Here is a 135,540-nt window from a genome sequence, read left to right as displayed (position 1 = left end):
CATTAAATTAAATGTGGGTTCTAATAATGAATGACCTTTGACCAATGATCAATGAATTAATATCCTACCAAGGAAACAAGATCATACATATAGTGGTGCTTCTGATCCAAGTAAAGGCAATATGATGTGACAGAAAAGATGCTTGATTTAGGAACACCTGGATTGATATTTTTGTTCTGTGTCTTACTACCTATGTGACTTTAGGGAATCACCTAAATTCTCTGAGCCTCAATTTTCTCACTATTCAAATGAGGGTGGTTGAAATAATTGACTTTTAAGGTCTCTTCTAGCTCTAATTCTATGATCTTATGAAACCAGAAAGGAAAAAAACAGTCAAAGCTAACATTTTGCATTTTGTCCTTGGAGAGGTGAGTAAAGCATATTTTATCCTGTGCCCAAAGATCACATCCTTTCTGAACATACTTGGCTTTTTAGTCTTGCAGTGCTTATGACCAGTGTGAACAAATATACTACCTTGAAGACAATTGGCTTCTGAAGCTATGTCTATAATACAGCATAAAGAATTAGATGATTATATGAGAAATCTTAAAAGATAAAAAATATGTCAACATATGATACTGGGTGACAAATATTGAAGTTGGTGTTGAATAGAATAGTTCAATCATGTTCAAATATGATCTGGCATGAAGAGAGGAAGAGGTGAAAAGCTTGTAGACTACTCAAAAGACTCATAATTAAAAGTCAATATAATCTTCGTGAAAAGAAATGATAGATTTTAAAGGATGTTATCTTAACAGGAAATGAATGGTTACTGACATAGGAATCATTTTGCCTGTCTGTTGCAGTCAAATCGTATGTTGGTTAGAGCAAAGTTCAGAAGCAAGTCCAAGTTAGAAGAAGGAAGATTAGACACTGTGTGATTACAATTTCTTCAATTTGATCTGTTTTAATAAGGTATTGATTTTGAAAAATGTGAATTGTTCAAAATCTATCACCATTCTAAAAGAAATTTTGCACAGAATAGTCACCACAGTAAGGAGACTAAGTATCCTAGAAAACACCAGATCTGTTTTATTTCCCACATGACTACTTTTGTGACCTTCTCCATTATGTCCTCAGGACGTCATCAGGAACCTAGTCAACCTGGTAATCACACCTCACAAATACCCTCTGGTTGAAACATGATTGAAGAGCTCCTCTTCCCTGCCAAACATCCATTTAAGGAAGGCTGCAATGCCAGCCATGTCTTCATTTCCCACTCAGCTTCAGTCCTCCAGACTTCTCCATCTTTCCCTGAAGCTTCTTCTCTACTCACTTTTCAGCTGTTATTGTTTGGCTTCTCATCAGATTGGAAGCTCTTTAAGGACAGGGACTATCTTTCCTTTGCAACTTTGTATCTCCAGAATTTAGCATTGTGCCTGCAATATAGTAGGCATTTAAAAATACATATTGACTGACTGATTGACTTTTCTAAGGTAGAAGCCCACAGTACAAAGTCATTTTTATGTCATGGGAAAAGACATGGAAAAGGAAGAAAAGGAGAAGGTAGGAAGACTTTGTGCAGTTTCATTTTATAAATAAGTGAAAAGTACTTGAGAGGAAAATGAAATTTCATGGGTAAGCAACCTACCTAAATCAAATCATCCAGAGATAATCTGCAGATGAAAACTGAAGGGCAACAAATGGATACGAAATAGAGTATATCTGCTTGGACAGCTAGGTTGGGCAGTGGGAGAGTGCTAGCTAGGCCTAGAGTCAGGAAGACCTAGTTCAAATCTAGCCTCAGACTCTTACTAGCTGTGTGACCCTGGACAAGTCATTTAACCCTGTTTGTCTCAGCTTTGTTATCTGTAAAATGAGCTGGAGATGGAAATGATGAACCACTCCAGTATCTTTGCCAAGCAAACACCAAATGGGGTCATGAAGAGTTGGATGTGATTTTAACAATCACAAATATCTGCTAGTATTTCAAATGTGTCAATGACTCAATTTGATTTTAGGAAAAATGTCTGGACCTGATCAAATTGATATGTAAGAAACTTTTGCTGGAGGTGAAAATTTTCAAGATAAATCAAAGTTGGAAATATGCCCAAATAATCAAAAAATCACGCATACTACTTTTGCCCAAAAAGAGACCAAAAAGTCAACATCAATTATTGACCCTTATGTTTTTATTTATAAAATTTTGTTTTATTAGAATAATCTCTATCATTATCATGATTACCCTTGTGAAAACATGTAAAAGGAATAATCAAGATTTCACAGGCAGTCTAAACAGTGGTGTCAAATTAGAATAGAAATGGAGGCCAGTAAGAATTAAATAGGAATTCCTTTGGACAGCATATTGAATTGGAAAACTATACACTGACATTATCTATGTTCTATTGGATTTTATTTATTTTTTTAAATGTTTTATAATCACATTTTATTCTGGTTCTGCATCTGGTGCCCTCCGTTCTAAAGGAATATTTTAAGAATGACAAAACTGAGAGTTGTGGACAATAACAGATCTCTCCTTATGGATTGTTTATAGATTTGAAAAAAGGTCCACTTGTGAGAGCAGTTCTGGGTGATCAAATTTTCTATATTTAGGTTTCTTCAGGGTATTTTGATCAATATAACTGGCAAATCAGAAAGATTCAGTAGGGTACTGAAAAGTAGTTTTGTCTGAGCTATTGGAAGAAACCAAGAGCATGAGCCGTTAGCTGACAAGAAGCCTTCATTTGCTAGTTTGTGAATGGCAGAATAAAGAGTAACCTCATTAGAAGACTGCTTCAATTCCAGAAATTTCCCCTCAGGGCAACTAGAATTTAAGAGGTGAAACTTCTGAAAAGAAACATTTATTGTTCTTTGTTTCCTTCTGATTAGAGAAGAGAAAGCAGAGTAGGAAAATTGAGATTTAGCAACTACTAATCCAAATTAATAAAACAAAACCAGACAAAAATAAAAGCAAAACAGTTGCTGCGATTTAATTGGATGATGCAGAATCCTGGTGAGATGAGGCAAGGTCAGATTAGAGATGTTTGCCCTGATCAGATAGGCAATTTGAGTTGGTTTCTGGTGAGCTTTGCTTCTTCATTGGTTTTGCTTGTATTAGCCAAGAGAGAAAGCCAACCTGATAAGCTTTGCAGGTTTCTGTCTTAAAGAGACAGTCTAGCCAGCCAGCCTACTAGTGTTAAGCTTCCAGTGCTTTTTTTAATGTTGACTGTAAGTTGAAACAACTTGCAAATGAGACCTCAGTTTGAGAAGAGAAGGGAAGAGGATTTTCCCAGCTAGAGAGTGCTGAATGAGGAATAGCAATAAGCAGTTGTAGTTTCACGTGGTACAGTGATTCCTGAAGGAAGCCATGACTTGAAAGGCTGAAATTGAGAGTGGTGAGTTACAGCAGTACCTGGGTTGGGTTTGGTTTTGTTCCTCCCCATTCCTCCCGGCAGCCTCCTGCCTGTGCCTTCCCCAGTCTCCTGTTTTAAGAGCGCCCACCCTCCCCCAAAGAAGGTGAGTACTTTGGTAGGGAAATGTGACCTGTATTTATCTATGGGTTATGATGTATTTTATTCTTCCTGCATTTGTTTTAATAAATGAGTTCTTGTGGTGTTATTATTATTTTCTTTTCTTATTGCTAAGTAAATGATTATGCTTAAAGTCCAAAACTGTTTTCATTGTAAGTGTGCCTGGTTTAAGTGGCAATATGCCAGTGGGACTTTGAAAGCTAAAGCAGTGAGGAGGGAGATTATATGCCCCTTCAACAGGATTACCCTTAAGAACCTAAGAAAATTTGAATTATAACCAAGTGGTGATTCTTTTCTGGGAATCTAGACCTGCACCTTTGAGGACAGGCTAGAGTAAATCCGCCAGGACAGAAATTAGAAAGCTGTTGCAGGCCTATGTGAGGCTTTGGCTACTATAGTATAGGTGGCCATACTCTTTTGGTATAATACAATCATGGCATGATGAATTACCATCTGGAGACTTGTGTGACATGCATCAGCAATGGTGGTGGTAACCAGGAGGTGAATGGAGCTGGGCAGGCTTATGAAGGAGGCACATTTTCAGACAGGTACCCACCCCTATTAATTTATCACTGCCAATCTTGCCACCACTTTTGACTTTGCCAGCACTAGACTTCATATGAAGGAGGACTATGTATGGGTAAAAATGGGGTCATTGTAGTTAGTGGGCAGGGAAGGAATCAAAGTTCCAAACTGCTGGGAGTGGAATGGAGAAGGTTTTTCTGCCTACAAACTATTCCATTACAAAATAAGAGGAAGTGATATAAGCTGAATGAGTATATTTGTCTCTGGATTCCATTACAGTAATGAAGATAAAGCTCTGAGCTCTATCATAAAGGTAATATTACACAGAACAGGGCAATAAGGTAACTAGAATAAAATTTATTATTTGTACTTTATGTCAGACAGTGCCTTTTTAAATATATTTTTATTTTGTTAAATATTTTCCAATTACAAGTAAAAAAAACCACAATCTTTTTAAAAAAATTTAGGGGCAGGTAGGTGGTGCAGTGGATAGAGCACTGGCCCTGAAGTCAGGAGGACCTGAGTTCAAATCTAGCCTCAGACCAAACACTTGACACTTACTTGCTGTGTGACTGTGGGCAAGTCACTTAACCCCAATTGCCTTAAAAAAAATTATTTCTAAATTTTCTCTTTCCCTCCTGACCTTTTCCCCTCACTGAAAAGTGATGGAATTTGATATTGATTATACATGTGAAGTCATGCAAAGCGTATTTCCATATTTGTAAAAAAAAAAACACAGAATCAAAAATAAAACAAGGGAACAAAAGAAAGTTTAAAAAAATGTGCTTCAATCTTAAGAGTTTATCAGTTCTTCCTGTGGAGCTGGATAACATTTTTCATCCTTTGGACTCTTGGATCATTGTCTTGATCAGAGTAACTAAGTCTTTTATAGCTGATTGTCCTTACAATATTGCTGTTACTGTATATAGTGTTTTTCTGGTTCTTCTCACTTCACTTTTCATGAGTTCATATGCATCTTCCCAGGTTTTTCTGAAACCATGCTACTTGTCATTTCTTTCTTTTTCTTTTTTTTTTTTTTGGTTTTGTTTTTGTTAAGCATTGGGGTTAAGTGACTTGCCCAGAGTCATACAGATAGTAAATGTAGTAAGTGTTATGTGTCTGAGGCCGTATTTAAACTCAGGTCCTTCTGACTCCAGGGCTGGTATTCTATCCACTTCGCCACCTAGCTGCCCCTAAATTTTTTTTTAAAAATTGTGGTACAGAGTAGTGGATCATTAGAATAGGTTATGTACACAGTAGTAAATACTGATGGTAATCTAGCCACTTAGCTGCCCCATGTCATTTCTTATTACACAATATAATTCCATCGCAATCATATACTACAACTTGTTCATCCATTCCCCAAATGATGGGCCTTCCCTCAATTTCCATTTCTTTGCCACCACAAAAAGAACTGCCATAAATATTTTTCAGAAACAGATCTTTTTTTTCCTTTTCTTTGATCTTTTTGGGATACAGAACTAGTAGTGATTTTGCTAGGTCAAGGGGTATGCACAGTTTTATAGCCCTTTGGGTTTAGTTCCAAATTGTTCTCCAGAATGGTTGGACTAATTCACAACTCTACCAATACTGGATTACTGTCCCAATTTTTCCACACTTCCTCCAGCATTTGTCCATTTCTTTTTTTTTCTGTCATGTTAGGCAGTCAGAGAGACATGAGGTGGTATCTCAGAGTTGTTTTAATTTGCATTTCTCTAATTAGTAATGATTTAGAACATTTGTTTTTCATGTGACTATTGATAGCTTTAATTTCTTCTTCTGAGAGCTATCTGTTCATATCTTTTGAGCATTTATCAACTGGTGAATGGATTTATGTTTCATGGATCTTTTTTATGTTTAATGGATCTTTTAAAGAATGCATCTTTGTCTCAATTCTCTGTATATTTGAGAAATAAGACTTTAATCAGAGACAATTACTGTAATTTCCCCCAAGTTTCCTTTCTCCTTCTAATTTTGACTATATTAGTTTTGCTTGTGCAAAAGCTTTTTAATTTCACATATTCAAAATTATCTATATTAATTCCTATGATCCTTTCTATCTCCTGTTTAATCATAGACTTCCCTTATCCATAGATCTGACTGCTACATTTTTCCATGCTTCCCTAATTCACTTATGCTATCACCCTTCATGTCTAAATCATTTATCCATTTTGACCATATCTTGGTGTACAGTGTGAGATTTTGGTCTATGCCTACTTTCAGCCAAACTGCTTTCCAGTTTTCCTAGCAATTTTTCTCTAATAGTAAATTTTTATCCTCAATGCTTGGATCTTTGGGTTTATTAAACCATAGATTACCATTGTTATTTACTACTGCATACATAACCTATCTAGTGATCCACCACTCTGTACCTTAGCCAATATCAGACTGCTTTGAGGATTACCACTTTGTAATATAGTTTGAAATCTGGAACTACTAGGTCACCTTCCTTCACAATTTTTCCCCTATTAACTGATTTGATATTCTTGACCTTTTGTTCTTTCTGATTAATTTCATTAAATATTTCCCAATTATTATTTTTTAAATTAACAATCATTTTTGGAGGCAGTTTGGTGACATAGTGGATAGAGCACTGGCCCTGAAGTCAGGAGGATCTGAGTTCAAATTCAGCCTCAGACCAAACACTTGACACTTAGTAGCTTTGTGACCCTGGGCAAGTCACTTAATCCCAATTGCCTAAAAAAAAAAAACAATCATTTTTTAAACTTTTGAATTCCAAATTGTCTCTCTTCCTCCTCCTCCTCCCCCCTCCTTCAGAAGAATTCTTAGTCTACTTTTTAAGGAGGTCTTTTTATTGGATTTTTGTTGGCATTGTGTCTAATTCACATTTTTCTTTTTTTTTCTCTTTTATTAATTTATTTTGATTTATCAATAGTCACTTCTATAAGCTTTTGAGTTTTAAAATTTTTCTCCCCCTCCCTCTTCTTCTCCCTTTCCAAGATGGAGTGAAATCTGATATAGGCTATTCATGTACATTCTTATTAAACATATTTTTTCATTAGTGATGTCGTGAGGAAGAATTAGAATCAATAGGAGGAACCACCAGAAAGAGGAAACAAAACAAAACAGAAGAAAAAAATAGCAAATAGTATGCTTCGATCTGCATTCAATCTCCACAAGTCTTTCTTTGGATGTGGATAGTATTTTCCATCATGAGACTTTTGGAGATGTCTTAGATCCTTGCATTGCTGAGAAGGGCTAAGTCTATCAATGTCAGTCATCGCACCATGCAATTCACATTTTTTTTAAGCTTTACTTTTAGTTCTTTTGACATCATTATCTTCTTTTCAGGTTGTGTCTTGATCTTCCCTGTCACCATAGTATCTTTCCATGGTCAGCTTTTTGTTTGTTTGGTCATTTTTTTCAGCATATTACTTGACTTTTATGTTACATTGGGCTCTGTTTTCAGGGTGGAGCAGGCACTGTCCTGAGTTTCAGGTTTTTTGTGTTGCTGTTTTCAGAGCCAGTTCTTACAGTCTGTAAGTTTTCAGTGCTTCCAAAATGGCATGATTTAAGGAGATTTGTGGCCTGTGCTCTGGTCTCTACCCAAGAAGAGACCTTATTCCCCTGCATCTACAAGTGCTGGCACTGCTTTTAGCCTTAGAACTGTGACTAGGTCTCTTACTCTTCTGTAGGACCAGGACCCTTTCTCCCTTGTGATAGACCACAGGCACTCTTCTCTACCCTGGAACTGTGACTAGGGTCCCTGATCCCCTGTGGCCACAAGTTCTAAGGCTCCTTTTGCCCTTGTGACTGTGACTCAGGCCACTGCTATCCTGTAGCCACTAACTCTAATGTTCTTTTCTGTCTTGGAACTAAGACCAGAGCCCTATCTCCTCTGAATCTGCTCCTCTTTGCCCTTAAACTACAATCTACAACCATGTCTGGGCTATGCAACAGGGTCCTGAACCCAGTGCCTTCATGGGTCCCCTGTAATCTCTTTTTTCACCAGTTGTCCAGCACTTTTCAGTCTGCAGCTGGCATTGCTGTAGTGGGGCCTGCACTGTGCTCTGGGCCTAACCACACCTCTGCTGGGACAGACCTTTTCTGCTGACCTCCTAAGGTGTCTTTATCTAGAAAATTATTTCACCCTGAGCTTTTGTTGGCTCTGGTGCTCCAGAATTCTATCTGAGGTGCTATTTTAAAGTTATTTGGAGGGGAATTTGGGAGAGTTCAGGTAAGTTCCTGCTTCTACTCTGCAATTTTCTATCTGTTGCCCCTGGTTGTAGCTGTTTGGACTTTTATGTCTTTTTCTGAATTTGTTTCTTGATCTTCTGTTTTACCATATTAGTGGTTTTTTTTTTGGTCAGGTTCTTTTTGTTTTCTCATTTTTCCTTTCTATTCCTTGATTTTGAATTCTATGTTAAAGTTAGGCTCTCTTCCTGCATGGAGTGAGGCAAGGACACTGTCTTAAGTTTCAGGCTTTTTGACATTGCTGTTTTTAGTGCTTCCAAGGTGGTGTGATCAGGGGAGAGGTGTGGTTCTTCAGGGTCCCTGATTCTTTGTGACCAAAATGATACTGGCCCTCAGGACTTCCACTCCCACTTGTGCAAAAGTTCCCCTCTCTGCCATTCAACTATGACCAAGAAGTGGGTATAGGAAATGAATTTGCAAAACTACATCTAGTTCTGCATCCAGTGCTAGCACAGGGGTCTCCTGTAATCTCTTTCTACCCATTACCAGGTCCTTTTAGTATCTCTGGCTTCAGAGCTACTGAAGCTTCTGCTTCTCCTGTCACCATCACCTAGTTCCACAGTTAGTGCTTCATCCATGTGGGCTTTGGGTCAGCCTCTACCCTTGTGTCACAGATCTCTTTCTGATCTAAGTTGTCTTGGGCCAGAAGTATGTCTCACTCTGACCTTTGGTTGTCTCTGACACTCCAGAATTTGATTTGAGTCATTATTTTCCTAGTTGTTTGAAGGGGAATGTTTGGAGAGCTCAGGGGAGTACTTTCTCTACTCTTCCATCTTCGCTCTGTCCCTGGAAGTCTCATTGCTTTTATTTTCAAATATTTATTGTTATTTTCAATTTTAAAAAAAATTACATATAACATACTTTCAACCTGAAGGCTAGAACTTACAATCCTGAGAAAAAAAAGTTCACATTAGGAGATGAAACTGAAACTGGGGAAACTTATCTGGACAGAAGAATTTTTTTTTGTCTGGTTGTTTTTGTTTTCCTTCCAATAAGTATATTTGCCACCAAAACAGAGCAAAGGAAATTAAAATCAAAGCATTCATTTGCAACACACTGTCATTTTTAACAACTTGAAAAATAAACTTTGAGTCACTCTTCCATTCAGCCTGTCCTCAACTTGTTTTTATTTTTAACAAAATCCATTTGAGGAGAGGATTCTGGGAAGATAGTGGAGTAGGTCAAAAAATTCCAAGCTCCCAAGATTTTCTCCTACAAAAGAGACAGAATAACATCTTATGTCAGACAAAATGCAAGTAAAAATAAGTAAGAATATGGGGCACCACAGGGGTCTTGCTGGGACAATTTGAGAAAATCAGAAGAAAAATCCCAGGACCACATTTGGTCCTGTGAAGAGTGAATACCTCCAGCCTAGGGGCCCAGTTAACAATGAGCAAGAACACCAGACCCAGCTGTGTTGGGGAGAGCAGCCTGGACTAGAAGGAACCAGCACACACCCAATGAGTACAGAAGAAGTGGGGCAGATGGCCTCTGGCTGTGGATACTTACTGGAGGCTGGAGGATTGGCTTTGGTTCCAGGCTAGAGGTGAGAACTGAAGATCTGGGGCAAGAGGCACTATTCTCCATACACCAGAGCTAGAGGCAATTACAAAAATTAAACTATTACTACAAAAAATGGAAAGGCAAAGGAGAAAGAATCCAACCATAGTAAACTATTATGGGAATGGAGAAGACTGGAGTTCATCTTTAGAGGAAGGTATTGAAGCAAAGAAAACTCCTTTTACCCCAAAGAGCAAAGTCAAATATGTCAAATGGTCACCTGCCCAAAAAGAATTCGTAGAAGAACTTAAAAAAGACTTTAAAAATCAAATGAGAGAGATGGAGGAAAACTAAAAAATATAATAATAATTCAAGAAAAACAATAAGAAAAATATGAAGGGAAAGTCAATCAATTAGAAAAGGAGATCCAGAATCTTAAGGAAGAAAATGACACCTTCAAAATTAAAATGGGCAAGGCAAAGCCAGAGAAAGTATAGAGATCAAGAAATAATTTTAAAAAATATAAATAATGAAAAAAATAGAAGAGAAAGTAAAACATCTTATAAGAAAAACAATAGATCTAGAGAATAGATTAAAAAAACCATAAAAATAATCAGATTAACTGAAAGCTATGATCAAAAAAAGAATCTTGAAATAATAGTAACAGAAATAGTTAAAGAAAATTATCCTGAAGCATTAGAACAGGGGCAGGGGGTAGGGGGAAGAGTAGAAATAGAAAAATTCCATTGATCACCACTTAAAAAAGATCTTCTGAAGAAAATTCATAGGAATATTATAGTCAAATTCTGAAACCCTCAGTTCAAGGATAAAACATTAAAAAGCAACAGGAAAAAAAACAATTTAAATATGATGGTGCCACAAATAGAATAATCCTGAATGAAAAAAAATGGACATTTGATCAACTGTCAGATTTTCAATATTTTATTAAAACAAAAACCTGAACTTAATAGATTTGACATACAAGATCCAAGAGAAAAAAAAAACATACCTAAGATTGATTATAAGTTATTCAATAAGGACAGACCATTTACTTTTTATGAAAATGTGAAATGCAAAACACGTGTCTAAGATTCTTATTAATAATTGGGTAGCTCGTAAGAAAGATTTAGGTAGACCTGAGTATGATATGACTTTAAAAAGTAAAACCATTTAGGAATAGCTAAAAAGAGAAATTATTTTATACAAATGAGGTACAAGAGGAAGAATTGATACAAGGGGATTAGATGAGGGAGGAGGGCTGGTAGTTCTGGTAACCTACTTTCATCAGGAATGGGTTGAAGAGGGAACAATACATATGTATTTAGAAGAGCATAAAAGTCTTCTAAATTTGGAAGAATTAAAATGGTGAGGGTGTTGGGAGGGGGAGAGGACAAGAGAGGGATCTCTAGAGGGAATAGGTTATGGGGGCTATAGAAGGGTGTTTAGATTTATGGGAATGGGAGGATAGGGGTGGGATACTTGGAGGTGAGTAGGCTAAATAGTAGAAGGGCAAGGTAGTGAGTAGAGTAGAATTTGTTTGGTAAAGGATATGTGTGTGTATATATATATATATATATGTGTGTGTGTGTGTGTGTGTGTGTATATGTATGTATGTATGTATGTATGTATATATCTATAGCTATAGAGAAATATATCTGCATTCAGTTGTGTCCTGGGGGAAGGGGTTGGGAAAAAAAGAACAAAGTAAAAAAAAAAAAGGTATACAGCAGAGAACAAAGTCCATTTACAGCTATAAGTTAATAATGCCTCTGAACTTACCACATGACCAGGAACAATGTGGTTAAAGAAGTGACCCAAGTTAATTTTTTAGCTGTTTTATTCTATTTTATTTTTTTATGAATAGACAATTTAAAGCAACAATTCTTCCTGAAGTAAATACTCCCTTCTCAGATTTTTTTTCTTTTTAAACATTTTTATTTAAAGTTTTGAGTTCCAAATTCTATCTTTCCTTTTCACCCTCCCCTCTCCTCTCCTTGAGACTGTAAGTGATCAGATATAGGTTCTACCTGTGCAATTATGTCAATCATTTCCATGTTAGTCATTTTGTAAAAGAAGACATAAATAAAACAAAATAAAAGAAAGTGAAAAATAGCATACTTCCATCTGTATTCAAATAATATCAATTTTTTCTCTGAAGGTACATAGTATGCTTCATTATTAATCCTGTGGCATTGCTTGGACCATTGTATTGTAGAAGAATAGGTAAGTCATTCAGAGTTCTTCACGATACAATATTGCTGTTACTCTGTTCAATGTTCTCCTGGTACTGCTCACTTCACTTTGCATCAATTCATGAAAGTCTTTCAAAGATTTCCTGAAATCATTCTGCTTGTCATTTCTTATAGCACAATAATATTCCATTACAATCATATACCACAGTTTGGTTAGCCATTCCCCAACTGATGAGTATCCCTTTGATTTCCAATTCTTAGCCACCACAAAAAGAGCTGCTATAAATATTTTTGTACATGTGGGTATTTTTCCCACTTTTATGATCTCTTTGGAATACAGCCCTAGAAGTGCTATTGCTGGTCAAAGGGTATGCATATTTTTATAGCTCTTTGGGCAGAGTTCCAAATTGCTCTCCAAAGTTGTTGGATAATTTCACAGTTCCACCAACAATGCATTAGTGTTCCAATTTTCCCACATCTTCTCCAACATTTATCATTTTCCTGTTTTATCATTTTGGCCAATCTGATAGGTCAATTTCCAATTCTTAACCAACACTAAAAAAGCTGCTATAAATATTTTTGTACATATAGGTCTTTTTCCTTTTCCTTTTCTTCTTTTTTTTTAATCTCTTTGGGATACCAACCTAGTAGTGATATAATTTTGTCGATGGGTATGCATTGTTTTAGTCCTTTGGGCATAGTTCCAACTTACTCTACACAATGGTTGAAATCATTACACCACTTTACCAAAAGTGCATTAGTGTTCCAATTTTCCCACATCCCCTCCAAAATTTGTCATTTTCCTTTTCTGTCATATTAACCAATCTGATAGGTGTCAGGTCTTACCTCAGAGTTGTTTTAATATGAATTTCTCTAATCAATAGCAATTTAGAGCATTTTATCTGGGTTGTGTGAGAAAATTAAGGAAAATTCAGGGTCCACCTCCCATAACCCCAACATCGCCATTTCAGAATATGTTTTGATGCTTGATTTAAAGTTGTTTCAAGGGAAATTGGAGAGAGCTGAAGCAACTTTCTGCCTTTTTTCTACCATCTTGGTTCTGCCTCCCCACCTGAAATTTCTTGGGGACAAAATAAACAGTTTGAGGGAGAATAATTGTATTTGACTTTAACTGATATTCCTAGCATATAACTTCCTATTTGTGTGTCTTTGAACAAATCCTTTCACCTTTCTTGGCTTCAGTTTCTGCTATCAGATTAGGCTAAATAGTCTCTGAGGTACCTTTTAGCTCTAAAACTGTAAGCAGTGTCTGATAGCTTTGCTTATTTTAAACTTTGATTTTAGAGAAAGAGGGAAACACTGTTGTATACCCTTTTTATTAAAAAATAAATTTCCTTGATGTGGTACCACATGCTTATAATCCAGGGTAGTGGGGAGGCCAAGACTAGTGTGTCATTTCACCTTAGGTGTTCTAAGTTGCTCTAGGGCAAGGGTGGGGAACCCTTAAAGTTCTGGATTCTGTTCTGTAAAGTCTGGATTCAGTCAAAGGATGAAGAAATCCCATTAGTTTTAGTGAAAGGATTTCTCTACCCTTCCTGCCGTTCTTGATAGGTGGGCAAAATTAAGAGTTAAGCAAAGATAAGATTTGGAGAAGTTGATTTTAGTCAGTAGATTGACTTGGCATGTGAGCTAGTTATTGGAAGGTATCTTATCCTTTACCTAGTCCAATTCATTCATGAAGTATGAATATCATATATGGTATTTATACCTGCCCCCCTACCCCCGCTTTGGCCTGATTTGGTATGTAGTCACTTTTGGTCAGGGAGACCTGACTTCAAATCTCAGTTCTGATACTGCCTATGTGATCTTGGTCAAGTCATTTAATGCCCCTCCCTCCCCAGTCACAATTCCTGATCTTTAGAGAAAGGGGAATGTACTAGATATTCTCTAAATTCCCATCCAACTCTAAATCTATGATATCACGGTCTATGAAGCTATAAAGAATAGTTGAATAAGAAAGAGGATTCATAAATGATATCTTTCAAAGGTAGTATAGTTCTAATGTCATTTGTTTTCCTACTAAAGGCTCTCTGCATGAACATTACAGGTTGATATTCTTTCTTCAGGATCTTGTGAAAGTAGTTGAGGAATATCCCTCAACTTAACAACTTGTTAGTGAGCTTAAAGAGTCCTGAGACAATATGGAAGAAATAATTAAGATTGAAGATAAAAAGAAAATAATTTTGAACCAGCAGAAGTTGACTGATACTGGGATCAAAAAATTAAAGATCAGAAGAATAGGGTACTTTGAATAGAAGCAAGATAGAACAGCACTGAAATAGGGGATTAATACAGTAAATATGACATTTATTCCGTAGGAAGTGAATGTGGGAGTTTTCATGAAGAAGCATCCTTTCATATTCAAGGCAAAATAAAGAGATTTCACAGACAGTAGCAGGTGTGGAGAAAAGTGTTACTGGACTCAAGAGAGAAATACAAATCTTCATATTGCTGAAGGGTATGAAAGTGGTCATATGGAGCTCTTCTATGACCAGTTGGGAGGCATACTTCACTCTAGAGCATATACCTGACCCTGCCAAATCTCATCAAAGCTGCCAACCACAACCCACTTCTGTTGATATGTATATATATGGAAATGAATGGTATTGCCAAAAGAAACCTGGAAAGTATCTTTGGTAATTAAGAAGTTCTGGACAGAAAACCCAAGGACTCAGGGGCACAGGTGGTGTTTTCATCTCTTTTTCCAATTGAAGTTTTTGTTTTTGGAAAAGAAAAGATAATATGGTAAGTGAACAGCCGGTTCTGTAGATAATGGCAAAGAATAGGATGTGGTTTTATGGAACATAGGTTAAAATGCCAGAATGATAAACTCATAGCTAGGGATGAGATATATTTCAAGATTTAAGGAAAGAACATTCTTATCTAGAGACTTGTCAAATTGAATAAGAACATTAAAATCATTATGGAAAGGGAGGGAGAAAATTATCTGGAAAACCACTAAAACAAGATACTATAGAAAACATCAGGTAAAAAACAAAAATGAAAATAAAAATGAAGAATATGCCAAATTATTCACAGGAGGAAATAACTTGGAAGAGGTTGGTAAAAATACTTAAGCCCTAAGCATCTATATATCAAAGGAAAGAATATGTCTAACAAATAAAGCAAGCAAGATTTTATCACAAAGAAGTATATAAGAACTTAGGATTATCAACATGAATTTTAGACCTACAGAAATGACATAAAATACCTTGTTGTGACGAAACAAATTAGAGCAATAGAGAGGTAGAGCCATTCACCTAAGGACAGAATTATGCTCAAATGAACTCGGGTGAGCATTTTATCTTTTGTAAGTTGACTCCATTAGTTAATGAGAATGAAAGGAAAGAAAAAAAACAAATATTATCAGTGAGGGAAGTGTATTAGAATTTTTGAATTTTTTAAACCATATTATGGCCTATTGAAGAGAAGAACACATAAATAAGATTCATAGCCATTTTAAAGAATTCAGTCCAGCTATACACAAAGACAAAAAAAATGGCTAATTACTTAAAACTGTATAATATATCAACTGTCACATGAAATTGGATGGACAGGTTATGGAACTGTCCATTGGCACAAGCATCTTAAATAGACATCACATCCATCTGATGAACCTGGGTTTACAATTCAACAGGAGAAGGAGAGAAGGCTTGATTTCACTTGGAAAACTGCAATGTTTTTAATGGCTCCAAAATTCTCTCTGAAAACAAAACAAAACAAAACAAAACACCTTCATCTTTTTAACAAAAAGATGAATCACATAACGTGATATAGTTAAGTATGATGGAATTCTTTGGCCTCTTAAGAATGTTGCAGGTCATCCAAAGAGGGAAAGGGAAAAAGGGAAGATACAAGACTTTATTAAGTACCTACTATGTGCCAGGTACTGGGCTAAGCATTTAAAAATATTATCTTATTTGTCCACACAACAACTCTGGAAGGTAAGTGCTGTTATTGTCCTTATGTTACAGTTGAGGAAACTGAGGTAGAGATAAGTGACTTGCCTAGGTCTCACAAGTCTAGCACTCTCATGCCTGTGCTATCTAGCGACTAAAGGGCAATGTAGAGGTCCATTGTGAGTGTAAGCCTCTAACACTTGCATAATTCATGTGAAAGGCTGAAAAAGGAGTTCAAAAAAGTTCACATAATTTGAAAAGAAGATATGTCTTTCCTTTATTGAGAGTGAAGACCGAGTATTGAAAAACCCATTTGTTCCAGTGTTGTCTGTGTCATGACAAGAGAAATATACCACAACTTTTTCAGCCATTCTCCATTTGGTGGCCGTCCCCTCAGTTTCCAATTCTTTGCCACCGCAAAAAGAGCAACTATAAATATCAAGGGATTCATTTAGTCATGTATGTATTCAGAAACTTTTTATTAAGCACTTACAACATCAAAGGATTATACTAGTTCCTTCAGGAGATGTATAAGAAATGAGAGTAGATAGTAAAATACTTAGTTAATAGCTTTTTTTAAATTAAATTTTCATTTATGTCTTTTATAGAAAAAATAGTTTTGAGCATAGATTATAACATTATAAAATCAAGACAACTCATGGACAAAAAGGTTAACTCCCACATTTATCACCTATCTCTGTAAAAGTTTATATGGAACATCCATCCAATCAAAACCAACATGCTCTGTCCCTTGAAATGTCGTCAAAGTTTTATCGCGACAACCTCCAGACTGCATGTTTTTCTTGGAATGTTCTCAGGAACCCATGTCAGTGATTCCATGGCAGGATTAAAACTCCCAGGGTCCATTCAAATGGCAGGGGAAAAGAAAATGGTGAGAAGCTATTTAAATGTCTTTTCTTGTGGCTTGTTGTCTCCTCCTCCTCCTCTTATACCTGCTTAGAAACCACCCCACCCTCCAAAATTTCCTCATCCTCTGCCACCAAAGTCTCCTTGGCCACCAAAGTCTTCATGATCACCACTGCCCTGACCATTTCCTTGGCCTTCAATGCCACTGGCCTTGGTACAGTCCAGAGTTACTTACATTCCATCAGTCTCCCCATTTTCTGTCTTCTTTGTCTTTCAGCTTTAGCATCTTCTGAGTTGAAATCCATAAAACTAAACCCTTTAGATGACCCTGTCTCCCTGTCTGTGATTATCCTGGCACTCATATAGCCACGAAATTAATCTTTTAATATTTCTTCTGCTGTGTCTTTGGACAGATCTTTGATGAACAATATTTTGCAAAACTGGCTCCTTGGAGCTGGCTGCATTAGATGTTTTCTGTCCCTTCAGCTTCAGCCAGATGGATCTGCCTTCAATTTCAATGTTGTTAGAAGAATTCAAAGCTTCTTGCACATCTTCCACAGAGGCAAATTCAATGAACATGTACCCTTTATGTCAGCCTTGGTAGTTCTTTATACAACAGATATTTAAATGAGGAAGAGCATCCTCGCATCTCAATCTTCCTTGTTCTCTCTCTCTCTCTCTCCTCTCTCTCTCTCTCTCTCTCTCTCTCTCTCTCTCTCTCTCTCTCTCTCTCTCTCTCTCTCTCTCTCTTTTTTCAGTTTCATTTCAGAGCCAAGCACTTTGGAGTCACTAATTTCCAAGCACCTTTTTTATGTCTTCTGGGGACATGAATGCCACATAGCCAAACTTCCTGGGGTCAATAATGTGGATGTGTCCACAATGGTAAGGCCCTTTTTTTTCCCCTTAGAAGTCTGTGATGCCAGTTTTTAGCTCAGAAGCTGTTTTGTTGATGTTTAGGCAAGCAGCAAAGAGACTGAAATTTTTAATGCTTCAGTTTCCAATTTCTGCTTCTTGGCTTCAGAGACTTTGTGTTAGTTCATTTCCTTTTTCTCTTTTCCTGGTTCTCTGATAGGCTCTTCCTCCTCCTGATCTTCTTCTTCCTCCTTATTTTCCTCCTCTGCATCTTTATTTTTTTCCTCCTCTTCATATTAGTTAGTGTTCCCAGCTTTCCCAGGGACGGTTTTCACAAAAGCAGTCTTCCATTTGGGGAGTGTGTATCCATAGCTTCTTCTTCAGTCATCCACATCTTCTTCATTTTTATCACTATCCTTCTTCTCTTCATCTTCTTCCTCCTCATCCTCATAATCTTATTTGGCTAGACTTGTGCCCATTTTTGTAGCTTTGGGTGACTCAAATTCTTCATCCTTCTCCTCTTTACTGTCCTGTTCTTCAGATTCACTGTCCTCTTTCTTCACATTCTTCCCATTGTTTGCTTTTTTGGTAGGGTGGGAGTGACTGCTCTTTTAGCTGGAGTGACTCCTTTCTTGTTTGGCGTGATATCAGCTTTTGCTGGGGTGGCCACTATTTTTAGCCTGGGCCATGAGCTGCCTTCTTATCAGGAGTTATGACTATTTTCTTGGCTGGTGTGGTGGCAATAATGGCTTTTTTGGTTGGTGGTATCATTTTTTTTTTGCTGGTGTAGCCATACATAGCCTTCTTGCCCTTCTTCCAAAGGACTTTTCCACTGCTTGCTTCATCTTCTGACATGTCCTCATCCTCACTGTCTTCTATCTCCTTTGGGGGAGGAGCCATTTTCTTTGGCTCACCTTGACTTTTAGCAGCCTTCCTGAGATTCACCATGGTGGTGGCATGTGAACAAGGGGTTGAGGGTAGATCTGTGAAAGGTCCTGATACATAAGTGGCTAGGGAGAAAGAAGGGAGTAGCCCATCATCTAGTAGCCATTTGCTGGCAGAGACTGAGATGAAAACAATAATAGCTTTTATTTATGTAATACTTTAAAAAGTAGGCATTTACTGTATTTTGATTCTTTGTTTCTTTTGGTCTGGACTTGTGCCTTCACTGAGGTAGGGAACTTTCAATATGGAAGCTCCCCCACCAACACACACAAATTTATTATCCTAGAGAGTTTCTTGTGGCAAAGACAGACTAAGTTACTGTCTGTTCACAGTCACAAAACTGTCATGTGTCAGAGGTAATAATAATGATAATGATGATGATAACAATAATGATAATAAGCATTTATATACTATTTTGTTTTAGAAAGTGCTCTAAACATATTTTTATCAATTGATCTTCATACCATCCCCATGAAGTAGGTCCTATTATTACCCTCATTTTACAAAGGATAAAACTAATGGTAAGAGAATTACAATTAATTGATTTGTCCAGAGTTACTAAGGTAGTAAATGCCTAAGGTAGGCCTTGAACTGAGGTCTTCCTACCTCCAAAGACAGTCTGCTGTCCATTATGATGGGCTGCCTTTCAAGTTATGTGTGTATATATAATTATATATATGTATACATACATATATATACAAAATTGTATATATATATGTATATATTTTATATAAATTTTAGAACTAAGCAATCTAATACTCATGGAAGCAAAGTGACTTGGCTGTGGTTATACAGCTAGTAAGTGTCCTTTGTGGAATTCACATAAAGGTTTCTTAATTCAAAGTCCAATGTCATTTCCAATATATCACTTTCCCTCTTTTTTTCCCCTCTTATTACAAATATGTATAGTCAAGAAGAAAACAAATACCCATGTTACACATGTCAAAAAAGAGAATAAAGGGAAAGACATAAATATGCTTTTATCATTTCTATATATGGAGGTTGGTAACGTGTTTTTCATGAGTCCTATGGAATTTTAGTTGGTCATTGTCAGAGTTTCTAAGTATATCAAAATTGTTTACCTTTACAATATGGTTGTTATCATATAATTTTTTTTCTCCAGGTTCTACTCCCTTTACTTTGTATCAGTTCTTAGAATTCTTCTCAGGTTTTTCTGAAGCTATCTACTTCATGGTTACTTTTATCAAAATATTATTCAATCACTTTCACATACCAAAATTTATTTAGCCATTCTCTAATTTTTGGTTGCTTGCCTCAGTTTCCAACTCATTGCCACCCCACAGAGTGCTTCTGTAAATGTTTTTGTACACATGATTCCTATTTTTCTTTCTTTGGGCTTCATTGAGTGTAGAACTAGTAGCAGTATCACAGCATTTGTCATTTTCCATTTTTTTAAAACTCACAATGCTTCTTGAGAGAACTTAATAAGATCAATAAGAACTAATGTTCAGAATCCATTCTGAATGATTAGCACTAACTCTTCTTAAGCCATTTTCTTAAATCATTCCTATAGGTGGAGTCCATTTAAGATGTGTTTTAAATGTAGTCTTTCCCAGAGGTGTTAAAATGCAGCTGCACAACACTCCTGAGTGCTGCCCAAATCAGATTAAAATATAAGTGGGACAATTTTAACAAAATAATTAAAAATACAACAGAACATAGATATTGTTAATTTGTGAGGTGATTTGGTCCTATGCTTTAGGAAAATCACTTTGGCAGCTGAATTAAGAATGGATTGGAATGGGGGACACTTGAGGAAGGGAAAATAACCAGTAGGCTTACAATAGTTCAAGCCTGGAGTGCTGTAAGTCTTCACCAGGGTGGCAGATGTGTGGGTAGAGGGAAAGGTATATACCAAATAAAGATGGTTGTATAGCTCTTTATTGCTGAATTATAATTAAAGACATCCAGTTCAGTTCAACTTCACAAAGATTCATTAAATGATTATGAAATATAATGGCACAGTGAGTTGAATGTGGGCTTAGCGGCATAAAGACCTAACTTCAAATCCCATTTCTGACACTAGCTCTGTGACCTTGGGAAGTTACTTGACTAGGGCAGCTCTGTCAGACTTGAAATCTCATTCCAGAATCTTCTAGTGCTGAGGAAATCAAAGATCCTTAGTGTATTTCATAGCTTAACACCTATGCTATGTAAAACTGTGCTAAGTGCTAAAGATAAAAGTAAAATAAAAATCTAACAGTTCCTGTACTTTAGGAGTTTACATACTGTTGACATGTCTTATCTTTCTGTCATTCATTCATCCAAATGATATTTTTTAAAAATTTGATGCTTTTAAAAATGTTGTCTTTTTCAATGATTCCCCCACACTTACTCATTTATAAAACACTTCATTATAATAAAATGCAATTTAAGCAAAATAAATCACGCATGTGTGATGTCTAAAATGTGTTTTCTTTACTGCTAGTCCCCTGAAATCACAACTGGAAAGGAATGTACTGTAGATGATGTTAATTCTTATGAGAGGTTCTTAAAATACCTCTTTATCAGAATGCTCCTCAATCAATGCATTTTTAGAAAACTCTGATGAGTATCCCACAGTGAGTAAAACAAAAATGCCAAAAAATCCAGTCTTCCAAACTTCAAAATAGCCAACACAAACCCAAAGGCAAAGCTATTATAACATAAAAAAGAACAAAACCCCAAAATGCAATTTCAAAACAGCAGCTTTTGTTGTTACAAGTTATGACAACAAAACTCTCTGTAAAAATAAGTGAGATCTTGAGAGCAATTTCACAATTTTTTGTAACTCCTTTACCCCACCCGTGACTTAGCATATAAATTAGGTGACTCTAGAGTTTAGAGTCTCTGGAGTCCTGGGAACAAAATACTGGATAGTACAAGAGTGCCCCTTTTGCCTAGGGATGTATTTTTTACAGCAAAGAAATCTCAACCTTGAAAAAAGCTCATGGTCACTTTTAAGATTCAATGTTATTTAAAAAGTTCCATGTGTGTTTTTTAAGGCTTGTATGTTTGAATTATGTCCAAAGTTGCATCTCCACAGTTCTCTACTGTGAAGATAGGTAATGTAGCCAGAATCTTGCTGCTTTCTGACAATAACAGCAAAATCTCAGCTGAGAAGGAAATTGTTATATGGCCTATAAAGCGGCAGAGAGAAAAAGCATGTTCTTTCCTTCAGGGTAAGTTTTACATAATAGACTTATAAGAGGCTCATATGATAGAAAACTATGAAATCAAGTCCCATTGCATGTTGTCAAATCATTTATACTCTCCTTTCCTCGGATTTTTTCATCCACAGATTGTCATTGCGTCTGTCATAGATCACTTTGGCAAGATAAATGAGGAGAAAGTACTTTCCAAGTATAGACTGTGGTTGAATAATGTAACTGAAGTGATGTCTAAGCATATGGAACATTCTGACAATAGGCTAGTAGTTGAGGAAAACATGATTGGAAAAAAGACTGAAAATACTCTTGAACTGTCCATATTGCTTTTGGTACTTGGCGAATCTATGATGTTATTTAAGGAGTTTTGCCCTATAATTTTACAGATTACCAGCCTGTCCATCGTCTCAAAATTTGGTCCACATCTTTGCATAATTATTGCTTTCCTTTATGCGTCTTGACATTGCATAGATAATGTTGGAGCAAGTAGACTCTTCACCTATTATCCTTTGCTTTCACTATGTGATGAACCTGCATTTACTTTCTTGTCCTTCTGATCACATTGTTAATGACAATTCTTGTGTGCAATTACTCATTTGTATTGTGTTTCAGCCTTCTTATACATACCAGGTGCCACTCTATTTTCCTTTTGTTGTTCAACTGTAATTTTTATTTGGAAGCCTACACTGATTAAATTTAGGACTAATTCATGAAAATGATACTGTTTTTGTTATTTAAGGAAAAGAAATTAGTATTGTATTATAGATATTCTAATCCAAGTTGTTAGGGAAAAGATAAAAATAAATTCAAAGCTAGGAAGAAAAAAAGCTTAAAAATGTGAAAAAATACAATGTTCCATTAAAACAATTCAGGCTTAACTTTTTAAAAATAAGTCATTGATAATGAAAACTGAGAAATAGAAGGAGGAAAAGACTATATACTAATTATAATAATTTTGAACAGAAGTTTTACTAATAAAAATCAATTACCATAACAAGGACACTGAAATAATATAAAGAGAACATTAGTCATCAAACACTTGACTTACTTGCTAAGCAGTGAAATATATTGGCCAAGAGCAATACTAGTTTAGACTATAAACTCTCATACACACACACACACACTCATACTCTTACAGGGAAAAATGCTGAAAGATTATACATGGCATTTCCTTATAAAACAGAAAGAAGCAATAGTAGGTAAAACCAATTTAAAGAAGGTTGGCAAAAGATCCAACTAAGGAAAGTCATCCTGAGGGCATTTAAGGATAAAAATGGAAAGAGGATAGCAAACAGAATAAGGTTTACAAGATTTCCTATAATAAACTTCAAGGAAAATGGTCCACCATGCTTGGATTCTAACATTACAAGCCAGCCTATTTTTATAAAGTAAGGAGAAATAAAACTACAGAGAACATAGAATAATTTCATGGTAGAGGTGTCAGAATTTTGAAGGAATCATAGAAATAGTCCAAAATACCTTCAGGTGATCAAAACACCAAAAATGTGGGGTCAAAAAAATAGTCTTAGACCTATTAATATGAAAAAAAAAGGAAGCCGAGAGAATATTGACAAGTGCTTCCAATATACTCACTTTCATTTCTATGTAAAATATTTTGTGAACTGAACTTATTCACACTTTAAAGACATATTCAATGAGAATATTTGTAGGGAACAAGCAGACTTTTCCATAATAGGCTATATCTTTACAATTCTGCAATTGACTGAAATAAGTTCAGAATCCAAAATTCCACTTGGCTTATTGTTGACTAGGAAAAGATATTTTATTCAATAGCACAAAATGCCATCTTTAGGACTCTCTTCTAACAATGCATCTGACCAAAAAAAAAAAACATCAAAATATGCGAGATTCTTGGAGAGAAAGAACAACAGAAATAACCTTGTTCAATGACCCTCTATGGGGGGGGGGGGAATGAAGAACAAAAGAAGAGAAAAGAAAAGCAAACTTATGCTTGCTAAAAGTGACCATCACTCCCATGGAAAAGAATAAGAATAAAGGCTAAGTGGAAGAGAGAATCATTGCAAGTTGTGAGGTCCTCCAGATATTCACATTTATGTATGATATTGTGCAAGTTGAATCAAGCTTTATAATGTTGTAGAAATTTCTAAATGAGATTCATAACCCATTGAATTAGTTTGGTTTAATTATCAACACAATGAAAAACAAAACAGAACAAAAACAGGATGAAAAGTGTTTATGGTCCATATTATGGCAATAGTAAGTTTGGAAAACATATGGAGTTTGTACTTATTGGTATGTTTGTGTATATGAACATACATAACTGACATAATATCACATGCAGAAAAGAACACCTGGATGACCTCACTGCCTATATCTTTTCAATTTAGACTTTATGCTGGATCTGTTACATGATACTGATGATCACCCTTGGCAAGCATGTTTCCCTCTTGAATAAAATATTTCTACTATTCTATCTCTCAAGAAATCTGGCCTATTTTGATGTATTCATCAAAGATATATGGTTTGAACAGAAATCTTAAGGTGGCATTTTGCTTTCCTGAATCAAATGTCTTCGTATTGTCAACAGGCAATAAGTGTGGCAGGATCTTGGACTCTGAACACATTTCATTCAGTTGTAGAGTGGTGGAGATATGGTCTACTATGGAAAATTCTGTTTGTTCCCTACAAACATCCTCACAGACTTTTGACTTCATTGTTTGAATACATTAGGCCTATAAAACATTTTCTTTAGAAACACAAGTAGATGTATAAAAAAGTAGTTATTAATATTTTCTGAGCCCCTACTTTTTCCCATTAATAGCTCACATAACTGCAAATGCTTATATACATATATGCATTTGTGTGTTCATATACATATATGTATTTTAATGTGTATATATATTTATATGTACACACAGCTATTTGTTCTTTTTCCAGTTGTATCCAACTCTTCAGGATCTCACTGAGGGTTTTCTTGTCAAAGATACTGGAGTGGTTTGCCATTTGCCTTCTCCAGCTCAATTTTACAGATGAAGAAACTCAGGCAAACAAGGTTAAATGACGTGACTTGGATCACACAGCTGGTAAATGTCTGAGTCTAAATTTTAACTCAGGAAGGTGAGACCTTCTGGCTCCATTCTATCCACTGTGCCACCTAGCTGCCTAGATACATATGCACAAATGCACATATATGCGTGCTCATGTATAAGTATGCACATACATATATACTCATAGACATTTATAGGCACATGATGTGTATATTTACAAACACAGAAGCATACTAGTGGAAAACATGACATGTATACTAATTATCTTTCACTCCATATGACAAAGCTTATTGTATTTTTCAATTGCAAATTTATTTTACAGTGTCTTTTAGTTGTTTTTTTCATAGTTCCTTATGTGTTATGTGTTATAGCCTACCATCATGTACTTATCCATTGAGTTGAGTAATACTCCTTTTAACCTTTACTAGAGAGTAATATTTCATGGCTTATCAGTAAACACCAGTAAAACAGTGTGTATATATGGAAATATAGACATACATATGTAATAAATTTACCAGTAAAGCAGAAAAAATATATAAATGTTAAATAATATAAAATATTTTAATTATATGATATACAATCACATAGTATTACAAATGTATATGCTGTATATACTTATATGTATATATGCATATATATATGTGTATATATGTGTATGTGTGGTACCAATTGGTGAAAGCCATAACAAAGCCACAGTGACCAGTATAAGATCTTGCATGTCAGGACATCTACCCAGTAGCACTGGCCTTGATGTCTGGGATTCTGGACTCAAGCCCAATATTAAGCAGTAAATCAAAACATTAGCTAAACTGTGATGACATATGTTATCATGCTTTACAGCTCCTCCTCCTTTTGTCTAATTTTTTTTTTTGGGTGAGGCAATTGGGGTTAAGTGACTTGCCCAGAGTCACACAGCTAGTGGGTGTTATGTGTCTGAGGCCAGATTTTGAACTGAGGCCCTCTTGACTCCAGGGCTGGTGCTTTATCCACTGTACCACCTAGCTGCCCCACTTTGTCTTATTTCTATAATTACCACTGGGCTTTTTTAGGGTCTTTGTGAGGTTCCACTGAATCATCTGGCTGCTGCTGTACACAGAAGATTGTTAAAACTCTTGGCAGGGATCCATCATTCTGCCCTTATGTAAGTAACCCATTATGATCATTAAGCTTCTCTTATAATCACAATGGAGCTCCTGTCCTTTTTCTTTGGTACTGTACTTGCTCCACTGTTTGGGGGGTGACCATAAATATCCATCTGCAGGGGAATTCTGAACCCCTACAGTGTGTATATATTTATATATCTATACCAGTATCCATATCTAATTTATATCTATATCTAAGTATAATATTCAGCTATTAACACATTCTTTCAATGAGATAAAATTTCTCCCTCAAACAAAAGTGTGATATACACATATTTTTATTTGAGGAAGAAGTTTGACTTCATTGAAGGAGCTTTGTAACTTCCCAAAAGCAATTCATTCTTTTCTCCTCCTTGAGGTTAATTCTGATCCTGACTTACTTTCCACTCCTATCGGTGGTCTTAAATTCACACATACAATACATACACAAACATTCACGGACACATTCACAGTATCTTTCTTTGCCTCCCTCTTCCTGTCAAGATTATTTAAGGCCATTTTAGGAGGATTTACCCCTTTCCCTTTCCTTTTCCTTCCTTCTGTTCTGTTCTCTTCACGTCTCCCTTTCTTGTGTCAGAGTCCTTATTCGAACCCAAGTATAGCATATGACACCCTCACACACACACCTGTAATTATTAAAGCTGCCATGGGGGTGGGGTAAGGGATATTTTTTACTTCTTTAGTAAAGATAAAATGATTCCTCACAAATTCTTAAACTATATCTATATCTGAACAATTATTCCTTAAACAAATGTGTGTGTGTGTGTGTGTGTGTGTGTGTGTGTGTGTGTGTGTGTGTATGCTTCCATGTTCCTCCTTGATTTTTTTGTGGATGGAAGAGCGATATATACCTTTCCTGATATTTACTTTTAAGTATTTCCAATTCTCCTTCATTTCTACATTATTCCTGGCTTTGATCATTCACAACCTTAATGCTCTTAGGCAATAGCACTCATTTCTCAGATGTGAAATCTTGCTCAGTTCTTGTGCCATAGATCAAGCCATTGTCCCTTTACTTGGGTCTTTTGAGTCTTTTCGGCACCTTTTATTTTTTTTTCCTAATAAGAAAGCTTATACTTTGGTCTCTAAGTTTACCTTTGTTTGCCAGGCATCAAACAGCACATGGGATTATTATTAAAGTGTTTTTTTCCTTTCTTTTTTAACTTTTGTCCATTTACAATACAGCAATGAAGTATAAGCTAGGCACGACCTTTAAAATTGGGAAAACATACTTATCTCTTATAAGATTTAAATTTTGGGGGAAATAAATAAAACAAACAAAGCTTAAAATCCTGCTTCCCAAGAAATCAGAGATGACCTGGATCTACAGATTAGCTCTAGCATTTAAAGCATTCTGGCTCACCTTCAGGAAATTAATATGAGTGGGTGATCTTGGGCAAGTCACTTTGTTTCCCTTAGTGTCCTAGGAGATCCTCTAAGGCTCCCAGTTGCAAAGGAAGTTCTGACCTATCTTGGTAGGTGGAGTTCCTTATGCCAGTGAAATCATGTTTCTATCCCTTGATCCCACATTGACTAAGTGAAGGAAATGGTACAAATATAACCTTCCCCATTGTGCAGACCAAATGGGCTTCCAGGATCTAATCCCCTACCAGTTCCAATGACTAATTTTGAAACCCCCATCTCCTAAGGTCACAGCAAATGATGTAGCATTTTTGAGTGCCAAGTATTCCTAATTTGTACATGATTTGACTGAGCAGAAAAAATAGTTATCATTTCTTTATTCTTATCTGTCCTGAAGCTATGATTCTGGTTGTGGGGTTGTGATAGCATCTACCACATTGAAGTACATCCAGGAAATAATAAACAAACAAACAAATGAATGAATAAAAAGACATGCATACACATATACATATATAACGTGCATACATATAATTATGTAAATATGTGTATATGTATACACATATGTGTATGTATACACACATATCCTCTCATATTGTAAACATTCAATAAATATTGATTGATTGATATTAGATGTTATTTCTGTGTACACTTACTAACCTAACATATAATAAATTCTTCACCTTTCTCATACTTATTCCTCTTCTCTCTTATTATGTAAGTACCACCCCCTTTCAGGTCCTTATTCCTTTTCAGCAATCTACAGTGAGAATTTCTTTATTGGTTCATCTTCTTTCAGCATCCCTCTTCCAATCCATCCTCCATACAGCTACCATAAATTTCTTCCTGACCGTCCCCTACTTCAAAACCTGCACTTAGCTTCCCTCTTTAGAATGGGGGTCCTTAATCTGGATTCCATGAAGTTATTTTTTTAATGAACTGTGATAACTATATTTTGATATAATTGGTTTCCTTTGCTATCCTATGAATTTTATTTTGTGCATGTAAAATGATTTGTCACAGAAAGGAGTTCATAGGTTTCTCCAGATTACCAAAGGAATGCATGCCATAAAAAGTAATGTTGAAAAGCTTTCCTGTAGGATAAATATAGAAGCTATAATTTGGCATGTAACATTCTTGACAATCCTGCTTTCCTAAATGTTTTTCATATTGTTGCTATTTATATAGTTTCTGTTCAAACTTCATTAGCATGCTTGTTCCCCAGATTTAGCTTTTAATGTCCTGTTTTTATTGCCTTTTCACAGACTAAACCTTCCATCCCTCATGCTTGTCCTGCACCTCTTCCTCTCCCTTGCATGGAGTTCTTGGCTTCCTTTAAGGTTCAACTCATAGGTCAAGTCTTCTATGGGAAGTCTCCAATGTTCCTTCTACTTCTCATTCTTTCTAAGTTTTCTTACATTATTTATGTATTTATATATTCTATCAACCAACTCCCTCCCCACCCTAAGTAAAATAGGAGCTTTTCTAGGACAAGGATTAATTTTCATCATTGTCTTTGTATCCTTACCACAAAGCATGAGGCCTTGCACACAGCAGGTGCTTCATCAGTATTTAATGAATTGAATTGCATGTGATTGACTCATTAAGTGTACTGAACTATCCACAGGGCCATTATTAGATGGTTATTTCCATTTAAAAGATACAGAATCAGTCTGTACCTGCAATCAAAGGAAAAAAAAAAAACTAGCCTGAGTATGGTGTTCTAAACTTCTTAGAATCTGCACCTGTTTGATTTCCTAAATTCTGGTTGGATTTTTTCCCCCTTCTTCCTTTAGTACACTGAGTGTCTCATCTTGCTAAAGAGAAAATCCATCTGTTCATTTAAAGAATTGTATTGAAGTTAAACTGCATAATGACACGAATTAATTATCAGTGTATGTATACTACAAAGTAAAGTTATGCACATGGTATATTCATTTGAGAATTGAATTCTGCAGAATGAGAATTTGGATATAATCAGCAAAGGAAACATTGATGAATTTGAATTTCATAAACGTGAAATTCTACACTATAGACAGGTTTTAAGTTGCATGTGTGTCAGTGTGTATGTGTGTGTGTGTATCACTCAACTAGACATGAAGAAATATGGTTTTATATTTCTTTCCATTTCCTTAGATATCTTTTTTTTCTCTACTAGATAAGTCAGGAGCATGCTCATTATCTCTTACCTTGGCCCTAAGTAATTGCTGAGAGGCAAACATAGCATAGTGTAAGGAGTGTTGAAAGACCCGGATTCGGGTACTTATTATCTTTGTGACCACGAGCATGTCATGACTTCTCTGAGCCTTACTTTTCTCATCTGTAAAATAAGGCATTTGTATTAGATAGCCTTTGAAAGCACTTCTAGCTCTGAATTTGTGGTCCCTTTGTGTTCCTCAGAACATCACTTTGTGATTTAATGCAAGCTTGTGCACAATAAGAGGTAGTGTGACGTAGTAGATAGAGAGCTGGTCTTGAAGCCATAAAGCCTTATCTATGACATACATTGACTGTGTGATCCTTGGGAAGTCCCTTAATATCTCAATGTTCTAGGCAACTCTCTTAAGACAGTGCTGTCAAACTCAAATGGAAATGAGAGGAGGACACTAAACTGTACATAAAGATCCTATCAGGCTTCATACTAACTTAGTTTTAAAATGTGGTATTGCATCTTATTGTATTTTTATTTATTTCTTAAAATGTTTCCCAATTACATTTTAGTCCAGTTTCAGCTGCACTACAGAGTGCTGTCAATTGCATCTGGTCAGTGGGCCTCATGCTTGATATACCTTTGCTCTAAGACTATAAGTTACAGGGGAGTTGCTGACCAAGATTGGCAGAGGAAGTTTTTTCTCCATAATATTCATAGAACAAAGAAATCACAGATCCAGTCCCTATCCCCTTTCCTTGTAACTCATTATGTGGAAGAAAGAATAGGGTGTATGGGTCTAGCTTGACATTCACTGATGACTGAAATGCTGTGCAGACTGGTCAACAGATATGAAGGAGGAGGGCAGTTAATGAGGTAGTTAGGGCAAAATTCATCTCTATAAATAGAGAGAGGCTAATCCTTCGCCTAGAAGATGGTCATCTATCTGAGAGCCAGTATGGCTTCAGAAAAGACTGAGGAACAGTTGATATTGTGTTTGCTGCCAGACAACTCCAGTAGAAATGCCAGGAGCAGAACAGATGTCTGTATACAACATTCATATATCTGACCAAGGTCTTAGAAACTGTCAGTCAGGAGGGTTTATGGAAAATTATGTCAAAATTTGGTTGCCTGGAGAAATCCATCAGCATTGTATGTCAATTTCATGATGTCGTGTTTGCCCAGGTTCTGGATAATTGACAATGTTCTCGTATTTTCTCAGTCACTAATGGAGTGAAACAAGGGTGTGTACTTGCTCCCATGCTTTTTAACATGATATTTTTGGCTATGTTGTTATGATGAACATGGCATCAAGGTCAGCTACTGCACTGATGATAACTTCTTCAACTTGAAAAGGCTACAAGCCAAGACTAAGGTGGAGGGAGTGTTGGTGCATGATTTTCTGTTTGCAGATGATTGTGCATTCAATGCAGCCTTTGAAGATGAGATGCAGCAAAGTATGGATGGATTCTCTGATGCTTTCACTAATTTTGGCCTAACAATTAACACCCAAAACAAAACACAGGTGCTCCATTAGCCACCACCACACCATCTATACATGGAACCATCAGTTACAGCAAATGAAGTTTTGAGTGCTGTGAATAAATTCATTTACCTTGGTAGTGTACTTTCCAGGGATGTAGGCATTGATAATCAGGTTGATATGTCACATATTGCTAGAGCTAGCTCAGTGTTTGGGAGTCTCTGAAGAAAGTGTGGGAGAGAAGAAGTATTAGACCAACTACTAAACTGAAGGTCTACAGAGCTGTTGTGCTGAGCTCATTGTTGTATGCCTATGAAACCTCGACAGTCTACCAACACCTTGTGAGGAAACTGAATCGCTTCCATTTGAATTGCCTTAGGAATATTATGACCATCACCTGGCAGGATAAGATACCAGGCACTGATGTCCTTTCTGAAACTAAACTACCAAGCATTCAAACTCTACCTCAGAGAGTTCAATTCTGGTGGGCCGGTGCCATTGTTTGAATGCAAAATGTACACTTGCCAAAAAGACTATTTTATGGATAACTCACACAGGGCAAGTGTTCACCTGGTGGTCAGAAAAAGTGATGCAAGGACACTCTCAAGGATTCCTTTAAGAAGCTTGAAATTGAGTGTGTGACATGGGAGATGCTGTCACAGGACCACCCAGTATGACAAGTCCTTATTAGAGAAGGAGCTATGCTCTTTAAGTGAAACAGAATTGAAATAGCTCAAAAGAAAGGCAAAATGCAGAAATTTAAAGAATTCATCCCAAATGATCACATGGATTATTTGTGCCCGACCTGTGGTAGAACATTCTAAGCTTATATTGGTCTGATCTGCCATGGTTAGACACAATGAAACTTGACTCTAGCATAATGATGTCATTTTGATCCTCTTTGAGAATGAAGACCAGCAACCAACCAGCTAAGGGAAAATTCATCTTTATAAATAGAGAGGGAAATCTTAATTATGGCCTCAGCTTCTGTTCCTTTGTGTTTGATCTCAAAGTCTAAGAAAATATGACTTATCTCTTCAGAAACTCTACGAGGGCCAAGGGCAAGCAGAGAAAAGGATGGGTGCCTCTAGGTACCACTGAAAAACAATAGCACATAGTGGAAAGAGGTGTAAATCTGGGCTCAAGTTCTCTCACTTGTGATTATTACCCATTTGACCTTGGGCAAGCTACCTAACCTCTCTGAGACTCAATTTCCTCATGGGCAAAAGAGGGAAAGTTATATTTTAGCTATACTTATTTACACTTCAAAGTTATTTTAACAAAGTGTTAGAACATTAAAACCTGAATGAAATTCTAGGTGGTAGTGGTAGTAGTAGCAGTAGCTGTAGTTGCAGTCATAGTTGTAGTTGTAGTAGTAGTAGTAGTAGTAGTAGTAGTAGTAGTTGTCTTCATCTTCCTCAGAGTAGAGCTATTCACCCTCCAAATCAAGGACTCAGAGAATTTCAGAGTTGGAATGGACAATATAGGCAATGTAGTTTAATCTCTACCTTTAAATTAATTCCCTTTACAACACACCCAAACAAGTACTCATCCACTCATTGTTCAAAGATTTCCTGTAAGTGGAACCTAATACTTTCCATTTGATACCTGGGCTCTAATTATTAGAAGATGGTTCCCTACACTAAGTTTACATTTTTCTCTTTGCAGTTTACAACAATTACTTCCATTTTTTTTTTCTGTCCAGGACCAAATAGAACATGACTAATAGACTGGTTTGTCTCAAAATATGCCAAAATGGAAGTTTCCTTCTTTGTGTAGATACTAAACTGAGTGTTCATTTTTTTTCCTACATTTTTCTAGCTCAACAGATACAAATAACAGTTCTTTTTATAGCTTGGTATATCAAAAATATAATATTTACCTGATTAACAAGTGTAGGAATCATAGAATATTTGCATCAATGGGAAAATAATGATAAGAGCGAAAAAGTCCTGCTTTTGTGACTCTAAGCAGTATGAGATTCACTGGAAGCTCACCTATAGTAAAATGGAGAAATACTTACTGAGTGTAATCACACTGTAACACCCTTCTAATTGTGGCTTATGTAGAAGAGTTGGCATAAAAGACATCATTGAGAGTATGGGTACCCGAAAAAAGCTTGGTGATGTAAGGAAATTTAAGGATAATAGATGGATAGCTCATATTGCACTGATATCTATGAAATAACCAAAGATCCAAAGAAAAAGTTCTCTGGGGCATTAAGTGAGTTCACTATAGAGTATTTATGCACAATATATATTGTGAGGTAGTAGAAATACCTACACTAATGGATCCTTCAAAGGTACAAATATACTGGTAGGAACTGCATTTAAAATATTAAATTTCATAAATATACCAAAGAAAGCCATTATCCTTCAAGCACCACTATTTACAGATCTCAGAACCATAGGAAAGTATACACACACACACACATACACGCACACTAACTATATTTCCCTCCATCCTATCCAACCCCCCATTTTTTTATTGTCTACTTTGACCCTGTCCCTCCTCAAAAGTGTTTGATTTTGATTACCCCCTCCCCCAATCTGCCCTGCTTTCTATAATCCCCCTGTTATCCCCTTCCCATCTGTTTTCCTATAGGGTAAGATAGATATCCATACCCAAATGAGAGTGAGATTCACTTGTTCCCTCTCATCTCTCCCTTCTTCCCCTCCACTGTAAAAGCTTTTTCTTGCCCCTTTTATGTGAGATAATTTACTGCATTCTACCCCTCTCTTTCTCCTTCTCCCAGTACAATCTTCTCTCCCCTTAATTTTATTTTTTAGGTACCATCTCTTCATATTCAATTCACCCTGTGCCCCCCACCACCATCTCTTTCTCTCTGTCTTTTACTTGAAAGTCCTCTATTTCATTGAATATCCATCATTTCCATGAAGGATTATACTCAGTTTTGCTGGGTGGGCAATTTTTGGTTTTAATCCTTGCTCCTTTGATCTCTGGAATATCACATTCCAAACCTTTCAATTTCTTGATGTTTAAGCTGTTAAATCTTGTGTTATCATGATTGTGTTTCCAGAATACTTGAATTCTTTCTTTCTGGCTGCTTGCAATATTTTCTCCTTGATCTTGGAACTCTGGAATTTGGCTATAATATTTGTAGGAGTTTTCCTTTTGGTATCTCTTTAAGGAGGTGATTGGTGAATTCCTTCAATTTCTTTGTCACCCCTGGTTCTAGAATATCAGGGCAGTCAATTTTCCTTGATAATTTCTTGAAAGATGAGGTCAAGGCTCTTATTTTTTTTATTTGTCATGGCTTTCAGATAGTCCAATAATTTTTAAATTATCTCTTCTGGATCTATTTTCCAGGTCAGTTATTTTTCCAATGAGATGTTTCACATTGTCTTCTATTTTTTACATTCTTTTGGTTTTGTTTTATAATTTTTTGATTTCTCATAGAATCATTAGCTTCCATTTGTTCCATTCTAATTTTTAAAGACTTATTTTCTTCAGTGAGCTTTTGGACCTCCTTTTCCATTTGGCCAATTCTGCTTTTGAAGGCATTCTTCTCATCATTGGGTTTTTGGACCTCTTTTTTCCATTTGAGTAGTTCTATTTTTTAAGATGTTATTTTCTTCAGTAATTTTTGGATCTTCTTTAGCAAACTGTTGACTCATTTGACATGATTTTCTTGTAGCACTCTCCTTTCTCTATGTAATTTTTCCTCTACTTCTCTTACTTGCTTTTCAAAATCCTTTCTGAGCCCTTCCATGGCCTGAGATCAATTCATATTTTTCTTGGAGGTTTTGGGTGTAAAATCTTTGACTTTGTTATCTTCTTCTGTTTGTATGTTTTGATCTTCTTTCTCACCAAAGTAAGATTCTATAATCTGATTTATTTCCACTGTATTTTGAAAGAGATCCCTGCAATCTCCCTCTGATCAGCTGCTCGATCCCCACACCATATGTGGGCTGAGCATTCTAGAAGCAACTATTGCAGCTGTGGCTGCCACCCTGGGTTTGCATTAGGGCTAAGGCTGGACCATGCTCCTCTCTCACTCAAGTCCAAGAGACCTTTCCCACTGACCGTCTAGGCTGTCTTTGGCATTTGTGGGTTGAGAAGTCTAGAAACCACCACAATTGCCCATGATTCAGTCTCCTGAGGCCTGCTCTGGGTTTTCTCTGGCCCTGTCTTTTCCTGTTTGGCCCATACTGAACTATGTTTCTCTCCCAGCATGACACAATAGACCTTTCCTATCATCCATCCAGGTTGTCTTGGGCTGGAGATTTGTTTCACTTTGTGTTTTTGTGGGTTTGATGCTTTAGAAGTTGTTTTGAGTCATTTTTACAGGTATTTAGAGGGGTTTGGGTGAGAGTTCAAGCAAGTCAGTGCTTTTACTTAGCCATCTTGACTCCATCTCTGCCTTAGTTTTGAGATAAGTAAAATGGGGATAATAATAACACCTAACTCTTGCAAGGTTGTTGCAAGTATTACATAAACTAATGCTTGTCAAGTGTGTGGTACTTATTAGATGCATAATAAATGTTTGGTTCCTGTCCCCCGCCCCCTCCCATGTGAGATGTGGAGCAATATATAATGAGGTTAGAAAAGGTGAGATGGACAAGGAAGTGGTTTTGAAATCAGAAAAATTTTAATTAAATCCAAGTTCTGATATTTATTGCCTTTTTGACTGTGTTTTTTTTTTCCTGTTTGGGCCTTGACCTCTTTATCTGTAAAATGAAGGAGATGATCTCAGAATTCCCTTTCACTTTGAAATCATATAATAATTGTAAGAATAGTGAAAATTTAGTGAACCAGGAAAATTACGCAGTGAGCAAAATGTGTTGGCCAAAATGATATGTTAGAGTTTTCTCCTAAAGGAAAAAGAAAAACAAAAAAGGATGAGTGGGGGAAAAAGTCATACTTGCCAAACCTTTTCATTAGGAATATGATGAATAGTAATTATACATATTGATTAAAGATACCATAATTCATGCAGCTTCATTATGGTAACATAATACCATGTTTTGCTCCTTGGAAAATTCCCTCTTCCCCTTTCATAAGATTCTCCTACATAGTTTTTCTTAGTGATGTTAATCTGGATGGCTATTTTCATCAATGAGAGGATCTCCTACTCTAGTGGTGATCCCTTCAGTTATGAAGATGAACAACTCCTCTAGAACCTATAGTCTTCTAGAGTTGAAGGATTCTGTTTTTTACCCAAGGTCACAGAGCTAACATGATATAATATAATATGATATGACATGATATAATATGATATACATAAATAAACTCATATATGTGTATTCACACATATAAACATATATACACACTTTGTGTCTCCTCAGCTCTGTGAACTTTATTGAAAAGGTGGGTAAGCTTCTAAAGGATAAAAATCTTATATTTTTTTTCCTTTATAGCTTTCATTTAGATGAGTCACCTTCATTTATCTGTGGATTTAATGAAAAAAAAATGTCTTAAAGAACATGGGCAAATGGGTTTTTTCTCCTTGTAACTTACTTTGTCCAGATTTAACAGTCTCAGTTTATCACAGAACTGTTAATTCTTCCCACATCCAAGTTTATGCCTAGCTGAAAGAATTTCTTTTTTCTCTCGCCTCCCCTTTCATTCTTTTTGACCCTATATGTCTGCTAAGCAAATGGCATATACATGATGGTTCTCTTTATTATCACTTGGTTCTGTGTGGTGAAGGCACAGTTAGTTGTTACCTAGTCTCCATTGTGATAGTTACTCTCAGGCATTTTTTCTTAATAGAACAGATCTGTTTACTCAGGTCCATGTCATAACTTATAAGCCCTTTTATCGACCACAATTTTCTATCTGGGCTATTGCCTTCTCTTAGAAAATTACCTTTCATTATAATATTCAGTTGTCTTCCTTACCACACTTGAAAACTTTGTAAGTTCCTTTCAGTCTGAAAATTGACTTTTGTTCTCTCTCTTCACTGAAAATAATTTATTTTGCTAAGCTAGCAGAGACTTAGATTCATGAAGCTTCATGTTGGCCCTGATCACCTATCAGCTTGTGGACACCAGTGTCCTTAGTCCAGAAAGACTTTTAAGGTATAATTTCTAGACAGAATCTCTTGAATCTTCAAAGGGGATAAAAATTTAGAGATGCTATCCTTGGATCTCTATACAGATATTTATATCTATCTACTGGGCCTCTGATTTCATTAGGATAGGAAATGTCACGTTAAAAAAAATAAAAATAACCCTAGACCAAGAAACACCAACTAGCTCTTTGCAAGTTATAGTGTTAGAGAATTACTAGAACACAAAAAGTTAAGTCACTTTACTTGGGTCCATTATGTGTCAGAAGCAGGTCTACACTACATTTTCTCTCATATCTATAGATAGATATAAATATAAATATATAGATGTAAGTATACTTAGAACATCTTTTACATACATATTTTCAAAAATGAGAAAATCTCTGTGATCTATTCTTCCTTTAGCATCTGAATTTTTATAATAGATGAGTTTTGAGCTGAGTTGTAGCTAACATACATTGTCATAATATATTGCATGTAATATACCACATATTGCTCATTATATATACACATACATACACACACATACCTACATATATCAGGAATGTCATAATGGCCTTACAAAGTCTAGATGTGAAACTATTATGTTATGTTGTATTGTGATGTTATTGTTGTTATGTTATATTAGTGAACCTTATGGAAGTCTACCATGTTGTATAGGTGTGTGGTATGTTTATATGTGCAGCACAGCAGGGAAGCATCTGCACTCTACCTAAACGATGAAATCTAAATAATACCAGCATAGGTAGTCAGAAGGAATTTGATACCCAACTGGATTGGGTTAAAAAAAAACCAGGAAATTCCACTAGAATAGTAAGAAAAAGGCATTCTAAAGTGTTGGGAAGGTAATTTTTTTTTCTTCCAAAGGTGAGGGGAAACTTTTAAAGGGACCATTTACAAGTAGATTGATGGATAAAGAGCCTTCTTGGCACGAATGTATGATTGTAGGGAGTAAGCACTATGCCATATGATTCCTAAAAATGCTTCCCCCTTAGAAATTGCAACCCCACAAAACCCTGACAGTTAACTCTTCACCAGGTTGATGGCTAGACTGAAAACAAGGCCCTTTGAGAATGAGATAGGATAGGTTGGGGAGAGGAAAGAGTAGAATGATCCTCTAGCTGGTGGTATAGGGCAATTAAAGAGGGGGGTGAAGTTGGTCAAAGAGAAAAGGTGATGATTTTTATAGTTTTATTTGGCACTACACCAATTTCAGAGCTCACTGAACTCAGGCCTTCTGCTTCTGGTCTTGGTCAGCAACTTGTGGGAACTCCTACAAAAAACCTGGTAGGTCTGGAATATGCAAATGAGGGGATGAGATATTCTTTCATAGATCTACAGCCTTAGGAGTGAAGGTTTTTCCTTTAACTCTGTCCTATAATTTTTGTTTTCTACATTATTACAAGTAGCCTTGAATTCAGCATTATTGCTACTTTATTAGAGGTGTGAAGGTGTATTTATGTCTAGACTAAATATATGTTTGTGTGTATGTACACATATGTGTTTATTTGTCACTGTATATACTAGAAAGGAGCTCCCTCTACTAATGCAGATTGTCATTTGTTCTGCCACACTTAATCTTCAGTTTCTTTAGATGCAGCTGGTAGTATAGTATATAGAGCACTGGCCTTAGAGTCTGGAAGACCTGACTTCAAATATGGCCTCACACACTTTCTAGTTGCTTGACCCTGGGCAAGTCATTATGTCTTGTTTCCCCAACTATAAACTGGAGATAATAATAAATTTATCCTGAAGAGTTGTTGTGAGGATCAAGATATAATATTTATTTTAAAATCATTTAGTATAGTACCTGGCATGTAGTAGGTATTTTATAAATGTTTATTCCCTCCATCCCTTCCCTCACCTTAAGTCTAGGGCACTGAGATCACCACTGTGGGGAATTTGTGGAATAGAAACTCTCTCCACCCTTGTAGATCAGCAACTCTAATTAACAGTCAGGGAGTTCTCCAGAGCACTAGATGGTTAAGGGACTTGTTGTGGTTACCTATTCAGTGTGCGTGAAGCAGGACTTGAAGCTAGAGGTTCTTGATTCCAATGCCAATCCACCATTCACTATGCTATGATTCCTTTTCTCTAAATTACACTTAGTTAGACCGCTTTAGGTACAGTGAAAGCATGCTCTAGGTACACAGGCAGCTGGATCTAGCTCAGGACTAAGGTCTAAGTTCCCTTGATTCTGAATACTTCTGTCCTATAATCTGAACCCTGTCCATGCCTAGGTTATGTGCTTCTGTACATAACTCTTTAGAGGAAGAATTTTGTCTTGCTCATTTCTGCTTTGCTTCCAACCTTGTACCACTCTTATCCTCACCACTTCCTATAACTCTTAGCAGTAGAGTGCATTGTATATAGTATGTGTCTTTGTGAATTCCCTGTGCCTGGGATGTTCTCACCTCCATCCCCTTCAGTCAATGTCTTCAAATACCACCTTCCCTGTGAAGACTTTCCTCATCCTACCTATCCCCCTCCAGCAGGAAGTTATCTTTCTGTCTTATAGAGTCTCTAAGCAACTAGTTTTGACCTTTCTTGTGGACTCACCATATTCTAATCTGTGTGGTAACTGTTTTTATGAATGCTATCTTAAACTGTTTTACTAAAACATAAGCTTCTTAAAGAAAAGGGTCCTATTTTGTTTATATATCAGCTCTAGTAACTAGTATAGTGTCTTACATATAAAAGATGCTTTAAAATGTCAGAAATTATTTGCTATGGAATTTCTTGAGCTCTTACTTTTTTTTCTTCTCTAGGAGAATTGAGCATCCTGTTTGCATAAGGAATCAAGTTGGTATAACATCCCATTCTGTCAGACTTGCTGCTCCTCTTGAGTTTCTGTTTGATCTCCACTCAAACAGTGCACCATTATGCTAAGACTTCTCAAGCTGAGTTTTCCTTCTCAAGATTGCTTTTCCTGGGTACTGCAGGGAAGAGACATCATTCTATCCCAATAGTGCCAAAGTCAGGTATTTAAGATATCGGGCAATAGCTAAAATAATTTTTGGGGTTTTTTGGGTGGTTATTTTTGTCCCCCAAAGTATCCAACGCTATATAGGTAAAATTGTAGCTCAAGAAACAATCTTAAGGATTATCTGGTATCTTAAGTAAATATGTAAGCTAAACTCTAGAGAAATAACCATGAATGATACATCCAAATCTTTCTATGAAGTGTAGAGAGCTTATAAGAAAGAAAAGGGCAGCTAGGTGGTGCAGTGGATAGAGCACTTACCCTGAAGTCAGGAGGACCAGAGTTCAAATCCATCCTCAGACCAAACACTTGACATTTACTAGCTGTGTAACCCTGGGCATGTCACTTAACCCCAATTGCCTAAAAAAATTAAAAACCATAAAAATGGTTACAAAAGAAAGAAAGGGATTCTCTACATCACTTTACATGAATTTGATAATGTTGTTAGTTCTAAGGTAATTTTTCACCTTGAACTTCTGAAAACTAACAAATTACACTTATTGCAGGTTAATAATGAATAGCTTTCTTTAAATTATTTTTGGAAGGGGAGAGTGTATGTTGACCCAGCAATCCCACCAAACGATTTAAGAACGAAAGGTGTTTACATGACAAAATATTCATAGAAGCACTTTCTGTGGTCCCTGTAAACTGGAAACAAAGTGGGTACTCATTGATTGGGAGATGAATAAACAAACTGACATATAAGAATAATGGGAAATTATAGTACCAAGAGACATGAAAAACGCAACCAATTCAGCAAAGAATAAGAAGATTTCTATCAACTGATATAGAATAAAGTAAGCAAGTAAGAACAATAAACACATTGTAATGTGTATTACACAAATGAAAACCATACTGAAAATAAGAAAACTCACTTATTATAGGGACCAATCTTGGTAGAAGAGAAAAGAAAGTGAGAAATAAGCCCCACCCAAAAAACATCAGCAATATACAGCCAGAATTCTTCATATGTTGTCAAATGTCATTATTTGATTTAACTATTCTTTTTAATTGTCAGGAGGTAGAGATTTCTGTAGTGACTCTGATATCACAAGAAATAACTTGTCAAAAATAAACCTCAAAATTAAAAAAATTTCAAGGAATAAGCACTCTTGTGAATCAAGTTTCAATATATATGCCAATATTTGTGTTTTTGTCTCCTCCCATTCTATCACAAACTTTATAAAGCCCTTTTGTGTTGACCTCAGAGGTGATTTTTACAGAACCATTAATAGAAGAACACCTAAGAACCTTAATGAATCTAGTTTACTAACTCTAACTTGGCTTCAGTTGTAAACCTGTGTTTTGAAGCATCTCACTTTTTTTTTTCCATTTGTATGTTAGTATCATGGGCATCTTTTCTAAATGTCTGGTTTCTCCTTTCTCAGACTCGGTAATATTAAAGAATTTAGGGGTCTAGATCAGCTTTAAAGTCTTAGTTGTGAAGACTGGAGAACTTGATCAAGGGAAGGTAGACCCATTATATTCTGGCAAATAAAAAGCTTCCACTGACTTTAGGTTTTTAGAACTTTATTTTCCAACTGCTTTTTTGACCTGTCTCTGTATTTGGCACTCCACATCTCCAACTTCATACTCTGCCACTTTTTAAGACCTTATTATTATGTGCAAGCTTGCTAACTAAGCAGTTTCCAGAGTGAAACAACCTTTCTTTGCATTCCGCTTTTCAACTTATATGACATGTCTTGATAATTGGTCTAAGATGTGAACCTCCTCTCATTTTCACACAGTATTGCCATCAGCTGCTTTGATACACTTTTCAAAATTGTAAGTCATTTCTGCACAAAAGTAGCTCATGGTAAGCTCCCAAACAGAATCATTCAATTCATTCTTAGCAGGTTGGAATGATGGCACCATAGACTCAGAATGTCAGAGCTAAAGAGATCTTTACCTAGAGATCATTTAGTCTATATGACAGATAGGGAAAGCAATCTCAGAGAAGTTCTGTGACTTCCCTATTGCTATACAATTAGTAAATAGTGGAGCTGAAACTCATGGACTTACAGACTGATAGACTTTAGTCTCAGTCTAATTCTGACTCATGGTCCAGTGTTCTTACTAGAACACATTCTTTCATTATTTTTTATTATTTAAAAAAAATTTAATATTTATTTTTAGTCTTCAACATTCACTTCCACAAGATTTTGAGTTCCAGATTTTCTCCTCATCTTGCTTCTCCCCCTACCCCAACATGGCATGCATTCTGAATACTCCTTCCCCTGATCTGCCCTTCTTTCAAATGCATATCTTATACAGGTATAGGTTTGCGTAAATGAAGAAGAATGTGGAAGATATTCTTCATTGCATAAATTAACTTTTACACCAGGTAAAGTTTCTGGACAAGCAAGTTTAACTTTTGATGTATCTCTTACAGAATATTTTTACTTAGTATTACATTGGACTACAGAGGATTTTGAGAGTTGCATTCCCTGCCTTTAAATGGTTTGACAGTTTCATTTCTAAAACTATTTATATTCCTTATGGTGCATAGTAACATTTTATGATGTTCTTGGTGACATTTTATTATGTACTTTTGAAACATAATCTTTTTATTATCACTCACTTTGTTGATGTCAATATTGAACAATAATAAGAACGTAATGGCCTGTTTTAATAAGCCTATTACAGACATTTGTATATTATCATCATTTATTCGTCATAAACAGCACCACTCAGTTTGTCACCTAGGAGACACAGTGATGGCATATCTGAAATAATTGAACAAGAAACTCTCTGGTAGCCATAACATATAAGCCCCTGAATGACAATTCTGAGTCCATTAGATTCTCCAAGGCACTGAATTTCAAGAGGGGTTAGTTGTGACAGTTTGTCCTTTAAGTCATCTCAGTGAAAATGCAGTTGCAATCATATAGTTATGTTGAGACTGATTAGTACATGAGGTGCCATGATCAAATAATTCACCACCAGGCTATCAGACTCTCCTTCTTTTTCAAGTCTGGTCTTCATAAAGTAGACATAGCTGGTGTCCATGACTACATTTGAAACCCTTCATGACTGGTAGAACCTACCAGATCTTGTGCACCTCTGGCACAGCTTCTGAGAACAGAGACACCTCTATACCACAAGGGATTATAGAGCTACAAGTCATAGATTGTCATTGTCTTCCAATTGAAGTTGAAGTTCATTTCAAAGGGCAATGAAGAAGTATATAGAATCTGCAATGAGGCTTCAACATCTTGTAAGCAAAGAATCATGCAAAAGAAGTGGTGGAAAGGATATTTCAAAGAAACAATATGACTGGAAAATTTAAAAGATAGTTTACTCACGTGGTTAGAGCAAGGGATAAGCAATGGATACTACTTGCATTCCATTGTGCTGTACAGGTAATGTGAACAGAAAACAAGGAGGGCTTAGCAAGGTAGATAAGCGTCCTTTGGCAAAGATATGCGTTGTAGGATATAGACAAGAGTAACGCAGGATGAAAACAAAGGTAGATTATGATTTCCATAACTGGAAGGAATGCCTGTGTCAATGAGATCATTCAACTATTCAAGTATTGATATTGAGCCTAGGAATATTTAGAAGCATAAAAGAAGGCTTATGCAATATTAGAAGAATGAACATTAGTGAATGCTCACAGACTAGACCACCTGTATGGTTTAGATGTTTCTGACGAACTCAATAATGATTGTGTTGCTTATTTACAACTCAACTCCAAAGGATGTTTGCAACTTATAGGAACAACATAGTGAGACTACCCTGTTAAGCTGGAGAGTTCCCATAGTATGGCAGCTAGTATATAGAAGGGCCTCAAATTCTTGCTATATGAACATTGCTTGAAAGAATTGGAAGTATTTAGTCTGGGGAAGCAATGACTTAAGGGAACATGATAGCAGGCCTCAAATATGTGAAGCACTGTTATATGGAAGAGGTGTTAGACTTTGTGTAGTTGATCTCACAGGGCACTAAGAGCAATGGTATGAAGTTTCAAAGAAGTAAATTTAGGCTTGTTGTAAGAAAAAAAATATTCCTAACCATTAGAGCTATTTAAACACTTAATGAGCAACTTCAGAAGGTAGTAGCTTTCCCCTTCCTCAAAGTCTTCAGTCTAAGTTGAATGACCATTTTCTGAGTTGGTGGTAGAGTAGATTCTTGTTCAGGTATAAATGTTTTGTGAGGTTCCTTTCAGTTCAAAAGCTCTAAAATTCGTACAAAGTTCTATTTCTGAGAACAAATCAACTTAAGTTCATAATATAAGACAAACAAATGTTAAAAAAAAAAGCACAAGGTTATGGAATCGTAGAAACACATGTTAATTATTCTGATTTTTTATAGCAGTAAAACATGAAAGACAACTCCGAAGACAATGTGGATATGGAGAAGGACCAAACTTCAATTCATTCTGATGTGAAGAGGTAAAATGTGTAGATATATTATTCAAACTATTATCAGTTTTTCTCAAAAGGGGCTACTTCTTATGAAATAAGACAGTTTTTAACAAGTGCTTTGATTTTCTGATTAAGTAGTTTATAATGGTTAAACCTTACGGCTTCAGAGGCTTAGTTACCTTGCAAGCTTGGACTAGGTGCTCTTTATGGTTCTTTTAAGATTTAAGTTAAAAAGAATTTTTTATTTTTTTTTTTTTGGCTATTCTGAATCTTAGAGTTGAATAGAAGGCAAATTGTGGGTTATGGCAAAAAAAAAAAACTACTCCATTAAAGAATAGAAAATAGTAATTTGTTGACTTTAACGACTCATTCTATTTCAATAAGTCGATCAACAGTACTGTTTTATGCACTTTCTGTGTTCCAGGCACTATGTTAAAAACAGAAACAACACAGTTATGAACAGAAATGAGACAGTTTGATTGGATGGATTTTTTTTTCTTCATTATATTTAAGCCAGACATTTTCATCCTTGATTCCAACTCACCTAAATGCTAAAAGGCCCCAGAAGGATGACTATGATGTCTTGTAATATTCCATGACCTCCTATAACTTATTGTTTAGAACAGTTTTTTTAAAGCCACAGTCTACAAATTAGAGGGGAAATCAGAAGTGAGGCCATTTTATTCAACTAACATCTGGACAATAATTAACTCTGTAATATTCCTGATAAGTGGGCATCCAGCCTTCATTTGAAGGTCTAGTGACAGAAAACTTGCTATCTATGGAATCTGTCAACTCCACTTTTATATGTCTTTAATTGTAGGAATTATTTTCCTTATATGAAGCTGAATTCTATCTCTCTGCAACAACAAAAGTTTTACATATATACGTACATATATATGTATACATCCATGCATATACACATGCACACACACACACACACACACACACACACACACACACACATTCCCCCCACAGACACTTTGTAGCCCTCTCTAATTTCCTGTCTGATAATTCATTGTTCTCACTCAGTGGTACCTAAGAGATATGGAACCGTAGTGATTCAGGTCAATATTAAAACAATCCATAAAATGTTAAGATGTAGTCCCTTTTTTTCTAGAGGTGTCTCAAGGCCAATAGGTTACATCCTGGGACTAGACACACAGAAAAGGTAGAGATGAAGTGATTAATTATAGCATCTGGATTGTAGCCACCTTTGGGTTATTACCTAACCATTAGAATAGGACTTTTTTGAAAAGACTGTCTTGTCCTAAGGAAGTATAAACCAAGGAAATCCCTCTGTCTTGGTATGAGATGCATTTGAGTTACCCATCCAAATAACTGAGATCCTATATCCCAGATGTAGAAGGGTAAAAGTATCCTGTAGGACAGTTGGTAATATAAAATCAGTTTCCTTTATCTGGAAACCTTTTTTTCCCCTACTTTCTTTACTTTTGATATCAACTACTATGTAAAGCTACCTCTGCTTCTAACTGAGTGTTGTATTGTGTTATTATTCCTATTTCTTGTGGAATCTTTTATCAATCCAGCACAGTATGGGATACTGAAAAGAACACTGAAAATAAGTTTAGAATGCCTGATTTCATTTCATAGCTCTGGCATTTTACCAGCTCCATGAACATAAGCAAAGAACCCAGGCCCTCTGAGCCTTAGCTTCTCTATGTGTAGTCTATATACCTGCATGTCCTCTGATCCAAGGCCATCTACAATTCCAAACAGTCAGTCAGTAAACTTTTATTAATTACCTGGGTACCCTGTGCTAAATTCTGGGGATGCTAAAAGAGGCAAAAGACAGTCCTTGCTGTCAGGGAACTCAAAATCACTAAGCTTACAACAAGCAATCACATAAAGTTATATGTGAGAGAAATAAGAAATGCCTGATACGTATGCATGTCTATGTATATGTGAGGGTGTGTGTATACACACAAAATACACACACACACACACACACATACATACACACACAGATGCACATAGATGTGTATATGCACATAAATATTTGTGTGTATATTGTTCAATTATCTATTTGTCAACTTGTCATAGTGGCCTCAAAATCAGGAATTCTTGGGTTCAAGCCCAACCTCTCTCTTTTGAAACTTACTGGCTTCATGATAATACTCTCTAAAACTATATGTTTCATAACAGTTATTATTCTACATCGGTAGATAACTTTTTTCACTGAGAAGTTACCCCCCACATCAATGAACTTGAAAGTCAAAGCCAAAAAGATATAGATATATGTAAATATAGACACATGTAAAATCTATGTATCTATACACATATATGTATGTATACACGTATGTGCACCTACTGATAGATAAGGTGTATGTTTCCATTCAATTCCACATTTCAGTCTGAACAACAGAAATGAATGAAATGAAATGAAAGCATTTCTTTTACAATTCAGTATAGATGATATATCTACTAGGATTCACTTTTAGCAATAACTGGCAGAAGAAATAAAGAGTATTGTTATAAACATTGGAAGCATATCACTCAAATGGGCATTCTACATGACATGATTATTTCTCATGCTGGAGTTTTGTATATGCAAGGGGAGAAATGACGACACTCTCCCTTTTATTATTGAGTGTTCATTTCAGTGATGACCTTTCTGCCTTTCATTCTTCTTAGACAAAATTTAGAATCGTCTAACAGCTCCACAGCTTCCTTTAGAAATCTGTGTTTTCTTCTGTAGTTCCTACAGAAAAGAATGGTGATCACTGTAACTTCACTCTGAGAGTCAGGAAATACTTCACAGGTGACTTTGGGTTTTGTATTTCTCAGCACCATTCCCCTGTCCTGCTGAAACATTATTTTCATCTCTCTTCATTTTTCTTCTTGTTTGTGACTATTTTGCAACCATTAAAAAAAAAAAAAGAATGATTGTTGAGGCCAGTCATTGGCATATATAAAACATAAAGCAATAAAAAATGCGTATTAGATCATTAAAGCTTAAAATGGTATGTAGTAGTGGATAGAGACCTCTGGTCTCATAATAAGGAAGATAGGGGTTCTCGTCCAGCTTTTAATATATTCTGTCTGTTTGACTGTGAGCTTTGCAATGCCTTCTTGCAACTTTGTACGATTTTAACTTTCAGATGACCTGCTGATCTGCTACTAAGTAGAGGGAGCTTCTGTAATAGAAGTGAAATAACACATCAGAGATTTAGAACTACAAGACACCATAAAAATGACCCAGTTCCTTCCATATATAAAATGGCTGTTGTTGTTGTTGTTGTTGTTGTTGTTTGTCTTTCATTCTTGAAGAGGACCATGACATCAGGGAGATGATGTTATGACATGCAAGTGAATTGGATTTAAGGGCGGGGGTGCTGCGCAAAGTCACCACTCTGACTGTCTCCTCTGGAGCCATCTGGGTCCAGTGGCAAGATAGAGATCAGAATGACTTGAGATGCCCCTCATAAAATGGTTGAAGAAACTGAGGACAATCTAGAAAGCTTCTCAGGATTCTTAAAATCTCACCAAGTATGTGAACATGGAGAAATAATTTAATACTTCAGAAACTATCCCAGACCAACTATCTTAGATGATGGAATTACCAATCATAGGTCCAGATCTTCCTCCCACCCCTTAAAAGGAGGTTGTAGATGGATAATGAAAAGATTCCTAGTGTTCTAAAAATTGAAAGATTCTAAGAACAAAATAAAACTTTGACAAATTCTCTTAAGCATCTTATCGCTTGTAGCTACATAGATACCCTAGAATGACCAGAGGAAATCTCTAGAAAGTTACATGCACTCCTGGATCACCCCTACAGGTCACTATAACTCCCTTGCCAAAGACTGTTAAAAAGGTCTGTCTTTAATGGCAAATAGCTTTTACTAACTTCCTGGGATTTCAGAAATGCTAATCAGCAGTTCTACTCTGCAGCACATTTATTACACCCTGACATGCTGAAGACAGCCTGTTACAAATAGAACTGCCTCTTGAAAAATGCTGCTCCAGTGTTTTATAATAAAGTGCACCAATTAGATGCGTTCATTAGGACAAACTGCTTGTCTTTTCCTATATTAGAGCTTTTAAAAAGCACAATGCATTTCCGAGCTCAGTCAGCTTGGTATGATTATTAATTGGACAAAGCACATTACAAAGTTTTAATCCAATAACTGTAAATATATAATGAATAATATTTCCTTGGAGACTGTCAGCTTTGCATCAGCCCACTTGGTTACAGAGGCAAAGTAAGATCTATTGCCCAGGCTGAGTGGACCTCTTCTTTCCTAAATGTTCCCCACAGATATTAGAGGGACACCATAGTACTAGGCAACAGCTTTGGCTGCCTAGGTAAGGCTGTCTTTTCTATTAAGAATTAATGAGAGGTCACTCCTAAAATATATCTTGGGTTCATCACAAGTAAAGAGTCGTAAACTCACACATGTCCCATTAATTTTTCATGTTGCCTTGCAAGACCCTCTGGTTCCCCAAATAAGACAGCATTTTAATTTTTACAGGATGAGGAGCCCTGAGGGCAGTGTATTACTTTGAAAGGGCTAATGGCAATCAAGACATGCAGGAGGGGGTGGAAACAGGCAAGTCCTCTCTGGGGGAGTATAACATTATTATACACAGCAGTGAAGAAGCTGAGCAAGATGAATTGAGCTGCTTTCCTTGCTGGCAAGAACATTCTTTTTCCATTTCCTACTTATACACCAGCCTACAGAGCAATAGACACTGGCCAATGACACTCCATCATGAGTGTGATCTGCATCAGGACCCTAGCTGAATGAAAAACACTCACTCTTTCATTTGGGAAGAAGAATAGCTTTGGGGCCTTAAGGTCCTCTTGGCCACTCTCTTTTGTCTGTTCCTAATTTGCTACCTCATGCCCATGTGCATAATCTAAAACTGGGGAAAAAACAAACAAACAAAATCTTAGCTTTCATGTTGTTCTAGGATTTTCCACAATGTGAGTGAAAGGAATGAGATTTAAGTAAGCCCTTAAATAAAATATAAAATATAATACATATATTAAATATGTATATATATATAAATATCTAATAAAATATAAAATATAAAAAAAAATGTTCTAAATCAGTTTGCCATTAAAGACACTCATCTTAAGCAATGACTGCTAAATATTTGCTAAATATTAGACATGGGGTTGGAGTGGGGTGGGGTGTGGGAAGGTAGGTGGAATAAGATTGAATTTCACTTGTATTCAAATGTCAAATTGCTGGCTATCATTCTTATGATATAAGTAGAGTGCTAGATGTGGAATAATCAAAGAGAACTTGATTCAAGTCAAAGTATTCACCCTTACTAGTTATGTGACCATGGACAAATTATTTTAGCTCTGCAAGCCTCAATTTCCTCTTCTGCAACCTGGAAAGGAGGGAAAAACAAACAAACAAAAAAAACCACTTTTGTTAATTTCCCATTATGTGCCAAGCTCTGTGTTAAGTGTTATACAAATATCTCATTTGATCCTTATAATCTTGGGAGGTATGTGCTATTATTATTATTACCATTCTACAGTTGAGGAAGCTGATGTAAACAAAAATTGTATGATTTTGCCAAGATCGTACAGCTACTAGGTGTCTGAGACCAGATTTGAACTCATTTCTTCCTGACTCCAGGACTGGAACTGTATCCACTGAGCCATTTAGCTTCCTCTAATTGTGCTTCAGAGGATTGTTGTAAGCTTCACATGAGATAATGCATATAAGCTCATTAAAAATCTTTAAATCTTATATAAATGTGAGCTATTGCTATTAAAATTGGAAGAAAAAAATAGGCAATGAGGAAAAAAATTATTGCTCTTTGCAGATGATAAGATGGTATAGCCAGAAAACCCTAGAGAACCAACTAAAAATAATTGAAGCAATTAAAAACTTTAGTAAAGTTGAATTATATAAAATAAACCCATATAAAACATCAGCATTTTGATACTACCAACAAAACTCAGCTGGGAGAGACAGAAAGAGAAATTCCATTTAAAATAACTGCAGACACAAATATTGAGGGGACAGAGCCAAGATGTTGGAAAAATGGCAGGGACTCATCTAAGCTCTCCAAACAACTTTAAATAACACTTCAAAACAAAATTTGGTACAGCAACACCCACAAACAGATGGTGTAAAATAATTTTCCAACCCATGACAACATAAAAGATTGGCAGGGTGAGAGTGGAGCACAGGCTATGCCAGTGTAGGCAGTGTAGTGCCCCAGCAAAGCAAGGGTAGGCCCTAGGAACAACTGAATTAGCAGGGGTGGCTACTAGAGCTCTCAGACCTCAGACAGTAAAAGGGTCTGGAAAACAGTCAAAAGAAGATTACAGGGGACATTGGGTGCAGGACTCTGTTGCATTGCCCATGTCCCTAAGTGGGTTGCATCCCTACAGCAAAGAAGAACACAACAGATCTTGTGGCTCCAGAGACCCTTATCATAGTTCCAGGGCAGAAAACAGTGCCTATGGTTGCTTACAGATTAGAACACAGGCCAGGGAAGTAGCAAACACACTTCTCCATAGAGCATACCACCTTGGAAGAATTGAAAGCTTATAGACCCTCAGAACCAGCTCTGAAAACAGCTGCATTAAAAACAACACAACACAAAACAAAACAAAACCTGAAAGTACTCCCTTTACTCTGGGATCAGAGCCCAAATTTAATAGAAAGTTAAAAGTCAAGAAATATGCTGGAAAAATAAGCAAACAACAACAATAAAATGATCATGACCATAGAAAGTTACTATGATAATAGGGAAGTTCAAAACACACTCTCAGAAGAAGATGATACACGTAACTCATAAGAACTTTCTCATTATTAGGGCAGTTAGAAAGAGTGTATATAGACAGAGACATACTTGTGAGTTAAATAAGATGAGGCAATATGTAAAACAGTAAAGTTAAGGGCTAAGAAAGAGGAATGCCCTTGGAGAAAGGGAAGAGGAGATGTAAAATATGGTAAATTAGCTCACATAAAAGGGGCTTATAAGGAAGAACTTTTATAGTGGAGGAGAAGATAGGGCAGGTGGTAGGGAATACTTGAACCTTACTCACACTGGAATTGACTCAAAGAAGGAACAACAAACACTCTCAGTTGGGTATAGAAATCTATCTTACCCTGTAGGAAAGTAAGAGGGGAAAGGTATAAACAGAGAATGGTTGCTGATAGAAGGGAGATTGGATTAGGAGAGGTGATAGTCGGAAGCAAAATGCTTTTGAGGATGGACAGGATGAAAGGAAAGTGAGAGAGAGTAGAATAAAAAAGGCAGAAATAAGATGGAGGAAAATAGAGTAGTAATAATTGAGAAAAAAATTGTAACAAGTATCTCTGATAAAGGTCTCATTTGAATTTGAATTATGCCAAAGGGCTATAAAGCCATGCATACTCTTTGACCCAGCAATACCATTACTGGATCTGTACCCAGAGAGATTAAAGAAAAAGATAAAGATAATGACCTACATGTACAAAAATATTTGTAGCAGTTCTTTTCTGGTGGCAAAGAAATAGAAATTGAGGAAATGGTTAAAAAAATCTGGAATGACTTGCAGGAACTGATGCAAAGTGAAATGAGCAGATCAAAACCAGGAAAACATTTTATACAGTTGAGCAATATTGTATGATGATCAATTCTGAATGACTTTTGTTATTCTCAGCAATATAATGAATACAATGTTCTAAGACACTTCAAAAGGATTTATGATGAAAAGTGCTATCTATCCTCAGAGAAAGAACTGATGGAGTCTGAATGCAGATCTAAAGTATACTTTTTTTTGTTTTATTTTGCTTAGATTTTTTAATCTGTGTTTTCTTTCACAACATGAGTAATATGGAAATATATTTTCCATGATTGCATATGTATAACCTACATCAAATTGCCTGCTTTTTCGATGAGGGGAGAAGGGAGGCAATGGGAGAATTTGAAACTCAAAATTTTTAAAAAAATTAATGTTAAAATTGTTTTTACATGTAATTTGAGAAAAAAATATTAAAACTAACTGCTAACAAGTCTAGCAGCTAAGATAAACTCAGACTATATAAACACAATCATGGAAACACTTTTCACATAAATACAGATCTAAACAATTGAAGAAATATAAATGGTTCATGGGTAGACTGAGGCAATATAATAAAGATGACAACTTTGCCTGAGTTAATTTACTTATTCAGTGACATCACAGTCAAAATACCAAAGAATTATTTAATAAAGCTAGGAAAAAAATTCATTTAGAAGGACAAAAATTAAAGCATATCAAGGGAATCAATGAAAAAAAAAAGGTCTACTTCTTAGCAGTGCCATCTTTCAAACAATATTACAAAACAGTAATCATCAGAACAATCTGGTAGTAGCTAAGAAATAAAATGGTGGATCAGTGGAATAGATTAGGTACACAGTACACAACAGCAAGTAATAAAAGTAATATAGTGTTTGATAAGCCTGAAGATCCAAGCTTTTGGGGAAAGAACTCAGTATTTGACAAAAATTGCTTGGAAAACTAGAGAGCAGTTTGGCAAAAAAATATAGACCAACAATTACACTATATACTAAGATAAAATCAAAATGGATAAATGGTTTACACATAAAAGATAGAGAGGATCATGAAAAGTAAATCATTTAGGTAATATGACATCTTTAAAAAATAGTTTTTGTACAAACAAAATTAATGCAGCCAAAATTAGAAGGAAAACAAGAAACTGGGCAAAAATCATGCAACAAGTTTGTCTGATTAAGGCCTCATTTCTCAAAAATATGGAGAATTGAGCCAAATTAACAAAAATAAATTCCATTCCCCAGTTGATAAACATTAAAAGGATATGTGCAGGCACTTCTCAGAAGAAGAAATCAAGACTATCAATAGTCACATAAAAAAATGCTCTAAATCACTACTAATTAGAGAAATGAAAATTAAAACAACACCGAGATACCTCCTCACACCTCTCAGATTGGTTAACATGACAGAAAATAAATAGAACAAATGCTTAAGGGGATGTGGAAAAGTTGGGACACTAATTCACTGTTGCACTGTTGGTAGATTGATGAACTAGTTCAACTGTTCTGGAGTATAATTTTGATTTACACCAAAAGAGCTATAAAACTGTGCATACTCATACCCAGCAATACCATTATTTGATCTGTGTCCCACAGGGATCAAAGACAAGGAAAAAGGACCTATTTGTACAAAAATATTTGTTCCAGCTCTTTTTATGGTGGCAAAGAATTGGAAATTGAGGGGATTCACATCAGTTGTGTAATGGCTGAACAAGTTATTCTACATGGTTTTGTTGTAATACTGTTGTGCAATAAGAAATGACAAGGATGATGAAGAAAAAACAACAACAACAATGAAAACTGATATGTTTTCATTCAAAGTGAAGTGAATAGAACTGGAAGAACATTGTACACAGTAACAGTAGCATTTTTACCTTACTTTATTTTTCTTGTTTTATTTTTTTCCTGATTTCTTTTGCAGCATGGATAATATGGAAATGCTTTTTACTTAACTTCACATGTATGATCAATATCAAACTGCTTATCTTCTCAAGGAGTGAGGAGTGGTGTGATGGAAAAAGGGAAAAATTTGGACCTCAAAATAAAAAAAAAAAGATTGTTAAAATAGTTTTATATGTAATATATGTATATTTTTTATGTAATAGAGAATATGTGTGTGTGTGTGTGTGTGTGTGTATATATATATATATATATATATATATATATATATATATATATATATATATATATATATATATATAGATGTATGAAATGTACCTGGGCTCAGATTTCTTAAGAACCTAACCAAGAGTCAACAAATGTTCAGATTCTTTAAGAGTCTGGCCAATATGGTAAATTTTTAATAAACCTTGTCTCTGACTGAAAGAAGGCTTGAGTGGAATTCTTTTGTAAAGGACCCATGTTTTGTGATTTTGGGGTCCCAGTGCCCCTCAACCTCTAGACCTCCTCACCTCCACAGGACAGGTGGATAAAAAGAGCTTCAAGTGAGCCTATCAGGCAAGAGAGAATGAGTAGGCCACATATACCCTTGAGGAAACCACCTTTATCTAAAGTGATCATACTTGACAGAGCTCAACCATCAAAAGAAACTGATTCATTAATGAATGCCAGTAGTGGCAACTCCAGCAAGAAAGATGGCATAAGCATCAGTGGCATTACCACAAGATCTGAGTCTGATGAAGAGAAAAGCTTGCCTGAAATCCAAGAGGAGAAACAAACACCAGAAGAATTAAAAGTGACTGTGGACAAATACCTCCCAATCTCACAGGACATGGCTAATATCCAAGAATCTTCAGAGGAAGACAGAAATAATTTTAAAAACAAATCTTCAAGAGAAGAAGGTTATTTCATGTCACTAGGTTCTCTGCCAAGCAACCTGTAGCCCCAGGCATATAAGCATGCATTGGAAAATATCAGAGGTGCAAAGAACAATATTAGAAAACTATTTTACCAGCTCTATGAAGTAATTGAATTAACTTACCAAAGTAAGCAAGGTTCTGAGGATTGGCAGAATTACCATAAGGTCCTATTTGAGCTGTGGATCAAGTGGAATAGGAGCCAGTCTGAAAATGTGGATGGTGATACACAGCTCCTAGAAATCTGGACTCTGGACATGTCCCACGACATTGCCCTGAAACTACAGTTGGCCTTCAAAGACCTCATACCTAAAGTCCAAGGTCTCCCAAGCAGCCTACAAGACAAGCTCCAACAGGCCTGTTATAATATGCAGGTGCTTCATACCACCTTTTTCCTAAGTAATGTATTTGAAGATCTACACAAGCATCATCTGACGCACAGCTAGTTTAAGCTGACTGAAGCCCAGGAAGTATAGAAAAATTCTTTTGTTTCTTAGAGGATAGTATTCTTTCTGGTTGGACTGTAGGACCACTTTCCCCCACTGAATATCCCTTCACAGGTAATGGCATTCCTTAAAGAAAAAATATCTTGAATTGTGACATGGAATTAGGCTGATACTTTCAGATTCCTGGCAAGTAGTCTTGTGGTACTTTATAGTTAATAACTGCACTCTGTATACGCTTCAGATTATGCAAATAAAGTTACATTGAAAATTTTTAAAAATGTGCTCAACCAAAAAAAAAAATAAAGAAACAAACCTTAAAATACAATATAAACATGAGATACAATGATTACATGCAAGGTACTATTCAAAGCACTAAGGAACCAAACACAAAACTTAAATAATCACTGGACTCAATGAGATCATATAGTATTGGAGCAATAATTCGGGTGAGTAAATACCAAATATAAAATAAAGTGATTTTTAAGGTGGGTTGAACATTATTTTAAAGTGAGTGAGTAGAAGACCAGAAAGTGGCCCCATGATAAAGTAGGTAAAAGGAACATTCATTTAACCACATCTGCACTCTTTGATACAATCATAGAATTTCAGAGCCTGAAGTTAATAATTTCTTAGAGGTTATCTAGGATTATTTGTTACTACTATGGTTTGAAAAACCTGCCACTGCTTACAGATCTGCCTCTCAAAAGAAGGGAAGCCAGTGATGGGAAAAGCTACATCATTTTTTTGTCTTTTTATCCCCAGCACCTAGCAGAGTACCTAAAAATAGGAGAAACTTAATCAATATTTTTATATTGATTGATTGGTTCTCATAGACACTGTCAAAATGTGTATTCAACAGAGCCTTCCTTTCACTGTTTTTTACTCATCAGTCAGCATGTTTACTGTTGTAGTCTTCCAGGTTTCTAGATCAATAGGAAGGGAATTGTGCCTAGTTAAGATGATGTTGAATATATTCACTCTTTTGTCATTTACTCAATCTTGAATTATCATGTAGAAATTGAATTTTTGAGTTTTCTACTCTCTTGCCCACATGCTTTTCCTGGTACAGATTTGTAGCAAAAGCTATGGATCTTGCCAATTGTGCTACTCTCCAATATGTTGCCCCCACTTTCATGCATTCTTTATGCTTGAAATTCATTTGCTCATTATCTTTGTTTATTGAACCCTTACTTTCTTTTATGGTTCAACCCAGGTGCCATATTCTTCATAAAGTCTTTCTTGATCTTTCTAGATGCTGCTGCTTTTTTTCCTCATCAGTTTTCCTTGTGTTTGATGATTTTTTCTATATGTTATATCTTCTCCAGAAAACATAAGTTTTTTGAGGGTGGGAAATGTTTTGGTTTTGTCTTTGTATTGTTAATATCTAGCACAGTGCTTTCTTATCCTATGCATAGTTTGTGCTTAATAGATTTATATTGAATTGAACTGGGTCTGTTGTAGACTTGGTAGAGCAATAATTTTGAAGCATAAGACACTTGAGGGGGGTCAGGCCTGTTTAGAGGACCATTATAGCAGATTTTTTTCAAGTCAGAAGGCAACATGAGGGCACTGCACCCTGCTGGGATCAAATGCCTCAGCCACTGGATGTTATTATGCAAATAAGTTTTTTTAGATTTATAACTAGAAAGAGTGAAACTGCAATTCCAGCAGTCTTAAAACTAAGAAAACAGCAAATTACAAGATACTACAGAGAGATAAAAATTTGGAGTTATGTTAAGATTGGCTGATGAGGGAATGGATTCCCCCTTACCGAAAGACTCCAAGCAAAAGATAGATGATACAATGTCAAGGTTTGTTGTATAGGGCAAAATATCCAAAAGAATTTCAAGCAATAGCAGTTGTGGGGATCATGAAGGACTTGATTAGGATTTTTAGATGCAACTTGAATTAATGATCTTTGAGATTCCTTCTAATTCTGACATTCTGTGGGGCTGTGTTTCTGGCATTTGAGGTTGTGAATAACCAAAAGTAGATGATGAAAAAAAATTGCAGTAGAAATTGATTTTTTAGGATCCAGAATTTTGCATAGTTTGATGTTGGATGGGAAAATTTCTTAAATTTTAAGAAGTTCTATAATAAAATTTTGCTGACAAGACAGTTTTAGGAATACTACTTTTATTGTTTTTTTTGGTTTTGTATTAATATATCTTTTTTTAGATTAGACTCTGCTCTTGAACAATTTAATAAATTCCTTACATCAAGCAGTATCTTTTTTTCTAGCAATTTACAACATGTATGTTTAAAAATCTCAGCATGATCAATGATAAGCTGTCATAATATGCTGAAATTAATATAAAACATTTATCTATTTTGCTGGAAAATTGTCCCACTTCCTTTCTATGTCATTAGTATGAATATGTTTTAGAGATTTTACAGAATCTCAGAGTGGGGACATCTCTCTGAGGTCCACCAGGGATCATGATTTAATGGACAGGGTAATAGAGTTGGAGTAAGGAGGACCTGGGTTCAAATTCTGCCATAGTTCTTCCAGATATATAATGCTGGACGAGTCACTTAACCTCTCTGAGTTTCAGTTTCTCATCTACAAAATGAGGGGGATTGAGGGTTCTTTAAGGCTCCTTTCAGCTTTAAATCTATTAACCTATGAACCTGAACAAAATTCTCTTCTGCAACATTTTTGACATGTTGTCATTGAGCCTTCACTTGAATACTTCTAGCAAGCAATAACCTTTCCAGGCAGCCCATTCCAGTTTTTGGAGAGCTCTAATTGTTTGGAAATTTTGTGTTCCAACAAGCCTAAATTTGCATTTTAAAAAAATCTTCTATTCAGTGTGCACAGAAGGTATGCTATATGTTTTCGCGCATCCTGGGAACAACATGACCATTGGTCCTTCTGCTTTACCTCAGGGGAAAGAATGAAAGAATGAAGCAAATGGTACAGAGAAAATATGTTTCAAAGGTCTATAAACCCACTTGGCCCATGTTATATGCAAGCCTATGCATTCATTGCTTTGAGTTCTTCCCTCTGAACCAAACATAGGAAGTCTATTGTCTCATCTCCATGAGAACCCTTTAAATATTTGAAGGACCTATCATTCCTACCCCAAAATATTTTCTACAACAGGCTGCTAAAAATCCTCAGTTCCTTCAGAAGATCCAGGATGAGATATTGAAACCCTTATTTTGGCTGTCTTCCTCTGAATATTCCCCAGTTTATCAATGTCCTCTATAAATACAGTGTCCAGAACTTAATCAAACACTAAAAATGTAGTATGGTGAGAGCAGATTAAATGCATTTTGAGAGTCCCACAATTCTTGTCATTTACACTTCTTTAGTCAGTTTCTCTTTGTTTGTCAGAATGAGATTTAGAATGGAAATTCTACTAATATTTTCTCTATGATGTGATAATTCAAATAATCGTTAAGATAAGGCAGGTAATAATTACTGGCTCTGCAGCAGATATCTAGATCATGGAAGGCCCCATTTTCTACTGTGTCTTATCTCCAGGCTAATATTGTGAGCTATTTTCTAAAACTTTCATTTCTTTTTCCTTTCTTCTAAGCTTTCTATCAGTCAATCAATAAACATTTATTAATTGCCCACTACATACCAGGCACTGTACTACTTCAGTGACAATATCACTTCTTTTTTGCCTCCGTCTATCTTCATCCAAATGCTCCCTGCCATGCTTATTCTCTCTATATCTTAGATATCCTGACACAAAAATAACTTCTTAATATATGATGCTACCATACTCCCCCTTTAGCTGTCCTGTTCTCTTTGAATAAGTTTTGCTTTCTAAAGCCATGAACATTAAGTTAAAAGAAAACAAATCAAAAAAGAATACATAAAAACATAACTTTGAGGATCAATGGGTAAGTGCTGAATCACCAGATATTTCTTTTTAACTTTTTTTTGTGATTATAAGGGTAATAATAATACCTAGTGAATGTCAATTTTTTCTGTTGTACTTATACCTACAAAGTTGAGTTAAGAGTAGAGTAGAAGCAATTGTCAGTATCACACTAAATCTCAAAATCATAGTATTCCTACATATCTACATATGGAAGGCAAAGGTACCTCTGACCACCCACTACAGGGCTTGGACAAGTTTGGAAATATCCTCAATCTCTGCTTCATTATGGATACGTAGACTCAGCTTCACATATTTATTTCGTCTCCCCCCTAAGGAAATAGTGGATTGCTTAAACAGTTGGTATTCCATTAGCATGTTTTTTTCATCTTTAATTCAGCAGATGTTTAAGGTTCAGCCTGTCATCACTGACTCTATCAATTATCACTCAATTTTTAATTGATCACTTAGCTATATGCAAACTAGCCTTCTCATTACTGAATAGCATATTTAGTTAGATTATTCAAAGTCAAGAAGTGTGTGTGTGTGTGTGTGTGTGTGTGTGTGTGTGTGTGTATTTACTCAGGTACTCAGATAGGTATGTCTATATGTGTATTTATACACATATGTATACATATATGTGTATACACACAGAGAAAACACAGAACAGTAAATAGAAAGATTAACTTGGAGCCCCTTATTCAATACGGCTTGTGCAACTTTGAACAAATTGTCAAACCTTCAGGTGCTCTGAGAAACTTTAAGTTTATAAGTTGCAGAGTGGGTTTGAGCCTGCACTGGTAAAAGGAACTTCTTCAACTTAACTTAGCACTAAATTATTAAATTAATTTCCTTTTATTAATTAAGTTAGAGGTCAAGTCACTAAATGTAGTTATAGTTATATCTATTATTCATACCATGTTTTTATTCAGATATTTTCAATTTGAATAGCAAATTATATGACTAAAAGATAAGTAATATCTATTAGTAATATGAATTACTGTATTACTATATTATATATAATATATATTAGATATAGTAATAATGCTTCTATAATTAATATCATTACTTTGACCATAATGACCTTAACATGATAGAATGAAATAATCATAAGTATAATATACTTATTTTTAACCACAACAACAACAATAAAAAAGAAAAAGACTATTTGAAGTAGTCTTTCTCTCCAGTCCCTTTGGAAAACATAGACTACACACACACACACATACACACACACACACATATTAAAGTAATTTACATTTAACAACTCAGAGCTAGAAAGGTAGATTACTGAAGTTCATTGTTCCCATTTACAGAATACATCTGAATCCCACATCCTGCTGCATTTTTCTGCTGTAAATTGCCTTGCTGGCTTGTTTTCCTTTTTCGTTAAATTTTTCCTTACTACTTTATCTGCTTTCTGCAACATGGTAACAGCAATAACATTCTGATTTATAAAAGCTTAAAACAGTTTTAAAAACAATACCAGTGGGCAAGGAGAGAAGGAGAATGCCTACAGCTTGGAGTAAATGAAATGACTGAAAAAGAAGGAAATTCATTGATAAATGTGTAACTGCCCGTATGTTTATAAATAATCTCATAATTGTTCTTGTTTTTTTATATGCCTATTAGATAGGCTCTTTCTCTTTTAGACTGAACTACTAGTCCTAGAGCTTCCACATACTCTTTCCACTTTCAGGACAGAATATCACCCATCTTAAGTAGTAAGGCAACAGCAAATTGACATTTATTTTGCCAGGCTTCTCTGTTAAAGTGAACTGGGAGGTCCTTACAGAAACTAGTCCCTCCATTCATAAATTGGAAATTTCCCAAGCACACTTCACATGTTGGTAATACCTGAGAGAAACCACTGAAATACCATGACTTGTACCCACTTTGACTTAATAGGAGCTTCCTTATCTCATAAAGAACCTGATCTTACTTAATCCTTGATATTATAAGTTCCTTTTACCAGTTGAAAATCTGCCCAAAAAAATTCCTTTTACTAACTTGTATATTTCATGCTCAATCCATCAAAACAATAGTATCTTTTTATACTTTGTTACTTGTTTTCACAAGCATAAAAACACATTGAAGTGAACCAAAGTGATTTGAATTAAGATGTCACTGTTGAAATTGTTCTGTCCTTTACAGTCTTCCAAATTGCCCAGTGATTCTCTATACAGTCAAATATAACTGTGAATTTTGAGCACTGTGGTGTGATGGAATTAGTACACACTAATCAGAGGAGTTGAATATGAATCCCAGCAGCATTTCTATTTTCTACCTGTGCGACCTTTGGTAAATCCTCTTACCTCTCTGACTGCTAGTTTCCTCATCTTTAAAATGAGAGGTTGAACCAGATGACCTAAAAGTTCCCTTCCTCCTATAGATTCTAATAGGCAGCATTTTCCAAATGCTCCAGTATGGATCTGCAGTGAAAATAGTGTTCATTTCGGCATGTCTTTTTAAAAATCATTATTAATCTTTCTGTGATCCAATTTCTTACTATACTTCCACATGTAGAGAGCCAGGACACAAAACAGTATTGGAAAATCTAAGAACTAGAGTCTTCTGTGTGAAATACCTGTGTGAATTCAGAGGGGTTTTAATATGTGAAATTAGGAAAGGGTGACTTTTGGTTTAGGTCTCTTATACTCAGTATAGCAGAAAGAATAAGTGAGCTTACGTCACAGGGCCTGGATTCAAATCAGCTCCTTATTACCTTTATGACCTTGGCCAAATCACTTTACCTTTTTTTTAATTTCAGATTAGGTCTTAAGAGCTGACTATTTTAAAGACAGTCTTAATATTTGCATAGAGATTTAAATACATTATCTTATTTAATCTTCTAAACATCTGTGGGAGGCATATACTATAGGTATGGTTATCGCTTCTTCACAGTAAGAATTCTGGAACATAGATTAAGAAATTATTCTACATAAAGTATGTAGGGAATTGGACTGAGAGTCAGAAAGTCTTTAGTTTAAGGTTCAAATCCTGACACAGACTTTTTAGCTGTCTAACCCTGGACAGAACACTAAAACTCTGATCTTCAATTTCCTTACCTACAAAATGATACTAGTAACAGCACCTGTTTGATAGAGTTGTTGCAAGGATCAAATGAAATAATACAGATATCAAGCATTTTATGAACCTCAATGTGCTATTATCAAGGTCAGACAGATAAAGTACTAAGCATTAACATGTGTCAGTTACTGTGCTAAGTGCTGGGGATACACATGCAAGCAACCAAGCAATTTGGGCCCTACCCTCGAAAAACTCATTAATGGGAGAAGTCAGCATATCATCATCATCATCATCACTATCATCATTGTTCTGTCTTCTCTACTGATTGGCTTGCCCCAACCCTATCCCCTCATTGTTATTGATATTGTTATTGTTGTCATTGTTGTTAAAGAGCTTTGCAAATTTCAACAGTCCACATGGATCGAGAGCTATTTTTACAGAGTTGGTACATTTCATGGGCAGAATTTGAAGTCATATGCACTAAACTCCAAGTCCAAACCTTGAGTGCCACAGTATTTTTTTTCCTATTGAACAACAACAACAACAACAACAACAACAACAACAACAACAATAATAATGATAATAATAATAATAATAATAATAATAATAATAAAGAGAACCAGTTGATCTACAAGGCCTCTTTCAGCTCTAAATCCTCTGATCCTGTTACTACAGAGGAGACTAAGATGTCAGCATCCAAATTCCCCTGACAGAAAGACTTTACTATCATTGATATGTGCTGTGTCTGGGACAGCAATGGAAAGTGCTAAACAAACCAAAGAACTTCCTTGGTCACATGGCTGTCACTGTAGCCTAAAGAGGATCTGTACCTTGACACTTTTTGAGTTTTTTGCATCTTGGGAAAACCCTGATCATATTACCACTGCATGAGAATACTATTCCATGCATATATGTAGAATATGTCTTTCTATCAGCCATCATTCTTAAGGAAAGAAATGTTGGAAGAATCGAGTATCTCTGCATTCTCTCAGCATGGTGTCATATAAGAGTTCTCCAGTATGTATCAGACTCTAGAATTAAAGTAAATACGATCAGCTTCCCATTAGTTGAATCGTACCAATAAAAAGGAGAATGTATTTTTCATATATTAAAATCCAATTAATTTAACTAGCCCAGATGAAGTGCCTAGTATATCCTAGGTACCAAACAACTTGGGAATACAAAGCAAAACAAGTAATGCGAGTTCAAAGAGATCATGTTTTACTGGCAGATATGATATTTACACATGTAAGTAATGATAGACAGATATATTTTTATGCATATACACACATATATACACTTATGTGTAAAGTAAATATAAAGTTATTTTGGAGTGAGCATTAATAACCAGAGGAATCAAGTAAGACCTCTTGTATGAGGTGATAGTAGGGAAGAACATTGAAAGGATTTCAAAGCACAGTTGAAAAGAACATTCCAGACATGAGGTATAGCTTATGCAAAGACATGGAGCTGGGAGATGGAATGCTGCATGTGGGGAAAAACAAATATCTCAGGTTGTCTGGAACTTAGAATACTTGAAAGGAGAATAATTTATAATCAACCTAGAAAAATTGGTAAAAACCAGATCTTAAAGTGTTTAAATGGCAATTACATGGGGGAATGGAATACACATTTATTAAATGAGTGCCATGAGCCAGCTACTGTGCTAAGCACTTCATAAATGTTAATTTGATCCTTTAAATCATCCTATGAGGTATGGTTGATTAGGATCCTCATTGCTAAGGAAACTGAAGCAGATATTGGTTAAATAGCTTGGCCAGCGCTGCACAACTGGTAAGTATCTGAGGCTGTATTTGAACTCATATCTTACTGACTCCAGGCCCAGTGCCCTATCCACTGTGCCACCTAACTCTATCAGAGGAGGTTGTATTATATATCCTAGAAAACAGGGAATCCTGAAGCTTCATTTGCAGGAGAATGACATCAGATCTTTGACTTGGGGCTGTGAATTGGTCAGGTTTATGGAAGTCACAGTGGAGAATAAAAAAAGTCTTTTCTACCTTATGGAGTCTTTTATCATTTGAGAAGATGCTGATTTCACCTGAAAATGAAGAAATGATAATAACAATAATAAAATATTTTTCTCTCATTATATAGCACTCTAAAGTTATAAAATGCTTTATATAGCTTTTTCATTTGAGCCTTAAAGCAACCATAGAAGCACGTGTTACTACTGTTTCCAATTTACATGTAAAGAAACTGAGGCTCAAAGCAGCTGCATGGCTTACCCAGTTCCACATAGCTACTTAGTGTCAGAGGTTGGATTTGAACCTAAGTCTTCCTGACTCTCAGCCTAGCACACTAGGCACTTGTCCAAGACCCTTTATAAATGAGAAAATCATGCACAAGAAATAATCTTGTTTGAGTTTTCATTGTATGCACAATATTAGGGCTACAATATTGGAGCTGATAAAATATTCAGCACACTTGGCTTGCTAGAGATTTTGTGGGGGGCAAGGCATCTGTAGAAGCTCCATTACATAGAAGCTAAATGGTATCCCTCATTCTTTCCAGGGAAGAGAGACTGAGTCAAAAGTTCTGTAAGAACGCAGCCAAAACTCCAGACATCAATAGGTGTTCTGTATCAACCTCCCAAGATGATCTCTGGCACTCTATAGAAATAAGACTGTACAGTTTTTATGTAGAGTTTTTGGTACTAAAAACAACTGGATGCAAAGCCAATAACCTTGGTTGCACTGTGGCCATGCTATTTCCATACTATTTCAATGAAGAATATTTTCTGGCTTCAGACTGCAGTGAACAATCTTATTTCTGGGGAGAATATCCATGGATTGCAAGATAAATTGAGTAAATTTGCGTACCAGCTGGACATTGAACCCTGAAACTTGTTCTTTTTGATTAGCCCATAGAGGTCCATGCTTAGCAATTCAAATTCATGGCTCTGGAATGTAAAGTTTTGTAGCATACTAATAACATTCACATTGCCTATTTCATCCTGATTCTTAAGATGCTCTAAAACCTTGATTTTCTTAACTGCTTGTCAATGAAAGCTCTTTTCATTGTGAACCACTTTCAGTGTGACATACTGGTGAAGTTTGTGGTCATAAACTAGATCTACTTGCCTGAAGCTGACTTTGCAAATGATTTTCATTTCCTCAAATCTATAAGCCAAGTGGTCTCAAGGTACATGAAAGCAGCCCTCCTCAGCATCATCATGGCCCCCATTGTTAAGGCCACCAATGATGCCATGCCTTTTCTTGGTATTTGAACACACAAAATAAACTTCAGGATAATTGATGGTTTCTAGCTTCTCATAAGGAGTTATTTGACACACTGCTTTAGTGCTTATTCCGGAGTCAGAAGTACCACTTTTACCACTTTGGATGAACCACTAGATTTGACATTATTCAAACTGTCTGAACATTTACCCTGAGAAATGGTGAAAGGACACTTTTCAGAAGTATTTGCCCCTGTGGACTTAAGAGTATTTTCTCTTCTGTTGTCTAATTCCTGAAACAGCTATTCTACCTTAATGTTAACTCCATTTGGGATTGGTTGAGTGTGGTTTGCTGTTAGCTTTTCAGTAGCAATATATAATTTTCTGGGTAGAGCTGGTTCAGAAAGGATACAGTTCCGAGCCAGGTGGGCATTTAGTTTCATCTAACATCATGAAGGTATCGTAAACACCATCCCCCAACTTATTTGGCTCCTCAACCTGAGACCTTGCTAAGGTCTGCACCATCCATCATGGGGACCTAGGATCCCTCCATGGCAGGGGTAGAAGGAGGCCTAGAAAGAGCTGGCCTAGGCTTCCAGCAGCTGACAGACTGCTATGGGGATCCGAACCAGCCTTACGCACCACTCTGGAATTTCTGTGATTGTATCTGTAGGGGTGTGGTAAAGACCCTCATACTTAAATAATGTTGAAGAGATCACTAAAAAGTTAAACAGTAACGCAATTTTATTTTTTTCTGTGTTTGGCATCGCAAAATCTTGCATTAATTAATATCAAAAAGATATTTGAAAATATGATCGCAAACTATGGCAAAAAAAATAATTTAGTATTATTCAAAGGAATCTATGATCATGTGATTATAGGTTTAGAGCTAAAAGGGACCCTAGTACATGTAGTCTAACTTCATCATTTTACATATAAGCAAATCTAGGCCTAGAAAGCTGAAGTGACTTGCCAAGTAATCAATTGAAATTTGAACCCAGATCCTGTGAGTCTGAGGCTTATAGGATCCTTTCCATTATACCATGTTGACTCCACAATGTTTATTAGCCCTTTCCCACAAACATACATACAAGCTAGTACTACTTTAGGATTAAATATTACGGTCTCTACTGAAGAGTGTGAATCCTTTAAAGGTTATTAAAACAGGCGAGATCATGCTGTTTTCACATTCATTTTCACAACAGGAGATGGGTTAGTGTTCTGCTGTGGTTGTTTAAAAAAAAATGAATTACATGTAACTCCTCTAGTCATTCACTAAATTTTTCCTCTGGTGGCTCATCAAGCAAGATTTGGAAAGTTCTACCAGTCTAGAAAGGCTGCACATCTGAAGCCCAGACAGACGGTATGCCTACTGTCCAAGGAGCAGCTTAGCTAACTTAAGTTCTCAGAGATTCACCACCAACTTGGCCACAGTGTGACAGACTCTTTTAGCACAAAAACTGTCAGAAGGCATCTACCAAAGTGTACGGAAGCTGTGACCTCTGTTAGCTGAAAGAGTACCCATAATGATGAAATCTCAGATATATGAAATACTGAAGAAACTGACTTGCTAAATTGAAGCAGATTGAAATTTGTGCGCCCCCCCAATCCAAGATGTATTTTGGAATTTTGGTGATTACATACTCCATATTACATAGAACTCTGGACACCATAAATGATTATACCACATAAAGTAAAAGGAAGCGACCTAATGCCTCTAAGTAGGATATTTACAGCTTTATTTCAAATCCAGATGAGCTGTACATCATTAGTTTCCAAAAGTTTAAATCCAGAATATATGGTGTAATGCATTTTTATAGCCAAATGCTGCACATGGCTTGAGATGGAGGAAGGGAGAATGACTCAGAAGAAAGAACATTTATGACTGATTTGTAAGGTTCAACCTACACAAAAGCAAAAGACCCTCGTTAAGACTTTCTATAATCATTTAGAGAACCTACCTATCAGGGTACATCATTTGAGGGAAAGCTGTTCATTTGGTTTTCCACTAAAAAATTCACCTAGACTTCAGCAATTAATGACAGATATCTACTTGTCTAGTATCCATATTTCCTTTAAGGCAGCAGTCAAATCCGTTTTTAATATCACGTCACTTCCTCTATTATATATGTTAAAATTGTGTTCCTGTCTGCCCACATAAGGTGTCATATCTGGATGATGTAACCATATTTGCAGGTAGATATGCATACTTGTCAATAGAAAGATTGCTCATAACAAGTCTGGGGAAAAGCTTTGTTCAATAATAAGACATCCTGGGGCAGCTAGGTGGTGCAGTGGAAAGGGCACTGGCCGTAGACTCAGGAGGACCTGAGTTCAAATCTGGCCTTAGACATTTGAACTTTACTAGCTGTGGGACCCTGGGCTAGTCACTTAACCCCATTGCCTAACCCCCTCCCCCCCCAAAAGGGGAAAAAACCAAGATACCCTTATATATCATTCATCAGGTAGTTTCTGTCCAAGTAGTGAGCGAATTTTTTTCTCTTCTCATAAGATTATCCAGGTCTTATCTGTGCCAACCCATCTCTTCTAATATGAAAACTTGCTTGACTGTCAAAATAGTAACTAGAAATAAAGAAATAAGGGAATTGGTGGGGAAGTGTAGGTTTTAGATTCAAAAAAGAGGAGTGAGGTTTGATGAGTACCATAGCCAAAACTAGGAATTTTTTTTTTTAATCTGGGTCAAAGATCCAAATACATGAACAGAATAGTAATACCACAGGTCCCTTTACTTAAGAAGTATTTAGAGTGGCAGGGCACTGCACTATGGGAGGGGGATAAAGATCCTAGGATACTGGCACAAGACTGTTGCTAGTGGGAGGATAGATGTGTTGTTAGTGTGACAAGGAAAGAACTCAACCCTCATAGATTTTTATTGCCACTATTTTTTTTTTTGCTAAACATGTGGTTCATTCTATTGTTCCTATGCTGTTAAAGGACTAAAAATACTATTAAGGGTCTTATAAATACACTAATTACCATCTTGCCCTAATTGTAGCCCAGATAAGGGGAAATTGTGACAAAAGTTCATCGAGAGACAGAAAGGCTTAGAGTATATTCCTTAGGTAGCAGAATAATGAACAATAAGACTAGTTGGGAAGGTAGAGAAATACATCATTTGGGGTGTGTAAGGGTCAAAAGTAGAGTTCAAGCTCAACAGGGAGATGAAATGTTTAGCAAAGAGTTAAATGTGTAGGAACAAGGTATGAAAATGTGACCCACATACCATAATGAAACAAGTCTGAAGCGCATTATCTCCTCATTTTCCATTTGTAGCATCCCTTACTGTCTTTAATAGCCAGCTCAGTCACCTCTGCTAACCCTAACTGCAAGTAGCACAAAACTGCCTGGTATTTTGTTTTGTTTTTATTTTAGGTACTCTGTGAATGGAATGAAAAAATGCTTTTATTAAGCCCTTACTATGTGCCAAGCACTATGTTAAGTATTGATAAAAATAGAAAAGTGAGACAGCCCCTAATCTCCAGGAGCTCATCTTCTAATCACATAAGAAGTTTCAGCTTCAAGTCCAATGGAAAGACCCAGTTGTTCTTTAGTGAATTTCTGTTACCAAATCTAGGCCGGTTTCTGGTTTTAAAGTATTTGATAATGCCAAAGACTATAGTGATGAGGGCTTTCATTTCTGGGTTCTAAGGACATGGGGAAACACGTGAAAAGATTTCATCTCCATGAGAGTTATTTTTCTGTACCATGGCTTTAGGGGTTAACTGGAATCAAAGGCAGCGTTTTGAGGGGGTGCTAATGTTCCTAGGGTCCTTGATCTTACCTATCCCCCAGACACAGTTAGATGGTGCTTGCTTTTGGTGGTAGCCAGGATAGTAGGCCCCTTATTCACAATAGTTCCCACCTTTAATAACCACTGCAGGGACTGAGCTGGAAACAGGACCTGTGATCTGAAAATTATTACTATTCTTAGGTCTCTAGGACACATTACCTGCTATATCTCTTTGGTTTTCTTCTTGCTTTAGCAAGGCTAGTTTGTCTGCCTTTGTGTTGCCAGTTGGTTGGAATTTGGTATTATTGGTAGGAATGTCAAATCCTTTCTTCATAAGGGTTGTTCCCATCATAACAACTACAGGGCTATCTCCCCCGACAGAATATGTCAACTTCTCTGACATCAGGGGATGTTTAATTTGTCTCTTTGTAACTCCTAGTGCCCTGAACATAGTAGGTGTTTAATAAATGCTTATTGATTGATTGACATTAGAGTAGAACTTTGAGTAGAGGTCAATTAGATGTAGTTTATTTTTTAAGCCACCCCAAATCTAACAATAAAAATCTTTTCTTTATCTGAATGTGATTGGTGATCTTGTAGTCAGAGAATAAAGGTGTAAGATGTTTATGGTTAGATGTCTATCTTCCTCCATCTATCTTCCATCACTCTAATTTCACTCCAGCATTTTCCATGTTGCCCTGTTTATCTCTTATCACAACAACCTATACGTTAGTGGATTTCTCTGTTCATTCCTTATCAGCCTAGCTTCTCTGCTTTCCTATCTATCACCTCTTTTCTCCCTATCCCCAGTTTCACCTCCCCCCATTATCATTAAGCCATGGAAAATAATGACAATGAAGTGGCACATAAGAACAGCCTATGTAAAGCCTTTCTCCATCCTTTTTTTTTCTTTTGGGGGGGGATTCATATATTTATTAGGTGAGATGTAGACAATCTGCTGTGGAAACTTAATAAAGCAACAAATCCGTATGGACCAAGAGATTATGGGAATGTCTCATGGCTCTATTGCAAAATAACAACAATGGTATCAGCTAAGATTCAGTAGAAACATTCATGTAGAATAAATCAATGTCTACATCACTGTGGCAAAGTCAACAATGAGCCCTATACTTCAGTCAGCATGGTTTTCTGAGACATGCTCTTCTGGTTCTATGATGAGAGCTGATTGAATCTGAGCTACAAGCCAGTGAGATGTCAGCACACATTAGAGTTCCATCTATATTAGCCCTTTAACATATGCTATTTCCTATTGTCTGCCAATTGTTTCATTTGTATAAATTGCAGATTTTCAATGATATTGACAGATACAGATCATATACTTATTTTGTTTCCCCTGTGGTATCTAGTTGAGTGCTTGACTAATAGCAGCTGTTTATTAAAGTGTTTGGTAAGTCATTTGACTATATAGAATAGTACAGATAAGAGGGTGATATTTTTTCTATGCTATGAAGACTCAAGGGCTTTCTATTCCTTATTATTTAGGTATTAAAATGATATATTATTAAGGAGCTAAAATAATTCTTGACAGATGGCCAAGACCTGTAAGACCAAACCTGCCATTTATCCATCTACCAAACGTGATTCACTTTAAGGGAACAAAACTACAAGCAGGGCTTTTTAATTTGAAAGGGTGCTTTAAAAAGCACATAGGAACCCAGACATCAAAAAGGAAAGATGAGTGGCTGACACTTTTAACAGTAAGTAGATTCTGTGATGACTTAGATGACACTAACTTATCAGTAATTTAATATTCTGACATGGAAACTGAAAGATAAGCTATCGTTGATGGAGAAAGTCAGAGAAGCAAAAGAAGATATAAGTTACAAAGTAAGATGAAAACAGAACTTTTTGGGATTAACGCACTGTTATTTGGGTAGTACAAATATACATTTCTCCAGAGTTCTTCATCACTTAACATTATTTGTTAGAATAGAGTATCAGTGTAGTGTTTACTTATTGGTGTTACTGTTCTATATTTTTAAAAACATATATGAAGTTATTCAGTATTTTATATGTTCATAAAATTTTAAATTTGACTTAATACTGCATTTACAAAGGGAGAGAATACTGGATTTAGAACAAGAGGACCAGATTCTGGTACACGTTAGTATGTGAGCAATATTGTCTTACATTCTCTCTGGGTCTTAGATTCCTTATCTGTAAAACTTAGGAGATCGAGCTAGGTAATCACTAAGGTTCCTCAGAATTATAAGTCTGTGTTCTTGTGATTAAGATCTTCAAATCACTATTACAAAATTAGAAGCAGAACATTTGGAGAAAGGCTATCTTCCTCTTGTCCTCTTTCTCTTCCTCCTCCTTATCATCATATTCATCATCATAGCTAGGATTTATATGGTGCTTTAAGTTTTGCAAAGCAGACTTGGGGCAAACAATAAACAAATAACCCAGGAGCCAAGATGGGAGAATAGAGGATGTAATCAGTCAATCTCTTTCAATATTCCCTTTTAAACAACTTTAAAATAATGCTTCAAAGAGAATTCTGGAATGTCAGAGTTCACGAAAGGTCGGAGTGAGACATTCTTTCCGCCCAACAAAACTTAGGAGATCTAGAAGAAGAAATCTATGAGGAGGGCAGGGGACAAGGATAACCTACATGATTGCAGTACCAGTGGCGAGACAAGGAGGTAGTAACAAAAATAGCACCAGCTTTGGGATCCCTCGAGACAGAGAAGGTAAGGAGACCTTGCAGCTGGTCAGAAAAGCATCACAGGGGACCCCTGTACTAGCACTGGCTGTAGGATCAGAAAGTGTTTGACAACTTCCTTGCCCATATCCACTACTAAGTCACAGTTCAGTGACAGAAAGAGGATATTTTCTGTCAAGATGGAGAAGGGGCTTACGAAGAGCTGTATTGCTTTCAGTCTCAAGGGAGCAGGGGGGCTGAGGAGCAGTATTGATTGTCATCTGAAGAGATCAGGGACTCTTCCTGGGTAAAGACTAGAGCAAAGACCAGGGAAGCACCATACCAACTTGGTATCACACCAACTTGGAAGCATCAAAAACTTCAAAATCCCTAGAACTATTTCTGAAAACAACACTGCAAAAATGCCTCATGTTTGGGACAGTACTCCTCCTTGTCCATACCAGGAACAAGGCTCAACTTTAACACAAAACTCAAAATTAAGTGTGTGTGTGTGTGTGTGTGTGTGTGTGTGTGTGTGTGTGTGTACACAACACACACACATATGTATATATATAAAATGTGTGTATGGGTGTGTATACACACACACACACAAAAAGAATCTGACCATAAAAAGCCTCTACGGTGACAGGGAAGATCAAGATAGGAACTCAAAAGACAATAATGTCAAAAGAGCTACAAGCAAAGCCTCTAAGAAAACAAAAAGGGAATTGGACACAAGCCCAGTGAGAATTCCTGGAAGAGCTAAAAAACGATTTTCAGAATCAAATAAGAGTGGTAGAGGAAAAACTGGGTAAAGAAATGAGGGCAATGAAAAAGCAATTAACAAATTCGTAAAAGAGGCACAAAAAATGCTAAAGAAAATAACACCTTAAAAAGAGAATTGGTCAAATGGAAAAATATGTACAAAACTTCACTGAAGAATATAATTCCTTAAAAATTGGAATTGAATAAGTGGAAGCAAATGACTCCATGAGACATCAAACAACAATAAAAAAATACAAAATTAAAAAAAATTGGAAGAAAATGTGAACTATCTCATTGGAAAAGTAACTGAACTGGAAAACAGATCAAGGAGAGATAATTGAAGAATCATTCAGCTACCCAAAAGCCATGAAAGAGTCTAGGCATAATATTTCAATGAATTTTTAATGAAACCTACCCTGATATCCTAGAACTAGAGCATCAAACAGAAATTAAAAGAATCTACTGACAAGCCCCTGAAAGAGATTTCAGGACTTTTTTTAAATTAGAAAACATGGTTTGCTATCTATCACAGGTAATATTGAAAGAACTTCTAAAGACATGGGATACTATGTCTTCCATAGATCTGAGCTTGGAAATATCAAGAGATGGCGGGAGAATGTAATCTTTCATGGATTGTTAGCTGTGTCTACAGTTTGATATGAGTAATAAATTTCCCAGATGGGGATTGGTCATTTGATCCAGTTTCCATTTCTTGACCTTTTATTAAGGGAGGATGAAAGGAAAGGAAGGAAGGAGAGTTAGCATTTCCATCACCTGAAATTAATAAATTATTTTGTATTTATTACATATGTATGTATACATATTTATATATTGCAAATCTATACACATATATAGAGATTTTATGTCTAAATACATACATGTGTCTACTTAGCTATCTTTCTATCAATCTTATATACGTCTATGTGGTTTTCTTACAGTATAATGTAAATTCCTTGAGGTCGAGAACTTTTTTATTTTTGTCTTTGGCTCTTCAATACCTAGCACAGTACTGGAAGATATGCAATTAAGCAATGCCTGCTGGATTTATTTTAATTGATAAGAAAAGGAAAATGCTATTTCTAGTATGATGTCCCTGTCCCTCCTCAGAAGTGTTTGCTTCTGATTACCCCTTCTCCCAATCTGCCCTCCCTTCTATCATCCCCACACTCTCTTATCCCTTTGCCACCTATTTTCCTATAGGGTAGATTTCTATATCCAATTAAGTGTGTATGCTACTTCCTCCTTAAGCCAAATCCAATGAGAATAAGATTCACTCATTCCCTCTTACCTTCCCCCACTTCCCCTCCACTGTAAAAGCTTTTTTCTTGTCTCTTTTATGTGAGATAATTTACCCCATTCTAACTCTCCCTTTCTCCTTCTCCCAGTATAATCCTCTCTCACAGCTTAATTTTATTCTCTAGATATCACCCCTTCATCTTCAACTCACCCTGTGCCCTCTATCTATCAATCTATTTTTCCCTCCAATTATCCTAATACTGACAAAGGTCTCATGAGTTACAAACATCATATTTCCATGTAGGAATGTAAACAGTTCAACCTTAATAAGTCCTTTATGATTTCTCTTTTACCTCTTCTCTTGAGTCTTGTAGTTGAAAGTCAATTTCTCTATTCAGCTCTGGTCTTTTCATCAAGAATGCTTCAGTTATAAATATCATATTTCCATGCAGGAATGTAAGCAGTTCAACATTAATAAGTCTTGCATGATTTCTCTTTCCTGTTTACCTCTTCATGTTCCACTTCAGTCTTGTAATTTGAAAGTCAAATTTGCTATTCAACTCTGGTTTTTTCATCAAGAATGCTTGAAAGTCCTCTATTTCACTGAATGACCATTTTTTCCCCTGAAGGATTATGCTCAGTTTTTCTGGGTAGGTGATTCTTGATTGTAATCCTATCTTCTTTGCCCTCCAGAATATTATATTCCTTGCCCTGTGGTCCCTTAATGTAGTAGCTGCTAAATCTCGTGTTATCCTGATCGTGTTTCCACAATACTTGAATTGTTTCTTTCTGGCTGCTTGTAATATTCTCTCCTTGACCTGGGGACTTTGAAATTTGGCTCCAATATTTCTAGGAGTTTTCCTTTGGGGATCTCTTTCTGGAGGAGATCGGTGGATTCTTTCAATTTCTATTTTGCCCTCTGGTTGTAAAATATCTGGGAAGTTTTCCTTGATAACTTCTTGAAAAATGATGACTAGGGTATTTTTTTTTGATCGTGGCTTTCAGATAGTCCAATAATTTTTAAATTCTCTCTCCTGGATCTATTTTCCAGGTCAGTTGTTTTTCCAATGAGATATTTCACATTGTTTTCTGATTTTTCATTCTTTTGGATTTGTTTTACAGTGTCTTGGTTTCTCATAAAGTCATGAAACTTTTGTAAGTATTAGGATAGTTGGAGGGAAAATTTATATGTATGTATATCTATGTATATAGATATACATATAGATAGATGGAGGGCACAGGGTGAGTTGAGGATGAAGGGGTTGTATCTGGAGAATAAAATTAAATGGTGAGAGAGCATTATACTGGGAGAAGGAGAAAGGGAGAGGTAGAATGAGGTAAACTATCTCACAAAAAAAAATGGAAAAGAAAGGCTCTTACAGTGCAGGGGAAACAGGGGAAGGTGAGAGAGGATGAGTGAATCTTATTCTCAAAGGATTTAGCTTAAGGAGGGAATAACATACACACTCAATTGGGTATGGAAATCTATCTTACCCTACAGGAAAATAAGGGAAGAAGGGGACAAGAGAGCAGGGGAATGATAGAGAGGAGGGCAGATTGGGAAAGGGGTAATCAGAAGCAAACACTGCTGAGTAGGTACAGGGTCAGAAGAAAGAATAGAATAAATTGGGGACAGAATAGGATTAAGGGAAATAGAGCTAGTTTTTCACAACATGACTATTATGGAAGTGATTTGCATAACTGCACATGTATAACCTATATTGAGTTGCTTGTCTTTTCAATGAGGGGGAGGGAGGAAGGGAGAGAATTTTGAACCCAAAGTTTTAAAAACACATGTTAAAAAAAATGTTTTCACACGCAACTGGGAAATAAGAAATACAAGGAATGGGGTACAGAAATCTATCCTGCCCTACAGGAAAGTAGAAGGAGAAGGGGATACGAGAACAGGGGAGAAATAAAAGGAGGGCAGACTAAGGGAAGGGATATTCAGAATGCATTCCATCTTGGGGTGGGGAGAGGGGCAAGATGGGGTGACAATATGGAAATCAAAATCTTGTGGAAGTAAATGTTGAAAACTAAAAATAAATACATTTTAAAAATAAGAAAAAAACTAAATAAAAAAAAAGAATACTTGAAAGTCTTCTTCACTGAATATCCATTTTATTTACCCTGAAGGATTATACTCAGTTTTGCTGGGTAGGTAATTCCTGGCTGGAATCTTAGTTCCTTTGCCCTCTGAAATATCATGTTCCAAGCCCTCTGGTCCCTTAGTGTAGAAGCTGCTAAATCCTGTGTTATCCTGATTGTGTTTCCACAATGCTTGAATTGTTTCTTTCTGGCTGCTTGCAATATTTTCTACTTGCCCTAGGAACTCTGGAATTTGGCTACAATATTCCTAGGAGTTTTCCTTTGGAGATCTTTTTCAGGAAGGGATTGATGGATTCTTTCAATTTCTATTTTCTGATTCTAGAATATCAGGGCAGTTTTCCTTGACAATTTCTTGAAAGATGATGTCTAGGCTCTTTTTTTGATCATGGTTTTCAGATAGTGCAATAATTTTTAAGTTACCTCTTCTGGATCTATTTTCCAAGTCAGCTGTTTTTCCAATGAGATTCTTCACATTGTCTTTATTTTTTCATTCTTTGGGTTTTGTTGTAAAATGTCTTGATTTTTCATAAAGTCACTAGCTTCCAATTGCTCCATTCTAATTTTTAAGGAAGTATTTTCTTCAGTAAACTTTTGTACTTCCTTTTCCATTTGGAAAATTTTGCTTTTTAGGGCATTCTTCTCCTCATTGGCTTTTTGGGTCACTTTTGCCATTTGGGTTAGGCTATTTTTTAAGGTGTTATTTTCTTCAGTATTTTTTTGGGCCTACTTTTGCAAGCTGTTGACTTGTTTCTCATGATTTTCTTGCATTTTCTCATTTCTCTTCCCAGTTTTTCCTCTACATCTCTTACTTGCTTCTCAAACTCCTTTTTGAGCTCTTCTATGGCCTGGGACTGATTTATATTTTTCTTGGAGGCTTTGGATGTAGGAGCTTTGACTTTGTTGTCTTCTTCTGGTTGTATATTTTGATCTTCTTTGTCATCAAGGAAACATTCTATTATCACACTTTTTTGTGAAGTTTGTTCATGATCCCAGCCAATTTCTTGAGTTTTAAATTCTTTGTTAAGGTAGGAGTTTGCTTCCAGTGTGGAGGATTTACTGTCCCAAATTTCAGGGATTTTGTGCAGCTGTTTACAGAGATACTTCTAGGAACCTATAAGTTTTCAGTTTTTCCAAGATGGTATGATCAAGGGTGAGGTGTTTACTCCTTTCCTGGCCTGTGCTCTGGTCTATGAATGACCACAAGCACTCTTTTCTGTCTTGGAAGTGTGAGGAGGATTTACTCTTCATAGCCGCTACAAGGTCTACCATGCCAGCACTCCTCCTTGCCTCATGGCAGCCACTCAGAACTGTGACCCAGATCCAAGCACAGGCAAATCAAGAGAACCCTGCCTCAACACCAGCAAAGCAATCCCTGCAATCCCCCTCTGATCAGCCACTGGATTCCCCCTCGGTCTGTGGGCAGGAAGGTCTGTAAGCAGCAGGCCCTGCAGCCTTCTCACTCACTGCAGTCACAGACTTTTCCTACTGATCTTTTGTGGTTTTGTGTTTTGTGTTTGTGGGTCTGGAAACTGCCACAGCTTCCAGTGATTCAGTCCTCTGAGGCCTACTCCAGGTTGACTCAGGCCTGGTCTTTGCCCTGATCATGTGCCTGTGCTGTGCTGTGTTTTTCTCCCAGACCAGTGTGATAGGCCTTTCTAATCAACCATCCAGGTTGTCTTGGGCTGGAAATTTGTTTTACTCTGTCTTTTTGTGGGTTCTACTGCTCTAGAATTTGTTTAGAGCCATTTTTTTACAGGGATTTGGAGGGATTTGGGGGAGAGCTCAAGCAAGGCACTGCTTTTACTTGGCTCTGCCCCCCTACCACCCTTCTTCATGGTTGTTTTCGTGTTGTCTCCTCCATTACACTGTGAACTTCTTGAGGGACAGGACTGTTTTTCACATTTTTGTATTCCAGTCTTTAAACAGTTTCTGGAACATGGTAGGTGCTTAATAATTGCTTATTGACAGAGTGTATATGTGTATACATATGTGTGTATATACATATATATGCATACATTTGTTACTGTTGTTTTGTTATTCTTCAGTCATGTCCAACTCTTCATGACCCCATTAGCAGTTTTCTTAGCAAAGATGCTGGAGGTCAACAGGGTTAAGGTATTTTCTGGGGTCACATAACTACTGAGTGTCTGAGGCCAGATTTTGAATTCTTTAAATCTATTACTATAATATTAAATTCTGCTGGATTCAACCTGACTGAAAAGGTTTTGAGCTCAGTTCCAGAGAAAAGACTGAGTCAGAGATCTCAGGAACATTCCAATTGAATATAGAGAGGTTCATCAGCCTTCATTTATTTTATTACCATTTATTTCCAAACTCTTCCTAATCGATCTGGCTTGTTAAATGCATACTGTCTTGCACATTCCTTTTCCTGACTCCACGCCTAAGTTGCTCCCCTATCTCTCCTTCCCATCAGGAAAACAGTTCCTTCTCTGCTTTGCTTTATGGAACCTCAAGCTCCTTTTTAGTAACAGATCAGGTAATACTTTTGCACAAGGTCTTTTGGGATCCCCATAAATCTCGGTGCTCTCTCCCTCTTGTATATCAATGTACCCAGACAGTGTACATAGCAGATAAAGAAGTAACCTTGAAGACAAGAAGAAGACCTGAATTAAACTCTTGCCTCTGAAAACATACTAGTTATGTGACCCAGGCAAATAACTTGGTATTAACCTATCTGCGCTGAGGAAACTCTCCAACGTTATGAATTTGAGGGAGGTGGGCAGGAGGTAGTCATTATGGAGGGTATTCAGGGAATCAGAAAGTGAGTAGTTATAAATTAATCAATGTTTACTTTTCACTTGTCTTTTTTTTCTAAATTTGGTTTATTTGTGTTTTTAAGGGCATTACCTTCCCTTATTTTTTCATTACGCTATAGTTTTTAAGTCAATTTTTATCATATATCAATTTCACTTTAATTTGGCTACTTGCTAATAACCTGATTATCTAAATCTCATCAATAATATGTCATCACATCATTTCTGAGAATGGGATAACTTTGGAGAAGTTATGTATCTCTAGTCTTTGGATTCTATTATTTAGAGAAGGGGAACATGAGAAAAGAAATATTTGAGAAAGGCACTATGAACTAAGAGGCCAAGTCTTAACGATGTTGTTCTGTGGCGACAAGATAGTAGGCTGAGAAAGGTTACATTCTACCTGTGTCTGACATTTTCTTGCCTCTTCTTTCCTTGTGGGACAAAGTGGTTGTAGGGGGTTGCTGGTGACATGATGCTGAAGGGAAGAACACTGACAATCAGGTTTTCCTATCTGTACAAGATCCAAAGCCCATGGCAAATGTAAGAGACACCTAGTGCCAATGTTCAGAGTCTTCATTTAAATAAGGACTAAGAAAACTCCACTAAACATTTCCTAGAACTCCTGGATTTCTAGTGGCCTATATATTGTCTGGAAATTGCTTGAGTCTAGGAGAAACTTTGAAAGCATAAATGAACAGTCAATGAAGTATTATGTATTATTAATTGCTTTTATTGGTTTTATGTCAAGAGTAAAGAATTATATATAGCAAGGCATATTTTGTCTCTTCTTATGGGGAATGATTCTATTTGTGCCAATGTCACGTGGCCAGGGCTTGATATAAAATCTAGCAAATATCCCCAAGATGCAAAGTTTACACAGATGCCCAGAGAGAGATGAAATTAAGGGATAGAGAGGAACCCTTTCTGTAGGAATTACAGAGAGCTAGAGTATTTCCCTAATACTTCTACTCAATGGTAAAGTGTCATATCAACCAAGATGATCATGGGACTGGCCCAGCACCTGATCATGCCTATTGAATGGTTTAAGGTTAGTGGCTAGCACTGCCCCCTTGTTGTTGAATTGATTTTAATTTAAATTATCCCTTGCCTCATTCATATATATCCTTTCTTTCATTATGGCTCATGTTACTTTGGAAACCATAAGCGTCTATCCATTGACCACCTGTGTTATAACCCCAATATTCAAATTCCTTCACCTCTCATGGTCTATTATTTTTCTATCTATGTCATAGATTATTTTGTAAATCTTTGTGATTGGCATAGCTTTGTATCTTCTGCGATTTTAAAAATCACAGATACTTGAAACATCAAAGTAAAAAATCTGCACATTTTAGTGCCCTTAATGATGGGAAAACACAGAGATGGTGCTTTCTACTGAACTGTATAATAAAAAATTAAAAATACTAGCTCGTGTTAAATTAACATTTTAAGATTTACAAAGATTGCATGAGATGACATAGGTAATTAAGACAATTAGGTTTAGAATTCAGTGTCATATCATTGCTCTACTTTTGCTTACCTCTTTGTTCATTCCTTCTCTGCTTAACTTAGACACCATCAATATGAAGATACTCATTTTCATAGGGTTGGCAGTGGATCACTTTTTTCCTTCATATTATTATTGTTGCTGTCATCACTGCTCTGTCACTAGATTCCATATGACAGTAGTGGGAAACTTTCCTCATCACATTGTTATGTATTATAGTGATGACTTTTATGCTTTGTGCATCATGTGTTCTCATCACTTTCATTTAGTTTTCTGGGCCTATGAATATATGTGACATTCAAAGAAGATCAATAATGATGAGTACACAACAAGAGAAAGACCCAGAGATATGGAAGCAAAGGAACTGGAAAACACGTCAATATTCTCCTAAGGTGGAATAGGTGGGTGAATACCTTGGTTACAGCATTCTAGCACTGCATGGCATTTTACTGTAAAAACAAAATAAGAAATGTACTAATTTAAACAAATCAAATGCCATTGCCAACAACAACAAAAAGATGCATATACCATCTAAATCATTAGGAAATTTCCAGAGCATTTAAATAATATTGTAATGATATATTTTCTTCTCATATTTTGAGATGAATATCAAGCAAAAACAATGTTTTCCTTAAAACATCTTATAATCTTCTTCTTCTTCCTCTTCTTCTTCTTCTTTTCTTCTTCTTCCTCTTCTTCTTTTCCTTCTTTTTCTTCTTCCTCTTCTTCTTCTTCTTCTTCCTCTCCCTCTCTCCCCCTCCTCCCTTTAGCTTTGAAATAGGAATTGTTTAACCAATAGAGATTGTATAAAAAAATGACTTTTTTTTTCTTTGCCATTAAATATGGATGATTAAATGATAAGAACAGATTGAGAAATGATTTGTTACTAGTTATCGTTTGATTAGAGAACTTGTCCAACTCACCAATTCCTTATCTTCATGCCTATTTTCCTTTCCATTTGAGGTTGTCTTGCTTTTTCAAGTGTTTGGAGGAGACTGGCAATTTAAGTCAGCCTTAAGAGAATTTTCCTTGTCCTTCTAGCCATTAAATCAGTAATGCATATACTCCAAACCTGAAATATGAAAATAAAGAAAATTATTAATATAAATAAGACCACTCAATCACTTACAAGTCTCTGAAATAGGCTTGCTGAACTTTTTGATTGCTTTTGTATTTATTTTGTTTTCTCCTAGTTGGAGGTAGGTGAGAATGAGTACTGTAGGTGCTGTGATCCATTAAAAAAAAGGAAAAAGAAAAAAAGAAAAGTCCTTGACCTCAAGTAACTTAGAATCTAAAAAAGACACAATTTAAGTATAAATATAAGAATAATGCAAAATAGCATATGATAAGGTCAAAGTAAAGAGCCAGATAAAGTTGGAGAGAAATGTGAAAAGAGGGAGACACTTTTAGATAAAAAGAATCAGATAAAGGCCTCATGAAGTGAATCTTGATTGTGGGAGCTTAGAAGGCAGAAAAAAAGATTTCAATAAACTGGTTAGGATGTATTCCAAGCATGAGAAATGTAATGATGTATTCAAAGGTTTCCACTTTCTTCATCTTGCTTTTGGGATAATACAGAAAGTCATATTTGGCTTTTAAACTCTTTACTATAAATGTCCTGCCTGTATTTCTGAGCTTACTGTTTATCATTTTCCTTCATGAACTCTAAGATTCCATCAGAACTAATATATTGCGTGGATCATGGTATTTTAGGCTTTGAATTCTAAAGGGCCTTAGAATCATCTGGCACAACCCTTTTGTTTTATAGGTGACACAAATGAGGCATTGAGATGTTAAGTGACAGACTTCCTCTTCCGGAAGCCAAGATGTCAGAGTGAAAAGGTAGTCGCTCTAGCTCTCCCCTATCCACCTCTGAAAAACCAGAAAATATCATCCCAGGAAATAAACCCTGGAACACTTGAACTAGAAGAAAGAAGGAGAACAGCAGTGCAGCAGCCCAGCAAATGGGTCTCCCAGTACCTCAGCAAAAATAAGGGAGGCAGAACTACAAGGGGCCTCAGGCAGATAAGTACCCTGTGGAATTCATCTGAAAGGAGGTGAAGAAAACAACCTAAAGGCTTCCTAAAGCCTCGGCCTTGCTGATTCCAACCCAATACCAGGTGAGCTGTAGGAGCCCTGCAGCCTCCAATTGTGAAGAAATCCTGAAGCCCAGGCTGTAGAGCAGGAAAACACCAACACCTGGACCTCCGAATGCCTCAGTGAAGGTGGGGGGGAACCGGTGGAAACCAGCTCAGAAAACCACCAGGAGCCTGGGCACTCTACTGCAAAGGAACCTCCCGGTGCATTAGCAGAAAGAAGGGAGACAACACTGCAGGGGGCCCCAGGCAGATAAACACCCTGCAGCACCCATCTAAAAGAAGCTGAAGAAAGCTAAAGGAAAGGAAAAGCAGGCAACCTAGAACTGCCTGAAAGTTCCAGCCTTGCTGATTCCAGCCCAACATGAGGTAAGCTGCCAGAAACCTACAGCCTCCAATTGCCAGCATAAGAGGCCCCAGCACACAAAGCCAGTGACCAAGACCTAGGCTCCCAACACAAGAAGCTTGGGTCAGTGCCCTCTGTTCCCCAGCAGGAGAGCTCAATCTCTTTAAAGGCCAGGGAATAAAGAAACACCATGAGTAAAAAGAAACGTACCATAGATTCATATCATGAGAAGAGTGAAGATCTTTCTTGAAGAAATTCTGAAGAGGACAACATTGTCAAAAACCCACATCTGCAACAACAAAAGGGAACATGAACTGGTCAGAAGCCCAAAAAGCCTTCTCAGAAGAGCTCAAGAAGGATTTTAATAGTCAAATGAGAGAGGTAGAAGAGTCCTTCAAAAATACAATTGGCCAATTGGAAAAAAAATACACTGAAGAAAACAAGTCCCTAAAAACACAATTGGCCAATTGAAGAAGGAAGGACAAAAACTAACAGAAGAGTACACTGAAGAAAACAAGTCCCTAAAAACACAATTGGCCAATTGAAGAAGGAAGTACAAAAACTAACAGAAGAAAACAATCTGTTAAAAACTAGAATTGGACAAATGGAAACTAATGTCTCTATGAGAGAGCAAGAATCAGTCAAACAGAAACAAAAAAATGAAAAAAGATGAAAATGTAAAATACCTCATCAGTAAAACAACCACCTGGAAAATCGACTCAGGAGAGACAATTTAAAAATTATTGGACTACCTGAAAATCATGATGAAAAAAAGAGCCTGGACAGTATCTTTCAGGAAATCATAAAGGAAAACTGCCCAAGTCCTAGAACCAGAAGGGAAAATAACCATAGAAAGAATCCACCATCACCACCTGAAAGAGATCCCAAATTGACAATGCCAAGGAATATAATAGCAAAATTCCAAAATTACCAGATGAAAGAGAAGGTGCTGCAAGCCAGAAAGAAAAATTTAAATATCATGGAACCACAGTCAGGATTACACAGGACCTTGCAGCTTCTACATTAAAAGACCGCAGGGCATGGAACATGATATTCTGTAAGGCAAAGGAGCTTGGAATGCAGCCAAGGATCAATTACCCAGCAAAAATGAGCATCATTTTTCAAGGGAGGAGATGGATATTCAATGAAATAGGAGACTTCCAAACTTTCCTGATAAAAAGACCAGAGCTCAACAAAAAATTTGATCTTCAAGTACAGGACTCAAGAAGGACATAAAAAGGTAAATGGGACAGAAAGATACAATATGTTGTTAATAAGGGGGGGGCTGTTTAAACCCCTACAAGGGAATATGACACTTGCAACCCTTGAGAACTGTATTGTTATTACACCTTGTTAAAGGAGTATACATAAAGAGGGTGGATATTAGTTGACTTTGATGTAATGATAAAAAAAAATCTAATCAAGTGGGTTAAATGGATCCAAATAAGTGGATCAATCTGATCTTAGAAAATGTACTGAGAAAGGAGGAGGCAGACAAGGGTAAATTACATTATAGGAAAAGACACAAAATCCTATTACAGCAGAGGTAAAGAAGGGGGGGGAGCATTGTTTGAACCTTACTCTCATCAGATTTAGCTCAAGAAGGGTATAATATAATCAGTTAGGTATAAAAATCTAAGTTGCCCTATAGGAGGGAAAAGGGGAAAGAAAAGGGAGGGAGGAAAGAAAAGGGAGGGGGGGGAAAGAAGGAAGGGAAGAAGCAGTAAGACTAAAGGGGAAGAAAAAGGAAAGGGATAATAAAAGGGGGAAGGCACTGAAGGAGGCGGTGGTCAAAAGCAAAACACTAGTGAAGGGGGGAAAGGAAAAAGGAGAAAAGAGATGTTAAGTGACATGGCCAGTGTCACACAACTAGCATTTTGAGCCAGCACTTTAACCCAAGTCTTCTTGACTTTTTAAGTTGTATGTTTCGTATATGCCACTTGCATATGTGCTTCATCCTCACTGCTGACACCCCCCCCCCAAAGGCTCTTCTTCCATGCCTGTTATTGATTCACTTAATAACTATGACTCATAGGATCCCTAGGTTGGTTCAAAGGTTAACTCAGGTACCACCTCTGTTATTAAGCCTAGCTAGACTTCTCTGATTACTTGTGCCCTTCCTTGGGGATTAAAAAATAGTTTGTGGTGACTTTTTTATGCACTTTGCATTTACTTTTCTATGTGGGTTAACTTTAAACCCTTTGCCCTCTACCATGTTGTTGTTCTTTGGTTTTTTTTTTGTTTGTTTCTTCTCATTTTTGTTAATTAGCAACTTTTTTATCTCTCCCATTAAAAAAGAAAAAATTGTATCTTTTTTACTACAAATAAAATATATATTACAAATAATTGAATATACTTGTAACAGATTTATAATTGTATATATTTGTATACATTTGCAATAAATAGATACAGTCAAGCAAAACAGATTCCTGCTTTGGTCACGTCCAAAAATGTTTGTCTCGTTTTACATCTTAAGCTCATCCTTTTCTGTTAAGAGGTGGGCAGCATGCTTCCTCTAGTACTGAGGTTGGTTAATGCATCTATCTGATTTCTCAAGTCTTTGAAAGATGTTTATCTTTCCAACATTGTTGTCTTTATATAAATTGTTCTCCAGTTTCTTTTCATTTCATCAGCATCATTTTGCACACATCTGCCTTTTCGTTTCTTACGTAGTAATGTATTAATGCATGGGATGTTCATGAGGACTAGCACCTCTTGTGTGAAAGGCTTGCAGAGCCCTTTACAGGGTATTCACCCCCCTTCAGCAGTAATATCCTTGGTCCTTTTCAAAAACAAGGGACAAACGACAACAAAACAACAAAAATTATACAGTAATAACATTCTATTCCATTTGTATTCCACACATTTATAGCTAGTCCTTAATTGATGGTCACATACAGTTTACATTTCTTTTCCACTATTAAAAGAAGTGCTATAAATACTTTTGTACATATTGGTTGATCTTCCTCTTTCTTTTATCTCACTGGAGGTATAGGACTAATAGTGGTGTCACTACGTCAAATGGTATGTACAGTTTACTGATGTTTAGGTAACTTTCTCTTTGCTTTCTGGAATGGCTGGACCAAAGGATCCCAAACTTATTTGGCCTACCTCACCATTAAAAAGAAAAGATTACTCAGCACCCCCTTGCAAATCTACTTTCTTTACCTGTTTCATTTTTTTTTTTGAAATTTGCATCATTTCAAAAATATATAATACATATTTTTAAATGACACATTTTAAATTTAATAATTTATTATAAATTTGTGGGTTTTTCTTGCATCGAAATTTTGATTGCTCAATATTGTATCAGGTAACCATTTAGTATTGTATTGTAAACAAGTCATTACATGCAGATATTCCTGCTCATGAATGCTGGCCTTCCCAGGATTTGCCACAGGACACACTTGCCTGGCAACAATTGCTTCCTCAGACCTGCTGGCAAACTTGACCACTGATCAGTTATGACTCATATTTTGCGTGTTTATTTGGAAAATAACGTAATCACTATGATTTTAACTCTGTTACACAACAGATGAAATATATATGAATGGTTTTTCAAAATTTTCTTATCTTTTCTTCTTTCCTTATGTTTCCACCTCCCCCTTATTCAATGTTATCCACTTTGGGAACTTATGCTGGACCAATTCACAGCTCTGTTAATAGTGCATGAATATTAATAAACGTTATTTTCCTATGGCCAATGAGGAATGACCAAAGATTTTTGATTTGCCCTCCCAATCTAAGGAAGAGCATACTACATTATTTTTCACCATTCTACTCTACCCAAAGGGGAAAAGTGAGAAGAAGAAAGTTTCATAGTTGAATAGCCTCAGTTTCTTCTGTATTTCTGTCATTTTTTCTCAAGGAAAAGTCATGTAAAGCACTTTACTTTCTGGACTTCAGAATCCTCATTCGTGAAATGAAAGGTTGCTCTAGCTGGTACCCGCTAGAATTTAAATTTATGATTCTATTCATTGGCAAATTTCTTCCAGGAATCTCAAAAGCTGTATCCAATGAGTATGATCTGGGAGTGAGGTTGATGGCTCATGAAAATATTTTGTAGCAGAGAGATCAAATTTAAGAAGCTGCAAGAAAACGTGCCAGGATCTGTCTTGCACACCATCATCTGTAGCTTTCCCCAGTACCTGTATGAGTTGTAGATTCTGAGATAATGAAATGTGCTAAGATGTTGTGCTGGAGGACTTGAAGTGAGGTAAGCCCTGAGTTCAAATTCCACTTTGAACACTCATTAGCCATACAGCTCTTGCCAAGTAACTGAGCCTTCTCTGCAGCTCAGTTACCTTAACTGTAAAATGAGAATAACTGTAGTGTTTGCCTCCAAGGGTTGTTGTGAGGATCAAGAAATAATGCATGTAAAATGCTTTGTATACCTTAAAGTGCTTTTTCTAGGTGAACCCTTCTTTGGTAACTCCTATTTACTTTGTACTTAAAAGCAAATCACTTCAAGAGTTTCCTCTTCTATCTTTAAACGTAAGAGGGAATGACAAAATGAAGCTCATGGTTTTGAAAAAATACATTATCTAATTGAGGTACATTTATGTATTTATATAAATTCATCTAAAATAGCTTTTGGAGCTAGGAATATGATGTAAGGTAGCCCTCTTGTCTATTTCTATTCAATTTAAGATAAACATATTAAATATCTACTATGTGTGAAGCAGTCACTGTGCTAGGCACCAAGGATGCAGAGACAAAAATGGAAAGGATCCCTGACTTTAAGGGCCTTAGATTCTATCAAAAGGAAAAATCACATTATGAAGCTAACTAAATGGAAATATATTTACAAGTAATTTCAGAGTGGAAGAAGCCAGGACAACTGGACTCATTAGGAAAGGACTCTCATAGGTTACAGCATACAGGAACCAGAGAGGTAATTCTGCCCAACCACCTCATTTTATAGATAAATGAATTGAGGTTTGGTTAGGCTCAGTGATTTTTGCAAGCCTGTAAAGCTAGTAATTATCAGTGGGGACACTTAAACAAAGGTCATTTTTCTCTAAAGTCAGTCTTTTTTTTGTGTGTGTACTATCCTATCAGCAGTGGCATTGGACCTATGACTTTAAGGAAGAGAGAAATTCAAAGCAGGGAAGTTGGACAGGGACCTCATTCCAGAAATGGAGCCATGTATTAAAAAACACAGAGTCTCTACTCTGAGACATTTTATATAGGATGTGGAAAATATTCAACTATTACCCATTTCCTCATGACTATTGGTTATATAGTATCTACACAGTAATTTTAAAGCCTCTGCAGGATGATTTTCAGGGATTGGGTAGGGAAAAAAACCAAAGGAATTACTGAACTGACTTGTTCTAGCATGCTAGGCTTCCTGTGCAAAAATGACCCTGAACTTTCATGGAGACAATTTAACCATCTACATCTAGAAACTAACATATTTGGATAGGCCTTAAACATCAGAAAATTTTTTAAAAAGTACTCATAAAAGCACACAAAGAAAAATAAATCGGTTTTTTTCTCACACATTATCCAGCTTGATTTTAGGAGAAATGTATGAGGTTATCTAAATGGTTTTAGGCTGGATGCTGCTACTAACTGGTAAAAAGAAGAGTCTTATTAAGTGGCTGTCTTGTTCTGTAAAAGAAAATAGCTATTCCAAGCCAATATCCTCCTGCCGAATTCCTTCTCCTGTCTTCTGAATGAAATAAGGTACTTTGCTTTACTTTTTTAAGCTAAGAGTAAACGATTCCAAACCCTCTATGAACAATTCTGGCCATCACAAATAATCAGATGATATGGCAATAACATAATAAAACATGTCTCTAAGGAAGATAATTTTTTTCAACTAGATTTGGAATTTCCAAATGGGTAAAAAAATGCCTGGGCTCTCAGTTCTACATAGCAGAAAGGGAGTCTATCAAATGTATATCAGCTGTTAGACAGTATTAGCCAAAATAATGTCACTTTGTCTGTCTTTGAAGATGAGCTACTTTTGCAAGTTTACATGCAGTGAAAAGTTAAAAATGAATAACATTTTCTCTCATTAGAGATTTTTTAAAGAAGTTAATGTCACAGAGTTCTGCCACACAGAAAATAAATTATTCTTTCTGGATTCTGTATTATCCTATTTCATTAGTTCACTTCAAATTTGTAGTTGATTTCAACTTTGTCACAATATTCATAATCCCCCTTTCCTATATCTTCTAAAGGAATAGGAATTAATAAAATAACAAAGGTAAAATATAATTTGTTCAATAGATTTTTTTCTTAAATGCTATTTTTAGCAGAAGTTGGGAAAGTACCTTATTTTTATAAAATATATTCATATTCATAAAGATATTCATATTCATAAAGACTAATTAAATATTATGCCATCTTTCAGTAATTCCACTGTTCAACTCTATCAAACATTGTAACACAAACATGTGTATGGGACTTGTTTTAGCAGTGAACTCCAAATAATTGCAATTCTTCATTGAACTTGGCAGTAGTAGACCAAAGAAAATAAGCACTAAAGAATTTCCTATATGTTTAGAGTTGATAAGATTTCAAAACTGTGCAGTGTTTTAAGAGCCACATTTAAGCGGTGGCTATTTTTGCACATAAAATGTGAAGTGAGAAATAGAAGCAATTATTAGAATAAGGTAAGTTTTGCTCCCCCCACCCCATTTTGGAGTTATCATGTTGACCTTATTGGTAAGGGTGTTTCAGGTGCAGTATCTTCTGTCCCCACCTCAATTATGTTATTTTTACTCATTATTTCAAAGATTCAGCTGAAGTCTTATTTATTTCATGAAGGCATCCCAGCATCTAATGCATTAACCATGTGTGATTGGGAAAGCACTAAACATGGATTTGAGAGACCACAGTTATAAGTCTAAGTCTAATGTCATCACTTGATAATTTTATAATCCTGTCACTCACTTTATCTTATCAACTCTTTTTTTTTTTTGGTGAGGCAATTGGGGTTAAGTGAGTGTTATGTGTCTGAGGCTGGATTTGAACGCAGGTCCTCCTGACTCTAGGGCCAGAGATCTGTCCACTGTGCCACATAGCTGCCCCTCAACTCATTTTTTTTATCTTTAAAATGGGGAAAGCACACATTCATACCCTCACATGCACACACCCTCACACTCTGATATCAGAGCAAGGAGGGGGAGGTAACCTACAAAAATAGGGCACAGGGCAGGGATAGCTCCAGGTGTAGTTACCAAGTCACCAGAATAATCCAAGTTCCACAGCACAGAATGGCTTTGGGGACTTTTATGATGTTGAGAAGATCTTAGAAAAAGAGGACAACTAAGAAAGGGAAATGGGAATATCTCATTAGATGGAAAGGTTATGGCAGCAATGAGGACATGTAGAAAACCAAAAGTCATTTACTGCCTTGTGAGAAGTTTATCAATGAGTTTAGTGGACTGCATGTGGCAAGAGAGAAGAGGATTAAATCTGGGAGACAAACCAAGACCTCCAAATTCCTAAGAGAAAGTTAAGGAAGTCCTATGGAGAAACTGTCTCATAGACTCAAGTCAGAGAAAGGCAAAGGGAGCTCCCACACATGGAAGCTGATAAAGAAAAAAAAAAGATTGTATGCCATAAAACACCAGTGAGGGAGGTGGGGCAGGGATGCCAAAACTGTTTCTTACTGAACAGTAACTTGCAAATCATTCCATTATAAAAAGACACACAGCGGGATACTTAATGGAGATGCCAGTCATGAGAAGTCTATGGGAAGCTTTGGGGATGATTTCCATTAGCCCCACTTGGATTTTAATGAATGAGCATGAGGGAGAGCTTGATATGGCCAACGAATGTGAAGTTAGATAGGACTCAGTGGTTGTGAATAGAATCAGGCCATATAGGTATGGTCATGGGCCCACATTGGTTACAAATACATGTGGAGGCCAAGCCACTGAAGCACACATCTGGTCACCGACCAACGTGTATAATGAAACAGAAATTCCTGACTGCATTTCAAAGGACCCCAAAGCCAAATTCCATTTTGAGCAATGGAGATCTACACCTGCATGGCCCTGTGAAAAGAAAACTTGAAAGGGGCAAAGTTTATGTCTGTGATAAGAGGCTCAGGTATAGCATCTGTCAAAATAGAGCAACTGTTGCTTTCAAGACATTGTGCTGTAGGGGCAGCTAAGTGGCGCAGTGGATAGAGCACTATCCCTGAAGTCAGGAGGACCTGAGTTCAAATCTGGCCTCAGACCAAACACTTGACACTTACTAGCTGTGTGACTCTGGGCAAGTCACTTAACCCCAATTGCCTTGAAAAAAAAAAGACATTGTGCTGTGGAAAGAAGGATTCACACACATTCTGTAGTCTAGACAGACTTCTGACAATAATGCCCTGACACCAGACATTACGAAGAAAGTATAGAAAGCATTGGAAGTGTTCTGTATTGGCTTAGATTCTTATCATTTACTTGGCACCAACAGAAGAAAAAAGAGGACCGGGATTGCAGAAGCCATAAAGTGACCCACACTAACCAGGGGCTCAGGGAGCACCTGAACATTACATTCAGGTGATAAGTTTAAGGGAATACAAAGTAATACATTGCCATAGCAGGAGTCTTGGTAGCTGTTTTTTTTTTTTTTTTCTGTAGAAATCTCAGTCCATTCCCAGACTAAGGATGCTCATTTATGTATCTATTCCTGTCCCTCTGCTCATCCCCTTAAAATTCTTCTTTTCAGATGAAAAAATAAAATAAAATGGGGAAAATAGTGCTTGCAGTACATATTTTAAGGTTGTTGTGAAGAAAGTCCTTTATAAACCATAACATATTATGGAATTTTTTAAAGATTTCTTTTACTTATTTTTGTCTGTACAGTATTTTGGCTTTCCTGGCACCTAGAAGCTGTTTAAAAGTCTAGAAAAAAGCGTACTGCTCTGAGGGAAGGTAGATAGTTAGTAGCTACTTTGTGGGAGAATGAGGGAAAAAAAATCCCACAGCAGAAGGTGTGGCTGGATTGATGAGCTCAGGGGTCTGTTGCTCCTAAGAGTTAAGAGGACACATGGGCATTGTGTGATCTGAACTTTGTGTCTTTCTCAGTGCCTAGAATGGTGCTCTGCACACATTAGATATCTATGCTTACACTTTAGATTTGGAAAGGACCTTAAAGATCATCTAATTTAGTTTCTTCATTTTAAAGATGAGGAAAAACAGAACTTGTTCAAGTCACACAATTAATAGGTATTGGAGGCAAGATGCATGTCCTCTGATCATCTGTATATCCTATGTCTATATATCTCTTTCCACTAGACTATGCCAGAATCAAATTTTTTAACTTTATTTTGATAATTTAAGGATTCATCTATATGACTCTAAGGCTGTCTATCAATAAACATTAAAGTGTCTACTAACTGCTAGGTACTGTGCTAAGTACCTGGGCTATAAAGAAAGGCTAAAGATAATCCCTGCTCTCAAAGAGCTAATGGATGAGACAACATACAAAACAACAACAACAACAACAAAACTATGTGCACATGAATTTTATACAACAGATATTGTCAGGGGGTGGGGATCAACATTATCATTAAAAAGAATCAAGAAAGGCTTCCAATAGAAAGCTGGACTTAGGAATTGAAGGTAACTAGAGACAAAAAGAAGGGGAAACTATCTAAAACAGTCTACCCCACTGTTCTCAGTCAGCTCTAATGATTAGCGTATATAACAAAACTTCTTGGAGACACAGTGATCCAATAATCAATGAGGATAATTAAGAACCACTCTAAATTACCCATATGGACAAATTTTGAATTACTGTTTCTCCTGTCTTGCTGATCTTGGCTGAGAACTTTGGGATAGAAGATGATTAGATTTCTAGAATAAGGTTCATATTCAGATACAACAGAGTGCCTATTGGCTATACTTAAGTATATCCCTTTATTCCAAATGAATTCTAACTCCTTCAAAGTTTAGCCTTATCTAACTTGCCCAAGATTGATGCATTTCAGAGGCCCTAGTTCTCTTTGTCTCTGTCAGCATAAAGCTACACATTCCCTAACATGTGCAGGCTGGTTGCCTGGGTCGCATTTTCCTCAAACCATGCCCAAGCAGACACCTGGTATCCTAGTAAGGTGGAATAAATATATCTTATCTTGTCTGAGTCTCCTCTAAATTAGTTCACATACCCATCAATAAATATTTTAATTATGTTACCTTAGTGTGAGACCTCATTCACATTCCTTCAAATAGCAAATCAAACTAATATCTTCATTTGCTTGTTTATTTGCTAGGGTAGGCAGGCAGTCTTCCATGTATATGATGCTCCCTTTCCTTTCCACTGCCTGGTTGAGTCAATGTTTTCCATCCAAGTACAGCTCAGGTGGCACTTCCCACAGGAATCCATTTCTAATCCCCTATTTCATGAGTTATTTTTAGCAATAAAATTATACTTTAGTTGTGTTTTCTATATTTTATCTGTTTAACTAATTATATTTTCTTGAGTAAAATATGAGCTCCTTAATTATCAGAAACTTTCATTTTTTATTTTAATATATATACTCAATGCTGAGCAACATGCCTGACCCATAGAATAGTATTGTCAATAAATGTTCATTAAATCAAATTGAATCAACATAAACAATGCATAACAGAACAAAAGAAGATAGAAATAAAGATTCAAAATTCAGGATTTAAATGTACTGTAGCAGCAAGATAGAAGATTATTTAAATATGAGTATCATCAAAGATAGCATATCATGAAAGCAAATTTTGTTCACTTCTTATTTGCTCATGTGCTCACTCAACCCTGTCTAGGCAATGCCTCCTTTTCATGTCTCTTTGCTTTTACCCATATATTTCCGGAGAACAAATTTCTGTACCTGTTGAAAACAAGAGTTAAGCCCCCTTACTTGTGCATTAATATAGCCTAGTGATGAGTCACTTTCAGTACAAGCATAATCTACTTGTTCTCTGGCAAAAACAAAGGTTCGTGCTCAGACCTCTTTAAGAAAGTTCACTCTGACACATGGTTTCTAAGGGAAATGAGTGCATAATTTATTTAGAACATTATGAAATAAAATCCCCCAATTCTGTTGTACTTGAGATTTAATATTTTGATGAAACTCATAATTTTAATAATATGACTTGTAATTTTTTTCCTATGAAAATAAGCTTCTAAAACTCTAGCCAGAGCCTATGACCCTAAATTATTGTAATTGCATCACCAGTTTGCAATATGATTGACACAATATCAGATAGCCTAAAGCCAAAAGACATTCATGTTACATTTTAGTGCAAATACAATGAGACAAGGAAGTAGGAGGATGAGAGGAGAATGGACTCATAAAAGGCATCCTTAATTGTTTGAGGTTTTGCCTAGAAGTACTATTCTCATAACTTTGTTAGAAATCTTCAAGCTTTTTTAAAAGCAGAGAAACAGCTCTCTCTTGGCCCATCCCCCCAAGAAAGGAAATCTTGTAATAACTAAATGGGCCTTCAGTAATGGGTTTTATATTTTACTATTACTCTGTTGTAGTAAACAGCATTGTTAGAATAATCACTTGACAAAACTGATATGAAATAGTAGCATCTTGTTGAATATTAGCAAATTTCTTAAAAAAGAAAAAAAAGAAAAAAAATTTGTCCACAAACACATACAAAAGTTTACCTGTAAGGGAAAAAAAAAAGATCTGTTCCACATCTTGCTCCAATTATACTGCTTTAACATTAATGTAGATTATTAACATATAACCTCAAATGGGGTGATCCAATTTCTCTTCAGCTTTCCATCTGTAGTCCATTCTCATGAGGGTATGGAACTCATTTGCACAGGAAGGAGACACATTGTAGAGAAGACTGCTTGGCGTTCCAGGGACAGCTGGAAGTTGCTGCATTTGGCTCTCAGTTCTTCAAAAGTTCCCTAAGCACTACTCCCCTGGCACCATCCTGGGGCATGTTTTCTGGTGCTCTGTGTAAAACGCTTCAGTGATTTGGGGAAATGGAGAAATAGAATAGCTCTGAAATCCTAGGGGACATTTCTCAATCTACTTTATATATGATATGCAAAATTTACAGGTTAGGTTTTTAACTATTTGTAGAAATCCTTGATTCCTTCTGCTCTACTTGTACATAAGAGTTTATTAAGTCTGTATATAGACAAAGTCAATTTTTACGAAACTATTTGTATGTGGATGTCCTTGTAATTATCTATGGGAAATTCTAAATAGACCAGGATTATAGATCGAGCTATACCAGGCCTTAGAGATTCAATAGAGGGTCCAATCCTCCAACATTTTAGGTGAGATTCAGAGGTTTAATAACATGCTCAAGATTATGCAAGTGTTAAATGTCAGAAGTTAGATATGAACCTAGGTTCCCAGATTACAGAGTTAATGATCTTTGCACTATATCTCACTACCTCCTCTACAAAACAGATCATGTATTGGAGGATAAAATTACAATCTTGTATTTTTTAGTCATTCAGTCATGTCTGATTCTTTGTGACCCTGGGGACTATACTGTCCACTGGATTTTCTTGACAAAGATATTGGAATAGTTTGCCGTTTCCTTCTCATGTAGGCAAACAGAGGTTAAGTGCCTAAGACTAAACTTAGGAAAGTCTGTGTGAGTGTGTGTAGGACTTTCTAGATTACAGGTGGTTGGAAATACCCTAGAAGGTTAGCTCTGGCTGAAGTGACATTGAGTGGGTTTTATCAGGAGTAAGGGAGAAGGGTAAGGAAAGGGAATAGGGGAAAGCCATACCTTTTGTGACAGGAAAATCACAAATGGGACATAGCATATTACAGTGGAAAGAGCAATACTCTGGAGTTAGCAGACATGATTTCAAATCCCACCTCTAATATGTCATACATGTGAGATATTAGGCAATTTAAACCTCCCTGGGCCTTAACTTCTCATCTGTAAAATGAGTACGAGAAGTTGGAATTGGTTGGTTTTGGGGTCCCTTCTAGCTGTAGAGTTTTGAATCTATGATTTTAGAGTTCGTGGGGAGAGGGAAGGGTCCAACAGAGGTCCTGTAGTCCAACCTATGCCCTAACAGACATCCCCTGTGCAATATTCCTGACAAAAAGTCATCTAGCCTCTGCCTGAAGGCCTCCACTGAGGAAGCCCCTTCCAATTTTGGACAGCTCAAATTGTTAGGAAGCTTTGGCTTACTATGAATTTTAATGCTGCTTCTCTGTAACTTTCACACATTGCTCCTGGTTCTGTCTTCGGAGCTAAGAAGATCAAATGACATCCTTCTTCCAAGTGACACCCCTGAAAACACTGAAATGTAGTACCTAATAGAGCCTTCAAGCCTTGAGGCTATATGAGTGTTACTTCAACCAGTGCTTATGTGGTACAATCTCTTGTCCCATCAACATCTTGTTCTTCCTCTTCTTACCCTCTCCAGCTTCTCAATGCTCTACCTTTAACTGTGCCACCCAGAACTGTACTTAATACACAAGACACCATGTAGCACGGAGCTGATTAGACTAGTTTACTACCTTAGGTTTAATATTGAAATTAAATGAGATATTCATAGAAGATATATGAGTTAACAAACAGAATTTTACTTAGTCATAGGAGGGTGAGGATAGTCAGAGGAAAGAAAGGATTTTCCATGAGGATAGAGCCTGATTCAGGTGAATACTAGTTTTTGATGCTGCTGTTTATCATATTGCTACTATGAGGTCTTAAATCTGAGCTTGTCTTAGCTGCTTTTGTGCCCAGGAAATCAGAAAGTTTGGTCAATGGCCCTAGCCTTACCCCATGAGTCAATTAAAGCTCAAGGACCTTTTCTTTACCTCTTAAGGAAAAACAAGCCTAATCTGTATGGGACTAGGCCTTAGGATATTGCTCCCACCACATGGGGTTTGTTGATTTTATCTGGTATGTAGTATATCTAAGTAGAACCTAAAAATGCCCATAAATCTGGGTTGTAGGAGGAGGCATTTCCTGAGGTTGGGGGTGATTACATATTGATGTAGGATTTGATTTTCATTTTGGTAATAAAAAAAAAAAGATTAAGGGCTTACTATGTGCTCTATAGTGTGTTAATCTTCAAGGACTGAAATACAAAAAGCCCTCAAGGAGCTCACCTTTTAATAAGAGAAGACAATGCAAATGGTGGAATGGTGACAAGGAACAGGTATCATTATCAGTCATGTGTCAAAGATGATAAGTAGAATTAATTATAGAATAATTCCACTCTACTCCTAGGCTCACAGCCACACATTTATGTTTCTGGAATTCGTCTCTTGCTCCTTACACATGTGAGCCCCCCTGTTCCCTCATGGCCACTCCTCTCTGCCCTGGAATTGTGATCTGGTGCAGGATAATGGGTAACAGAGCTGCCAGATGGCACCATTCCTGTTCCCAGTACTAGTATGGGAGTCCCCTGGGATCACTTTGTGCTGAGGCACTTCCTCCTATGCTATTCAAATCCTTTACCATCCCTGAGCGCTGAAAAATTTCTCACCACCACTGATTCTACTGCCACCCACCTAGTGCCTCTTTACCCTTTTCTTGACCAGTCCTCACCCTAGTGTCTTCAAACCTCTCTATCTATGTTCTAAAAACTACCCTGGACTGGAGAAATGACTATCTGTGACTTGTTCTTGGTTTTCCTGATCAGAATTCAGTCTGATGTGCTATAGTTCTTGTGCTATAGGGTGCTTGTGGAGGAGGTTGTGAAAGAAGTAAGGCAAAAATATTAGCCCTCCCTGGGCCATCTCAAGTCACTACCACCACCACCCCTTTTCTCAATTAATTAATTGAGATGTTAAAATGGTAGTGTGGATTTAATTAATGTCCCCAGAACTAGACATAGAAATTTAGAGCATTGGTGGTCAAAAGCTAGAGAGGGGAGACCACAGAGTGGCCTAGCATAAAAAAGGCAGTTTGGCAAATTGAGCCAACCAGAACACTTTCTATTTTTATCTTTGTATCCCTAGTACCTAATACAATGTTTTGCATCTAGCAGGTACAGAATGAAGAATTGGGTTTATTTGAACTTGACTTTGTAGAGGAAAATAGAGCCTTGCAAGCCAGATATCTTTCATGTCTATATTAAGGTAATAAGAGATCCCTTAATAGATGCATTCATGGAGTCTGTTTTATTCAAAGATCCTCTGCTTATATCAGGTAGGGGATAAAACAGGAAGACATGCTTACAAAGGTCATTTCTACCTCTGCATTAGAGGATGTGCTGTGTAGAGTTGAAAGGGAAAAGGGATTCCTAACAGATAGTACAGTGTTCCAGACACTCTTCTTGGTATGTGACATTATAATGATCACATCAAGTTCCCTCTATCTCCAATGTTACAGACTATCCTCCATGAAGTCTATAATGACTCAACAAAAGAGACTGGCTCTAACAATCCACCCAGAAAGACAAAAGAAGAAGAAATGGATGGACAATCTCTATCATTTCAGTCATTGTTGAACATGAGGAAGATAGTTGTCTGGATGGCATTTGGAAAATTGTGTAAAACTCTCAACTATTTCAATCTCCCCACTGACACAAGACAGTTTTCCCCAAATATTATTCTGTGCAATGCTTTTTGGTTAAGAATCATGCAACTAAGTTGATGGTTACCACATTAACCGTGGACAGATATATGGTAGGTGCAATTAGGCTGCAACATATCACCAGTGATGGCTTGCCTACAGCAAATAATATAGAAGAAATTATCTAATAAATCACATATTTGTGTGATAAAAAAAGGAGATGACAATAGCAGTTGATAAAAAGCACATAGGATGAGTACTAAATAATTACTCAGAATGTCAAAAATCATTGGGGAAATATCTTTCAAGGAGTGTATGTGGAGGGGATAGATAAGGATGTCATAGAATGATAAGAAATGGAGAGATTGCAATCTGTGATGTTGGAAGCAGTTTGCGTATGGATAAGATCATGAATCTAATTAAGTTTTGAAGTATAACTGTAGTTATTTAAACCAAAAATAAATTACCCCCCACTTACAAATGCTATGTACACATGTTTGTAAATGCATATATGAATTTACAGGAATAGGTATGGATGCTTATTGTACACATACATATACATGTGTGCATACACACCACATATGAAATCTAGCACTTATTACAGTGTCCTGCAAGTAGCAAGTACATTATAAATGCTGCATTAATCAATGATGCTTCCTCTTGATACGTAGAGATGTTCGTCTAATAATAATACTAGCTATCATTTATAGAGTGCTTTAAGGTTTTCAAAGTCCTTTACAAAGATTACTTCATTTTATCCTTAAAAAAGCCTGGGAACTAGGTGCTATTGTTATTGTTGTTTAGCCATTTCAGTTGTGTCCAATTCTTTTTGATATATTTTGGAGTTTTTGTGTTAAAGATCTTGGAGTGGTTTTTCTTTTTTCCTTCTCTAGCTCAATTTACAAATGAAGTATCTGTGACAAACAGGGTTAAGTGACTTACTTGGGGTCAAATAATTATTAGGTGTCTAAGGTCAGATTTGAATTCAGATCTTCCTGACTCCAGGCCCAGCACTCTGTCCATTGTGCAATCTGGCACAATCATCTCCATTTTTGTTGTCGTTGTTCTTTCAGGTCCAACTCCTTTTGGCCTTATTTGGGGTTTTCTTGCAGAGATACTGGAGTTGTTTGCCATTTCCTTCTCCAGGTCATTTTACAGATGAGTAAACTGAGGCAAACAGGGTTAAGTGATTTGCCCAGGGTCACATAGCTAGTAAATGTCTGAGGCCAGAATCAAACTCAGGAAAATGAGCCTTTCTGATTTCAGGTTTGGCACTTTATCCACTATGCCATCAAACTGAAGGTGATGGGGAAATTGAAGCATACTTACTCCTGGTCACATAGCCAGTAAGTATCTGAAATAGGATTTGAACTCATGACTTCCTGACTCAAAAGCTGGTATTTTATTCACCGTGCCACCTAACTAAATGTCTGGAAAGTTTGTTTTTAAATCTGATCTCAAACACACACTGGTTTTGTAATTCTGACAGTACTTTAAGAATGTTACAGAACAGGTGCTGATCTGCCTTAGGAAAGGAAGTTTTTCCTTTGGGATATCTCTACACCAATAAAATTGAAGGTCCAGACAAGCCCTCTCCTCCAAGTGAGATTAAAAAAAGATCATGTATGCACATACATGATAGAATTTGCTTTTTTTTCATATTTTTTCCCTTCTATTAACCTGAATTTTTTTTCTACCAAAGAGAGTGAGGAACAAGGTCAACAGCATTCTATTTGCTTTCCTCTAAAAATTGACAATTTTCTTATACACATTAGGAGTATTTCCTAGAAGCTTAGCATAGTCCCTTACCTAATGTCAAATATTTCAGCAACTGGGCAAGATTCCTTAGATTTATTCCTACTTCATTGTTCTATTTTAGTAAATACTCGACTAGACAAGGACTTAATAAGGACATAGATATGTGCATAATGGAAGAACCTATGTCAATATTTAGATCAAAGGAATGGCTCCCTGCCTTTTGAGAACAAAGTTTAGGGGAACAAATACACTGCTATTCCATAGCCAATTTGGAATATCTACAAGCTGCCGCTTTTGTTTTATCTGGCATTTAGTGTCTACACAAAGGAATAAACTTAGCCAATTAGAATTTCCCTTCTGATAGCCAGAACGGCAGTGCTCTCTACTTCCCCTCACCCCCCATTTGCCAAGGCAAAGAGTGGGGCAGAGCTGGATATTTTCAGAAGTTATTTTGGAGTACTTTTCATTGACTTATTCATAGGATCATGCACTTAGAATTGGAAGGTGCTGACTTCTCAAGTCATGTAGTCTCACTTTCTCAGTTTACAATTCAGGGCAAATAAATAACTCCAAATGTCACATGGGTAATAAATGACAAAACCTGAATTTGCACACAGATTTAAATCAGTCACTTTTTTCATTTTGATGTTATTTTTACTATTATATACTATAATAACAGCATCAACTACTACTACTACTACAAAAACTGGCATTTATACAATTTTGCAAAGTGGCATATGTTATCTTAAGGAACTACACGACAATCCTGTGAAGTAGTTTCTTTAAGTATTATTATCACTATTTTGCAAAAACTAAACATCAGAGAGGTTGGTCAAACAACTAATAATTGTCAGAATCAGAATCCAAACCCAGGTCAGTCCTTCCTTCCTTCCTTCCTTCCTTCTTTCCTTCCTTCCTTCCTTTCCTCCTTGCTTGCTTGCTTCCTTCCTTCCTTCCTCCCTCCCTCCTTTCTTCCTTATTTTGATAACTATTTCAATGGAATTGGCCTCTTTCGTAATCACATGTACTTAATTTTGTGCATTTAAAAACTGAAATGAAATTTAACATAAAAATATGAGGGATAGCAGTAGATTATTCACAAAGGCAGATATTTTTTCCATTTTTATCATTGTGTCTCCCCAGTGCCTGGTAGAAGTTTAATAAATATCCAAAGAATTGTAATGAATTCTTGTTCAGGTGAAAAGCCAGCCTAAAGTCTACAAGTTGTTAACAATTGATTCTATCTTCTTTATTTTGGTAGAATCACATGCCCTCCTCACTCCAGAATGGCTATGAATTCAGGGCTAAGATGACTGCCTAAAATCCAAATGCTAATGTATGCCTGTCATTTGTCTGCAACTCAAAACTTTCATTCAAAACTGTTTTATGGTATGGGTCAGTATTAATGTATGCCAGTGTCAAGGTTCTGTCCAGCCTAAGAATTGTTCTGAAGGTCAACAATACACCTATACCAATATTCTGATGAAACATGGCTTCCCTTTGAGTCCCCTAAGAGCCCTTACAGGGACCCACAGCTGACCTAGATCTTCAGAATTTCATGAACTGTTGGGAGTAGACTTACAAAAAGAGCTATGTTTTCCCCAGACTCATCATTTTCCTCTGCACTGCAGTAAAACAGCAAGAGAGAATTAGATGTCTTTCCAATATCTAAAATATAATTCATAGTTTCAGTGGAATCATTTTAGTATCTTGTCCTCAGAGATTTCAGGAAGTAAAAATGTGAGAACACCAACGTAATGGTCACTGGCCAGAAATTTAAAAGTATTGATGCCAATCTCTAAGTGTTGGAAAATCTCAACACCTACGGGGGGAAGAAATTCCCACTACAATATTTTGGTCAGGTAATACTAATGATATAAGATTTCTGAAGATGGCACCACTTGCAGCTTTAATATTATGGTTTACAAGTGGAATGTGAAATAATGAATACTCCACAGAACCAATATCTCCTCTCAGACCATTCAGCAAATTGTTTTTTGCTGTTTTAGGAAAGATATTCAATACCTTTACACTGATATCTTTGGATATAATCACAAACGAGGTATTTATTTAAAAACACCATGCAAAAGGGCATACATCTCTGAAAGTGAAGGCATCTTGAACCTCCTGTCTATTTACTATGTATGTATACACATAGGTAGACATACATACTATACATAGCAGATCAGAAAAAATGTATACATTCAAATGTATGCATTTGTAATTCTAGAAGATCTGAGTTATAAGGGACCTTCGAATTCCCCTCTCAGAACACCAAATGAGGAGGAACCCACTACTTCAAAAGGCAACACATTCTATTTTTGGATAATTTTTTCCCCTTAATAGTAGTTTTTCAAATACATGTAAAAATAGTTTTCAGCATTCATTTTTTGCAAAATTTTGAGTTTCAAATTTTTCTCTCTTCCTTTCTCCTCCCGCTCCTCCCCAACACAGCAAGAAGTCTGATATAAGCTATACATGTGCATTCATGTTAAATGTATTTCCACATTAGTCATGTTATGAAAGAATAATCAGAACAAAAGGGGAAAATGACAAGAAAGGGGGAAAAAATGACAATAGTATGCTTCAATCTCTACACAAACTCCACAGTTCATTCTATGGAAGTGGTTAGCATTTTCCATCACATATATTTTAGAATTGTCTTGGGTCATTGTATTGCTGAGAAGAGCTAAGCTCATCATAGCTAATCATCGCACAATGTTGCTGTTGCTGTGTACAATATTATCTTGGTCCTGCTCACTTAAGTCAGAACCAATTCATACATATTTTCAGATTTTTCTGAAATCTACCTGTTCATCATTTTTTATATCACAATAGTATTCCACCACATTCATATAGCACAGCTTGTTCAATCACTCCCTAACTGATGGACATCTCCTTGATTTCCTATTTTTTGCCAAAACAAAAAGGCTGTTATAAATATATTTGTACATGTGACTCCTTTTCCCCTTTTTCTGATCTCTTTGGGATCAACAACTGGTAGTGGCATCAGTGGATCAAAGGGTAGGCACAGTTTTATAGCCCTTTGGGCATAGTTCCAAATTGCTCTCCAGAATGGTTGGATCACTTTACAACTCCACCAACAATAGATTAGTGTACCGATTTTTCCACATCTTTTCCAACATTTAGCATTTTCCTTTTCTTTCATATTAGCCAATCTGATAGGTGTGAGGTGATCCCTCAGAGTTGTTTTAATTTGCATTTCTCTAATCAATAGTGATTTATAGCATTTGTTCATATGACTATAGATAGTTTTAATTTGTTCATCTGAGAGCTGCCTGCTCATATCCTTTGACCGTTGATCATTTGGGGAATGACTAGTATTCTTATAGATTTGACTCAGTCATATATATATGTGTGTGTGTGTGTGTGTGTGTGTGTGTGTGTGTGTGTGTGTGTGTGTGTATTGAGAAAAGAGGTCTTTATCTGAAACACTGGCTATAAAAATTCTTTACCAGCTTTCTGCTTTCCTTCTAATCTGTATTGCATTGGTTTTGTGCTTGCGTGTTTTTAAATTTAATGTAATCAAAATTATCCATATTGTGTTTCATAATGTTTTTTATCTCTTGTTTGATGATAATTCTTCCCTTCTCCATAGATCTGATAGGTAAACTATTTCTTGCTCTCCTAATTTGCTAATGGTATCATCCCTTATGTTTAAATCATGTACCCATTTTGACCTTATTTTGGTGTAGGGTATGAGATGTTGTTCTATGTATAGTTTCTGCTGTACTGTTTTTGAGTTTTCCAATAAGTTTTTGTCAAATAGTAAATTCTTATTCTAGAAGCTGGAGTCTTTGGATGTATCATGCAGTAGATGACAATAGTCATTGACTACTGTGTCTTGTGTACCTAATCTATTCCACTAATCCACCACTCTCCTTCTTAGCCAGTACCAAATAGTTTGATGATTGCCAGTTTTTAGTATAGTTTTAGAGCTGGCAGAGATATTCTACCTTCCTCTGAATTTTCTTTTCATTATTTCCCATGATATTCTTGATCTTTTGTTCTTCCAGATGAATTTTGTTATTATTTTTTCTAGATCTGTAAAGTACTTCTTGGTATTTCAATTTGTATGGCACTCAATAAGTAAATTGTTTAGGTAGATTTGTCATTTGTATTATATTAGCTCAGCCTAACCATGAGAAATTGATAATCTTCCAATTGTTCCGATCTGACTTTATTTATGTGAAAAGTACTTTGTAATTGTGTCCATATAGTTCCTGGGTTTGTCTTGGCAGGTAGACTCCCAAATATTTTATGTTGTCTACCGTTCTTTTAAATGGAATTTTTCTTTCCATCTTTTTCTGCTGAACTTTGTTGGTAATATATAGAAATGCTGATGGTTTATGTAAATTTATTTTATATCGTATGACTTTGCCAAAGTTGTTAATTATTTCAAGTAAGTTTTTGTTGATTCTATAAGATTCTCTAAGGATATCACCATATCATCTGCAAGGAGTGATACCTTTGTTTCTTCATTGCCTATTCTAATTCCTTCAATTTATTTTTCTTCTCTTATTGCAACAGTTAACATTTCTAGCACAATATGGAATAATAGTGGTGATAATGAGTGGCCTTGTTTTATTTCTCATCTTAATGAGAAAGCTTCTAGCTTATCCTCATTGAGTATAGTGTTTGCTGATGGTTTTAGACAGATATTGTTTATCATTTTAAGGAAAATTCCATTTATTCCTGTTTTCTCTAGTGTTTTTTTCTTTTTTTAATTAATTTATTTTGAATTATAAACAATTACTTCTATAAGCTTTTGAGTTTTAAATTTTTCTCCCCCTCCGTCCCCACTTCTCCCCCCTACACAGCATGAAATCTGATATAGGCTATACATATACATTACTATTAAACATATTTTCACCTTAGTGATGTTGTAAGTAAGAATTAGAACCAATAGGAATAAGCACCAGAAACTCCACCAACAATGCATTAATGTTCCAATTTTCCCACATGTTTTTTCCAATATTTACCATTTTCCCGTTTTGTCATGTTGGCCAATCTGATAGGTGTGAGGTGATCCCTCAGAGTTGTTTTAATTTGCATTTTTCTAATCAATAGTGATTTAGAGCATTTGTTCATATGACTATAGATAGCTTTAATTTCTTCACCTGAGAACTGCCTGTTCGTATCCTTTGACCATTTATCAATTGGGGAATGACTTGCATTCTTATAAATTTGACTTAATTCTGTATATATTTTAGAAATGCAGCCCCTATCAGAGAGACTGGTTGTAAAACTTCTTTCCCAATTTTCTACTTTCCTTCTAATCTTGGTTGTATCGGCTTTGTTTGTGCAAAAACTTTTCAATTTAATGTAATCAAAGTTATCCATTTTGCTTTTTGTGATGTTCTCTATCTCCTGTTTGGTCATGAATTCTTCTGTTATCCATAAGTCTGATAGGTAAACTATTCCTTTCTCTCTCAGTTTGCTTGCAGTATCAACCTTTATATCTAAATCATGAACCATTTTGACTTTCTAGGGTTTTTAATAGGAATGTGTGCTGTATTTTGCCTAAACCTTTTTCTGCATCTGTTGACATAATCATAAGTTTTCTGTTAGTTTTCTTATAGATATGGTCAATTATGATGATAGTTGTCCTAATATTGAACTAGCCCTTCATTCCTGGTATAAATCTTACCTGATCATATTGTATTAGGCTAGTGATAAAATGCTGTAATCTGTAAATATTTTATTTGAAATTTTTAAATAAATATTCATTAGGGAAATTGGTCTATAATTTTTTTTCTCGGTCTTGACTTCCTTGTTTAGGTATCAGGACTATGTTTATATTAAAAAAGAATGTGGTAGGGGTCATTTTCCACCTCTTTTTGAAATAGTTTATACAGCATTGGCATTAATTGTTCTTTAAATGCTTTTTAGAATTCATTTGTAAGCCTATCTGTCTATGCCAATTTTTTTGTTCTTAGGGAGTACATTGATGGTTCCTTCAATTTCTTTTTTCTGAAATAGGGTTATTTAAGCATTTTATTTCCTCTTCTGTTAATCTTCACAACTTCCATATTTTTGTAAATATGCATCCATTTCTCTAAGATTGTCATTGTCATATAATTGGGCAAACTATCTCCTAATTATTGATTTAATTTCCTCTTCATTGGTGGTGACTTCACTCTTTTCATTTTTTTTATTAATTTATTTTGATTAAAAAACAAATATTTCCATACGCTTTTGAGTTTAAAAATTTTCTCCCTCTTCCTCTCCACCACCCTCCCCAAGATGGTACCCAGTCTAATATCAGCTACACATATACATAAACATAAACATATTAAACATATTTTCACATTAGTGATGTTGTAAGAATTAGAAACAATAGCAGGAACCACCAGAAAGAGGAAACAAAACTAAATAGAAGAAGAAAAAAAATAGCAAATAGTATGCTTCAATCTGCATTCAAATTCTGTAGTTTTTTCTTTGGATGTGGATGGCATTTTCCATCATGACCCCTTTCACTCTTTTCATTTTTGATACTGGTAATTTAGTTTTCTTCCGAATTAACCAACAGTTTTCTATTTTATTATTTTCCCCATAAAACCAACTAATAGCTTTATTTATTGATTCATTAGTTTCCTTACTATTAATTTAATTAATCTCTCCTTTGATTTTTAGAATTTTTAATTTTGTATTTAAATGAATAGTTTTAATTTGTTCTTTTTTAAGCTTTTTTAGTTGTAGTCCCATTTATTTGATCACCTCTTTTTCTATTTTATTCGTGTAATCATTTAGAGATTTAAAATTTCTCCTAAGAACTATTTTGGCTACATCCTGTAAGCTACATGTTGTCTCATTATTGTCATTCTCTTTGATGAAGTTATTGTTTCTATGATTTGTTATTTAAGCCACTCATTCTTTTGGATTAGATTATTTAGTTTCCAAATAGTTTTTAGCCAATCTTTCCTTGGCCCATTATTACAGATAATTTTTATCGCATCATGATCTGAAAAGGTTACATTTAATACTTTTGCCTTTCTGCATTTGATTGTAAGGATTTTATGCCCTAATACATGGTAAATTTTTGTGTAGGTGTCATGTACCGCTGAGAAAAAAAGTATATTCAATTTTCTCCAGAGGTCCACCATAGCAATTTTTTTTTAAAATTCCACGTATGTCTTTAGCTTCTTTCTTGTGTATTTTTCGGTTAGAGTTCTCTCATTCTAAGAGGGGGAAGTTGAGGTCTCCCAAGAGTATAGTTTTACTGTCTATTTCTTCTTATAACTCCTTTACTCCTGTAAACTCACTAAAAATTTGGATGCTATACCACTTGGTGCATATGTGTTTAGCATTGTTATTATTTCATTGTTTATGGTACCTTTTAACAAGATATAGTCTCCTTCCTTATCTTTTTAAATTAGATCTGTTTTTGCTTTTGCTTTGTCTGAGGTTAGGATGGCAAACCCTGCCTTTTTTTTTTACTTCAGCTGAAATATAATATATTCTGCTCCAGCCTTTTACCTTTCTTCTGTATGTATTCTCTGTTTCAAATGTGTTTCTTGTATACAACATATTGTAGGATTTTGCTTTTTAATCTACTCTGCCATCCACTTCTGTTTTATGGGAGAGTTCATTCCATTTACATTCATACTTATGATTACTGTTTATTTCCCGCCATCCTATTCTCACCCACTGTTTATACTTTTCTCTTTCCTTTCACCCTGCTCCTCCTCACCAAAGTTTTGCTTCTGATCACCACTCCCTCAATGTGCCCTGGTTTGAAAATTTGAAAGTCCCCTATTTCATTGAATATCCATAGTTTCCCCTGAAAGATTATGCTCAATTTTGCTAGGTAGTTAATTCTTGTTTGCATTCCAAACTTCTTTGCCTTCTGAAATATCATATTCCAAGCCCTCTGATACTTTAATGTAGAAGATGCTAAGTCATGTGTAATCCTAACTGTGGCTCTTGATATTTGGATTGTTTCTTTCTGGCTGCCTGATGTATTTTTTCCTTGACCTAATCGTTCTGAAATTTCACTACAATATTCTTTGGAGTTTTCATTTTGGGATCTCTTTCAGTAAGTAATCAGTTGATTTGCTCAATGACTTTTTTATCCTCTGGTTCTAGGACATCAGGGAAGTTTTCCTTGACAATTTCTTGAAAAATGTTCTCTAGGCTTTTTTTTTTTTTTGATCATGGTTTTCAGGTAGTCCAATAACTCTTAAATTATCGTTCCTGGATCTATTTTCTAGCTCAGTTGTATTACCAATGAGGCATTTTACATTTTCTTCTGTTCTTCCATTCTTTTGATTTTCTTTGACAGATTCTTGATGTGTCACAGAGTTATTAGCTTCCATTTGCCCAATTCTAATTTCTAAAGAATTATTTTCTTCAGTTAGCTTTTGTACCTCCTTAACCATTTGGCCAATTCTACTTTTTAAAGAGTTGTTTTCTTCAGTGGATTTTTTTTTCCCATTTAGCCCATTGTATTTTTTCAGGAATTGATTTCTTCAGTCAATTTTTTTCCCCTTCCTTTTCCAATCTATTGGCTCTCTCTTGCATACCTCTCATTTTTTCCCCATGTTTTTCTTCCTCACTTAATTTCTAAGGTCCCTTTTGAGCTCTTCCAAGTGGACTTTTTGGGGTTGAGACTAATTCATATTCCCTTTTGAGGTTTCACATGTAGGCATTTTGATGTCCTCTTCTGAGTTTGTGTTTTAATCTTCCATGTCACCATAGTAGCTTTCTATTATCAGTGCTCTTTTCTGTTTCTTACTCGTTTTTCAGCCTACTTTGTGACTTTTAAAGTTGAGCTGTGCTCCTTTGGCACAAGGTGCACTATCCCAAGCTTCTTATGCTGGGGGCTAGGGACCTGGTCACTGCATTTCTACATCCCAGGGCTTCAGGTGTTTGTGGCTTGACCACTGCGCTGGGGGTAACCCCACCTAGTTGTGCTTGTTCTGCCAGGGTTCTGGGGCTTACAATTTGCCTTATGCACTGAGGTTGGAACACTCACCACTGGACTGCTGAGCTAGGATTGATGGACTTTGCTGATCTGTGCTGTGGCCTCCCACTGGCTTGCTAGGAAACCATTGGTGCAGGACTGTGCTCCTCTTTTACCCAAATGAGATAAACTTTCCTGAAGTCCTTCTAAATTATCTTAACCTGGAAAATTGTTTCACTCCATCTTTTTTTGGGTTCTGCCACTCCAGAATCTGTTTAGAGGCTTGATTTAATGTTACTTCTGAGGAAAACTGTGAATAGCTCAGGCAACTTCCTGGCTTTTCTCTATCTGGATAGTTCTGTTTTTAGGAAGGATTTTATTGATTTATTATTTTTTGTCCTTGACTGTAAGCTTTCATCTATTTCTTTGCAACTTTCACCCACTGGACCTTCAGAGATCATCAGTTTGGTTATTAGCATAAGTATATAATTTCAATTCCTGGAAATTATTGTCTTAAAGCTTTCAGAAAAGTACCAAGGCAACTGAAATTGGATTTTTTTTCAATTGTGTACTATGTTTAATTAATAACCTCTGTCTAAATTTTAATTACACAGCTGTTTAGTTTTTTGGTGCACAACATTTACTGAGCAAAATGTCTATATACCACTGTTAGAGAGCTAAGAAAGTTCTTTGTTATGTTTAATACAATAATTTGGCCAATCATTACAGCTAACTTGTGATCACTCTTCAAGCAAGCTATAAAGTTAGTCACTTTTATCAATAAACTACACTTTATGTTAGCACTGACAATCCTGTAGGAATAGATGTAGGCCATGTCAAGAAATGACATTTATTGACCTATCTCAACTCTTTTGACTTAGTCAATTATAATTAATTCTTCAAAATCTCACAAACATGGGGTAATCGGCTTTAGGTAGTGATTCATATAGAGTCATACCAATGGTTAGATATTCCATATAACTCAAATGGTAGAGAACATTGAAGAAAGCATTACTATACCACCAATTGACAATCTCATCCCCAAGTTTATCCAATCATGTTTTAGTTCACTCATCCACATATTCAACTATCCATTCATTCATTTTTCTACTTATTCATTAAAAAAGAAGTTTCTTAAGCATCCGTGTATAATGCACTGCACCAAACACTTCAGTATATACACAGGTTAGGAAAACATGACCCAGTAGAATGTAAGCTTCTTGATGTTACAGATATTTGTTTTATTTATTTTTTACAGTGAATTGTACATAGTGGGCATTTGGTAAATATGTGTTGGATTGGAAATAATTTATAATCTAATGATTCCCTTGCAAGGTGCCCAACTCTGAAATCAACTGGAAACTCTTTCATGAGGTTTAAACAAATGTTTGCCTTCAAAATATTCCCTTATTGTACTTTCCATAAATCATTTAATTCTATCTCTTCAGGCATACTCCTAGGTAAGCTATCTTTCAGAAAACTGAACCACAGGGACTGCAGTTCAAATTTCTTATAGTCTCCAAGTGTTTGATTTTGTGCCTCAGAATCTTATAGTTTTGTGTTTCACTCTGAACATCTGTTCTCTTGATCCAGGCTATGACTTGCCACAGGAATTGTCCTGGGATTTATCCATAAAAGCTTCCAAGAACAATGATTAGGTCCTGAGTAGCTTGTTTTCAGAAAATATCGAGAGCAAAATAGTTTTATAGTGACCAATATTGGGGGTGCAATGCTCATTTTCTGACACCAACAAGGAGTTGCTATCTACACTCAAAATGCAGTCTGTTTTCCTTCTAAAATTAAAAAACAAGAAAAACTTTAAAGAGTTGGAAGAATATGTCTCCTCTAGACAGGATGGTAGGGAGAAGTATGTTTTTAAAAAAAAAATAATTCACTTATTCCTTTTTAATTCTTCTTTTTTAGTTGTCCAGTTCTTCCTAGGAATAGCTAAGTGACACAGTAGATAGAGCACTGGGCCTTACATCAGGAAGACTCATCTTCCTGAATTCAAATGTGGCCTGAGACACTTACTAGCTGTATGACCCTGGGCAAGTCATTTAACCCTGTTTGCCTCAGGTCTTAATGTATAAAATGAGCTGGAGAAGGAAGCAGCAAACCACTCCATTGTCTCTGCCAAGAAAAACACAAAGAGTTAAACTGAACCCAACTAAACATAATTTTTCCAATATTTTCCCTTTGTTTTCACTCCTTTTTAAGCACATGTCTGCAAGTTTAATATTTAACCTATTATTTCTTTTGTTCTGGTCATAAATGCTGCCATTTGTTTCTATCTTGTTCAGTTGTTGTTCAGTGATTTTTTTTTTCAGTTGTGTCTGACTTTGTGACCCCATTTGGGGTTTCTTGGCAAAGACACTGGAGTGGTTTGGAATTTTACTTCATTTTACAGATTAGGAAACTGAGGCAAACAGGTTAAGTGAATTATCCAGGGTCACAAAGTAAATATCTGAGGCCAGATTGAACTCAGGAAGATGAATCCAGGCCTGGTACTCTATCCATCTGCCACCTAGTTGACCTTGTTCCTATCTTACTTCTCTCAAAATTCTTGTTTATCTTTTGAATGATTCTGGAACATCTTCCTACAGTTCCATGAAGTGTTGGGAATCCACAATATTCTAAGTTTCATCGCTATTAGTTCAATTTTCTTTCTCTTGCAATGCTTAAATACATACACATTATTTTAGGTATCTTAGTAGTCATATTAATTTCTAATTTTAATCTTGCCTTTTGATTTATCTGTGCTCTATGTTTTTAGCTGTATTTTCTTCTTCTTAAGATTTTTGGAGGTTTGGTGCATTTTTTTCTTCTTTATATTTTTCTACTATTCATTCTGTAATTCCTTTCCCCTTTCATGATAGGTTTACCCTTTGGGACTAAAAAAATTGTCTCTGTTTCGTTTCAAATTGAAGAATTCACTTTTCACTCATTTTAATCTCTGCTTCAAGTAATTTCTGGGCAGTAATTTCTCTGCCTCCTGTTTAATGACAGTCCTCTTGCCTTCAGGCTTGATGCAGCCCCATTCAATGGTCCCCACCACCAGTTCCCTTAAGTTCCTTTAATTTTTTTTTAATTCTATGGCTGGACTGAATCAGTGTCTGCCACCTTTTATTTTTTTTTAATTTGTAGGAGGATGAAAAGATTTTCCGACAAAGGTCATTTTTTGTTGTTTTGGTTTTTTGGTTTTTTGGTTTTGCTTTGTTTTTTCACCTTGAATATCTTTAACCAAGGAGTTGTCCTGGGTCTTCCTTTCTTTTCCTTCCCCTCCTCTGCATTTGGCTGGGCAGAGGTCAGTTGTTATGTTTTATTTGTTTGTAACACAATACTGGGGGTAAAGGCAGAGATACAATGAACAAGCAGGGAATGTAGCATCAGGGAAATTCCTCAGACGATCCGAAGGCACAAGAAGGTGGGTAGATTTGTACAGCCTGATAGTGCATGGAAGTGACAGGGGAGGGGTGCTAAGTGAATATGATGAATTACCATTCTATACTATTAATTCATAAGTCTATTACCTTATTGGGTTTATATCCTTCTTGTCCAGGGGGAATAGCTATAATTGTTTTATCTATACTACATAATTCTGCTTTTTTTTTGTTTTTTGAGAGTAGGAACTGGAAAAAATGTCTATTTCTTCATCTTGTTGTTCACATCACTTTTTTTCCCCTTAAAACAGAATATCCTCAATGTAAAAACAAAGAAAAAAGAATCTGAAGAGGTAGAAAGTCATTCTGACTTGGGTCATGAGTTTGAAGGTTGGAAGAATGTGACATAAAAGTTAAGGGGGAGAAAAGGACAATTGAGAAATTGGAACTAAATAATATGAGGTCCTTTCTTATAGGAGTGAGTTAGATACAGAGCTTCCCCAAAGGGAAATGGTCAACCGCATATTAGTGGTGGCTTTCAGGCAGAAGCCAGATCACCATCTGTGTATGTTGTTGAGAAGTTTCCTGAACAAATACTGATTGAAATCAAAGGCCTCTTAGGTTCCTTCTATGTGTGGGGTTCTCTGATTCTGTGATTTGGTGCATGTTTTCTAGTTCTATTTTATAAGTACAATTCTTCTTGGTTATTTTCATTTAAAGTACTCTTTGAATATATGTTCTGTCTATTTTATGCAATGCTCTGTGCATACTGGGTTTACAGAGATTAAAATCAAACAGTCCCTGGTTTAAAAGAACTTACAGGTTTCTCACAGGAAGCAAATTTACTGATCTGTACACAAATAAGTAAAAGCAAAGTATGTTATACACAATTACATATAGAATTTTTAGAGGCAAGGAATATTGTCAGAATCAGGAAAAGTTTTATGGAGAAGGTGGCAACTGAAGTGTTCCTTGCATGAAGTTAGAGATTCTAAGAGAAAGGAGAAAATAAAGAGTGCCTCTCAAATGTAGAGGGAAGTCTTTTAGAGGGGCACAGAGATGGGAGAGGTAAAACTGTGTATTGGGAACAATTTTAGTAGGCCATTGTGACAAGGGAAGTAAGATAAAATAACTGAAAGGATAGGTGGGACTCAATTTTTTTAAGCATTTTCAAAAACTGGTTAAGAATTTACTATTTTACCCTAAAGTCAATAGTGTAATTGTCACTGAATAGTGATGGTCTTTGGCATATATAAATATAGTAGTACCCTCCATCATTATTCCCCCCCCACTCCATGAAATAATATTGTGGTAGTACCTACATTCATTTGAGTTTTTACCTTCAATTTTATTTTTAAAAAATGCTAAGCTTACATTTTGTTGCATCTTCAAAATGGTAGGAACCTATGAGTCCATTAACAGTTAAAGCAGCAGCTGGCTCTCTCTAAAGCATTTTAAGTGTCTTGAAATCTGACTATATCATTGCCTGACTTTTAGCAAACATAATTATATTCTCTCCACTGGGGGCCCAAGATGATGAGTATCATGTAGATCAAGAAGCAACATGAATGTGTTTGTAAGAAAGCAGGCTGTTCAGAAGTACCTATTATCCATCCTTGACTATGGAGCTCTTATCGGTTTACATTTTTATGAGGTGGTGCTAAAGAGGTTGGTGAACACTATCAGTACTCTGGATCTGCATTTTCATGTGAACTTGACTCCCATGTTTGTGACCTCCACAATTGCTGTAATTAGCCAAGTTTCACTCAGGAAGGCACTTATAGCTTTACTACTCTCACACAGTGTGTTCAGAGTTTTCAACCATTTTCTTCAAGGGAAAACTGCAAATATGCCCTTGGCTTGACCCACTCGATTAATTTAAAGTGTCTGGAAACTAAGCTGAATATGGAAAGTAGGCTTTTGGATGAAATTGGTGTTAAACTATGAACACATTGAGGAAGTACAGCAGCAAAGCAGTGGAAAAACATTCACTCAGTGAAATTTGGCTAATTGAAAGAATTGTAGAGGTCATAATGATGAATCAGAGGTAATATCTGTGCATATAAAAGACTTATTTAAATGAAAATCTATCTACACATGAAAATAATTTTACGGTGCTTCACTTCTATAATCAGCATAACACACTGCTCCTCAGAGGGAAGTCGACCGTTATAAATCTGAAGAAGAATATACTCCCCTGGGCTCAGAAACAAAGTTGAGGCATGTGAGCCAAGTACAAACCAAATATTGTCTTCCCAAAAGGGAGTCATTCAGGTGACAGAGCGTTGGCTCTTTAAGTTTAGGATGTCTCTATTCAATGGCCTGTAAGAGTTTTATTTTTATATAACAAACGTACTATTTGATAGGCCTCATGACATTTTTAATTCAATTTTTTTTAAGTGACCATTCAACTTATTGAGCCATGGCTAATGCTAAGAAAGTTAATTCCCAGTCATCTTCATATTGTGCAACCCTCCCTTCAGCCCCATCTCCACCTCACCCCTATTTCCAAATTTAGCTCTGAGAACAGTAATCAGTTCTACACTACTGTTACTGGTAAGAGTATGCCAATGGTTTCAGTCATCATTCTCTCAGATTTCCCTTTCCAAAACACTCCCCCCAAGTCACCGCTCTCCTATATGTCCAGCTTTTTCTATTTATATCTCTAATTTGTTGCATAGTATCTAAAAGATAATTGATATTTTAAAATACTTTTTCATCCTTTCATTTATTTAGTGTGTTTTTTTAACTTATTTCTATATGTAGAGATAATTTTTCCTTTTTCCTGAGAGCAAGGATTATATGTGTATGTATACACACATTTACATATATACATGCATATATGACATGTGTGTATAAATTCAAATATATACACACATGTGTATGTGTATACATATAAATACTACACATGCCAGACAATGTCTGGCACATAGCAAGCAATTAGTAAATGCTTGTTTAATTGAAATATTCCAAGTCAGGGGATTAACCAGTGTGTTGCCTTCATGTAGGATTCCAAGTCATCTTTTCTTCCAGGCTAGAGAGAAAGGACAAATTCTAATCATGGTGCTTTACAAACTGAATTTGAGTAAGAGGCTAAGAACTCTTCCTACAGTAGTTTATGGCTCCTAAAGTGCCATGGAAAATGTGACTCATTGAAAAATCATGAACAAGATTTTATCATATATACACCCTGCATATTAAATAGCCCCAGGCATTGTAAAGACATAGTCTCCTAACAGAAGGTCCTTGTCCTTCGGAGTTTCAGTCTTGCTGTTGGTCCACAAACAGATATATACCTTGATCTCATAACAATTACGTGCATATGTAAAGGAAATCTACTTTCATCCTTGCGGACAATTTCTAGTATGACAATTCCCTCCAATGATGCATATCAAAATTCATTTACGGGTTAGTAGATAATTCCTAATGTTCTTGAAGAACAGAAGGGTTGAATGACTTGCCCAGGGTCATATGTTATTGAGAGAAGTATGATTTGAACCCACGCTTGTCCTGACTCAAACCCAATAGTCTACTCATGATTCTAAATTTCTTCCTGTAATAATGATTGGCATGTTTTCAATCCCCTTGATAGTTGAAAGTTGATTTTTTCATAAAAAATACCTTGGACATAAGAGTTTGATAAATATTTACTGAGCTAGATTGAATCCTATGAGGAAGGTATTAGGATTATTGTTGTCTTCATTTTGTCAACAAAAAGAAAAAAATCTCAAGGCCAGAGAGGAAATAATGGTACATTCCTGGTCACTTGTCTTGTCTGTATTAGGGCCTAGAATCCTGGGCTCCTGCCATCAAGACAATTCTTATTTCAACTTCATCATCTTACCTTCAATATCTAATCCTTCACATTTTGCCCCACTTGTTTTGAACCAATGGTAGAAACTACGAAATTTGGTTATCTTGCATAAAGAACTCATTCTATGATTTTGGTCTTCAGTGGCCTTTCCCCAACTTGCTGACTCAATAGCATTGGCATTTTATGAAAAATTAATGCTGAAACAAAGTACCATGCAATATTACTGCTAGGTCTCAATTTGTGTGAATAAGGAACCCCATAAAGTGGCCAAATGTATTTAAATTCATACTATTTGAAGTTATAATTAAGTAAAATATGGTAATTGGTTCTAGCAAATGGAAATACACATTGAAAATTCAAATAATGCAACTACTTCATGAGATTCATTCATTATGTGTACTAATCTAGACCTAGCTGTATTTTTTTTGTTCAACTAAATCCTTCGAAGAGTTTTCTAAGACTTGAATACCTTTATGACTCTTGATCAGTGGGACAAACTTACAGTGTACACACATATGCAATAAATCAGTTCAGTTTAACTTGCATGATAATACAAATTGTTCAGAGCTTTCTGCACTTTCTTTCTCCTATTGGTCTTCCTTACTTCTAAAGCCTTAATCTAATTGTTCTTTGTTGCATGAAGCTAATGCTGGATACTTGAAGGCAATGTAAGAAAAATATAAGTTCTGGCACATCCTACCACACAGGGAAAGATTCCATTTAAACTAGCAATATTATTGACTGAGGCACCTAAAAAATACTTCCAGAAAATTACCTTCATATCAGCTTTGTAAATTCATGATGTGGAAATAAATAACTAAAAAGCCAGGTGAGCAGGCAACATAGATTCATTACTATAGACATTCATAGATGGCTGTTAGTCACAATGACCTATCTTTACCTTCCTAGTTTAATTAATTAGTCTTGCTAACTGTTAGCATATTATAATGAATAGGGTTGGCTTTACAGGCAGCAAAGTCAAGTTCTGTTTCTTGCACATGCTATCTCTGTGATTCTGCCTGAGAAAATTACTTCATATGGGGGGGCGGAGCCAAGATGGTGGAGTGAAAGCAGTGACTCGCTTGAGCTCTCCCCCAAACCCCTCCAAATACCTATAAAAATGGCTCTAAACAAATTCTGAAGCATCAGAACCCACAAAAAGAAAGAGTGAAACAAATTTCCAGCCCAAGATAACCTGGATGATTGATTGGAAGGGTATATCATGCAAGTCTGGTAGAGGAGCACAGTTTGACTTGAGTGCACAGGCCCCAGCAAACCTGGAGCAGGCCTCAGAGGACTGAATCGCGGGCAGCTGTGGTGGTTTCCAGACCTCCTAACCCATGAATGCCAAAGACAACTTAGAAGGTCGGTGGGAAAAGTCTGTTTCTGCCGTGAGAGAGAAACTAGGTCTCAGCCCCAGTTCCTGAGCATGGTCCCGGGAATCTGGTGGCTGATCAGAGGGGGACTGCAGGGATCTCTTTGCCAGTGCTGAGGCAGGAATTTCTTGCTTTCCCTGTGCTTGGATCTGGGTCACAGTTCTACATGGCGGTCCTGGGGCAAGGAGGAGCACTAGCATGGTGGGGCTCATAGTGGCTCTGAAGAGGAGATCCTCCTCACAGTTCCAAGACAGAAAAGAGAGCTTGTAGTCTCTTATAGACCAGAGCACAGACCAGAAAAGGAGTGAACACCTTGCCCCTTATCATACTACCTTGGAAGAACTGAAAATTTAGGGTCCCTAGAAGTATCTCAGAAAATAGCTGCACAAAACACCTGAAGCTTGGGACAGTGCATTCTCCTCATTGGAAGCAGACCTCTACCTTAATAAAGAGTTTATAACTCAAGTAATTGGCAGGGATCATGAACAAACCTCACAAGAAGTGTCAGACCATAGAATCTTTTTTTGGTAACAAAGAAGATCAAAACATACAACCAGAAGAAGACAACAAATTCAAAGCTCCTACATCCAAAGCCTCCAAGAAAAATATGAATCAGTCTCAGGCCTTGGAAGAGCTCAAAAAGGAAGTTGAGAAGTAAGTAAGAGAAGTAGAGGAAAAACTGGGAAGAGAAATGAGAGTGATGCAAGAAAATCATAAAAAAACAAGTCAACAGCTTGCTAAAAGAGAATCAAAAAAATACTGAAGAAAATAACACCTTAAAAAATAGCCAAACCCAAATGGTAAAAGATATCCAAAAAGCCAATGAGGAGAAAAATGGCATATAAAGCAAAATTGGCCAAATGGAAAAGGAAGTCTAAAAGCTTATTGAAGAAAATACTTCCTTAAAAATTAGAATAGAGAAATTGAAAGCTAGTGACTTTATGAGAAATCAAGACACTGTAAAACAAATCCAAAAGAATGAAAAATTAGAAAACAATGTGAAATATCTCATTGGAAAAACAACAGACTTGGAAAATAGGTCCAGGAGAGATAATTTAAAAATTATTGGACTATCTGAAAGTCATGATCAGAAAAAGAGTCTAGACATCATCTTTCGAGAAATTATCAAGGAAAACTGCCCTGATATTTTAGAACCGGAGGTCAAAATAGAAATTGAAAGAATCCACTCATCACCTACTGAAAGATATCCCCAAAGGAAAACTCCTAGGAATGTTGCAGCCAAATTCCAGAGTTCCCAGGTCAAGGAGAAAATATTAAAAGTAGCCAGGAAAAAAAAAAAGTCAAGTATTGTGGAAACACAATTAGGATAACACAAGATTCAGCAGCTTCTACATTAAGGGGCTGCAATGCATGAAATATAATATTCTGGAGGGCAAAAGAGATAGGATTACAACCAAGAATCACCTACCCAGCAAAACTGAGCATAATCCTTCAGAAGAAAAAATGGTCATTCAGTGAAATAGAGGACTTTCAAGAATTCTTGATGAAAAGACCGGAGCTGAATAGAAAACCCCTGACTTTCAAATACAAGACTCAAGTGGTTCATGAAGAGGTAAACAGGAAAGAGAAATCATAAGAGACTTACTAAGGTTGAACTGTTTACATTCCTGCACGGAAAAATGACATTTATAACTCATGAGACTTTTGTCAGTTTTAGGGTAATTGGAGGGAAAAGAATATATATATATATATATATGTATATATATATATATACATATATGTATATATATGTATATATATATATATATACATATACATATTATATATACATATATGTATATATATATACATATATATATACATATATGTATATATATGTATGTATATATATATACATATATATATGTATATGTAGATATAGATAGAGATAGATAGATAGAGGGCACAGGATGAGTTGAAGATGAAAGGGTCATATCTGGAAAATAAAATTAAGGGGTGAGAGAGGATTATACTGGGAGAAGGAGAAAGGGAGAGGTAGAATGGGGTAAATTATCTCACAAAAAAAACAGAGAAGAAAAGGCTCTTACAGTGGAGGAGAAATAAGGGAAGGTGAGAGGGAATGAGTGAATCTTATTCTCATGGGATTTGGCTTAAGAAAGGAATAGCATACACACTCAATTGGGTATGGAAATCTGTCTTATGCTACAGGAAAATAGTAGGGGGAGAATGGGACAAGAGAGCAGGGGAACGATAGAGAAGAGGGCAGATTGGAGGGGCATCTAGGTGGTGCAGTGGATAGAGCACTGGCCTTGAAGTAGGAAGGACCTGAGTTCAAATCCAGCCTCAGATCAAACACTTGACACTTACTAGCTGTGTGACCTTGGGCAAGTCACTTAACCCCGAATACCTCACTAAAAAAAAAGAGAGAGAGAGAGAGAAGAGGGAAGATTGGGAAATGGGTTATCAGAAACAAACACTTCTGAGGAGGGACAAGATCAAAAGAAAGAATAGAATAAATGGGGGGGGTGGAAAAAGGATTAAGGGAAATAGAGTTAGTTTTTCACAACATGTCTACTATGGAAGTGTTTTCCATAACTGCATGTGTATAATCTATACGGAGTTGCTTGCCTATTCAATGAGCGTGGGTGGGGAGGGAGAAAGGGAGAAAATTTGGAACCCAAAGTTTTAAAAACATGTGTTTAAAAAAAATATTTTCACATGCTACTGGGACATAAGAAATACAGGAAATGGGTACAGAAATATATCCTGCCCTACAGGAGAATAGAAGGGGAAGGAGATAAGAGAAGAGGGGGAGAGATAGAAGGGAGGGCAGACTAAGAATGTATGCCATTTTGGGGTTGGGGAGGGGTGAGTTGGGGTGAAAATTTGGAACTCAAAAAGTAAATGTTGAAAACTAAAAGTAAATAAATTTTAAAAAGTAACTTCATGTGCCTCAGGCAACAAATAGAATTTTAAGCTCCACTTTAGTTGACAGTTTCATGTTTCATAGAGGTTTTCACACTAGGAGTTTCCCTTACCAATAAATTGATTGGTATGTATCAAAAATTCTTTCAAAGAGATACAGAACTCAGTTGTTCCTAGCCAATGAAATGAATGAAGTGAATCTGGGGTTCTATCTCACACTCATCAGGTTGGCAAAATTGACAAAATCAAAAAAGACAAATGTTCGAAAGATTATGGCAAAAATGGCACATTATTCTATTATTGGCGTAATAAATCAGTCTAGCTATTTCTAAACCATTGTAGAACTTTGGCCTGAAAGGAGATTCTGGGAAGATGGTGGAATGGGTCAGAACATTCCAAGTTCTCAAGATCTTTTCCCATAAAAGAGATGAAATAGCATCTTAGGGCAAATATTGAGCAGTAAAAATGAATAAGAGTAGGGGCAGAATAGAAATCCTCCTGGGGCAATTAGAGATGACCTAAAGAAAAGTCCCAGGATGAGTTTTTGTCCCTGTGAAGAAGAAACACATTGAAGCTTCATCCTAAATCTGTTTAAATAACAAACGTCTAGCCCTGGGGTTAGCTCAGTTGTGAGGTTGCCCTGGTCCCAGATACAGGAACTTTTACCCGTGGGACAGTGAAGCATGTTAGGCATCTGAGCCAGACCTCTACTGACAACACCAGACACAGCTGTACTGAGGAGATGGACCTAAGGAGCAAGAAGGAACCAGCACATGCCCAGTGAGGGCAAAAGCAGTGGGGCCATTGTCTGTGGGCATTTATAGGAGTCTGGAAGTCTTGGTTACAGTTGCAAAGTGGACAACTGAAGGAGGATCTGAGGCCAGAGGCACTATCCTCCATAAACCAGGATCAGAGGTAATTATAAAAACTGAGCTACTACAAATTTTAAAGAAAGTACATAAGCAAAGGAGAAAAAAAAATCAACCATAGAGAGTTATTATGGAGAAGACTAAGGTTCATCTTTAGAGGAGGATACTGAAGCAAAGAAACCCTCTTCTACCCCAAAGATCAACATCAAAAGGCCACCTGCTCAAAAAAAATTCATAGAAAAACTTTAAAAAAGACTTCAAAAATCAAATGAGAGAGAGGAAAAACTAAAAAAAAAAAAAGATCAAAGAGAAACAAGAAAATTATGAAAAGAAAGTCAACCAATTAGAGGAGGTATAGAACATTAAGGAGGAAAATCATTCCTTGAAAGTTAGAATTGGGCAATGGGAAGCCAGAGAAGTTGTAAGAGATCAATAAATAATAAAACAAAATGTGAAGAATGGGAAATAGAAGAGAATGTGAAATATCTTATAAGAAAAAACAACTAATCTGGAGAACAGATCAAGAAGAGAAAATACAAGAATAATGAGATTACCTGAGAGCTATGATAAAAAAAGAATGACAAGGAATAATTAAAGAAATTGTCCTGAAGTACTAGAACAAAAGATGAAAGTAGAAATAGAAAAAAATCAACTGATCACAACCTGAAAGAGATCCTATCAGGAAAACCCGCAAGAATATTATATTCAAATTCCCAAATCCTCATTTCAAGAATACAATATTATGAACAACAAGAAAAAATATATATATGATGATGCCACAATTAGAATCACACAAGCCATAGCAGAAGTGACATTAAAAGGCCATTGATCTTGGAATATTATGTATTAAAGAGCAAAGGAACTGGAGTTCTGGCCAAAAATACCACACCCAGCAAAGCTAAGCATAATCATGAATGAAAAGAAAAAGACATTTGAACTCTCAGACATTTAGGACTTTGTTAAAAAAAAATGAACTAAATGGAAGATTTGATACGTAAGAACCAAGAGAAACATAAGGCAATATATGAAAGATTAATTACAAGGGACTCACTAATGACAGACTGGCTACCTTTTATGAGATGTAAAATGTATGTCTAAGATTGTTATTAGTAATTGGATAGTTTGTGAGAAAGATTGAGGTAGAACTAAGTATGATATGACTTTTAAAAGTGAAACTGTGTAGGAACAGCTAAAAAGAATGATTATTTTATACAAATAAGAGGTAAGAGGAAGAACCAACACAGAGAAATTAGATGAAGGAGGTGGGCTGTTAGTTCTGGAAACCTACTTTCACTGGAAATGGGTTTAAGAACAAACAATACATATACTTTTAGATGAGTATAAAAGTCTTCTAAATTAAGAAAGAAAATGGTAAGGGAATAGGTAGGGAGAAAAGGATAAGGGAGGGGATCTTTAGAGGGGCTAGGTTAAGTAATAGGAGGGAAAGGTAGAGGCCAGAAGTAAAGTAGAGGAGTTAGGAGGGATGGGAAGTAAGAGATACACAAAAACTTAAAAACAAAGATCAAAAAAAAGAATTTTTTAGGGAAAATATATGTTTATGTATGTATGTATATATGTATATATCTAGGTATGTGTATATAAGTATATGTTTATATATCTATATCTATCTATCCATCTATCTATCTATCCATGCTTAATTGTAGTTTTCTGGAGAGGGGAGGTAGTGGGGGAAAGAAGAGAATAGTGCACAGCAGAAACAAAAGACAACTAATGAGGAAGCGGAGAAAGGATGGGCAGTTCTCAACACAATGTGTAGTACTTATTATACAGGCTTTCTTTAAATGGAAATTTTTAGTTATATATTTTGAATTATCTCACATTCTGCTATGCACATGACATGCTTTTTTTCTTTTCTTATTTAAGTTTCAGTATTTAAGTTTATAACATATCTCTACTTATCCATATGTATGTATGTATGCTTATTTTTGTAAACATATTATATGCCTATACATGTTTTTTTGTACATATATGTGTGTACATAAGTCTTGCAGTTCTATTTCTAGTGGCAAACATACTGGAAATTTAAGAGGTACCCATAATTTGTGTTTTGTCTGAATTAATTATGGCATATGAATCTAATGAAATAGAATTTTGTCAAAAGAACTTAAAAAAGGGTTTCAAAGAAAACTAGGAAGAGATATATGAACTGATGGAGACTGAAGTGAGCAAAACCAGGAGAACAATTTATACAATATCAACAAACAAATTTGAAAGACTTAAGCACTCTGACCAATGAGATGATCAACCATGATGCCAGAGTACTGATCATCTGGCCACATCTATTCATCAGAGTATATTTCCCTTCTGTTTTACCACTTTCTAATCACACAATTCTATCCCTGTGTCCCATCAATCTTCTTTCTCTGTCCATTCCAAGATCAAAGTATCATAGATTAAAGGTGGAAAGAAACTCAGAGGTCATCTAGTTCAAGATATAACCTACAATTCATGCCTGATCTTCTTTTCACTATTCACTTTCCACATAGTTTCCCTTCACTATCTCTAAATGCACAAACTTAGTTATGAGGTAAACTATGGAAAACCCCCAAGTAGACTCTATTAAAAAAAAGTTAGACATATATTCTGTTTTCCTTTTGACTCTAAATCCCATCTCTTCAAAGTATAGTTGTATACATTACTTAGCAAAATAACCTCAGATTAAAACTGATGATGTATAGGCCTAGTGCCACTATTTCTCTTGCTTGTGTGAAGCATGCTATTAAACAAGAAATAGGTTTAAAATTAATCTATCTGGATGTTTATGGTCAAAACCTTGAAATAAGACATTGAAGGAGAAAGATGATAATGATAAAGATAAAAAGTTCCCATAAACAAAAAATAATTTCCAGCAGAAAACTAGAAATATAGTGAGTGTCCATTGACTGGGGAATGGTGGAACAAATTGTGGTATGTGAATGAAATGGAATATTTTTGCTCCTCTAGAAATGGTATTTATAAGGAATACAGAGAAATCTGGCAAGACTTAAAGGAAGTGATGAGGACTAAAATAAATAGAACCAGAACAATAATACAAACAATTATTTTAACATAAATGAAAACATTGCAAAAACACTTAACAATGTACTTTTAGTAACTCTTCTCAGTCCTGGAGAAGAGATGAGATTATGTATTTCTCTCTTTTGATTGCAGGGAGATGAATGTTTGTGTGGATGTGTGTATTGTATGGATGTGGAGGTGTGTATTGAATGTTATATATGTGGTTGCTTTGTAAATTTATTTTTCATAGCTTTATTTGTTATAAAAATAGGGTTCAAAGGGGGTTTGTGGAAGCAGTTAAAGGAAAATAACTGTGGTTCGAAAACAAGACACTAATACAATTAAAATTAAAATAAGAAAAGGGAGCTATCTTATAGGATTTCCAATGCAAAAACTTTTTTGGGGGGTGAGAAATGAAGACTTGCATGCCTTTAGGATTCTTGATCAATGGGACAAACCTATAGCTTATATACATATGCATGCTGCAGTTATCTTTGTTTGCCAATACAGCCAAAAGGAAGAGAAAGTGCGTGATTCATTAGACAATGTCAAGAAAGTAAAAGTTCCATTTATCATAATAAGACAGAGGAAGGAAAACTAGACCCAAACCTTGCCCATATGTTCAGTGGTAAAGAAAACTTTAAATATGCTCTCAAAAATGTGAAGTGAGGGGGAGGAGGTCCTGAGAGCCATAGAGAGTGTGTTCCAAATGGCAAAGGGATAATATGAAAATGTGAAATGTGAAAATGAGTGTGGAACACAGCCCTTCACTCCATCAACACTCTGTGAGATCTTGAAAGAGGGACATATGGAAGCTCAAAACAACCAGCAAGCGGGAACTTCTTAGCAGTGATCATAATGATTTTTTAAAAATCTAAAGCTTCTCCATCCCAGTCATCCTGGCCTGCTAGTGATTCTTTCTGCATGACTTTCCACCTCTCATTTCCATGTCTTTGCCCAGGTAGTCCACTACATGGTGCTGTTCTTACTCACCTCTGCCTTCAGGAGTCCCTAGCTTTCTTCAGAACATGGCTCCTGTTTCCCCCAGTTGTTTGGGTTCCTTCTCTCATAAATCTACTTTGTGTTTACTCATGTTAGACCATTAGCACCTTGGAAGCAGGAGTTTTTATTTTTATTGTTTGTTTTATTTTAGCTTTTCTTTGTATACTCAGGACATAGCACAGTACCTGGCATATACTGACTACTTAATGAAGGCTTGCTGATTGATTATGTGTGCACAGTGTATCCCTGAATTGCAAAGTCAACTCCTAAAGGACAGGACTGTTTTTATTTTGGTCTTTTTATTTCCTTGTAGTGTGTGGTGAAATGTATGCTGAATTGAGACAGTGCCTGAGAGAAATAAAGCCATTTTATTTGTCAGAGGACAGAGAAAATGCTTTTGATTTTTCCACATAATGACCATTAGAGACAAGGAATATGTGACAATGGAAATTGAGCTGCTCCATGCCAATAACAAATTCATTGCTTTTAATAATTTAGTTGATGTCTCAGAGAAATCACACCTCTAAAATGAGGTCTATTTGGAAGGAAAAGGTGTTGATTCATCCTGAAAAATATTTAAAATTAAATTAGTACATTAAAACAAATGTTGTAAGAGTTTTGTACATTTTTTCATTAAAGGAAAGATGTTTTATTTATCATTATTCAATTCAATTTAATTATTATGCAATCATTCAATTCAACACATTTTTATTAAGCACTATGTGCCACTGTGGTAGTTGCTAGTAATATTAAAATGAAAAATGAAACAGCCCTTGTCCTTAAGGAGCTTCCATTCTACTTGTGTATACATGTCCAAAGATAAATATAGAGCAAGGAAAATCAAGGAAGCAGAGAATAAAACAGGGTTGGGAAGTGGGCAGTAAGGGAAGAAAAGACAAAAGAAAAAGGCTTCATGAAGAAAGTAGTGACTGAGAAGAGCCTTGAAGGGAGAGAAGGATTATAAGAGGTGCAGATGTGGAAAGAGTTTATTTGAGAAGTAGGACACAACTTTCATAAATACATTGAGGTAAGAGGGAAATCAGTTCTGGGAATGAATCATCCTCAAGTCTGGATAGAATTAGAATTCATAAAAGGGAACAAATGAAATGAAGCTGAAATGGTAGGTAAAAACCAGATTGTAGAGGTCCTTAAATACAATGTCAAAAAAAATCTTTTATTCTTTAAGCAATGGGGAACAACTGAAGGTAGGTATCGTCACTGTTTTGCTTTGTTCACACTTTTATTGTCAATCTCTTTCTAGGTCACGTTCAGATTTTGGGTTACACTAAGAACCTAATAGCCAAGCCCTTCCCAGTATTATTTCCCTCTGGTCTCTTGAGGTCTCCTTCAGAGATGGCTGAACCATTCTGTCCTGCCAGTTCCTTCTCCCTTCTTCTAGATATTGGAGACTAAGTACGATAGTTGGGGCAATGAGAGGGAATGTAGAACAGATGAAGAACTGAAAAGTATTGGTGGGGAACACCAAGGTCCTTATTTCCTTTACCTCCAATCTCCGTAAGACCTATATTTTTTCTAATAGAGTCTATGAGGGTAGAGAAAAAATGTTGATCTAAATTCTTTACAACCCCTAGGGATTAGAATGCGTGTTGAAACTGATATTCCATTCAAAACATTTCTATAGTTCAATAGAATTTGATCTCTTTGGGTAAAACAATTCCTGTAAAAATGCAGATGGTGACACATATATACCTTCTCTGTGGTATCCTTATCCATGTCTTCACACAAATACTCCAAAGAGGAGCTAACCAATCTTTTAAATCTTTTCTAGGAGTGTGCTGTATTGGCCTTGTACCTGCTGTAGGAGCAATTGTTAAATTTTCAAGGTGAGCATTTACAGCTTAGAAATTGACAACTGTTACAGCTCATGGCTTGATTTATTGTTTTATTACTTGTCAAGCCCAAGGAAATGATGGAGAAAGTGCTAATAATGTAGATCAAACTCAAAAGTATACCCTGTTGAACATTTTGTGGTTGTTGAGTCAATTGTTTAGTCTTAAGAAAATGGAACAAGTGTTAATGAAGATTAACTTTTATCCTCTGGACATTTTTTTTTGGGGGGGAAGCTAGTTGTGATCTTACAAATAGTTTTCATTAAAAAAAACTTCCCATGGGTGTGACTAGATAGATAAATAGATATGCAACATTTTTGAGAGGATCTTATTGTTACTTTCAAAATATTTGTTTTACATGAAATCACAATTAAAAACATCACATGGAGAAGCAGGATATTCAGGAAAATTGTGACGAATCATTCTAAAAATAAAGTATACTTAACTTCTATCCAGTAAAAAAATGTTCATGCCATTATTACAACTATCTTATATACCTAATGCTTTCACCTCTCAGTCCATGGATATTTTCAGGATGAGTCATCATGATGTAATTATTTTCCTGAGATTGACAGCAACAGCCAATCTATTATAGATTTTTATGGCACGCTAATTTTCCATCTGTCCAAGATAGTTCTTTTCATGTGCCAATATTTAACAGGAGAGTTACAAGATTTGAAAACTAGCTCTACTTCTAATTGCAGGATGGCAAATTATTAATGTAGGATTCTTGCTAAGGGAAGAGGTGTGCTTTTATAAAAGTCCTTTCCATGTTGGAACCAAAAAGAAACAAAACAAAATGGAAAAGGACAGGTTATTGGAATCATGTCCCTCAAATTCATAATCTTTTCTGAATAATATAATTATGTTCCACATTCTCTCTTTTTCTCTCCTTATACCTGGAAACTTTCCTTTTCATTAAATAAAATTTTCTACAAGAAGACCTCACTTATTAAGTATGTGTTCTCAGTATTTCAAAATAAATGCTCAATGTGTGGAAAAATTGACCCAAGATAGATCAGTGTGTGTGTGTGTGTGTGTGTGTGTGTGTGTGTGTTGGCTTTTGGAGAGTGGTATGTAAAGCTTGGAAGCAGTTCCTTGTTCAGTGAGTTTTAGTAACAAATAACCATGACTGGCAGTTCTCTTTGTACTTAGTGTAAGTAATCATTAGGTAATTTCACTACACTAGACATTATACAATGTATATTATGTAAATTCACTATGCCATCATTTATTTGGTGCATAATCATAGGCTTATGAGGGCCTACAAATGTTTTAGAAAGTATGCATAGAAAACAAGGTCAGGAGGACATAGAGAGTGACATAAAAGCAGCTGCTATAAAAATCATGTAAATTGGGGAAATTTGCAAAATGTGGGCTAAGGTAAGGCTCAATGCCAAAATGAATAAACAAAGAATGATATTCTACACTGAAGTGTAGAATAAAATAATAATAAATAATATTAAAAAGAACCCTAAAACCTAGAAAACAAAATGGGGCTTACAGGATGAAGAGGAAATAAAGAATGTAACATGACTCAGATGTTCCAGAGAGACTGTTCTTAATAAGTAGGACATAAGGAAATTTATTACACTTTAGACATGGCACCCAAAATGCTATCTCTTATTTATTCTAAAGGAGTTCATCGTCTTGTGTTTTCTCTGAGTCAATGGAAAAACTTATTTCCATTAATGTCAATAAAGCAATGGGCCTACCAGCATAACAGCAATATTGGACAAGGTAAATGTAGTGGTGCTGATTAGATAAATAGCCAGCTGATGTGACAATTATCAGAACGAGTGTTGGCAAGTGGTGATGCATCAGCACTTTTTTCTTTTAATTTATTAGAATGCTCTGAATACAGATTAGCTTCCTTAGCTTAATATTTCTTGGCTCATTAGCATTAAAATGAGAACTGCAAGTTCTTGGGAACAACCTTTAAATTGTTTTTCTTACTTCAAACTAAGTTTCAAAAGTATCTCCCAATATCCTTGAATTCACATTTTGTCATGTTCCATTCCTTGTAAAGCTCTTATTAATGTGACTTTTTTTCTGGGCTTTCTGACCTTATTTCCTCATGGGAAAACTAGGGTAATGCACATAGAACTTATAAGTCTTCATTTGTTTTCTTGGTGAAAGCTATAAAGTAGGGTGAAGCATCTGGGACTTTGCCACCAAACACTTTAAGTTAGAAGGTCCTGACAACATTTAGAGTCTTGAGCTGGGGTGAGAGTCACTGCTCAGCAACCTCATGTGAGTGTCCTGAAAACTCTGTTTCCCACAGTTGGGGAATAACTACCTAAACTCTTTCTTCAAATAAGGGAGATTTTTTTGATATTTGCGGTAGGCACAGTAATTCCCAGTTATGGCCAGTTCAAAAACTTAAATTTTTGTGTTGGTTATGGAAATAAGTTCCTATAAAATCCCAAAGGAAGTATATAACTGTCAAGGTATTTGTATAAATATACACATACATGTGCATGTGAGTTTCTAATATGCATATGTATGTATATGTGTGAATGTACATATACTTTTTATTCATAGTGTTTTCTCACACCTAAGTAGCTGAGAAAGAAAAGTAAATAATGGCATGCTTCAATTAATCAATAAACATTTATTGAGAGCTTAACTATGTACCAGACACTATGCTAAGCACTAGAGGTATAAAAAGAGGCAGAAGATAGTCCCCATCTTCAAGGAACTCAAGTACTAATGCTTATTACCTTGTTCTGCTGTTGGAGCAAAGGGATTGTGAAGGAAAATTTGTGATGGCCATTCCATGACCTAGATTAAAGTAGATAAATTCACACAAACAATGGATTCTTTGATGACGCATATTTTGGAAATAGTGAAAAGGACAGGAAGCTCTGATAAAGGGAGTGAAAGAACATTTGTGAGTGAGGCTAGAGTAAAAAGAAAAGGTACTAGATTCAGGATCATCTTTCTAATGTCAAACCATGACATAATGAGCTTCACTGTGGAGTGGGCCTTTTCCTGCCACATAACAACACGACTGAAATCAGTAGGTTCATGTTAATATGTCTGATCAGTAAGAGAGATTTTTTTTTCATTCAGCTATTGAATTTTAAATTCTGATAGTGAAATTTTGTTTTCATATAATGAGCACCCTGTTCAGATCTTTAATTTACCAAAATGAGAGGGAAAATATTGAAAAGAAACTTGATCCAATCTCAGAATATGTAGTACTTGGGTTCAAGTCCTACATATGACATATTTCAGTGGTATGACACTGGGAAAGTCATTAAATTTCCTTGATCTAAGTAACTCTTTAAGGCTATAAGTTGCAAAGAACTTGTATCTCTCCATAAGGAAATGGAGTTTCATCACCCAAGGGTTCCCTCTACCAGTGAAATCAGAGTTCCAACACTATCTCTATTTGGAATTTATAGGTGTGTTAAAGTACATGTGGAGAAAGTGTATCTCTATATGTTTGTGTTCATGTATATACAGAATATATATATATATATATATATATATATATATGTACATAATAAATATAAAATTAAAATTTGCATACATTTATGTATGCACTCATTATATATGTGTTTCTATGTGTCTGAGATTAAAATTTTTAAGCAATTTAAAGTTCTAATATAAACTAATAAGAAGTTTTTATTTAAGTCTTTACCAGACTAGAAAAAAAGAAAAAAAAATAGAGTAATTACTGTCTTTTATGAAAAGTCTCATTTAAATTTGGCTGATTTAAATCTCACTCTATATAGTTCAGTGCACTTGCTTGTATCAGCTAAAATATTACATTTTCCTTCCTGGAGGTATAATATACTTCCCTAAAAGACTACAAATTCTTTAATCTTTTCCCTGACTACTCCCCTTTTAGTCAGCTTCCAATCTTTCTTCATTTTTTTTAACAAACATAATTATATTTCAGTTTTAGCCTTCAGTAGCCTTATCCATTGTTTCTGAAATTTGAAACTAAGTTATTTCAGGTATTCTCGTACTCAATCTATTGATTATAAATTAAATTGAAAATTATTTTCTTCTAATATAGTTTTTTTAATGACTCATCAGTTTTCTCCTTTAGAGCAGTTATAATGGATTTTACATTATGGTGACACACATTGGGGAAAAAAAACAATTTGAAAAGTGTCTTTTAAGGTTTTCAGTTATGTTCATCATAGTAGTACCTATACCTTTGACAAAGTGTTAGAAAGAACTATAATCTAGGGTCCACAAATTGGAAAACATACATACACACATGCACATGCAAATATGCACAAAGAGCACCTTTCTCATATTCCCCCTTGCCTTCAGCAAGGAGACTACCAAAAAACATCATTCTCATTAAGGTGACTTGGAGTCAGGACTCATCTAATAGATCCTTATTGTGGAAAAAAAATGCTATAATCAATTGCAAGTGTTATATTGTGATATGGCTGCTACTACGTATGGAAATTGTATTGAAAGTTACCTAAGAGGTCACCGGATCATGGATTTAAAAGTGGAGAGGGGACTTAAACTTTCCCAGTAGTATACCTCGTTTTGCAGATGAGAAAACTGAGACTCAGATACATTAAGGAACTTGTCTAAAGTCACAGAGGGAATTAATGGTAGGCCTAGGATTCAAATCCAGATCCTGTGCCCAAATTCAGCACTCTCTTAGTATATTGCTTCCAATTTTGTTTTTATGAATTCATAAAACAGAAAATCAAAAATATGTTTTAAATCAGTCAAGCAATCCTATTCTATGATCTAAATGAAACCAACTGATTCAAATTGTACAACTGTTATTTGCTTGTTTGTACATGGAACAATCACAAATTGTTTTGGTACCCATTATAGCACAAAATATGAATTTAATCTGATTGTTGTATTAAATATATAACTTCAAACCTAGAAATTTTAGTTAAAAAGTAGTAGTTTTCTAAATTTAAAATGGAACAAGTAGGATTCAATAATACTTCATAAAAAATAACAAACAAACAAACAAAAAACCTCTGCAGTTATCAGTAGAACATAAACTGGATGAATCAGCAAAATATGGTAGCTTAAAAAGTATGTACCTTATAGGAATAAGGATATGATAGTCCCTTTGTATTCTGTGCTGTTTAAACTACATGTGGAGTACAGCTAAAGTTCCAGGTTTCAGGAAGTAAAATAACAACTTAATGGCATCCAAAGAAGGTACTCTAGGGTAATGAAGATGCTTGAAATCAGCTCATATGAGGATCAATTAAAGGACAGAGAGATTCTTTCCTTAGAGATGACTCAGTAGGGACATGAAAATTGTCTTAAAATATTTGAAAAACTAATATGTTGAAGAGGGATTGAAATGCTATGTTTGGCCCCAAAGGACGGCATTAACAGTGTGAAAACAGTAAGGAGGAAGCAAATTTGGCCTTGATGTTTGGGGGATGGTATGGAATTTCCCAACAGTTAGAGAGTTATCTGAAAGTCTAGTGGGTTGCCTTGGGAGTTATTGATTTTTAGAGGATTTCCAATCAGGTCTTTGAACGTAGAAAGCAATTACTTCATCACGGAAGAAAATACATCCACTATGTAGATTACCACTAAATTCCCACAGTCCTCCCCACGTAAGTATTTGAACAAAAACTAAGAATAATTTGTCAGATTTTTCCCCCTATTTTGATATAGGTTGGAGTAGATGACCACTGAAGCCCCATCCAACTGAAATAGATATTGTGAGTCTGTAAGTTATTCAGACATATTGAGCCATGCATGCATGGTGGAGCTCAATTAGTGTAGAAGCACAAAGCAAAAATTTTTTCACACTGGGCCAAAAAATTTATTTTTCTTCACCTCTTCTCTGAACAGAGCTGGAAAAAGTGTGCTAAAGATAAAAATCAAATCAGAACAAAAGCCAATTTATGGAGAACCAGGAGTTACATTTTTAACTTGAAATTTATCTAAAACATTTTGCAACAGAAATGGAAATAAAAGTAATAAGTGGGAGTATTTTGATGGCACCACACAGGTGGGCTATTGCCCACATACATATGCATTTGGTTTTTCTTCCAATGCACTGTATTAACATTGGCACTTCCAAGCTAAAAGTTACAAGTTGAGTGGTGTATTTTTCCTGTTGTTGCTCTGGAGAGAAGAGGATAATGTTCTTTGGAATTGGCAGCTTTTAAATTGGCAAAAGTAACCCTTAAGGGATGATATTGAGGTTTTTAAATTCAGGTGTTGGTAAGAAAGAAGTTAGTTTTCATGAAAAAAAATAGTTGAAGAAACTAGCCTTATCTAACTGCTAAGGTGCAAATATTGATGTAAAAAAAATTCTCAATAAGCAACCTCGAGTCAGGAAAAAATTTTAGCCTATAAGCAAGTTCATGACAACAATTTTCCAGAATAATCAGCCTTAAGAGATGGCCACAAAACCTACCAATAAAAACAGATGACTAAGGATTGAGATGTTTGCTTTCAACATGTGGGATTTCAAGTATGGGAATTTAAGTGGTAATCTGCTTAGTGTTTTTCCCTTCCATGACGAAATAATTACTCTGTATGCTCGACATCTTGATTAGAAACTCTTTGAAAAGCAAAGGAGAAAGGGCAAACCTGGGGATCATGGACCCTTAAAGTGGTCTATGGATATATTTTACAGTATTCTGTTAACTTTGATATAAAAAAAATTTTCGTAAAGCCTTCTTTGAATAATTCTTTTTTGTTAAACTTTCTCAAAATTTCTTCCTATAGTCTCAACCCACCTAACTTCTTTAATAGGTTTTATGAAAATATAGCTTTAATTGAAACAATGTTGCAAGGGCAGCTCTTTCCATAGCAACAGTCTTATAAACAGAAGATATATTCCTAGGCAACTAAAATGCAGACAAATTTAAAATTCTTTCAGAAACTTGAAACATTCTTCCTAAAAAAGTAATTATGAAAAAGATTATATTATAGTAAGTCATGTGTGTGCCCTGCACTGAGATGAGCTATGTTATATGGTGCTTGATTACATATGTAAACTACTTAAGTCATGGAGATCTGCCACCCTAACTCATCAGAGAATCACCCTGAGACGTTGAGTTGGTGGTACGGGGAGAACTGACGATTTCCTCTTTAGGTGAAGCATAGAAAGAAAGAATGGAGAGATCAGAGCCAGGATGGTGGAGTAAGAAGTAAATCATCATAAACCTCCTATATTTATCTCCAAACAATCATAAAATAGCATCCCTAAAATAATCCTCGAACAGCAGAACCATCAAATAGACAGGGTGAAAGAATCTTTTAGGCCAAGAAACTTGGAAGATTGGTAAGAAAGGTCTGTCTCACTTGGGTTAAAGAGGAATGCAGTCCAGGACAGGAAGCACCCCAGTAATCAAACAGCAAGCCTCACCTTAGCAAACCAGTGGGATATCCTGAGCCCCAGTGCAGCGGAGCAGCAAACACCAACAACAGGACCCCTGTGTTCCTTAGCATAGGCAGGGGAATGGGCAGACTCCAGCTCTGAGAACCTCCACATGCTTCAGCACAGAGCCAGGCAAGCAGGCAACCTATGGTGGCCAGACCACCATGTGCTCTGTGTAGCTGCAGGGAAAGGTAGAAACACCCTGCTGGTCTTAGCACACATTAGTACTAGGAACCTGGCTCAGGACAAGGTAAGCTGCCTGATTCCTAGAGTGTCCAGCAGCGCCAGTCAACCCCCTCAGTGCAACACCAGACACAAGGATCCTCTATGAGTCTCAGGGCAATGTAGCACCAGATAAATATCCAGGGCCTGCAGCCCCTGGTACAAGAAGTATGAGACCCCTTCCATACTGGGAACAGAGTTCAAACTTTAAAAAAAGAAAAGAAAAAAGACCAAAAAAAGATGAACAGAAAACAACAATAGCAAAAAAAAAATACACTGACCATACAAAGTTATTATAGTGACAGGGAAGATTGAGACACAGAGTCAAAAGGGGAAAACAATGTCAAAACACCCATGGGAAAAACCCCAAAGACAAATGAGAAATGGTCTCAAGCCAAGAAAAACCTTAAGAAAGCTCTTAAAGGGGAGATTAAAAGTCATATGAAAGAGGTAGAAGAAAAAATAGGGAAAAGAAATGAAAGTGATGCAAGAAAAAAAGAGTGAATATCATGAAAAAAGAAAAATAACTGCTTAAAAAGTAGAATTGGCCAAATGGAAAAGGAGAAACAAAAATCTGCTGAATAAAACAACTTCTTAAAGAGTACAATTGGCCAAATGGAAAAGGAAGCACAAAAGCTAACTAAGGAAAATAACTCCTCAAAAGTTAGAATTGGGCAAGTGGAAACTAATGACTCTATGAGATCTCAAGAATCAATCAAAGAAATTCAAAAGAATGAAAAAAAATAGGAAAAAAATTGTAAAATACCTTAAGGGAAAAACAACTGACCTGGAAAATAGATCCAGGAGAGACAATGTCAGAATCATTGGACTACCTGAAAATCATAATCAAAAGGAGGTCCTGGACAAACATCTTTAAAGAAATTATAAAGGAAAACTGCCCTGACAGGCTAGAACCAGAGGGCAAAATAGGCATTACAAGAATCCACCAATCATCTCAGGAGATTCCAAAATAAAAATTCCAATGAACATCACAGCCAAATTACAGATCACATAAAGGAAAAGAAAATACTACAAGTGGCCAGAAATAAATAATTCAAATATTGAGGAGCCACAATCAGGATTACATAGGACTTGGCAGCTGAGACATTAAAAGATAGGGGGTCATGGAAGATGATATTCTGGAAGGCAAAGAAATAAAGACTGCAACCCAGAATCACCTACCCAGTTAAATTAAGCACAATATTTCAAGGAGAAAAATTGACATTCAATGAAATACAAGGATTTCAAGCTTTCATAAGGGTAAGACTAGAATTTAGCAAATGAATTGACTTCCAATATCAAGACCCAAGAAAAGC

The 135,540-nt window shown here is 36.0% G+C and overlaps 5 pseudogenes; 2 read left to right on the top strand and 3 right to left on the bottom strand.

The window, feature by feature from the left end:
* Nucleotides 1-16,722: 16,722 nt before the first annotated feature.
* Nucleotides 16,723-17,338, bottom strand: LOC144454120 (nucleolin pseudogene; annotated as a pseudogene).
* Nucleotide 17,339: 1 nt separating this feature from the next.
* Nucleotides 17,340-18,489, bottom strand: LOC110201124 (uncharacterized; annotated as a pseudogene).
* Nucleotides 18,490-32,915: 14,426 nt separating this feature from the next.
* Nucleotides 32,916-55,131, top strand: LOC110201125 (perilipin-3-like; annotated as a pseudogene).
* Nucleotides 55,132-64,256: 9,125 nt separating this feature from the next.
* LOC110201126 (dual specificity tyrosine-phosphorylation-regulated kinase 3 pseudogene) lies at nt 64,257-65,518 on the bottom strand (annotated as a pseudogene).
* A 13,847-nt stretch (nt 65,519-79,365) lies between these two features.
* LOC110201127 (chromodomain Y-like protein 2 pseudogene) lies at nt 79,366-90,787 on the top strand (annotated as a pseudogene).
* Nucleotides 90,788-135,540: the final 44,753 nt, after the last annotated feature.

Source organism: Phascolarctos cinereus, unplaced genomic scaffold (genome assembly GCF_003287225.1).
Source record: "Phascolarctos cinereus isolate Bilbo 61053 unplaced genomic scaffold, phaCin_HiC Scaffold_9;HRSCAF=440, whole genome shotgun sequence".
In the NCBI taxonomy this organism is placed as follows: Eukaryota; Metazoa; Chordata; class Mammalia; order Diprotodontia; family Phascolarctidae; genus Phascolarctos; species Phascolarctos cinereus.
Note: the sequence above shows the minus strand (reverse complement) of the source record. Positions and strands in the feature narration are given on the sequence as shown.